The 144179-nt window shown below is 42.8% G+C and overlaps 1 protein-coding gene across 1 annotated transcript; it reads left to right on the forward strand.

Annotated features, from left to right (window-relative positions):
- The first annotated feature begins 8495 nt into the window (after window positions 1–8495).
- LOC115601761 (chromodomain-helicase-DNA-binding protein 1-like) lies at window positions 8496–103982 on the forward strand. Its single transcript, XM_030472143.1, has 37 exons — window positions 8496–8663; window positions 10189–10389; window positions 48902–49109; window positions 51876–51974; window positions 53130–53197; window positions 55389–55538; window positions 55743–55996; window positions 68921–69146; window positions 70075–70175; window positions 70420–70598; window positions 71075–71202; window positions 71287–71503; window positions 72127–72216; window positions 73036–73226; window positions 74321–74509; window positions 74679–74841; window positions 75898–76050; window positions 76333–76404; window positions 78853–79002; window positions 79626–79774; window positions 80055–80151; window positions 80242–80337; window positions 81261–81437; window positions 81655–81815; window positions 83576–83617; window positions 84346–84476; window positions 84912–85050; window positions 85130–85280; window positions 86287–86409; window positions 86780–86914; window positions 88117–88374; window positions 88800–88940; window positions 98602–98780; window positions 101591–101687; window positions 101891–101948; window positions 102868–103075; window positions 103274–103982. Exons 2-37 carry the CDS (start codon window positions 10337–10339, stop codon window positions 103635–103637), a joined length of 5397 nt encoding a protein of 1798 aa, XP_030328003.1. The 5' UTR covers window positions 8496–8663; window positions 10189–10336; the 3' UTR covers window positions 103638–103982.
- Window positions 103983–144179: the final 40197 nt, after the last annotated feature.

Consider the following 144179-nt stretch of genomic DNA (forward strand, 5'->3'; position numbering starts at 1 on the left):
TGAGAATTTTAAAGATTTTAAATACCCTTGAAACCAACCCCATCAACAAGCGCTGTGCCTACTCCAACCCCAGTGACAGGCACTGCAACTACTCCAAACTTGGTGACAGGCACTATGACTGAAAGAATGAACCAACCTGTGCCAGTATCAGTCGCCCCTGAGGAAAAATAGGGGAAATTAGAGACCACTACCACTGCCCTCCCAATATCCCCAAAGTTATATTATAACACTGTCATGGTTTAAACCCAGCCAGCAACTAATTACCTCGCAGCAGCTCACTCACTCCTCCCTTCCCCACCCCAAGCAGGATGCGGAGCAGAATAGAAAGAATGTAAACTACACAGGTTGAGATAAGAACAGTTTAATAACTAAAATAAAGTAGGGACAACCAGGATTACTGGACTGTGTGGATAAGATGGCCTGGCACATCAGTCCCACAGGACTATAAGGATCTAGTAGACACCGGTGCAGAGTGTACCTTAATGTCATCAAGCTATCAAGGGGCAGAACCCTTTTGTATTTCTGGAGTGACAGGGGGATCCCAACAGCTGACAGTACTAGAGGCTGAAATCAGCCTGACTGGGAGGAAGTGGCAAAAGCACCCCATTGTGACTGGTCCAGGGGCTCCATGCATCCTTGGCATAGACTGTCTCAGGAGAGGGTACTTCAAAGACCCAAAAGGGTATAGATGGGCTTTTGGTATCTCTGCCTTGGAGATGGAGGAAATTAAGCAACTGTCCACCTTGCCCGGTCTCTCAGAGGATCCTTCTGTTGTGGGGTTGCTGAAGGTCAAAGAACAACAAGTGCCAATGGCGACCACAACAGTGCACCGGCGGCAATATCGCACCAACCGAGACTCGCTGATTCCCATCCATAAGCTGATCTATAGACTGAAGAGCCAAAGAATGATCAGCAGGATGCGCTGACGCTTTAATAGCCCCATATGGCCAGTGTGAAAGTCTAATGCAGAGTGGAGACAAAGAGTAGACTATTGTGGCCCACTTACTCCATCAATTGCCCATCGGTACCCTTTTGGGTTCTTGAAACACCCTTTCCTGAGAGGTCTTTTTTATGCCAAGGACGCATGGAGCATCTGGACCAGTCATAATAAGGTGATTTTGCCACTCCTCCCAGTCAGGCTGATTTCAGCCTCCAGTACAGTCAGCTGTTGAGATCCTCCTGTCACTCCAGAAATACAAATGGGTTCTACCCCTTGATAGGCTGATGGCATAGGGGTACACTGCACTGTTGTCTGCTAGAGCCTGATACTCCTGTGGTTCTGATGTGCCAGGCCATGTGATCCATACAGTGCAGGAAACCTGGTTGTCCCTCTCCTCCACTTGGCTGGATGCAGGGCCCCTCTAATAGTGATCATGAGACTCTTCACTTACTGCTTGTAAAAAGGGATTAGAATTCCTTTTCATAGGAGCCAGACTAAAATCAGCTCTTCCGCTCTGTCAGGGAAACTGCCTGCCAAAGATCGGAGCAGCAACTTTCCTGGGGGATTCCCCTTCATAGTCATTTTTCTTGGTAATTCACATAGCTGTTGCTCCACAACCGAGGTAGGTTTTTTATCCCACTTTCTCACATCTTCTCCATGATCCTGCAGGTAATACCATAGGGTAATACCATAATACCCATGGCATGTGCATGCAGTGCATCAAATCATTACTGCATAGAGAGAACAGAGATTAAGAAGAAATACATCACCAGTTACCACTGAATCATCATCCAGGCCCACACTTCAAGCTGGAAGCCCCGTTGCAACTGATGCCAGGAGTCTCAGGTAATTAAGAAAATTCCTACGCGGTGTGTCCACCCATAGGTGAGGCTTCCGATTCGGCTACAAGAGGGTCCTGCTTATATACCCTTAGAAAAACAACCGGCTTTATGCCAGATCTGTAACTGTTTACTCGTGGGGCTGCGCAATTTCTCTTGATCTCACTGTTGTCCATACCGAGAGCGTTGGCCAGGTGCCCCACTGCGGCCAAGTATGAAGGTCATAGAACAGCTGCACACACCTATGTTTTCCTGCCTCGTTCCAACAAACAGACACAATGAACATAAACATATATACTCTACGCACAACATCCTTGTCTCTAAATTGGAGAGACATCAATTTGATGGATGGACCACTTGGTGGATAAAGAATTGGCTGGATGGCCATATGCAAAGAGTTGTGGTCAACGACTCAATGTCCAGTTGGAGACCAGTAACAAGTGGTGTCCCTCAGGGATCGGTGTTGGGACCGGTCCTGTTCAACATCTTTGTTGGCGACATGGATTAAGTACGCCCTCAGCAAGTTCGCTGATAACACCAAGCTGTGTGGTTCGGTTGATACGCTGGAGGGAAGGGATGCCATCCAGAGGGACCTTGACACGCTTGTGAGGTGGGCCAATGCCAACCTCATGAAGTTCAACCAAGCCAAGTGCAATGTCCTACACCTGGGTCGGGGCAATCCTAGGCACAGCTACAGGTTGGGCAGAGAAGAGATTCGGAGCAGCCCTGAGGAGAAGGACTTGGGGGTGTTGGTTGATGAGAAACTGAACATGAGCTGGCAGTGTGTGCTCGCAGCCCAGAAAGCCAACCATATCCTGGGCTGCATCAGAAGAAGTGCGACCAGCAGGTTAAAGGAGGTGATCCTGCCCCTCTACTCTGCTCTCGTGAGACCTTACTTGGAGTATTGTGTACAGTTCTGGTGTCCTCAACATAAGAAGGCCATGGAGCTGTTGGAGCAAGTCCAGAGGAGGGCCACGAGGATGATAAGGGGGCTGGAGCACCTCCCGTATGAAGCCAGGCTGAGAGAGTTGGGGCTGTTCAGCCTGGAGAAGAGAAGGCTGTGTGGAGACCTCATAGCAGCCTTCCAGTATCTGAAGGGGGTCTGTAAGGATGCTGGGGAGGGACTCTTCCTTAGGGACTGTAGTGGTAGGACAAGGGGTAATGGGTTCAAACTTAAACAGGGGAAGTTTAGATTAGATATAAGGAAGAAGTTCTTTACAGTGAGGGTGGTGAGGTACTGGAATGGGTTGCCCAAGGAAGTTGTGAACGCTCCATCCCTGGCGGTGTTCAAGGCCAGGTTGGACAGAGCCTTGAGTGACCTAGTTTAGTGTGTGGTGTCCCTGCCCATGGCAGGTGGGTTGGAACTAAATGATCTTAAGGTCCTTTCCAACACTAACTATTCTATGATTCTATGATTCTACACTGTGACAAAAAACATTCTTTGTTATGTCTCTCAGTCATGAGAGGCAATCAACTCTCAGCTGGGTTCGCATCCATTACATTCGTTCCTTTGATTTCCAGTCACGACAGAGACAGAAGACACAACACGGTGTCTCATGATTGGTACCATAGACAGCAATTCCATATTGTTAATAAAATGAGTATAACAACTCTTATGCAAACTGAGGGCTGCTAGAGTTGTATACATTTTCAGTGCTATTAGCACAATGATTATAAGCACTAGAAAGGTTACAACATTTAACAGCGACAGTGCTAGCATTAGATATAGTTACTACCTCTTAATCCATTTGATGTTGTACAAACTATTATCAGTAGAATCTTCCCAACAAACTGGTCGTTCACAGATGTACTCTTGGGGAAAATGTTGAATTAGCTATGAAGGCAAGGTTCATTCACATTACAGGTGTAATTATCTTGACTGCGAGGTCTGGTGCCGCTCTTCCATCTCCAGCACACAAGCTAGATGTCAGTCCTTTTCAGATGTCTTCCTTGGGTAATGGCATCGCGTAAAGGGCCATAAGACATATGAGGACAGCTAGGATCTGTAGTTTCTGTAAAACACAAAACTAAACCATAATAATATCATTCTCTCAAATAACATTTTTTTCGCGTATTCCCGTTTTTCTTGTCCAGACTTAATCACTAATACTGCATTGTCTTTTCCAGTGGCAATAATTTCAGCCGGCTCAGGTGGGCCGTTGGGTGTTTGAACCCAAATTTTAGCTTCACTATTCAATTGGTCAGTGGATCCAAATCCACAGATCCCTCGAGCAGTATTTATCTGTGGGGCTTCCCCCCTTCTCACCTGAGTTTTCAACACAGGCAAAATCAACATTTGAGCAACATGGTCTCGTGGATGAATTAAGATATCTTGATCTCTGCTACTCAACAAAGTCACCTTGATCTCCCCATCATAATCTGAATCAATGATGCCTGCAAGTATTTGAATGCCTTTGATGGCTAAAGCAGACCTTGGGGCTATCAAACCAAAGTAACCCGATGGAATATATAGCCCAGTACCGGTATCAATGACACAAATGCCTCGGGTGTTCAATCTATGCATTTGTAAAGAATACAAATCTAATCCTGCAGCATCTGGAGTTGCTCGATAAAGTGCTAAAGCTCCCTCCTTTATTTCCCAGTATGTGAGGGTCTCTGCCACTGTTAATGGTTTTATTTGCAAATTGGGAGTAGTCATCCTCATTAAAGGGGTTTCCATTTCCCCAATGGGTCTGTTGTTCAATATCCGTAGTGCTTCAGGCAAATGGTCTCTCCACGTGTTTCATTTGCCTCCCCCCAGTTTCTTCAACTGTTCCTTAAGCAAGCCATTTATCTGTTCAATTAATCCGGCAGCTTGTGGATAATATGGTATATGAAATATCCATTGGATGTTGTTCATATCAGCAAATTGATGTACCTTCTGGTTTTTAAAGTGTGAACCATTGTCACTCTGAATTTGCAAAGGAATGCCATAGTATAAAATAATCAATTCCAGTGTTTTAATTGTACTGTCCTGGGTTGCTCGTCTACATGGATGTGCTATTAAATGTCCAGAGTATGTGTCAACGGCTGTGCACACATATCGACAACCCCAATGGGCCAGCAGAGGACCTATATAATCCATTTGCCAGATTTGCCCTGGTTCAATTGCCCTTGTACTATGTGCGGTACAGTGCTTTGCTGTGTATGTTGGCAGACGGGGCACTGGGTTATCACTGTTTTAATGATATCTGATTTTATAACAATTCCGTGGTCCTGGGCCCACCTGTAAGTGGCTTTCTCTCCAAGATGACCGCATTTCTGGTGTGCCCATTTGGCCAAACCCATCTGTTGTTCGTGATGAGGGTCTTCCACCACGACTTGAGAGATTTTGCTTGTCCATCTGCAACAGAATTATACCATCATTCTAGGGTGTCAGCTCCGCAGTGAGCATCTACATGGAACACTGTGACTCGAGCTTGTTGGACGAATGCCCAAATATCTTGCCATAGTTCCTTCCCCCATACTTCTTTGGAATGAATTTTCCAGTCATGTGTGGCCCAAGTTGGGAGCCGGGTAGCTAAACCATTGGCAACTGACCACGAATCCGTAAAAACATGACATTGTCCTAGTTCTTCTTGTTTAATTGCCACATATACAGCATATAATTCGGCATACTGGCTACTTTTACCTTCACCTGTAGTGACTTGGAACTTATTCTGGGATGGGTTATAGGCTAGGGCTTTCCAAAAACGTTTCCCACTAATATATTTATCTGACCCATCAGTAAACCAGGCATGTTTCCTCTCTTCTTCTGTTAATTGGTCTATGGGTTTTCCCCATTTTACTGGTGATTCTTGTTTGCTATCCAGGTGATCTACATTTGCTGGTTCACTTGCAGGGGCATTGGCAACTTTCTCATGAAGCGCTGCCACTCCCCCAACCCCTACTTTAGCTCTATCTTGGATATACCATTTCCATTTAATTACGCTAGCTTCCTGAGCATGTCCTATCCTGTGTGTTTTGGGTGAACTCTTTACCCACTGCATTATTGGAATTTCAGGCCTTAGTGCTAGAACATGTCCAACTGTCATTTGTTCCATTTCTGCTAAGGCCCAGTAACGTGCCAATAACTGCTTCTCAAATGGTGTATACCTTTGCCCAGCTTCAGGTAAGTTTCAGTTCCAAAATCCTAAGGGCACTTTCTTCCTACCCTGCTTTTGCCAAAGACTCCAATTGGCATAATTATCATTTATAGAGACATTCAATTCCACCTCTCTGGCCTGTACTGGCCAGAGGTCCAGAGCCTGCTGAATTCCTTGTTTAGCTGTTTCAAATGCTTGCTGCTGCTCATTTCCCCACTCAAATTCATATTTCTTTTGTGTTCCCCCAAATGAGGGATGTGTTGTCACCAAAAGCCAAACAAACCAATAAATTGCTGAGCTTTCACTTTACTTTGTGGGGTAACAAAATCTAAAATCTTCTGCTTAGCTCTGGGCAATATTTCCTGATGACCACAGTGCCACTGAATTCCTAAAAATTTTATGGTTTGGGCAGGTTCTTGAATTTTGTCTGGATTAATTTCCCATCCTTTATTTTTCATATGCTGCAATACTAATTCTAATTGTTCTTGTACTTCTTGCTCAGTTTCTCCCTGAATCATTATGTCATCAATATAATGTACCATTTGTACTGTCTTTGGCAATGACAACTCGTCCAAGTGTTCTGCCACAATTCAGTGGCAGAGGGTGGGACTATGGAGCCACCCTTGAGGTAAGCGGGTAAATGTATATTGCCTACCTTGCCAAGTAAAAGTGAACTGATCCCAATGTTCCTCCCCAATGGGTATTGTAGAGAAAGCATTAGCTATATCAATTGCTGCATACCAAGTTCCAGAGTGCCGTTGTATTTTTTCAGTTAAAGTAACTGTGTCTGGTACCACAGCTGCGAGTGGCGGGGTGTACTTGTTAAGCTCCCTATAGTCCACTGTCATTCGCCATGTCCCATCACTCTTCTTAACAGGCCATATAGGATTATTAAAGGCAGTAGTTCTTGGTTTTAATACTCCCATATCTAATAAGTCTTTAATATTCTGTGAAATCTCTTCATGTCCTCCTGGTATACGATATTGTTTCATTGTTACTACCTTGGTAGTAACAGATGGGATTTGTATCGGAGGCATTTTAACTTTCCTAACTAAATCTGGCCGAGCTCATACATATGTCCTGGTTCCGAATTGATACTTACCATCAGGTAAGCATAAAGTCATTCCTTTTAAAATGTCAATTCCAATTATATATTCAGGGATAGGAACAATCAGCATTGAATAAGTTTGTTTTGGCAGAGTGCCAATTTTCATCTCAATTTTTGTCTGTACTGCTTCAATTTGTTTGCCACCTAATCCTGTAATCAAAACCTTTTGCCCTTTAAATTTTTTAGGATTACCAGAAATTAGAGAGGCCTCCGCTCCAGTATCAGTGAGGGCCTTAACCGTTTGACGAGATTTATTTTTCCAATAAATTTGAAGCTCTACGTGAGGACGATGGTCTGTCCTTGCCCATCCCTGTGCTGGAGCTTGGCCCTCATCTCAGTCCGTTTTTAATTCTCTCAATTGTTTTAACATTTTAACATCCGGCCACGGATAAAGATCGACGTACTGATCCCATCCCTTTTCATCCCCCGGAACCGTCAACTCACCAATGGGGGGCCCTCCATTGTTAAGTGTACTGTCCTGTTGAGGATCAAAGGGGGGAGCAGAAGGTGAAATTACTTCATCTGTCATGTCATCAACTTTGTCTGAGCTTGAATTGTTTATCCTTTTCAGAGATTTATGCAACCCACATTTCTTGTACAGTCTCCACATTTCATTGGTGGAAATCCCATCAATCGTATCTCGAGCCATCCCATCTTCAGCAAGACAGCAAACATCTCTCTCCGAGAGAGTCGATTCTCTTTCATCTTGCCCCCATGATTAACATGTGGGGTTTTTTTACTGAACATGAACCACCTTAAACGAACAGCTTTCTCATAAATCACTTTGAAACAACTTGAGTTAGATATCAGGAGAAAGAAAGGAGTGCTCTGCCTACAGCTGGAGGATGTCTTTGACATGGAGGCAAGTATCCTCTGTGCAGCTGCATGCCAAGCTTTCCTAAATATGCCCTAATGGCACTTTTAATCGCGTAGAAAATCTAAGAAATATATATGTTTTTGGTAGGGGGCTCTAATATTAGACAGGAAAAATCTGAAACAAACAAAAAAAAAAAACCGCGCACGACACTAAACAGTAACATGTGGCCCAGGCCAGGTTCCCTGCCACGCTGCGTGGGTCATGGGCGCCCCTCAGGCCGGGTCGCCCCTTGCCCCAGGAGCTGCAGCGGGCACCAGGAGCAGCACCGGCCCCAGCGCCCGTTCGCTGTGGCTGCGGCGGCGGGCGGAGAAGCGGGCGCCTGCTACCTCTGGCCCCGGCAGTATCCGGCACGGTAAGGAAGTCGCTTTGGCTCCGCCACCCCCACTAAGCGGCCCTTCCTGCCGCCAAGGCCTGGCGGCGCTGTCCTTCTCCCGGCTGTTGCTCCTCCTCCTCATCCCCTCACTGTCCCAGGGCGCAGGACTGACATCACGCCCAGGGTTTCCATCCGACTAAGGTAGGAGGAGGAAGAGGTTGAGCGGAGTGGCAGCGTGATGGCGGTGGTCGGTAGGACTTAAGAAACGGCGGCGGAGGAGGAATCCAGTACCTACTCCCCAGACTTCTCCCTGTCCGGTTTTGGGGCCCTATTATTCAAGCTGGTGGGTGCTGCAGGCGAGCTCGCCGCGTGGGGCCTTAAGGAGCCGGCGGCCCAGGCCCTGTAGTAGCCGCAGGAGCAGCCTCCGACCTTAGGTTGCAGCACAGACCTCTTCGTGGGGTGTAGCGCCCTAGGGAGACTGGGCCGGGCGCACACACGCAGGTAGGCAGAGGCCCGCCATGACTCCTTTCCTTGGTCCGGAGTTGTGTGGTGGCTGTCGCTTTCAAAGATGGATGGGGAGGCGAACTGGTGTTGAGAAGGGGTTGGATGCCCAGCGTGGGGCTGGGCTCCTGGGCCCGCTCGCTATTTTCCAGGGAGGGAGGGAGGGAGCTGTGAGAGCTGGAGGCGGGCTCTTTCGCTGGCTTCTGCGGGGGGAGCTTGTGACGAGCCGGCTGGGAGGCAGGAGTGCGGCCTTCGCTCTTCTCTGGCCATGTGGGGGCGCTGAGAGAAGCGAGCACGGTGGACAGCGGCCGCCTTGGCAATATTGCTAGAGAGCCTTGGCCAGGAGCGGCGCCTGTGCGGATCGCGCTACCATCAGAGGGCCGTCTCTGGGGGCGGGAGGTGAACCCGCGGGAGGTAGGGAGTCAGCGTAGCCTGGGGTCTCTCCGGGAGCGCATTGGGAACGATTGGTCGCGGGAGACCGCGAGAGCGTGGTGCAGGTGGTCGGGGAGGATCGTCGCGGAGCAGGGAGCGGGCGACAAGGAGGGAGTTTCGTGGCCGCTAAAGATGATTATTGGGGCCCAGGGAGTGCCGGTTCCGGAGGCGGCAGGGTGTTCGCACCCTGGACGCGGGAGGTCAGGCAGCGCGGAGCTTGGCCTCGTTGGGCAGCAGCGGCTGATCCGCGAGGAACCACCAAGCTGCCCGGCTTGCCGCCGTGGGGGCCTCAGCCTCGCTTCGCGGCCTCTGGGGTTATAGGGCTCTTTCCGATCACATTTCTATCGTCATCGCCTTTGTTTGCTGGCTGGAGTGGCCCTGGTGTCTGAGATAGTGCCTGAACGCAGGGTTTTTCCCATCCCGGAGAGAGGCAGCCCCCGCCTCCATCATGAGATGTAGATCGGGCTGTATTAGAGAGCACCTTGAGGCAGGCAACCTGCAGGCGAGCCCCTAATCGCTTTCACACCACTAAATCCGTAAGAGGCGCTGCTCTTTAGCTGATTATCAGTGAGTTTATACTTGCACTCCATTTAAAGTAAGCCTAAACTTTTTCTAGGTGCATCTGACACGGTAGAGATCTGATTGAAGATGTTAATGTATATGAAACAACGATAACTCCATCTGTGGGATCTTGTCAGCTTGATGTAGTTGAGCCAGTTTTTAAAAATGGGACAGTCTTTTATTTTCCTGCCTCTACCCCCAACTGGATGCGAACATTATGTCTGTGTTTGGAAATGCATCTGATATGTTTGTTTTGTGCATTAAACAGTTTTGCTAATCAGATCTCAGGGCATTAATATCCACAATTTATATTTATGTGTTTGGGGAGGCTGTTTTCCTTTAAAAGTTAGGTCTGGTTGTTAAGACAGTACTATGGCATACCAAAAGTGATTTTTCAGTGAAAAAGAAGATGTCAAATATGATAGATACTCCCTTTCAGTGTTGTTGTGACAGGACAGGTTATTTTCAGTATCTCTCAGTTGCAACCAGCAAATATTTCAAATTACGTTAACATTTTCCTTTACTATTTTAGGTAATTTGGGAAAAATCCTCAATACCTGCAGAGACCAGTTGAGTAAACAAGTCACCTGGAAAACAGAGTACCAAGAAGTAGATTCTTGACATCTGCCTTCTAACCTGAGTGGACTTCTATTTATCTTTTAAACTTCTTAATATTTACAATGAATGGGCACAGTGATGAAGACATTGTAAGAAACAGTAGTGGAGAGTCAAGGTAAGCACTTTCAGTCCTTGGCTATGCATTCTGTATTTTGTTTATCAGAACTGGTTTACGTTTTAACTTTATGTCAAAGCTTCCCTGGTAAGCAAGTAGACCATTATTTAGGAGGACTGGCCATGTGTTTTTACAGATGCTTAATCTGCTTGTTAGAATTTGTTAGCTTCATTTAATAACTTTAACAATCGTGTATATACTTTACATAATACAGTTTTAATACTATTTAAGCTCTGTAAGCATCTATTACTCTTTTTCCTCAAAATTTGTCTGAAATGTCAAAAGGTGAAACAGATTAGATATTGAAATATTAAACTCATGTCTATGAAGTGCAGGGCATGCATGCATAATATATACTGTATAAACCCTGAACTAGGCTATCTCTAAAGTTGGAACAGTGGACTGTTAATCCTAATGAGGCTTCCTTTTTATGTTTAGTTGTCAAAGCAGTATAATGGAAAGTGTTGACTTCATGTTTGTTTTTTTCCAAAGTCAAAGTACAGTTTTCCCAGCTATTTTCTTAATTAAAAATAAAAATCCTCCCCTCTAATGTTGATTGCTGGTGTTCTGGGATGTATAGAGGGTTCACTTGGTTGGAAAAGCCTGGTTAGAACTTCCCTGCTACAAGATGAGGAAAACAGTGAACTTGTAGGGGTGAAATTAAATTCTTATTCTAGAACACTGCTAAGTTCAACAAATATGTACTGCACTAGGAAGTTAATATTTCTAAAACTGGGAATATGATGAATGCTACAGATTTAAGAAGGCAAGGCAAACTTACAAATAGAAGTGGTTGTGATCATGCTGTCAGTCTACCCGTCTGTCTCCTTGTCTTTCTGATCACGGCCTGTTGAACCTGTTAGTTGATTCCATCAGTCAGAGGTCATAAAGAAAACTGAGTTCTGGGGGCTTTATGAAAACAGCCAGTTGGATAGAGGGGATAGCTCTAAATTATTGCCCCAACTGAGGAAATCCAAGAATAATGTAATGGCCAGACAATCATTCAGCATGTGCTGGCCATTAAGCTTGCATGTAGCATAGTGAGTAATGGGGTGGGAACAGGGGGGAAGAGAGAAGTGTTTAGGTGATATTAGGTGCAAATCTCTAGGAAACCTATGAGCAGTAAAACTAAAGAAACTTTAACAACTTCTGTGGTTTTTTTTTTTTTATGTCAAGCTTCCCTATTATATCTAGAAAATCAGTAAACTTTGAATCTCGTGAATAATTTGTAAGGGGTTTTTTGTTGTTGTTAGATTTCTGCTTCCAGTAAAGATGGTACTTGTCTAGTTAGCAAACAAATTTTGGGTTTCTTCTAGTAAGTGGTGAAATACTCCTGATTATTGATATTAAAAAAACCAAAACAAACCCAAAACTCAAAACCAAACAACAACAAAACCCAAAAACAACCAAATCCAAAGCAAGCCTTGTCAGTTGAGTAGAGGAACATGAACAAAATAAAAGTATGAACAAAGCTAGTCTTCTGAACTTTTAGAGAGTTATAAATAAGACCTCCAATAAACATTAATTTGTTGGGGACAACTCTGATGACTTTATATTTAGGAAGTTTTTTTACTACTAGAAATGAGCCACCTAGCTAAAGATAATGTAGGAATAATACTGCATATCAAACTATGCAAAAAAAACATTCAGACAACTTTATTATAACTAAATATCAGGAAGATGCAAATTACTTAAAATGTTATAGTTGCCTTTGAAGCAAGTTTGGTTTTTTTTGTGGTTTTTTTTTTTTTTTTTTAATCTTAAATGTGCTGCTGAGCACATTTTAAAGCTTTAATAAAGTTTTAAAATGATAAATTTTTTCCCCTAGGCTTGTGTCGGTCATTAACCCAGTAGCCTAATCACAGACAGGTCTCAGAAAACCTATTTGTATGCTTGTCACTTGCTATCAGGAAACTCTGTTTTTGTAAATGAAGGATGAAGGTTTCCAATATTAAAGAATTGAGCCCTTTTTCTATCCAGTCTATTTTCATTATTAAAATAATTTTTGTGAAAGGTGTTTGATGCTTATGGGGTACCTTATTATGACTTGCCCCTGTTGTTGTTGTGGTTTGGTTTTGTTTGTTGGTGTTGTGTTCTCCACACACCCACACCCCCTTCTTCAAGTTTTCCAGAACTCTAAATGATTTTCACTAGGAGGAAAATTCCTTAAGCTAGCTGTGACTGCAGACAGATCTCTAAAACTGTAACCAGGGAAAATCAGTAACAAAATAGCTAGTATTGATGGGAAATTATCATTACTAAGCTTTTAGTGAACCTATTCCATTCAGGAAGAGAAACAAAACAAGTTAAGAAAGTAATTGAGAATTGCTGCTGGGAAGAAACTGCAGAGGAAGTCAGACTTTCGAAAGTAGGTAGAAAAGGAGTGATGAAGGCAGATACAGTGACAAATCTAGGCAGCAGCATTGGTGATACAGTAGGTAACAGTGAATCTCTGAAAAGTATGTCATTTAAAAAATATGACACTTTACAAATCTAGCAAGGCCATTTTTCCCTCTTTGATGTCTGTGTAAGCTTCCATAGTTGTTGCTCTGGGGTGACAGTCCTGATCACAATTAAATATAGCCAGATCTATGGTAGCCACCATCACTACTTTGAAAAGTAAAGAGAAGCAGTGGATCAGGGCTGGCTTTACAGAAATACACAGCCTCATGGATACTGCTTTATATTGTTTTAAAGGAACTCTTACCATGAATTGCAAAAGTTGTGGAAAACCTATAGTATTCTCAGCAATAGGAGGGCTAGAGAAGGGGCTAACTGGAAACCTTAGATTGTATATGCTGACTAGCACTGTGGTAAGGAATTGTAGCTGTCTTCTGTTCCCTGTGACTAGCTGTGAAGAAGTATTTCTGAAGCATGTGGGAAAGAAATGGCCAATTTGCCATGCTCCTGTGTTCCTTTCCACTGTTGAGTCTCTTCATCTGGCTGGTAGATGTCCAGAAGTCTTTCCATTGCTGCAGGTGCTGAGCCTGAAGTTCTGTTTGGCCACAAGTAGAAGTGACTCTCTTGTATTTTCACGGTTTAATAACTTCTTATTGCACTGTTTGGACTTTCCTTGGCTATGTTAGCAACCTCTGAAGCTATAAATCTGTGCTATTGGCAAGCATGGTGAAAGTTGTAGACTGACATAAACACTATAATCTATCTTGCTGCTTGATGTTAGAATTTCTGTGTAATAATTACAGTGGAGTCTACTCTCCAGTTTTTTATTTACTTGAAATCACTGTTCTGGAATGCTTCCAGTAGTTCTAGGTGAAATATCACAGATAAACATTATTTGAATAGCAAGTAAATATAAGCACAAAAACTATAGCCGTGCTCTGAGAAATTGACTTAAGAAAAGCATTTTTGTGTAGTGTTCTTGAAAGCATTCTGTTGCAAACTTCAATAGGAGTAAGTACATAGTTGTTAGCTAGCATTAAGAAAGCTTAATAAGCAAGGAAGGGCAGTTATAGCTGAACTGCAACACAAGCTCCAGGTAGAACAGGGAATGCAGAAGTGAAACATTGGTGCCAGTTGAATAGCAATCTGGTTTATCATCTCTTTGCTCTTCCTATGTTTCCTGTAGAGAAAGACATGGAGCACTTGAGCAGGCTTTACTTACCTGTTGGTAAAAAAGGGTGCGCTCAGTAAAGCTTATCTGGAAAGTGGCTGGAGTGCCTTGTACTTCCTTTTTCCAGTAAGCAGAAAGTGTCTTCTTGCACCAAGGTCCCTCTCCATTGATTATGTTCTTGAAAGCTGATGTTGATACAAGACTGTAATTTCTGTGGATTTAATTTGCTTGATTTAATAGTCTGTGGACCACAAAAGATAGGTAAGTAAAGCCAGCTCTTTGTCATCAGGCTTGAATTTGCTGTATAAACTCATACCTTCCATGGAAGATGAAAAAGATAAATTGAAAGCCACTATTCTAAGTTCCTGCTTTCAAGAAATCTAAGTGTGAGTTAAAACAAAGTTTCCCCAAGCATAATTACAGAAGTATTCCCATCTATGTATGAAGAGAGTTGTATTGGGTTTATGTGGCAAGGTTTTGGTAATGAGGAGACTGCAGGGGTGGCCTCTATCAGAAGAAACCATGGGCTGCCCCTGTGCTGGACAAAGCCAGTTCCAGCTGGCTCCAAAATGGACCTGCTGCTGGCCAAACATGAATCAATCAGTGAAGCTGGTGACACCTCTGTGATAACATTTAAGAAAGGGTAAAATGGCTCTGCAGACACCAAGGTCAGTGAAGAAGGAAGGGGAGGAGGTGTTCCAGGTGCCAGAACAGAGAATCCCCTACAGCCTGTGGAGAAGACCACTCCAGAGCAGATATCCATCCTCCAGCCCATGGAGAGCCCCATGCCAGATGTCGTAGTTTAAGCCCAGCCGGTAACTCAGTAGCACCAGCTACTAGGAAGGAGAAAAATAACTGTTACAGCTGAACCCAGGACACCAGAGCAGGTGGATTTGTCCTGAAGGAAGCTGCAGCCTGTAGAGAGCGCACACTGGAGCAGGCTTCTGGCAGGAACTGTGGCCTTTGGAGAGGAGCCCACGTAGGACTAGGTTTTCTGTCGGGAACTGCAGCCCCTGGGGGAGTTTAATACTCTTTGTTCCCTTTGCTTTATATTAGTGGTGATAAATGAGATGAATGTTTTTTACACATCTAAATCACATTGAGTAGTTCAGTTTTCATTAATAAAAAAAGAAAAACGCCTACTTGCATTGTATTTGCTTAAATAAATTTACCTATGAACTTTCAGTTTTAAGATGCTCCTATAACTATTTTGCGCAGTCTCATGCGTTCCTGTCTTTGTTTAGTGTTGTTGGTTTTGGTGGTTGTTTTGTTTGGTTGGGGTGTGATTCGTAGAACTCGTTAAAAACTCACCAACAAAGTTTTAAGTTGACAAGCAGGTATTCTTTATTGTGACGCCGGAGAACACGGGGGATAGCTCCTCCTAGCATGTTCTGTCCGAGCATCAATCAAACCATGATTATATTGTCGTTAGTCATACATATTCATTATATTGTATACATATTCATGAAGTTGTTTATACATGACATCACATTCCTAGAACATTCTTCCCACACACGCACTTTATTATGGTAGTGGTCTTTGGGACCTTTGGTGGTCGTTTCTTCATCATCTTCCTCTTCATGACCTTATCTTTTCCTTGAATTCTTGTTCTGGTAGTCTTTGGGGTCTGCCAGTAGATGATAAGTGCTTGCACCAGTTTGTTTGGTAACACTGCTGACATAAGTGAGTGATTTCTTCTCGTCCTTCTACTTATCAGTTAACTTAGCTACAGCACGTCCTGAACATCTGCTAGTTTCAGACACTCTTTATCTACAGTCCTGTTTTGCTTACAATAAATTTTATATGAAGGTCATAAGGTTCTAAAACTATGTCAGCTACAATGATTTATCTTATACAATGATCCTTATTATGTTCTTTTGGTTGGGCTTTTTAGGTTTGGAAAGTTTTGTTGTTATGTACAAAGCCACCAAGCTTAACGTTAATGTTACTTAGAACTGAATTTTCTTGTTTGCAAAGGATTATATTTCATTTTGTACTTCCTTGTCTCAAATCCCCCCTTTTTCTGTCCTTTGCAAATTCTTTTGCAATCTTTTAAATTATCCCATTACCATTTAATGTTTTTCTAAAATATTTCCCTGTTTCTACCTGGTGCTTAACTTCATTCCTTTTCCATTCTTCATAATTTATCATTGATTGTTTACAACACCAAAAGAAACATCGAATTGAAACACATGTGATTAGGATTACAATTATTATCATCATTATACTTGCAAACAATTTTTCACTAAAATGCGTGCCTCGGTCAGAAGAGATAGCCTCTGGTACCCCAAAGCGAGGTATTATTTCATTTAAAATTTTAATTACTTGTTTTGCATTATTTACCCTACAAGGGAAAGCTTCTGGCCAACCTGAAAAAGTGTCCATTAATACCAGCAAATATCGATAACCTCCTTTTCTTGGTAATTCAGAAAAATCTATCAGCCACTGTTGTCCAGGATAATTTCCCTTTTAATTGTCCCAATTTGATTCCTATTTTCAGGTTTAGGATTGTTTTTCAAACATAATTGACGTTACTTATTTACCAATTGAACTGTTGTATATAAATTCCTACTCACAATTCTTCGATCTAAATATTTATGTAATGAATTTGCTCCCCAATGTGTCTTATTATGTTCTTCTTTTACTACTCTCCATAATTGGCTATATGGAATTACAATTCATCCATCTGGTATTTGGACCCAACCCGCTTTATTTTCCTTACCTTCCAAATCCTCCATTAATTTTCTGTCCTCTTTTGAATATTCAGGTTTTGTTTGTTCAATTATTAATTTGCCATCAGGAATTAAGGTCACAATTTCAGCCTGTTCTGCAGCACATTTAGCCTCATAATCGGCCAAATTATTTCCAATTTCTTGTTCAGTGTTACCTCTCTGGTGTCCTTTGCAATGCATGATTGCCACTTCTTTAGGTAATCACACGACTTCCAGTAATCGCAAGATTTCTGTTGCATGTTTAATTTGTTTTCCTTGTGTGTCCAAAAGTCCTCATTGTTTCCAAATAGCACCATGTGCATGAACTACACCAAAGGCATACTTAGAGTCAGTCCATGTATTTATTCGTCTGTCTTTTGCCACTTCCAATGCTCTGATCAGAGCTATTATTTCAGCCTTTTGTGCCAATGTATTACTAGGCAAAGGCTTTGCTTCAATCACTCGTGAAGTTGTGGTTACAGCATATCCTGCTTTTCGTTTACCATTTCTCATGAAGCTACTGCCGTCAGTAAACCAGGAATCTGCATTTTCCAAAGGTTTTTCTTTTAGATCTGGTGGACTGGAGTATACAGTTTCTATTGTGGCCAGACAGTCATGAGTTATTGGTTCAGTGGAAGTCTCCTGGAGGAAAGATGCTGGGTTCACAGCATTAGTTACCACAATTTCAATATCATCTTGTTCCACAAGAATGGCCTGATACTTTAGAAAAAGTGATGGGGACAACCAATGAGTCCCTTTTTGCTCTAAAACTGCTGATACAGTGTGCGATACCAACACAGTGATTTCCTGCTGGAGGGAAGGGATGCCATCCAGAGGGACCTTGACATGCTTGTGAGGTGGGCCAATGCCAACCTCATGAAGTTCAACCAAGCCAAGTGCAATGTCCTACACCTGGGTCAGGGCAACCCCAGGCACAGCTACAGGTTGGGCAGAGAAGAGATTCAGAGCAGCCCTGCAGAGAAGGACTTGGGGGTGTTGGTTGACAAGAAGCTTAACATGAGCCGGCAGTGTGCGCTTGCAGCTCAGAAAGCCAACCGTATCCTGGGCTGCATCAAAAGAAGCGTGACCAGCAGGTCAAAGGAGGTGATCCTGCCCCTCTGCTCTCGTGAGACCTCACTTGGAGTACTGTGTACAGTTCTGGTGTCCTCAACATAAGAAGGACATGGAGCTGTTGGAGCGAGTCCAGAGGAGGGCCACGAGGATGAAAGAGGGCTGGAGCACCTCCCGTATGAAGACAGGCTGAGAGAGTTGGGGCTGTTCAGCCTGGAGAAGAGAAGGCTGCGTGGAGACCTCATAGCAGCCTTCCAGTATCTGCAGGGGGTCTGTAAGGATGCTGGGGAGGGACTCTTCCTTAGGGACTGTAGTGGTAGGACAAGGGGTAATGGCTTCAAACTTAAACAGGGGAAGTTTAGATTAGATATAAGGAAGAAGTTCTTTACAGTGAGGGTGGTGAGGCACTGGAATGGGCTGCCCAGGGAGGTTGTGGATGCTCCATCCCTGGCGGTGTTCAGGGCCAGGTTGGACAGAGCCTTGGGCGACATGGTTTAGTGCGAGGTGTCCCTGCCCATGGCAGGGGGGTTGGAACTAGATGATCTTAAGGTCCTTTCCAACCCTTACTATTCTATGATTCTACTATTCTGCTATTGTATCTCTAGTGTAACTCAGAACTACGCAGCCACTTGCTTACTCCCCCCTTCTTCCGCCCCGCTCCCGGAGGGGATGGGGTGGAGAATTGAAAGAATGGAAATCCCATGGGTTGAGATAAGAACAGTCCAGTAACTAAATATAATACAAAACTATTACTGCTACCACCAATAATAATAATAATTATAAGGGAAATAAGGGGAGAGAATATGAAACTAAAAGGGGAAAAGGAAAAGAAAACAAACACAAGTGATGCACAATACAACTGATCACCACCCGCTGACTGATACCCAGCCCGACCCAAGCAGCGATCTGGGCCTTCTGGGTAACTCCCCCCAGTTTATATACTGGGCATGACGTGCTGTGGTATGGAATACCCCTTTGGCTAGTTTGGGTCAGGTGTCCTGTCTCTGCTTCCTCCTGGCTTCCTGTGCCCCTCCTCACTGGCAGAGCATGAGAGACTGAAAAGTCCTTGATTGGGGTAAGCATTACTTAGCAAGAACTAAAACATTGATGTGCTATCAGCATTGTTCTCAGACTAAAGTCAAAAACACAGCACTGCACTAGCTATGAAGAAGGAGAAAAATAACTGTTACAGCTGAACCCAGGACACATAATTTTCAAAATACTTAATTTTCAATACCCTAATTTTTTTTGTGGGCACTGCTTAAGAGATGTGGCTAGAATGCTGCAGACAGTTTGGCGTGAGGAAAAAAGTAGGTTTTTAGTTTCCTCTTTAGATAACACTTCTTCCTTTTGGAGACTTCCTTGCAATGTTTTTTAGAAAGTTCAGTAGGTCTGTTGTCTTCATTGTTGCTGCTTTTTTACAAGTATTACTTCAAAAGCAAGTCAAGCATTGCTTTATCTCAGAAATAGATCATGCAAGTTGTTAGGTTGGCTGATGCTGATCTGTTTCTTATTCTAGCTACATATTAGAATTTTAAACATAATTGAGAAATAAATCTTAGGCTGAAAGTTTCTATTCAACTTCATTTTGAATAGGTAGGTAGTCCTTTGTGGCAAGAGACTTTTTTTTTTTTTTGTGATATTGACACAAAGATGTTTCCTTTGAATGCTGCAATCTCCAAATAGCTTGTTTAGGGAATGAGTTCATAGAATACCAGGTTGGAAGGGACTTCAGGGATCATTTGGTCCAATCTTTCTTGCTAAAGCATGATCTAGACTAGATGTCCCAGCACCCTGTCCAGCCCAATCTTAAGTGTGTCCAATGTTGAGGAGTCTACCACATCCCTGGGGAGATTATTCCAATGGATGATTGTTCTCATTGTGAAAAATTTTCCACTCATGTCAAATTGGAATCTCCCTGGGAGTAACTTGCACCTGTTACGCCTCGTCCGTTCCATGTGACTCCTTGTAAAAAGGGAGTGTCTGTTTTCTTTGTAGCCACCCTTTAAATATTGGAACATGGCGATAAGGTCTCCCCTAAGCTTTCTTTTCTCTAGGTTGAACGAACCCAGATCTCTCAGCCTTTCCTCAAAAGGCAGGCTTCCCAGTCATTTGATAATCCTTGCGGTCCTTCTCTGGACCCTCTCCAGCCTGTCCACATCTTTTTTGTATAGTGGGGACCAAAACTGAACACGGTATTCCAGGTGTGGCCTGACAGGCACCGAGTAGAGTGGGATGATGCTATCTTTCTCTCTGCTGGTGATGCCCTTGTTGATGTAACACAGCATCCTGTTGGCTTTCTTTGCTGCAGCAGCACACTGTTCACTCATATTGAGCTGCTTGTCCACCAGGACCCCCAGTTCCTTTTTCCACAGAGCTGCTCCCCAGCCAAGTAGATCCCAGCCTTTGCTGCACTCTTGGATTGTGTTTACCAACAGTCTTGGATTGTGCAACCCCTATTTATGACAGGTTGCCAGTTTGAAAAGGAACTCTTCACCACCACTTGGCAAGACCATAACATGACAGTTTATCCAGGAAGAGGCTGTGAGAAAGCCTTGGAGAAATCCAGGTAGACAATTTGTACCACTCACCCCGCACCAACTGAGCAGGTTACTTTGTCTTAGAAGGCGATCAGGTTTGTCAAGCACAATTTGCCCTTGGTGAATCTGTGCTGGCTTTTCCCAATCATGTGCTTCATTTGACTTGTGATAGCCCCCAGGAGGGTTTGCTCCTTAAGTTTCCTGGTGACTGAAGTAAGACTGATGGGCCTATAATTTCCCGGATCCTCCTTTAAGCCCTTCTTGTAGATAGGGGTGATGTTTGCCTTTTTCCAGTCTTCTGGGATGTCCCCATATCTTCGCAGCTTCTCAAAGATTGTGGAGAGCGGCTGTCAGGGTCCAACTGGAGAAAAACCCAGTGTTGGAAATATTTCGTTTGTGATCCCCAGAGTGAAATTAAGATGCAAGCGAGGTCAAGTACTGCAATTGGTCAGTTTGTTTATTATAAAAAGCTGATTATTATAGAAAAGATAGCGATAGGACAGGTCAGAAAAAAAGATAGAAATTAAGCAAGAGTTCGGAGTGCAGAGAGAGATAGTCACCACCATGGATCCAGCGGCCTCCTGAGGGTTTGTAGTCATCATCTTCGGTGGTGGGAGTCCTCCAGGGTCTGTAGTTGTCATTAGAGGTGGGTGGCCACCGCAGCAATTACCTTTTTTCCCTTTTATTATGTGTTGGGGGGAGCACCTCTGTTCTTAATGTCACATACTGCACATTCCTGGTGGATCACGTGCATCCAGTTTCGCTGGTCTTGCAGCCAGCTCTTCAACTGCAGGTCTGCCAGCAATCCTTGAGATAATGGACTGTGGAGTCTTATATCAGTTCCTCCCACCCATCTCTCAGACAATGGAAGGTGGGGTCTTATGTCTATTCCTCCCACCCATCTCTCAGACAGTGGGCAGTGGAGTCCCTTCTCAGCTCCTCACACCTATCTTCGAGATAGTGGACCTCAGCTTCTCATACCAGTCTTTGAGACAATGGATGGTGGAGTCTGATTTCAGTTCAGTCTCTCACAGCAGCCTTGCAAGGATGTCAGCCAGCTCTCTTAACACCCTCGGGTGGATATTGTCAGGGCCCATCGATTTATAGAGGTCAAGCTCCTGTAGTAGTTCACACAACAACTTTTCCTTCACTGACGGTGGATCTGTGTCTGTGTCAACCTGCATTTTGGATCCCAAGACCTTGGGGCCCAACAGTGCTGGTAAAGACAGAGGTGAAGAGAACCTCTGCCTTTTCAGTGTTGTTGGTGACTAATTACCACCTCCTGTTTAACAGCAGGTCGATAATTTCCTTTTGTTTCTGCTTGTTGTTTACACACCCGAAGAACCCTTTCTTGCAGGTTTTGACATCTCCGGCGAGTTTCAATTGGAGCTGAGCTTTTGCTTTTCTAACTGCATCTCTGCACACCCTGGCAATTCCCTTGTAGTTCTCAATAGGAATTCATCCACTTTTCCATTTCTGATATGCTTCTCTTTTGGTTTTGAGCAGACTGAAAAGCTTGCAGTTAAGCCAAGGGGGTTGATAGGGCTTCCAGAATCGCAGGAGTTGACTTCTATACATTCAAGCTTCTCCTTAACATAGACTGTGACTCCTCCTCCTCTTCTTCCCTGCCTGTCTTTAGGAAAAAGCCTATGGCCATCCATCACGATCCTCCAGTCATGTGAGTTGTCCCACCATGTTTCAGTTATTCCTATGATACCATAGCTTTCTGACTGGGCATGGAGCTCCAGTTCCTCCTGTTTGTTTCCTAGGCCTTGTGCATTGGTATACATACACTTGAGTTGGTTGGTCTTGTGGCTTTCATCTTGGGAGGCAGTTAAGGAGCATTTGTCGCTGCTCTGGTTGGCCTGGCTTAATCCCCAGTTGGTTGCAATGGTGTGAGTGTTCCCACTTTGGAACCCACCCCCTGAGTCATAGAATCATAGATTCATCAATGTTGGAAAAGACCTTTAAGATCATCAAGTCGAACCATTACCCCAGGACTGCCAAGTCCACCAATAAACCATGTCACTACAAACCTTGTCTACATGGTTTTTTGAACACTTCGAAGGATGGTGATTCCACCACTTCCCTGGGAAGCCTGTTCCAATACTTGACCATCCTTTTGATGAAGAAATTTTTCCTAATACCCAGTCTAAACCTCCCCTGGCACAGCTTGAGGCCGTTACCTCCTGTCCTATCACTTGTTACTTGGGAGAAGAGGCCAGCCACCTCCTCCGACCTCCTTTCAGGTAGTTGTCGAGAGCAATAAGGTCCTCCCTGAGCCTTCTCTTTTCCAAACTAAACAACCCCAGTTCCCTCAGCTATTCCTCATAAGACATGTGCTCTAGGCCCTTCACGTGCTTTACTGCCCTTCTCTAGACCCGTTCCAGCAACTCAATATCTCTCTTGTGGTGAGGGGCCCAGAACTGAACACAGTATTCGAGGTGTGGCTTCACCAGGGCCGAGTACAGGGGAATGGTCACTTCTCTAGTCCTGCTGGCCACACTATTTCTGATACAGGCTAGGATGCTGTTGGCCACCTTGGCTGCCTGGGCACACTGCTGGCCCGTGTTCAGCTGGCCGTCAATCAGCACCCTCAGGTCCTTTTCCACTGGGCAGCTTTCCAGCCACTCTTTCCCAAGCTTGCATGGGGTTGTTATGGCCCAAGTGCAGGACCTTGCCTTGTTGTACCTCATACCATTGGCCACAGCCCCTCGATTCTGCTTGTCCAGATCCCTCTGCAGAGCTTTCCTACCCTCCAGAAGATCAACACTCCTTCCCAACTTGGTGTCATCTGCAAATTTACTCAGGGTGCACTCAATCCCCTCATCCAGATCATCAGTAAAGATATTAAACAACACTGGCTCCAGTACTGAGCCTTGAGGGGCACCACTAGTGACTGGTCGCCAACTAGATGTGACACCATTCACCACCACTCTTTGGGCTCTGCCATCCAGCCAGTTTTTTTACTCAGCGAAGAATACAGGCCTTGAGCAGTTTCTCCAGGAGAATGCTGTGGGAGACAGTGTCAAGTGCTTTACTGAAGTCCAAATAGGCAATGTCTAACCTCATCAAGCAGGTGGATCACCTTGTCATAGAAGATCAGGTTGGTCAAGCAGGACCTGCCATTCGTGAACCCGTGCTGCTTGGCCCGGTCCCCCGGTTTTCCCGCACGTGCTGTGAGATCACATTTGGGATTATCTGCTTCATGACCTTCCCTGGTACTGAGGTCAGGCTGACAGGCCTTTAGTTTCTGGAGTCCTCCTTTCATAGAATAGTTAGGGTTGGAAAGGGCCTTAAGATCATCTATTTCCAACCCCCCTGCCATGGGCAGGGATGCCTCACCCTAGACCATGTCACCCAAGACTCTGTCCAACCTGGCCTTGAACACTGGTTTAAGGGCAGATTTTCTGCCCTTTCTGTCGAGAGGCATCACATTGGCCAACCTCCAATCCTCTGGGACCTGCCTACTAGACCAGTACTGCTGATAAATGATGGAGAGTAGCATGGCGAGCTCTTCTGCCAGCTCCTTCAGCACTCTTGGGTGGAACCCATCTGGCCCCAGAGACTTGTGTATGTCTAAGTGGAGCAGGAGGTCACTAACCATTTCTTCAGTCAGCTCCCCATCTGTTTCATTCAGCTCAGGGGACTGAGTACCCCGAGGATAGCTGGTTTGACTACTGAAGACTGAGGCAAAGGCAGCATTGAGTACCTCAGCCTTTCACTCATCCTCAGTCACTAGGTTTCTTCCAATATCCTGTAAAGGATGGAGGTTCTCCTTGGCCTTCCTTTTATTCCTAATATAATTGTAAAAAGATTTTTTATGGAAGTGGTCAGATTAAGTTCCAGCTGTGCCTTTGCCTTTCTAATTATCTCCCTGCATAACCTAACAACATCCATATACTCCTCGTGACTTGGCAGTCCTTTCTTCCACAGGTGATAGATTCTCTTTTTTTTTCCTGAGTTCCAGCAATATCTCCCTGTTCAGCCAGGCTGGTCTTCTTCCCCATCAGTTTGACTTTCAGCACATGGGGCCTTCTCCTGCGCCTTCATTCTTGAAGAGTGTCCAGCCTTCCTGGACCCCTTTGTCCTTCAGTAATGTATCCCAAGGGATTCTCCCAACCAGTGTCCTAAAGAGGCCAAAGTTAGCCCTCTAGAAGTCTAAGGTGGAGGTTTTGCTGACCTTCTTCCTGACTTCTCCAAGGATCGAAAATTCAGTCATTTCACGATCGCTTTGCCCAAGATGGCCTCCAACCATCACATCACCCAGCAGTCCTTCTCTGTCTGTGAACAGCAAATCTATCCAGGCATCTCTCCTAGTTGGCTCACTCACCAGCTGGGTCAGGAAGTTATCTTTCACGCCCCCCAAGAATCACCTGTACTGTTTCCTCTCTACTGAATTGTACCTCCAGCAGACATCTGGTAGATTGAAGTCTCTGTCATGGTTTAAGCCCAGCCAGTAACTCAGAACCATGCAGCAGCTTGTTCACTCACGCCCCTTCTTCCTCTCCCTGCTCCCAGAGGGATGGGGAGGAGAATCGAAAGAATGTAACTCCCACGGGTTGAGATAAGAACAGTCCAGTAACTAAGGTATAACACAAAACTACTACCACCAATAATAATAATGATAAGGGAAATAACAAGGGGAGAGGATACAATTGCTCACCATCCACTGACCGATACCCAGCCCAACCCGAGCAGCGATCTGGGCTTTCCGGGTAACTCCCCCCGGTTTATATACTGGGCATGATGTGCTGTGGTATGGAATACCCCTTTGGCTAGTTTGGGTCAGGTGTCCTGTCTCTGCTTCCTCCCAGCTTCCCCTCCTCCCTGGCAGAGCATGAGACTGAGAAAGTCCTTGATCGGAGTAAACATTACTTAGCAAGAACTAAAAACATCGGTGTGTTATTAGCACTGTTCCCAGACTAAAGTTGAAAACACAGCACTGCACCAGCTACTAAGAAGGAGAAAAATGACTGCTACTGCTGAACCCAGGACAGTCTCCCATGAGAAAAAGGGCTAGAGGTCGTGAAACTTCTCCCAGTTGTTTGAAGAATTCTTCAGCCGTAGCTTCATCCTGGTTAGGTGGTCTATAACAGACTCCTACCAGGATATCTGCTTGGTTGGCCTTCCCCCTGATCTTCACCCACAAACATTCAACCTTCTCACTCACATCATCAAGTTCAAGGCAGTCCATGACATACAATGCAACCCCACCGCCTATCTTTCCTCACCTGTCCCTTCTGAAGAGCCTGTAGCCATCCATTGCAGCACTCCAGTTGTTTATGTGATGGCAACTTATGTCATGATTTTCCTGCTCCACAGTGTTTTCCAGCTCCTCCTGTTTGTTGCCTATGCTGCGGGCATTGGCATAGATGCATTTAAGTTGCCCACCTTACCAAGTTGGCCAGCCTGCTCACAAAAATTCCATTGCCCCTTCTGTACTCTTGGATCCCATCCCTCCCTAATAGGCTATAGTCACTGAAGAATGTCCTGTTATCACAAAAGCCAAAACCCTCATGACAGCACCAGCCGCAGAGCCAGTAGTTGATTTGCAATATATGCCTATATCTGGCTGCACGCTTTCCTCTGACTGGTAAAATGGCAGAAAAGATAACTTGAGCACCAATATTTTTCACTTGCACTCCCAAGGCTTTTTAGTATTCCTTGTTTCTGCTCAGGTTATGGCTTGCGGTGTCATTCGTACCCACATGAAAGAGTAGCAATGGATTAGTAGTCTCCTCTTGACCAGTTGTGGCACCCTCTCAGCAATATCTTGGACCTTAGCTCCCGGGAGGCAGCATACCTCTCGTGAATACTGTTTTCCGTTCTGGGCCCCTCACTACAAGAGAGATATTGAGTTGCTGGAACGGGTCCAGAGAAGGTCAACGAAGTTGGTGAAGGGCCTAGAACACAAGTCTTATGAGGAATGGCTGAGGGAACTAGAGTTGTTCAGGCTGGAGAAGGCTCGGGAGGACCTTATAGCTCTCTACAACTACCTGAAAGGAGGATGGAGTGAGGAGGTGGCTGGTCTCTTCTCCCAAGTAACAAGTGATAGGACAAGAGGTAATGGCCTCAAGCTATGCCAGGGAAGGCTTAGACTGGAAATTAGGAAAAATTTCTTCACCAAAAGGATGGTCATTGGAACAGGCTTCCCAGGGAAGTGGTGGAATCACTATCCCTGGAAGTGTTCAAAGAAACATATAGATGAGGTTCTTAGTGACATGGTTCATTGGGGGACTTGGTAGTCCTGGGGTAATGGTTGGATTTGATGATCTTAAAGGTCTTTTCCAGTCTAGTTGATTCTATGAATGTATGACTCCCAGTCAGACTAGCTGATGGGCACCTCAGTGCCCCGTAACAGAGAGTCACCCACTGTTAAAGTTTCTCCACCCTAGGTATCCCATAAGAGTCTCAGGCTTTATGTCCATGTCCTGGGTTCAGCAGTAGCAGTCATTTTTCTACTTCTTAGTAGCTGGTGCAGTGCACTGTTTTCAACTTTAGTCTGGGAACAGTGCTGATAACACATTTTTTTTTGTTGTTTCTAAGTAATGTTTACTCCGATCAAGGACTTTCTCAGTCTCATGCTTTGCCAGGGAGGAGGGGAAGCCAGGAAGAAGCAGAGACAGGACACCTTACCCAAACTAGCCAAAGGGTATTCCATACCACAGCACATCATGCCCAGTATATAAACCAGGGGGAGTTACCCGGAAGGCCCAGATTGCTGCTCGAGTCGGGCTGGGTATCGGTCGGCGGGTGGTGAGCAATTGTATCCTCTCCCCTTGTTATTTCCCTTATCATTGGTGGTGGTAGTAGTGGTTTTGTATTATACCTTAGTTACAGGACTGTTCTCATCTCAACCCGTGGGAGTTACATTCTTTTGATTCTCCTCCCCATCCCTCCCGGAGCAGGGGGAGGAAGAAGGGGGGTGAGTGAGCGAGCGGCTGCGTGGTTCTGAGTTGCCAGCTGGGCTTAAACCACGATGGTCCAATAAGGTAGAAACAGCTTGAGCTGGGTACCTCTGCAGAGAGACCCTGAACAAAGAAATCCCTGGCAATTATACCTTTACAATATAAATTTCCCACCGCTCTCATGACAGTTCTGACCAACAGTAATAGTAGGGTCTGGGGTCTTTACGTTCCTCATTGGGTCCCTTCATTGTCTCTAGGTGGGTCTTTTTTTTTTTTTCTTATCTCTAAGGTTGCAGCTCCTGCTGATGAGTGTAGGCCTTGTGACTGGACATGGAAGCGTGACTATAGCTTCTACTCTTTCGCTTTCTTTTCTTTTTTCGCTGTCCTTCCCTTAAGATAAAACCTAAATACTTAATTTCTTTCTGACATAGCTGAAGTTTGGATGGAGATGCACAGTGACCTTTTTCTGCTAAGGCAGTACACAGATATACAGTGTCTAATATACAGACATTTTCATCTTTACTTGCTATTGTCACAGAATCAATAAATTGAGGGTAAATGAAAGTTATTGTTCAAACTCAATTAAAGCTCCACCAACATTAACTACAGATTTATGATGTCACATGGATTCATTACTAGCCAGCACATCGCTGCTGCTTAAATTTTATGGCCAATGATCCAAAATGTGCACTCACCTAAAAAGGGAGGGCTCTCAACCTCGAGGAGTTACCTTAGATTGTGTCCTGACCCAAGGGGAGAGTCCGCAACTGCAGGCCCACTGCTCTGAGAGGACCAACTCAAAATGGCTCCCCATTGGGGCTCCTTTTATACCCTAGTCGAATCTGACCTGTGGTCAAATATGGCCATGTAGCCCCCCATTAGCTCAGGATCCCAACTTCCTTGCCCCTGCACCTGCTAACCGCCACCATGTGGGTGGGATAAGAACTGTGCACCAGGAAGCTCTGTCGGGCTTTTGTCCGTGGCATGAAGTTTTTGCGGGCTTTTGTCAGGGCAGGTGTACCTGCCACAGCTATTAGCAAATCATCTACATATTTCACAAGAGCTGATCCACCCAATAATTCTATATCCCTTAAATCATTTCCCAGTATTCATGAAAAAATTGTGGGAGACCCTATGAATCCTTCTGGGAGACGTGTCCAAGTTAATTGTTGCCTTTTCCACATAAATGCAAACAGAAGTTGGCTGTCCTGGTCTGACGGCAGTTAGATAAATCACAGTAAAATATTTTGCCCAATGCGGTATTCATAAAAGTATGGTTGATGGATCAGGCACTACTGGATGAGGAGCCACTACATGCTAGTTAATTGTCTGCAAATCTTGTACAAACAATATTCTGGATCCCCATCTTCATTCAATCTATTATTTTTTACAGGAAGTATAGGAGTATTATATGGAGACATACTTTTAAAATTCCTTGTGCTAAATACTGGTCTATTTGCTTTTGGATGCTTTTTTCAGCTTCTTGGGGACTAGGATACTGGTTTACAGCTGGTGGAGTTCCTCCCTTTGTTTTTATGTTCACAGGTTGAGCCAGCACTAGCAATCCTACATCAGTGCTGGTTTTACTCTGTAGCTTTGTTGGTATAGATTCTAGTGCCCTCAATATTTTAGATTAATTCTTTGGACTTTCTGAGAATACAGTCATTCCCATAATTATTAGGTCTATTCCATCAAGTTACAAGCGTAAATCCACATCTAAGGCCTGCAAGAGATCTCTCCTTAGCAAGCATCCTGGAGAATCCTCTGCTAATAAAAACTCCCCCATATACTCTAGTTTCCTACTGTTACTAATAGGGGTTTACTCAAATTCCTTTCTCCTTGCCCTGTGACTTCATTTATTAAAATTCTATCTGTGGTTCTAGATCCTTTAGGAGTAAAATTCAAAAGGGATAATGTTGCTCCCATATCTACCAAAAATTCAACTTTGTAGCCATCCACTATGCCTACTATATGTCCTTTTTGATTGTCATGTTTTAAGCCCAGCTGGCAACTAAGTACCATGCAGCTGCTTGCTCACTCTCCCCCCAGGTGGGATGGGGAGGAGAATTGGAAGAAGGTAAAACCCTTGGGTTGAGATAAGAACAGTTTAATAATTGAAATTAAGTAAAATATAATAATGATAGATTAATAATAACAATAAAAATATTGATGATAATAATAATAGGGAACAGCAAAAAAAGGAGAAATGAAAACACGGGTGACACACAATACAATTGCTCACCACCTGCTGACCGATGCCCAGCCCATCCCCGAGCAGCAAACAGCCCATTCTGGCTAACTCCCCCCAGCTTATATACTGGGCATGACGTGCTGTGGTATGGAATACCCCTTTGGCTACTTTGGGTCAGGTGTCCTGTCTCTGCTTCCTTCCAGCTTCCTGTGCCCCTCCTCACTGGCAGAGCATGAGACTGAAAAGTCCTTGACTTAGGGTAGCAACAATTAAAACATTGGTGTGTTATCAATATTATTCTCAGACTAAAGCCGAAACACAGCACTGTACCAGCTACCAGGAAGAAAATTAACTATCCCAGCCAAAACCAAGACATTGATCTAATTTGGTTTCCCACATACTAAAGATTTCTAACCCTTCTAATCCCTTAAGATCTGCAGGGTTTCCTTCCTCCTGTCATTGCAAGTGGTTATTTTCACGGGGTAGTCCTTCACATTCATAGAATCATAGAATAGTTGGGGTTGGAAAGGACCTTAAGATCATCTAGTTCCTTCCCCCCCTGCCATGGGCAGGCACATGTCACCCTAGACCATGTCACCCAAGGCTCTATCCAACCTGGCCTTGAACACCGCCAGGGATGGAGCATTTACCACTTCTTTGGGCAACCCATTCCAGTGCCTTACCACCCTCAGAGTAAAGAACTTCTTCCTTATATCTAACCTGAACTTCCCCTGGTTTTGTTTGAACCCATTACCCCTTGTCCTATCACTACAGTCCTTGATGAAGAGTCCGTCTCTAGCATCCTTGTAGGCCCCCTAGGCCTTGTAGGCATTGATAGTTTTCTTCACTTGTCATCCCCTGTGGACATTCTCATTGCACATGTCCCAGATTCCCACAATAATACCATTCCCTTTCTTCATTTACTCTCATTCTCCTCTCCCTATTTCCTGGCCTTGGGCCAACCCCCATGCCTGTCCTTCCTCTTCCTCAACCCCTGTCTCTCATGGGCAAAATCCTTGTTAGGGCTGTGGCCAGTAAGTTGGCTGCTTGTTCTATTGCCTTCTTTCCCTCTATGACTTGGTCAGCCTTCTGGTTCTCCTCTCACCCATCATACATGAATACTGCCACACTTAAAATGTTTTGTAAAATTTCCCCTTGCCAACCCGGCATATGTTCTATAAAATATTTCTGTATTTCAGGGGCTGCATGATCCACAAAGACACTAATTGAGAGCACATTACTGAAGTTTTGTGGGGTCATTCCCCTGTATTTTAACAGGGTTTGTCAGAGCCATCCCCAGAAATCACTGGGGTGTTCATCTGTTCTCTGTCTACGCTCTTGCACTTTAATCCAATTTTCTCTTAGCTCACCACACACCATAATTGCCTCTATTAAGTTCCAGAGTCCCATTTGGCAAGTGGCTTTATCCCCTACATTATTATAGTCCCAGTTTGAGTCCCTTGAGCTGGTCAAGGGTTTTGATTTCCACAATCCTGTTGCGCTAACTCTGCATCTTTGTTAATTATTTTATCTTGCTCATCAGGCTGAATGAGCAAGAATTATTCCAGTTATAGAATCATAGAATGGTTTGGGTTGGAAGGGACCTTAAAGATTGTCTAGCTCCAAACCCCCTGCAGGGACACCTTCCACTAGACCAGGTTTCTCAGAGCTCCATCCAACCTGGCCTTGAACACTTACAGGCTGGGGCATCCACAACTTCTCTGGTAACCTCTTCCAGTGTTTCACCACCCTGGTTGTGAAGAATTTTTTCCTAATATCTAATCTAAATCCACCCTATTTCAGTTTCAGTTGGCTGTTACAAATCACCTCCTTATTGTCCATGTTCCTTAGCATAGTGTCCTGGGTTCAGCTGTAGCAGTCATTTTTCTCCTTCTTAGTAGCTAGTGCAGTGCTGTGTTTTTTAACTTTAGTCTGAGAACAGTGCTGATAACACACCGATGTTTTTAGTTGTTGCTAAGTAATGCTTACCCTGATCAAGGACTCTTTCGGTCTCTCATGGTCTGCCGGTGAGGAGGAGCACGGGAAGCCAGGAAGAAGCAGAGACAGGACACCTGACCCAAACTAGCCAAAGGTGTATTCCATACCACAGCACGTCATGCCCAGTATATAAACTGGGGGGAATTACCCAGAAGGCCCAGATCACTGCTCGGGTCAGGCTGGGTATCTGTCGGTGGGTGGTGATCAGTTGTATTATGCATCACTTGTGTTTATTATTTTCTTTTCCTTTTCCCCTTTTAGTTTCATATTCTCTCCCCTTGTTATTTCCCTTATCATTATTATTATCATTGCTGGTAGCAGTAGTAGTTTTGTATTATATCTTAGTTACTGGACTGTTCTTATCTCAACCTGTGGGAGTTACATTCTTTCGATTCTCCTCCCCATCCCCTCTGGGAGCGGGGGGGAAGAAGGCGGGGAGCGAGCGAGCAGCTGCATGGTTCTGAGTTACCTGCTGGGCTTAAACCACGACAGTACCTCAGGCTTCTCCATATCCCAGGTAACCAGATTTCCTGTTTCCTTCTGGAGAGGGCCCACATTTTCCCTAGTCTTCCTTTTATCACAGACATAGAAGCTTTTCTTGTAGCCCTTAATGTCCCTGGCCAGATTTAATTATCACAGGGCTTTAACTTTCCTAACCTGATCCCTGGCTGCTTGGGCAATTTCTCTGTATTCCTCCCAGGCTACTTCTCCCTGCTTCCACCCTCTGTAGGCTTTTTGTGCTGGAGTTTGTCCAGGAGCTCCTTGTTCATCCACACAGGCCTCCTGGCATTCTTGCCCAACTTCCTCTTTATCGGGGTGCATTGCTCCTGAGCTTGGAGGAGGTGATCCTTGAATATTAACCAGCTTTCTTGGACCCCTCTTCCCTCCAGGGCTTTATCCCATGATACTCTACCAAGCAGATCCCTCAAGAGGCCGAGGTCCGCTCTCCTGAAGTCCAGGGTACTGTGCATGCTGTGCACCCTCCTCACTGCCCTAAGGATCTCAAACTCCACATTTCATGGTAATTGCAGCCAAGGCTGCCCTCCAGCTTCACGTTCCCCACCAGCCCTTCCCTGTTGGTGAGGAAAAGGTCCAGCATAGCTCCTCTCCTTGTTGGTTCTTCTGTCGCTAGGAGAAGGAAGTTATCAACGCATTCCAGGAACCTCCTGGATTGATTGTGCCCTGCTGTGTTGTCCATCCAACAGATATTGGGGTGGTCCCCCATGAGGACCAGGGCTTGTGAACATGAGGCTGCTCGTATCTGTTTATAGAGGACCCCATCCGCTCAGTCTTCCTGGTTGGGTGGCCTGTAGCATGATAATGATAATGTCACCTGTCCCTACCCTCCCTTTAATCCTGATGCATAAGCTATCAGTCGGCTCCTCATCCATCCCTAGGTGGAACTCCATGCACTCCTTGCTCGTCACTGACGTAGAGGGTAACACCTCCTCATCTCCCCAGCCTGTTTTTCCTGAAGAGCCTGTATCCTTCCATTCCAACACCAGTCATAGGACCCATCCCACCACATATCCGTGATGCCAATAAGATCGTAGCCCTGCAGGCATGTGCACATCTCTTAACTCCTCTTTATTCCCCATGCTACATGAGAAAAAGGGAAATATATCTCCCATTTTTAAAAAGGGGAAAGTGGAAGACCCAGGGAACTACAGACCAGTCAGTCTCACTTCTGTGCCTGGCAAGATCATGCAGCAGATTCTCCTGGAAACCATGCTAGGGCACATGAAAAACAGTGAGATGATTTGTGACAGCCAACATGGCTTCACTAAGGGTAAATCATGCCTGACCAATTTGGTGGCCTTCTATGATGGGGCTACAGAACTGATGGATAAGGGCAGAGCAGCTGATGTCATCTATCTGGACTTATGCAACGCTTTTGACACTGTCCCACACAAAATCCTTGTCTCTAAACTAGAGAGACATAAATTTGATGGATGGACCACCCTGTGGATAAAGAATTGGCTGGATGGCCTCATGCAGAGAGTTGTGGTCAACGGCTCAATGTCCACATGGAGACCGGTGATGATTGGTGTCCCTCAGGGGATGGTGTTGGGACTGATCATCCTGTTCAACATCATTGTTGGCGACATGGACAGTGGGATTGAGTGCACCCTCAGCAAGTTTGCCAATGACACTAAGCTATGTGATTGTTCGGCTAACAGGCAGGCTACGCCACATAATGACCACACGCCAGCTGTATAACATGCCCAGTTTATTAAACAAGCACGCTAAAGTGAATAAGCATACTAAAGCAAACAAGCACGCTAACATTAATCAGGTATATAACTCTATATATAGTAAATAAGTACAATAAAGCAAATCAGAGATATATATATAAGTAAAGTACAGAGGAAAATTTGCAATGCATCAAATCATTACTGCATAGAGAGAACAGAGATTAAGAAGAAATACATCACCAGTTACCACTGAATCATCATCCAGGCCCACACTTCAAGCTGGAAGCCCCGTTGCAACTGATGCCAGGAGTCTCAGGTAACTGGGAAAATTCCTACGCGGTGTGTCCACCCATAGGTGAGGCTTCCGATTCGGCTACAAGAGGGTCCTGCTTATATACCCTTAGAAAAACAACCGGCTTTATGCCAGATCTGTAACTGTTTACTCGTGGGGCTGCGCAATTTCTCTTGATCTCACTGTTGTCCATACCGAGAGCGTTGGCCAGGTGCCCCACTGCGGCCAAGTATGAAGGTCATAGAACAGCTGCACACACCTATGTTTTCCTGCCTCGTTCCAACAAACAGACACAATGAACATAAACATATATACTCTACGCACAACATCCTTGTCTCTAAATTGGAGAGACATCAATTTGATGGATGGACCACTTGGTGGATAAAGAATTGGCTGGATGGCCATATGCAAGGAGTTGTGGTCAACGACTCAATGTCCAGTTGGAGACCAGTAACAAGTGGTGTCCCTCAGGGATCGGTGTTGGGACCGGTCCTGTTCAACATCTTTGTTGGCGACATGGATTAAGTACGCCCTCAGCAAGTTCGCTGATAACACCAAGCTGTGTGGTTCGGTTGATACGCTGGAGGGAAGGGATGCCATCCAGAGGGACCTTGACACGCTTGTGAGGTGGGCCAATGCCAACCTCATGAAGTTCAACCAAGCCAAGTGCAATGTCCTACACCTGGGTCGGGGCAATCCTAGGCACAGCTACAGGTTGGGCAGAGAAGAGATTCGGAGCAGCCCTGAGGAGAAGGACTTGGGGGTGTTGGTTGATGAGAAACTGAACATGAGCTGGCAGTGTGTGCTCGCAGCCCAGAAAGCCAACCATATCCTGGGCTGCATCAGAAGAAGTGCGACCAGCAGGTTAAAGGAGGTGATCCTGCCCCTCTACTCTGCTCTCGTGAGACCTTACTTGGAGTATTGTGTACAGTTCTGGTGTCCTCAACATAAGAAGGCCATGGAGCTGTTGGAGCAAGTCCAGAGGAGGGCCACGAGGATGATAAGGGGGCTGGAGCACCTCCCGTATGAAGCCAGGCTGAGAGAGTTGGGGCTGTTCAGCCTGGAGAAGAGAAGGCTGTGTGGAGACCTCATAGCAGCCTTCCAGTATCTGAAGGGGGTCTGTAAGGATGCTGGGGAGGGACTCTTCCTTAGGGACTGTAGTGGTAGGACAAGGGGTAATGGGTTCAAACTTAAACAGGGGAAGTTTAGATTAGATATAAGGAAGAAGTTCTTTACAGTGAGGGTGGTGAGGTACTGGAATGGGTTGCCCAAGGAAGTTGTGAACGCTCCATCCCTGGCGGTGTTCAAGGCCAGGTTGGACAGAGCCTTGAGTGACCTAGTTTAGTGTGTGGTGTCCCTGCCCATGGCAGGTGGGTTGGAACTAAATGATCTTAAGGTCCTTTCCAACACTAACTATTCTATGATTCTATGATTCTACACTGTGACAAAAAACATTCTTTGTTATGTCTCTCAGTCATGAGAGGCAATCAACTCTCAGCTGGGTTCGCATCCATTACATTCGTTCCTTTGATTTCCAGTCACGACAGAGACAGAAGACACAACACGGTGTCTCATGATTGGTACCATAGACAGCAATTCCATATTGTTAATAAAATGAGTATAACAACTCTTATGCAAACTGAGGGCTGCTAGAGTTGTATACATTTTCAGTGCTATTAGCACAATGATTATAAGCACTAGAAAGGTTACAACATTTAACAGCGACAGTGCTAGCATTAGATATAGTTACTACCTCTTAATCCATTTGATGTTGTACAAACTATTATCAGTAGAATCTTCCCAACAAACTGGTCGTTCACAGATGTACTCTTGGGGAAAATGTTGAATTAGCTATGAAGGCAAGGTTCATTCACATTACAGGTGTAATTATCTTGACTGCGAGGTCTGGTGCCGCTCTTCCATCTCCAGCACACAAGCTAGATGTCAGTCCTTTTCAGATGTCTTCCTTGGGTAATGGCATCGCGTAAAGGGCCATAAGACATATGAGGACAGCTAGGATCTGTAGTTTCTGTAAAACACAAAACTAAACCATAATAATATCATTCTCTCAAATAACATTTTTTTCGCGTATTCCCGTTTTTCTTGTCCAGACTTAATCACTAATACTGCATTGTCTTTTCCAGTGGCAATAATTTCAGCCGGCTCAGGTGGGCCGTTGGGTGTTTGAACCCAAATTTTAGCTTCACTATTCAATTGGTCAGTGGATCCAAATCCACAGATCCCTCGAGCAGTATTTATCTGTGGGGCTTCCCCCCTTCTCACCTGAGTTTTCAACACAGGCAAAATCAACATTTGAGCAACATGGTCTCGTGGATGAATTAAGATATCTTGATCTCTGCTACTCAACAAAGTCACCTTGATCTCCCCATCATAATCTGAATCAATGATGCCTGCAAGTATTTGAATGCCTTTGATGGCTAAAGCAGACCTTGGGGCTATCAAACCAAAGTAACCCGATGGAATATATAGCCCAGTACCGGTATCAATGACACAAATGCCTCGGGTGTTCAATCTATGCATTTGTAAAGAATACAAATCTAATCCTGCAGCATCTGGAGTTGCTCGATAAAGTGCTAAAGCTCCCTCCTTTATTTCCCAGTATGTGAGGGTCTCTGCCACTGTTAATGGTTTTATTTGCAAATTGGGAGTAGTCATCCTCATTAAAGGGGTTTCCATTTCCCCAATGGGTCTGTTGTTCAATATCCGTAGTGCTTCAGGCAAATGGTCTCTCCACGTGTTTCATTTGCCTCCCCCCAGTTTCTTCAACTGTTCCTTAAGCAAGCCATTTATCTGTTCAATTAATCCGGCAGCTTGTGGATAATATGGTATATGAAATATCCATTGGATGTTGTTCATATCAGCAAATTGATGTACCTTCTGGTTTTTAAAGTGTGAACCATTGTCACTCTGAATTTGCAAAGGAATGCCATAGTATAAAATAATCAATTCCAGTGTTTTAATTGTACTGTCCTGGGTTGCTCGTCTACATGGATGTGCTATTAAATGTCCAGAGTATGTGTCAACGGCTGTGCACACATATCGACAACCCCAATGGGCCAGCAGAGGACCTATATAATCCATTTGCCAGATTTGCCCTGGTTCAATTGCCCTTGTACTATGTGCGGTACAGTGCTTTGCTGTGTATGTTGGCAGACGGGGCACTGGGTTATCACTGTTTTAATGATATCTGATTTTATAACAATTCCGTGGTCCTGGGCCCACCTGTAAGTGGCTTTCTCTCCAAGATGACCGCATTTCTGGTGTGCCCATTTGGCCAAACCCATCTGTTGTTCGTGATGAGGGTCTTCCACCACGACTTGAGAGATTTTTGCTTGTCCATCTGCAACAGAATTATACCATCATTCTAGGGTGTCAGCTCCGCAGTGAGCATCTACATGGAACACTGTGACTCGAGCTTGTTGGACGAATGCCCAAATATCTTGCCATAGTTCCTTCCCCCATACTTCTTTGGAATGAATTTTCCAGTCATGTGTGGCCCAAGTTGGGAGCCGGGTAGCTAAACCATTGGCAACTGACCACGAATCCGTAAAAACATGACATTGTCCTAGTTCTTCTTGTTTAATTGCCACATATACAGCATATAATTCGGCATACTGGCTACTTTTACCTTCACCTGTAGTGACTTGGAACTTATTCTGGGATGGGTTATAGGCTAGGGCTTTCCAAAAACGTTTCCCACTAATATATTTATCTGACCCATCAGTAAACCAGGCATGTTTCCTCTCTTCTTCTGTTAATTGGTCTATGGGTTTTCCCCATTTTACTGGTGATTCTTGTTTGCTATCCAGGTGATCTACATTTGCTGGTTCACTTGCAGGGGCATTGGCAACTTTCTCATGAAGCGCTGCCACTCCCCCAACCCCTACTTTAGCTCTATCTTGGATATACCATTTCCATTTAATTACGCTAGCTTCCTGAGCATGTCCTATCCTGTGTGTTTTGGGTGAACTCTTTACCCACTGCATTATTGGAATTTCAGGCCTTAGTGCTAGAACATGTCCAACTGTCATTTGTTCCATTTCTGCTAAGGCCCAGTAACGTGCCAATAACTGCTTCTCAAATGGTGTATACCTTTGCCCAGCTTCAGGTAAGTTTCAGTTCCAAAATCCTAAGGGCACTTTCTTCCTACCCTGCTTTTGCCAAAGACTCCAATTGGCATAATTATCATTTATAGAGACATTCAATTCCACCTCTCTGGCCTGTACTGGCCAGAGGTCCAGAGCCTGCTGAATTCCTTGTTTAGCTGTTTCAAATGCTTGCTGCTGCTCATTTCCCCACTCAAATTCATATTTCTTTTGTGTTCCCCCAAATGAGGGATGTGTTGTCACCAAAAGCCAAACAAACCAATAAATTGCTGAGCTTTCACTTTACTTTGTGGGGTAACAAAATCTAAAATCTTCTGCTTAGCTCTGGGCAATATTTCCTGATGACCACAGTGCCACTGAATTCCTAAAAATTTTATGGTTTGGGCAGGTTCTTGAATTTTGTCTGGATTAATTTCCCATCCTTTATTTTTCATATGCTGCAATACTAATTCTAATTGTTCTTGTACTTCTTGCTCAGTTTCTCCCTGAATCATTATGTCATCAATATAATGTACCATTTGTACTGTCTTTGGCAATGACAACTCGTCCAAGTGTTCTGCCACAATTCAGTGGCAGAGGGTGGGACTATGGAGCCACCCTTGAGGTAAGCGGGTAAATGTATATTGCCTACCTTGCCAAGTAAAAGTGAACTGATCCCAATGTTCCTCCCCAATGGGTATTGTAGAGAAAGCATTAGCTATATCAATTGCTGCATACCAAGTTCCAGAGTGCCGTTGTATTTTTTCAGTTAAAGTAACTGTGTCTGGTACCACAGCTGCGAGTGGCGGGGTGTACTTGTTAAGCTCCCTATAGTCCACTGTCATTCGCCATGTCCCATCACTCTTCTTAACAGGCCATATAGGATTATTAAAGGCAGTAGTTCTTGGTTTTAATACTCCCATATCTAATAAGTCTTTAATATTCTGTGAAATCTCTTCATGTCCTCCTGGTATACGATATTGTTTCATTGTTACTACCTTGGTAGTAACAGATGGGATTTGTATCGGAGGCATTTTAACTTTCCTAACTAAATCTGGCCGAGCTCATACATATGTCCTGGTTCCGAATTGATACTTACCATCAGGTAAGCATAAAGTCATTCCTTTTAAAATGTCAATTCCAATTATATATTCAGGGATAGGAACAATCAGCATTGAATAAGTTTGTTTTGGCAGAGTGCCAATTTTCATCTCAATTTTTGTCTGTACTGCTTCAATTTGTTTGCCACCTAATCCTGTAATCAAAACCTTTTGCCCTTTAAATTTTTTAGGATTACCAGAAATTAGAGAGGCCTCCGCTCCAGTATCAGTGAGGGCCTTAACCGTTTGACGAGATTTATTTTTCCAATAAATTTGAAGCTCTACGTGAGGACGATGGTCTGTCCTTGCCCATCCCTGTGCTGGAGCTTGGCCCTCATCTCAGTCCGTTTTTAATTCTCTCAATTGTTTTAACATTTTAACATCCGGCCACGGATAAAGATCGACGTACTGATCCCATCCCTTTTCATCCCCCGGAACCGTCAACTCACCAATGGGGGGCCCTCCATTGTTAAGTGTACTGTCCTGTTGAGGATCAAAGGGGGGAGCAGAAGGTGAAATTACTTCATCTGTCATGTCATCAACTTTGTCTGAGCTTGAATTGTTTATCCTTTTCAGAGATTTATGCAACCCACATTTCTTGTACAGTCTCCACATTTCATTGGTGGAAATCCCATCAATCGTATCTCGAGCCATCCCATCTTCAGCAAGACAGCAAACATCTCTCTCCGAGAGAGTCGATTCTCTTTCATCTTGCCCCTCTGGTTATTGCCTCTCGTGTTTTGGATGGGGCCTCATTTTCCCAAATCTCCTAACTGCTGTATTTTTTCTATGATTTTTCCTATGGGGTTTCCAGTTTCATTTATCAATAAAGTCATCAGAATGCATTTCTATGCTGGTGGCACAGTCCTAATAATCCTGTTCCAAATTGGAACTGATAGTGGAGCCTGCAGCATGGCCTCTGCATCTCCAACAAAAATAGCATTTTTCATCCCTTCCTCCTTAACACGCTGAACACAATCCTGTAAAGCATACCAAGGTCGATCAGCACCTCTACATGTCATGCAACCGATGCAACATGGAGTAAGTGGGCCGCACTAATTACACGAGCTCTAATAAAAAATCCCAGTTGTCCAGGAATTTTGTAAGTGATTATGGACTGATCAGAGGGCAAAGTTTGGGAATGTCACCAGAGGAGGAGGTGATGCATGCTGAAGAGGCCCCACCATATAATAAGCTGTCAGAAAGTGAGAAGCAATATGCCTTGTTTACTGATGCGTCCTGCTGTATTGTGGGAAAGCATCGGAGATGGAAGGCAGCTCTGTGGAGTCCCCTACGACAAGTTGCAGAAACTGCCGAAGGAGAAGGTGAATTGAGTCAGATCACAGAAGTGAAAGTTATCCAGGTGGCTTTATACATTGCTGAATGAGAAAAATGGCCAGTACTTTATCTCTGTACTGCCTCATGGATGGTGGCAAATGCCCTGTGGGGGTGCTTGCAGCAATGGAAGCGTAGTAACTGGCAACACAGAGGTAAACCAACTGGTCTGCCGCATTGTGGCAAGATATCACTGTTTGGGTGCAGAACCTAGTTGTGAAATATGGGGAGTCCCGGCAGATTGACTGTATCACACTCCCACGAACCCGCCAAAGCAAGCGCCATGTGCTTACAGCGGTTGAAGCAAAAGCTGGATGGCTGGAAACATGCGTTTTGCCCCATGCCAGTGCACGGAACACTATTCTGGGTTTTGAAAAAAAAGTCTTATGGCGACACGGCACCCCAGAAAGAATTGAGTCAGACAATGGGACTCATTTCCGGAATTACCTCATAGACACTTGCGCCAAAGAGCACGGCTTTGAGTGGTTATATCACATCTCCTCTGGGAAAATCAAGCGATACAATGGGCTGTTGAAGACTACAGTGGGAGCAATGGGTGGTGGGACCTTCAGACTTTGGGGTACACATTTAGCAAAAGCCACCTGGTTGGTCAACACTAGGGGATCTGCCAACAGGGCTGGCCCAGCCCAATCAGAACTTTTATGTACCATAGAGGGGGATAAAGTTCCTGCGGTGCACATAAAGAATATGCTTGGGAAAGCCCTCTAGGTTATTTCTGCTTCAGGCAAAGGCAAACCCATTCTTTGGATTCCTTTTGCTCAAGGACCTGGGTATACTTGGTGAGTTTTTTGGGTTTTGTCTTCTTTTGATTCTCCTCCCCATCCTGCCCCAGGACGGGGAGAAAGGGAGGTCACGTGAGCAAGTGGCTGGGTGGTAGTTGCCAGCCGGACTTAAAGCGTGACACTCAGCTCCAGCATCTCTCCTGAGGTCTTTCCTCTTCAGTCTGCAGAGCAGTGAAGCACTTCTGCGAGGGCTCCTCAGGCTTTGGGGGAAACATCCTCCTGCAGGTCCTTGACGTTGCAAGCTTACATTCTTCTGCATTATTTTCCCCGTCTCCTTTCCGTGTGTGTTGGTGAGGGAGTTCTTGGCTTTTTTGTTGCAGGCAGTAGGTCTACTGCACACTGTGCTTTGAACCAGGTGTCTAACTCCTTGGCCTCCCTGATACTTCACAGCCTTCTCAACACCTCCTGCAGCTCAGCCACCTGCTGCAGGAGGCCCTCCACCTAGGCACACTTTTTGCAGGCTGGTCTGCTGCCTATCCCTGCTTTAGGAGAAAGGTCTGGGCACTTCCTGCAGCCTGAGGTCTGCACCGCATCCTCTCCCTTCAGCAGCTCTGTCATGGTGGAGGCATCAGCTACTGCTGGGGTAGATGGTTCAGACCCCATAGAGCTGCAACTCTTGCTCTCAGATGAGTGCCCGCCATTCTGCCTTGAGGGTCAGGTAGGATGAGTGCCCTTGGCCTGTGCAGATGGTTGCAGAACAGTGCCTGGTTGTTGGGTTATGTGGACTTCAGGGCTCTGCACTCGGCCCATGAAACGCCCTCCTTCGAAGAGGTGCCTTCCTGCATGCCCTTCCGCATGAACTATCACGCCATGCCCTGGCTAACGCATCACTGTTTGCAGTGCTCCTGGTCCATTATATTTCTCAGAAGAAAGTCCTTTGATATACAGACTATTGCAGCTATTTTAATTTTAAAAGGATTGTGTCATGCATTGCTGCTTATATGGTCTCAGCAATCTGTAGTGTATATTCATTGCAGAATATGCAGAATGTACTCATATATTGCCCTGTTGCCTACCTCCTTTGTAGATACAAACTTTGGGGGTTTGGGTTATAATACTGCTCTTGTAGGGGTTGTATCTCCAAGTCAAAGTTCTACTGAAGCTTAGGGTAGAAATGGACCTCCCCCCAGTGGGAACACATGATAAATTAAATGTGTGCTAGTAGTCCTCAGAGCCTTCCACAGCTGGTCATCCTGTGGCCAGTGAATATGCAAGTTCTCCACACTTCAGTAAGAATGAAGCCAGAGCTATTCATCTTGTCTGGTTTTTGTGTGTGCTGTAGTTACATCAAGATCTCTGTGAATATGTACTGTGTGCAGTTCTGGTGTCCTCAACGTAAGAAGGACATGGAGCTGTTGGAGCAAGTCCAGAGGGCCACGAGGATGATAAGGGGGCTGGAGCACCTTCTGTATGAAGACAGGCTAAGAAAGTTGGGGCTGTTCAGCCTGGAGAAGAGAAGGCTGTGTGGTGACCTGTCAGGGTCCGACTGGAGAAAACCCCAGTGTCAGACCCATTTCCTTCGTGATCACAAGAGTGAAATTAAGACGCAAACGAGGTCAAGTACCATAATTGATCCATTGGTTTATTACAAAAAGACAATTATTATCAAAAAGGAAATTATAAAAAAGAGATCGTGATAGGACAGATTGGAAAAAAGAAAAGAAGCAAGAATCGGGGTGCAGAGAGAGGTAGTCACCACCATGGATCCAGCGGTGTCCCAGGGATCCGTAGTAGTCGTCGGAGGTGGTGGGAGTCCTCCAGGGTCCATAGTTGGTATCGGAGGTGGTGGAAGTCCTTCAGAGTCCGTAGTCGGTATCGGAGCAGCGTGTCCCAAGAGTCTGTAGTAGTCGGAGGGGGGTGTCCTCGTGAAAGTGTCCTCCTGGAGTTGTCCTTCTGGAGTTGTCCTCCTGGAGTTGTCCTCTTGGAGGGTGTCCTCACGGAGGTGTCCTTCTGGAGTTGTCCTCCCTGGCGATTACCTTTTCTCCCTTTTATAATGAGTTGGGGGGAGTACCTCTGTTCTAAATGTCACCTATTACACGTTCCTGGTGGACCAGTTTCACTGGTCTTGCAGCCAGCTCTTCAGCTGCAGCAATTCTTGGGATAATGGGCAGCAATTCCTCACACCAATCCTCAAGATAATGGATGGAAGAGTCTTATCTCAGCTCTTCCCACCCATCTCTCAGACAATGGACAGTGGAGTCCCATTTCAGCTCCTCACACCCATCTCTCAGACAATGAACCATGGAATCCCATCTCAGCTTCTCATACCAATCTTTGAGACAATGGACAGTGGAGTCTGATTTCAGTTCAGTCTCTCACATGACCTCATAACAGTCTTCCAGTATCTGAAGGGGGCCTAGAAGGATAGCAGTGAGGGACTCTTCCTTAGGGACTGTAGTGATAGGACAAGGGGTAATGGCTTCAAACTTAAACAGTGGAAGTTCAGGTTAGATATAAGGAAGAAGTTCTTTACCATGACGGTGGTGAGGCACTGGAACAGGTTGCCCAAAGAAGTGGTAAAAGCTCCATCCCTGGCAGTGTTCAGGGCCAGATTGGACAGAGCCTTGGGCGACATGGTCTAGGGTGAGGCATCCCTGCCCATGGCAGGGGGGTTGGAACTAGGTGATCTTAAGGTCCTTTCCAACCCTAACCATTTTATGATTCTATGTGGTACATATAAGAGGTTGTACAGACAGAAACTAGTGTAGTTTTGTTACCGTAAAAGTCAGAGAAACTCTCCAAGACTCAATTTGGAGTTTTAGAAAGCAGGCATTCTTTATTGCATTGCTGGGTGCACACATGAATCATTTTGCAAAGGTGAGCACACCAGATACTTGCCGACAGCAGCTATATATTTAGCATACTCATGCATATTCATAGCTTTCCCAGGAACTAATTACAATATTTGCATCCTAATTACACATGCGCTTTCTTGCCGAGTGGGGGTCTCTGGTGGTCGTTGATAGTCTGCCTCACTGTGTTTACTGAATGACCTCAGTGCTTGCGCACACTCGCAAAGTCCTAGTGCTGAGTTAGCAGCTGGTATGTCCTTGCTTCTGTTCTGTTCCAGTCTCGCTCCACGCTGGGCACCACTCTGCTATCTTGAAGGCCGGCATCCTTAGTCTTATTTACTGTCTCCTTAGTTGTTATCAGTCCCATGATGTTCCATCCCCCATCAGCTGAACATTCCTTTCTCTCTGCGTGTTAGTAAGCTAGAACAGTTTGGCCTATTCTACTATGTTAAAGGCACACACACTATTGTTAGTTTAAGATTTAAGGTCACAGTTTCACACATCTGCATTAATTTGTATGACTAGAGTTGGAGTAAACTCTACCCAGTATGCACTAGTCCTCTGTGCTTGAACTCCCATAGGTACTTTTTACCAGTGAATTTGAAACTTTTTAAAGCATGCATCAGCACTGCCATAGCATCTCAAGCTTTGATAAATGTTTTAGCAAGGCCTTGTTTTCAAAAAAACTTGCTGATGCTCAGTTTGCCTTTTCCAATTTTCTTGTTGTGCTGATTTAACACTGCGATAAGACACCTTAATAAGACCTCATGGATGGTAGGGCCTTTCTATTTTTTCTTTATTCTAAGTACAAATTAGCTGTTTGTCCACAGTAGTGATCCTGCATTTTTCCTCATAGATGGTTTCATTAGAGTAGCCCTGAAACAATTATGGCAAACCTTATTAGTTTCTTGTATTTTCCTTTCTTCATCTCCCCATCCCTCTTGCTTCTATCTACAGATTTGTATTATAATCTTGCATTTGTTAATAAAGTCAGTTGAAAACTGACTTTGAAACTCTTGCTCTTTTTCTGGTATTACTATTAGTTGATTTGAAGTCTGGTCATATTACCCTCCTCATGTCCAAATTGGGTCAGTTTATTGTGAGAAGCAGGGATGATGAGATAGGTCTTATTTTGCTGATCCTGCTAAGCCCAGTGGGGAATCCATTTCTAGGCAGCCATTGTTAAGAGACATTGTTGCCAAGATAAGGAGTCTATGTATTTTGTCTGAACATTGAATATTGTATGATCCATGTCTGTTTACAGATTGGTGTTACTTAATGGAGAGCATAGATTATAGCTAGCTGATCTCTTCATAAAAAAAAAAAAAAAATAATAATTTAGATTTAGTTGAATTCTTTACACCTAGCTCCAGAGTAAATATTTGCAATATCTATTAGACTTTTTCTTTCTATCTCACAATCCTTTTGGTTTTGAACTTGCCACTTACTCCATGTGTTGGCAAATGTTAAACTGCTAAAGTTTCCCATCAACTATGAATCTTATGATTTTTTGTTTATTTATCTAAATGTAGGATTTCAGCATTTTTGGTGGCATTTTGACACAGGGATTTGTCTCGCAGGTATTTACTTGTGTTTCAAGGTTTCTTCTTGCTGAATTTTCTTTTCTTCATGTGCCATCTTCCACAGTCCCTGTGACATTTACCTATGGTTCTGTGCTATGCTTAGAAATGCTATTGTTTTATAATGCTCTAATTTACCCAACACTAAAGGCAAGGTAACAGTTGTGTACAGTACTACTATTGTATTTAAAATATTTTTGGTGAATCATGGTGGATGTTGCCCTTAATTTCTGCTAAATAGTTTAAACTTCAGTCATATTCTACAGTGGGTGCCTTGCTTTTATTTTTCAAGTCAGGATAATATGTTAGTGTTATAGCATCATAGAATCATAGAATGGTTAGGGTTGGAAAGGACCTTAAGATCACCTAGTTCCAACCCACCTGCCATGGGCAGGGACAATTCACCCTAGACCATGTCACCCAAGGCCCTGTCCAACCTGGCCTTGAACACCGCCAGGGATGGAGCATTCACAACTTCCTTGGGCAACCTGTTCCAGTGCATCACCACCCTCACAGTAAAGAATTTCTTCCTTATATCTAACCTAAGCTTCCCCTGTTTAAGCCTGAACCCGTTACCCCTTGTCCTACCACTACAGTCCCTAAGGAAGAGTCCCTCTCTGGCATCCTTCTAGGCCCCCTTCAGATACTGGAAGGCTTCTATGAGGTCTCCATGCAGACTTCTTGAGGCTGAACAGCCCAAATTCTCTCAGCCTGTCTTCATATGGGAGGTACTCTAGCCCCCTGATGATCCTCGTGGCCCTCCTCTGGATTCGTTCCAACATTTCCATGTCCTTCTTATGTTGGGGACACCAGAACTGTATGCAGTACTCTAAGTTAGGGCTCACAAGAGCAGAGTAGAGGGGCAGGATCACCTCCTTCAACCTGCTGGTCGCACTTTTGATGCAGCCCAGGATATGGTTGGCTTTCTGGGCTGCGAGCTCACACTGCCAGCTCATGTTCAGTTTCTCATCGACCAACATCCCCAAGTCCTTCTCCCAAGGACTGCTCTGAATCAGATCTATGCCCAACCTGTAGCTGTACCTGGGATTGCCCCAACCCAGGTGTAGGATGTTGCACTTGGCTTTGTTGAACTTCATGAGGTTGGCATTGGCCCATCTCTCAAGCATGTCAAGGTCCCTCTGGATGGCATCCCTTCCCTCCAGTGTGTTGACCACACCATATGGCTTGGTGTAATTGGAAAACTTGCTGAGGGAGCACTCAATCCCACTGTCCATGTCGCCAACAAAGGTGTTGAACTGGGTCAGTCCCAACACCAAACCCTGAGGGACACCACTTGTCACCAGTCTCCACTTGGACATTGAGCCATTGACCACAACTCTCTGTGTGCGGTCATCCAGCCAATTCTCTATCTACTGGGCAGTCTATCCATCAAATCCATGTCTGTCCATTTTAGAGACAAGGATGTCATGTGGGACAGCATCAAACGCTTTGCACAAGTCCAGGTAGATGACATCAGCTGCTCTGCTTCTATCCATCAGTTCTGTAGCCCCGTTGTAGAAGGCGAACAAATTGGTCAGGCAGGATTTCCCCTTAGTGAAGCCATGTTGGCTGTCACCAACCACCTCGTTGTTTTTCATGTCCCTTAGCATGCTTTCCAGGAGAATCTGCTGCATGATCTTGCCAGGCACAGAGGTGAGACTGACTAGTCTGTAGCTCCCTGGGTCTTCACTTTCCCCTTTTTAAAAATGGGAGATATATTTCCCTTTTTCTAGTTATTGGGAACTTTGCCTGACTGACATAACTTTTCAAATATGATGGATAGTGGCTTAGCAACTTCATCTGCCTGAAGTAGGCCCTTGATGACAGGAATGGAAAGTTTGGAAGTAGCCTTGTTGCCTCCCAGTTTTATCCTCAGCAAGTGTAATGAAAACCAGCAGTTAGTTGTATTTCTTCATATCCCCCACTTCAAAATAATGAAGCTTTTTCATTGTTTGTTTCTTTTTTTCAAAGTTAACAGATGCAGATGGTTGGTTGAGGAATAGGAATCAGTTTGTGAATTGCTTCATTCATCTTTTTTCCCCTCACTAGTACAATTTAATTGGTGTTAGCAACAAGGAGAGTATTGGTTTTGTTTTTTGGCTTTAAAATTGTCAGTTAAGTGTGTTCTAGTGCAGAAGATGATCAATCTACCACCACCACCCTTCCCCCCGCCCCTTGCTGGTTGACAGCCAGATGAATTGTGCTGGCAGTGATACGCTTACACTTTGATATTAGCTTTTGGGATTTTATTGTTTGGGATTTTGGTATTATCTTTACTGGGGGTTTGTTTCTTTTTAAATGCTTACATCCCAAGTGTACATAATTTAAAATTATTTTGCTTGTGTGGTAATTCCAATGTTTTCCATCACAATATATGGTAGTTTTTAACCTAATGAGGAATTTGATTGAAGTTTTAATTCAGCTCCTTTGTAAAAATGTTTTAGAAAACCAAATGTTTTGATGTTTTTGAATAGTCATGAAATACATGTTTAACTTTATATATTATTCTATTTAAATATGTTAAATCTAGTGTGAAATGAACATATAGGTGGAATAATCCACTGGCTCAAGAATATGCTACGGTCACTTGGCACAAGTCATGTAATCAGTGACAAATTCAGGGTTTGTCTGTGTGGGGAATTTTACTGCTGTTATTTTAACAGTATAAGATGGTCTGTATGGATTTATATTATGTGTGACATCATACTTCTGGTTTTCCAGTTACTTTTAAAAACACTTTATTTAATCAATTGTTTGGTGGTATTTTGTATATAGTTGGTCCAAATCACCACGTGAAATGTAGTTTGCAAGCACTTCCATAAAGATACTTTTTCCCCCTATTTGTATGAAAAAAGTAAACCTATGGAAACAAAACAGAGTTTATATTTGCTTTGAAGAAATGCATTCTCAAAAAAAAAAAAATAATCCAAAAACAACTGGGGGGGCCACACTGCTGATCTAAAAATACTTAAAACAATTTAGTGTGTATACACAAAAATACATGGGGTTTGATGGAGCTAAGTAACAGTTTGGGTGGGTGAGAAATACCCTTGTTTAACTTCTCTGCATTAATGATTAATGTTTACCCTTCTTTCTCCTCTCTCTCCTTTTAAGGTTTAATGAAAAGTATCTGATTAAACACTGAATTTGCATTCCTGATTTATTTAATCCAGTGCATTCATTTGTATGCTATCCATGTGTCTGGGCTAACCTAACAGTTGATTTATAGGTGAAGCTAAAGTTTTTTTAATGTGGTTTTTTTTAAAAATCCTATTTGATTAGACATTGTGATACTCATGTTAACTTCTAATTGCAGCCAATCAGATGATGATTCTGGGTCAGCATCATCTTCGGGATCTGGTTCGAGCTCTGGAAGCAGTAGTGATGGAAGTAGCAGTCAATCAGGTAGCAGCGACTCTGAGTCTGGTTCAGAGTCAGGCAGTCGATCAGAATCAAAGTCTGACACATCTAGAGAGAAGAAACAATTTCAAGCTAAACCACCACCAAAAGCTGATGGATCTGAGGTAAAACAAAGCATATAAATTAACTCTTTGTAGGGAAAAACACATTCGTACAGAGTAGTTACAAAAGCAGTTTTAATTTAAACAAACAAAACCCCTATAATATTTACTTAGAATTTTAACTTGATCGGGTTAGTGAATGCACATACTTAGCTTTCATAACAAACATTGGGCTCTTAAATTCTCATCTCTGTAAATACCTACAGTTAGATAATTGCCTAAATTGTATCACACAGAAGCACCTATTAACTTATTGCATAGTTTTGAAGACAAAGTCACACATAATGTTGTGACAGGCCAAGTAGGACTATATGAACATTGGTCAGGGTATGCAGGGATGAGACAAGGAAGGCCAAAGCCCACTTAGATTTGAGCCTGGCAAAGGGCATCAAGGACAACAAGAAGGGCTTCTACAAGTATATCCGCAGCAAAAGGAAGATGAGGGAAAATGTGCGGCTGCTGCTGAATCAGGTGGGTGTCCTGGTAACAGAAGACACAGAGAAGGTGGAATTACTGAATGCCTTCTTTGCCTCAGTCTTTACCACTAAGAATGGCCCTCAGGAGTCCTAGATCTGGGAGGTTATAGATGAAGGCTGGAGAAAGGAAGACTTCGCCCTGGTCATAGAGGTTTGGGTTAGGGATAGCCTAGACAGACTTAACACCCATAAATCCATGGGCCCTGATGGGATGCACCCAAGGGTACTGAGGGAGCTGGCACATGTTGCTCTGCCGCTCTCCATCATCTTTGAAAAATCATGGAGAACGAGAGAGGTGCACGATGATTGGAGGAAGGCAAATGTTACTCCTATTTTCAAAAACAGCAAGAAGGAGAACCTGGGAAACTACTGTCCAGTCAGCCTCACCTCCATCCCTGGAAAGGTGATGGGACAGGTCATTCTGGAGATCATCACCATGCATGTAGAAGAAAAGAAGGTCATCAGGAGTAGTCAGCATGGATTCACCAAGGGTAAATCATGCTTGACCAATCTAATAGCCTTCTATGATGACATGGCAAGATGGGTCGATGAGGTGAGAGCAGTGGATGTTAGCTACCTTGACTTCAGCAAGGCTTTTGACACTGTCTCCCATAACCTCCTCATAGGTAAGCTTAGGAAATGTGGGTTAGATGAATGGACAGAGAGGTGGATCAAAAACTGGCTGAATGGCAGAGTTCAGAGGGTTGTGATCAGTGTAGTAGAATCCAGTTGGAGGCCTGTAGTCAGTGGTGTTCCCCAGGGATCAATACTGGGTCCAGTCTTATTCAACTTGTTTATCAACAACTTAGACAAAGGGATAGAATGTACCCTCAGCAAGTTTGCTGATGATACAAAGCTGGGAGGAGTGGCTGATACATCTGAAGGCTGTGCTGCCATTCATTGAGACCTTGATAGGCTGGAGAATTGGGAGGAGAGAAACCTAATGAGGGATACTGTGGCAGCCAGTTACCAGCAGGGTTCCCCAGGGCTCAGTTTTAGGGCCAGTGCTCTTCAATGCTTTTATAAATGATCTGGACACAGGAATCAAATGTACATTAAGTTTGCTGATGACACTAAATTAGGAGGAGCTGTGGAATCCCTCAAGGGTAGAGAGGCCTTACAGAAAGATTTGGATAGAGAGCTGGGCCATCACCAACTGTATGAAATTTAGCAAGAATAAGTGCCAGTTTCTGTACCTGGGATGAGGTAATACTGGTTATACGTACAAGTTGGGGGACTAGAGGCTGGAGAGAAGCCCCCTGGAAAGAGATCTAGGGGTTTGGGTTGATGGCAAGTTGAATATGAGTCAACAGTGTGCCCTGGCAGCTGAAAGGGCCAACCATGTCCTGGGGTACATCAAGCACAGTTGAGGGAGGTGAGTGTTCCACTCTACATTGCACTGGTGTGGCCCCACCTCAAGTACTGTGTGAAGTTTTGGGCATCTCAGTATAAGAAGGACATCAAACTTTTAGTGTCCAGAGGAGGGCAACCAAGATAGTGAAAGGTCTTGAGGTCAAGATTTACAAGGAGCGGCTGAGGTCACTTGGTTTGTTCAGCTTGGAGAAAAGAAGGCTGAGGGGTGACCTCATCGCAGTCTACAACTTCCTCAAGAGGGGCAGTGGAAGGGGAAGTGCTGATCTCTTTCTGATGACCAGTGATAGGACACAAGAAAATTGAACGAAGTTGTGTCGGGAGAAGTTCAGATTGGGCATTAGGACCAGGTTCTTCACTGAGAGGGTGTTCGGTCACTGGAACAGGCTCCTCAGGGAAGTGGTCATGGCACCAAACCTGTCAGAGTTCAAGAAGCGCCTGGATGACGCTCTTAGTCATAATGGCTTAGTATTAGGTAGTCCTGCAAGGAGCAGGGAGATAGACTAGATCCTTTTGGGTCCCTTCCAACTTGAGAGATTCTATGATTCCATGTACTTCAGTATTCCCATATGAAGCAAAAATATATCAGATAAGTGGCCTGAAAGAAATTATCTAGATAATTTTAAAATTTTACTTTAAAAAAAGTTATGTTAATAATATAGAAGCCTGCACAACTATTATACTTACTGTAAAAATTGTGCCAGCAATTCTTATATAACATTCCTTTCTGCAGAAGCATCACTAATTTAAAATACTATCATTATTATTAATGCATGCAGTATTTTATAGTGAGTTTTTTATTATTAATAAAATTGAGATTCATCTTAATAGGGATGCTGCTCATCTTAAGCAAAGTAAGAATGTGGTAAACTTTAAAGTTTCAGTAGGTTTAAATGACTCTTGTGTCTGAATTCCAATTCAGTTTTGGAAGTCCAGTCCAAGTGTACTTGCTGTGCAGAGATCAGCAGGGCTCAAGAAGCAACAGCAGAAGGCAGCCTCATCAGACAGTGGTTCGGAAGAGGTGAATAACATATAAGTTAGTAAATAAAATGTAAACATGCATGTCTCATTACCCCATATGTTAGAATAAAATTATGTAGAGCCAAGTTCTGTTCTCTTAAGTATATGCATGTATAAAAAGTCTGGGTTTAGTCTATAAAAGTAATGTTTAAATAACTGACAAGTTTATGAGGAAACATGGGGGGGGAAATATTTAGTTGCATGTTTTCAGGTGAGTTGTGCCAAAATGATAGCAGTATAAATTAATATTTTTAGCTAGGTATTCTGTGATGTATGGACAAAATTTTCAAGTCATGTAGTATTAACTTTCATTGTATTTCTGCCTTCTGAGTTCCATAAAGGCAGTTAAAAATGCTAAAAGACTTTTCCACTATTGTCACTATGTAAAGGTAGCTGCTGCAGTTTTCAAAAGCACTATATGGAGTTGAAAGATAGATTTTTATAACAGTTATAAAAGAATGCTTGCATTTTAAGAACCATACTTCCATTTTAGAGATTTTTAAAACCTAAATCATGGGCTAAGCAAAAGTTGACTTTGTGCAGTAGAAATATCTTTAAAGGACAAAGAACTTACTTAATCATATAAAGTTAAAATATTAATAGCTGTTCCTAAGTACTCTTTTCCTGAAGACTCTTTTTCAGCATAAAAATGATCCAAATTTAATCTCTATGAGATTGGTTTTAGGAAAATAATTTTAAGAGGGTTCATCAATTTATGTATTTTATTTTTTTTGGGGGGGAGTGGAGAGAGAAGAAGCATACATGCTATTCTCAGAATTTTCTTAGTGGTGTTTAAATATGAGAGGATATGAAAAGTGAGAGAGCTCTCAAAGGACAGGAGATTTTATTAGGCTTTTGATAGAACCTTCATCTTGATTTATTAACTTGCAGCAGTATAAACTATGACTATATGTAGGCACAATGATTATATTTTAAGACAGGTTTTTTTCGTAGTGTTTTCTAGAGTTCTTATATTGTATATTCTTAGATGGAGAAATACAAACTCAGTAGGAATCCTGATCTTATTCAATATCAATGGGTACACTGAGGGGGATGAAGAGGATAAGACATGAAGAATAGGATTTCAGTTTGAAAGTAGGAGCTGAATTATCTTTTTAATAGTAAAAATACTTCATTGTTCTTCTTCATTCTGCAGGTTTCATCGAGCAGCGAAGATTCTGCAGATGACTCTTCCAGTGAAACCAAGAAGAAAAACCATAGAGAGTAAGATGTTTTTCATAAATAATATAATTTTTTGTTATGGCAACATAATCCTTATAATTACCCAGGCTTCACATCTCTGCACTTGAAATACATAATCGTGTGCTTCTCAATTTTGATTAACATTTTGTAATATTTTAAAATAAATACTCTCAAAGGAATATATATCACTATTAATTTCTGAGCAAAAGACTGTATTACCTACAGTGTTATTGAAAAACAATCAATCATCAGCACTTTTTATTTTTAAATAGTCTTATTTGTGGCATATTTTTGAGCTGAAGGTCCTCCCTGAAAATTATTGAAGAAATAGGGAGCTTATTAAGTAGGTTGTCTCAGATAAAATTTAAGTTGGAATCCCATAGTTCATGACAAAGTTTTAAACACTTTAGAGGCGCGCGCACACACACACCCCCCCCAATTATTACAGGTTTGACAGTAATAAACTGTCTTGGCTATTCAATAAAGCTAAGTTGAACTTGAGCAGGTTTTAAGCTATAGATCAAAAAGTTTGTGAAAAAGGTTATAGCTTCCCATTTGCAGTCACCTCTGTGTGTGTGGGTTGTTCGTGTTTTGTTTGGGGTTTGGGTTTGTTTGGGTTTTTTTTATGAACAGTGTATAGGAATTTAATAATTCCCTCATTTCTCTTCTTCAGTTAATTGAATCATCTCAATATTCAGGGTTGCCGCTATAATATCTTCAAGAAATGGGGGGTGGTGGGGGGGGGGTGGCTTGCTATGCAAAATAGTACTTCTCTAGTGATGAATTGTTATTCAGAGTTTTCTGTTACTTAAGAATGTGATTACACCTAATAATACTCTATTACAGGAAAGATATTCAAGTTCAGAAACTAGTAACCAAATAACCTCATCTATCCAGTGCTTCAGTTTTGATTTATACCTATTTTGAACAAATATGTTTGCAATTGTTATCCGACATACAGATCAGATTTCTCTATATATAACTTAGTACAGGATCCAAGCCCTAGAGTATGGTGTTTTATATGTCGTCTATATCTCCAAATAAATACAGGTTGTGGATTTGCATATGGTGGGGGAGTTGGTTGGTTTGGGGTTGGGTTTTTTTGTTTTTATTTGGGCTGTGTGTGTTGTTGTTTGGGTGTTTTTTAATTTACTGCTTGCAGAAAAATAATCTTTTAAGGAGAATGATGATTCTATAGTATTTCCAAGACACACAGATGTATTGACCACAATGAAAATGTAACTTCTAGGACCAATGCATATTTAAGTGAAAGAAGTATCATAGCACTGATTCTTAGGCTTCCTGATCTGAAATTTAATGGAAATGTCTTACAGTAATATTCCACCTTTGAAGGCCACTGTTTAAGCATCTTGGTCAAAGACCCCTAAACCTGATAATAGATGGTAGTAGATAATAGATGGTAATAGATTTAGCAACCTTTCAAGAATGCATGCCAGACCTTTCTCCCCTCCCCCCCCCAAGCTATTAAGATGAAATATCTCTGTACAGTCTGAGCTAAGTTACTGTTGATCAGTGAGTACATCTTTCCTGTTGTAAAGTAGATCTCAGCTAAGCAGGTGTCACAAGTGGCTTACTCATAGTATCTTGCATGGGTGTGAAGCACTGATTTCGAAGCTCAGTGGGGGCTTTGGGGAGCCAATGCCTCTCAGATTGCTATGGTTCAAGTCTTTCTCAAATCTGATTCTGTATTATTTTTGGTTCCTGTACTGAAGTTGCTAATTATTCACATGAGGCACAGGGAACATAACTATTAGAGAATTTTGAATTTGGCAAAATATGATGTTATAGGGTTTTATGACTTGAGCATAGGTAAGTTCCAGTAAATATGTATCTTTCCAACTAAAGTCTTGTTAAGGACTTCAGGTTTATTGATGTCAAATTAACTCAATTATTAAAGCTGTAATTTATACAGAAATCCAGATTTGATTTGTTTTTTACATCTACCTCTTGATAACAGAAAACTTAATTCAGCTCCCTCTGAATCCATTGGGTATTTTTACCTGTTATCCATTCATGATAAGTTTCTGTCCTTCCAGCTGAAATTACTATTATAACATTTTTATTTCCATGAAGAATGTTGAAATTAATGCAGCAAACTTGTGGTGAATACCTGACTTACTTAAAACCAAGACAAACAAGAAAAACCCCAAACCCTAATGTGAGTTACTATTTTGTCTCTCAATATGTACAGTGAAGACTGGCAAATGTCTGGGTCAGGGTCAGTATCAGGAAGTGGTTCTGATTCTGAATCAGAGGAAGATAGAGAGAAAAGCAGTTGTGAAGATAAAGAATCTGACTATGAGCCAAAAAACAAGGTCAAAAGCCAGAAACCTCCAAGCAGGTAAGAAGTCTTGCATGTTAGATAATCTGGTACTATTTCTAATTCATAATCAAGTAGTGTACAGGCAAATGAAAGATTAATGAATGAAATGAAAACAAGGACACTGAGCAGTCATGAAATATATGTATTTAGAAACAAATACAGACAGCTTGTAGTTGTCTGTGTTGAAACTCTACTGTTGTGTTGTATCTTATTGTCTTCAAGAATTGAGCCAAAAAGCGGCAAAAAGATTGCAGGACAGAAAAAGAGGCATCTTGATTCATCGGATGATGATGACTATGATAAGAGAGTATCTCGTCGCCAGGCAACAGTCAATGTTAGTTACAAAGAAGCTGAAGAAACCAAGACAGATTCTGATGACTTGTTGGAAGTTTGTGGAGAAGATGTCCCGCAGCCTGAAGAAGATGAATTTGAAACTATAGAGAAGTTTATGGATAGTCGAATTGGCCGAAAAGGAGGTATTTTTTTATCAGTGTTCTTAAGATGCTGCAGTGCATCGTGGTGCAATGTAAACAGCAATTGTTCTCAGCTGTATGTAACCCCTGATGTTTGTAAAGAATAAGTTTAAAAATACTGTAAAGTAGTCTTATTTTGGTTTTCATACTCATAAGCATGTTTCTTTTGTAAGCCCTATAAAGTAAAACATAGAACTTAAGTAACTAATGCAAAAAGTAAAAATTAAGTAGACTATAACTCCATAATGCATAAATGCATACCATACTGTTAAATCACTATTTGTACAGTTTATTCATACCTGATAGGTATAAACTGTATACAGGAGGGTGGAGAAAAAGTGGACTGGATAGGACACCTAGCCAGTGGCCTGAATGCTGAAGTTGGGAAGTCCAAACCATTGAGATCATGATTTCAGTTACTCCTGTACAAATAGTCACAATACAATGCAATGGATGGTGGAATCTAAAATTTCGGTGGTGTGCTTGCATGTGCACTTCTAAAAGTAATTTTATAAATGATAGTAGGGTTGTTATGTAGGGGGTTTTGGAGGGTGGAACTTGGAGGTCAGGGGAGATGATTCTGCCCGTTTCCTATGCTCTGGTGAGACCCCACCATGAGTACTGTGTGGAGTCCTCAGTACAGGAAAGACATGGACCTGCTGGAGAGGGTCCAGAGAAGGGCCACAAAAATTATGAGAGGGATGGAACACCTATCCTATGGAGACAGGCTGAGAGAGTTGGGGTTGTTCAGCCTGGAGAAGAGAAGGTTCTGGGGAAACCTAATTGTGGCCTTTCAGTACTTAAAAGGGGTCTGTAAGAAAGATGGAGAGAGACATTTCAGCAGGGTCTGTTGCAGTAGGATGAGGGGTGATGGTTTAAAACTAACAGAGGGAAGATTAAGGCTGGATGTGAGGAAAAAATTCTTCACAATGAGGGTGGTAAAATACTGGAAGAGCTTGCTCAGAGAGGTGGTGGATGCCTATCGTGGTTTAAGCCCAGCCAGTAACTGGGAACCATGCAGCCGCTTGCTCACTCTGCCCCTTCCTCGTCCCCCCACTCCCGGAGGGATGGGGAGGACAATCGGAAGAATGTAACTCCCACGGGTTGAGATAAGAGCAGTCCAGTAACTAAGGTATAATACAAAACTACTGCTGCTACCACCAATGATAATAATGATAAGGGAAATAACAAGGGGAGAGGATACAATTGCTCACCACCCGCCAACCCATACCCAGCCCGACCCGAGCAGCGATCTGGGCCTTCCGGGTAACTTCCCCCAGTTTATATACTGTGCATGACGTGCCATGGTATGGAATACCCCTTTGGCTAGTTTGGGTCAGGTGTCCTGTCTCTGCTTCCTCCCGGCTTCCCCTCCTCCCTGGCAGAGCATGACTCTCAGAAAGTCCTTGGTCAGAGTAAACATTTTTTAGCAACAACTAAAACCATCGGTGTTATCAGTGTTGTTCCCAGGCTGAAAGTTAAAAACCACAGCACTGCACCAGCTATTAAGAAGGAGAAAAATGACTGCTATAGCTGAACCCAGGACAGTATCCACCCCTTATTCCATACCATTCATGTCATGCTCAGATCCCACATTTTTCAATATACCGTCACTTTTGTCTCATATATATATATATAAACCCACACCCACACACAAAGAGAGGGATATCATTCCTTAGTCCATGGACCAATCCCTATAAAGTTGCTGAATTCATCCATTGCATGATGTCAGGTTCCATCTCTTGTAACAGTATTTCAGGGCAGGAGGGATGGTGTGTAGTGTTGGATTGTTGCCTGCTGATGACAACCCCGAACTCATATGGTCACTGCTGAGCTCATCTGGTTTCATCAAAGTTCATTCTTTGTTGGGGTGATGATTGGAGGGAAGTCAGGGTCAGTTGCTGGCGACCTGAAGATATCTGGCTGGTGGGCTATAAAAGTGTTATAGAGAGGCAACAGCATACAATTGAGTTCATTGGCTGTTTTCCCTCAAAATTAAATCCCCTTGAGGTACACACCGGACTTCCCCATCTTCCCACATTGCCCACCAAGTATATCCAGGTCCCTGAGCAAAAACAACCCCACGAGTGAGTTTGCCTTTACCTGAAGCAGGAATAACCCAGACTGGCTTCCCCAACAAATTCTTTATGTGCACCACAGGAACTTTATCCCCCTCTACAGTACGTAAAAGTTCTGATTGGGCCGGGCCAGCCCTGTTGGCAGATCCCCTCATGTTGACCAACCAGGTGGCTTTTGGTAAATGTGTATCCCAGTGTTTGAAAGTCCCACCACCCATTGCTCTCAGTGTAGTTTTTAACTGCCCATTGTACCATTCGATTTTCCCAGAGGCCGGCACATAGTAGGGGATGTGATATACCCACTCAATGCCATGCTCTTTGGCCCAAGTGTCTATGAGGTTGTTCTGGAAATGAGTCCCATTGTCTGACTCAATTCTCTCTGGGGTGCCGTGTCGCCACAAGACTTGTTTCTCAAGGCCCAGGATAGTGTTCCGGGCAGGTTCTGCTCCCAGGCAGTGATATCTTGCCACAGTGTGGCAGCCCAGATGGGTTTACCCCTGCGTTGCCAGTTGCTCTGCTTCCATTGCTGCAACCACCCCCACAGGGCATTTGCCACCATCCATGAGTCAGTATAGAGATAAAGTACTGGCCGTTTTTCTTGTTCAGCAATGTCCAAGGCCAGCTGGATGGCTTTCACCTCTGCAAAATGACTCGATTCACCCTCTCCTTCAGCAGTTTCTGCAACTTGTCCCAGGGGACTCCACACAGCTGCCTTCCATCTCTGATGCTTTCCCACAATAGGGCAGGACCCATCAGTAAACAAGGCATATTGCTTTTCACTCTCTGGCAGTTCATTATATGGTGGGGCCTCTTCAGCACGCGTCACCTCCTCTTCTGGTGACATCCCAAAATCTTTGCCCTCTGGCCAGTCCATGATGACTTCTAGAATTCCTGGACGACTGGGATTTCCTATTTGAGCTCGTTGTGTAATTAGTGCGGCCCACTTACTCCATGTAGCATCAGTTGCATGATGTGTAGAGGAGACCCTGCCTTTGAACATCCAGCCCAGCACAGGCAACCGGGGTGCCAGGAGGAGCTGTGCTTCAGTGCCAATCACTTCTGAAGCAGCTCAAACCCCTTCATAGGCTGCCAGTATCTCTTTTTCAGTGGGAGTATAGCTGGCCTCGGATCCTCTATATCCCCGACTCCAAAAGCTTAGGGATCGACCTCGAGTCTCCCCTGGAGCTTTCTGCCAGAGGCTCCAGGTAGGACCATTCTCCCCAGCTGCGGTATAGAGCACATTTTTCACATCTGGCCCGGCCCGGACTGGTCCAAGGTCTACTGCATGAACTATTTCTCGTTTAATTTGTTCAAAGGCTTGTTGTTGCTCAGGGCCTCCTTGGAAATCATCCTTCTTCCGGGTCACGTGATAGAGAGGGCTTACAATCAGACTGTAATTTGGGATGTGCATTCTCCAGAACCCCACAACACCTAAGCAAGCTTGTGTTTCTTTCTTGTTAGTTGGTGGAGACATTGCTGTTGTCTTGTTGATCACGTCTGTGGGGATCTGGTGACATCCATCTTGCCATTTTATTCCCAAAAATTGAATCTCCTGTGCAGGTCCCCTGACCTTCCTCCGTCTTATGGCAAAACCGGCCTTCAGCAGGATTTGGATTATCTTCCTCCCTTTCTCAAAAACTTCTTCCGCTCTGTCGCCCCGCATGATGATATCATCAATGTATTGCAGGTGTTCTGGAGCTTGCCCCTGTTCCAGTGCAGTCTGGATCAATCCATGGCAGATGGTAGGGCTGTGTTTCCACCCCTGGGGCAGTCAGTTCCAAGTGTACTGGACGCCCCTCCAAGTGAAAGCAAACTGTGGCCTGCATTCTGCTGCCAAAGGGATTGAGAAAAATGCATTGGCAATATCAACTGTGGCATACCACTTGGCTGCCTTTGACTCCAGTTCATATTGAAGTTCTAGCATGTCTGGTACGGCAGCACTCAATGGTGGTGTGACTTCCTTCAGGCCACAATAGTCTACTGTTAGTCTCCACTCTCCATTAGCCTTTTGCACTGGCCATATGGGGCTATTAAAGGGTGAGCGGGTCCTGCTGACCACTCCTTGGCTCTCCAGTCTGCGGATCAGCTTATGGATGGGAATAAGGGAGTCTCAGTTCGTGCAATATTGCTGCCGGTGCACTGTCGTGGTCGCGGTTGGCACTTGTTGTTCTTTGACCTTCAGCAACCCCACAACAGAAGGATCCTTGGAGAGACCGGGCAAGGTGGACAGCTGCTTAATTTCCTCCATCTCCAAGGCAGTGATACCAAAAAACCATCGATACCCTTTTGGGTCTTTGAAGTACCCTCTCCTGAGACAGTCTATGCCAAGGATGCATAGAGCCCCTGGACCAGTCACGATGGGGTGCTTCTGCCACTTCCTCCCAGTCAGGCTGATTTCAGCCTCCAGTACAGTCAACTCTTGGGATCCTCCTCTCACTCCAGAAATATAAATGGGTTTCACCCCTTGATAATTGGATGGCATCAGAGTACACTGTGCACCGGTATCTACTAGAGCCTTATACTTCTGTGGGACTGATGTGCCTGGCCATCTGATCCACACAGTCCAGTAAACCCGATTATCCCTCTCCTCCACCTGGCTGGAGGCAGGGCCCCTCTAATAGTGATCATAAGATTCTCCACTTCTGTCTTCTAGAAGGGATTAGTATTCCTTATCACAGGAGCTGGAGTAAAATCAGCTCTTCCACTCCATCTGGGAAACTGGTTACCAGAGATTGGAGCAGCAACCTTCATGGGAGGATCATTCTTGACCGTTGTTTTCCTCTTCAATTCACGCACCCTTTGCTCCAGAACTGAGGTAGGTTTTCCATCCCACTTTCTCATGTCTTCTCCGTGATCCCGCAGGTAAAACCATAGGGTGGCCCGTGGCCTGCACCTCCTATATTTTCTCTCTCGAGAAGTAGAGCGCCTTCTGTTAATAGTTGAGACATGGGTTGGTACACGTCGGGAGCTGGATAGATCGGATAAATTGTCTCTCAAGTGTTTGAACTCCTGGGACAGTTTTTCCACAGCTGAAATGATGGAAGGGGTGAGATTGTCTTCGAACTCTCGGAGTTGGTGAATCAGTTCATCCACTGTTGGTGGTGCTGCCTCACTCGAGGTCATTGATGCCAATGTGTGGGCATATGATGATGGTGCACTCTGTGTATGTTTCTGCCACATGGGTCATGTACATTCGACTTCATCTGGATCTGCGGCTGCATTCCCGGCATCCAGCCTACGATAGATCATCTCTAGAATCGCTGATTCCCTCAGGGACTGGATGCCTCTCTCTATCGTGGTGCAGTTGGCTGAGCGACTCATAACATCGTCCTTGTAGGGAAACCTTTCCTTCACAGCTGCCAGGAGCCGCCTCCAAAGGCTGAGGGCTCGCTTCTCTTTTGCAATCGCTTTGTCAATTCCTCCTTCCCTAGGAAGTGATCCCAGCTGCTTGGCTTCCCTTCCTTCTAGTTTGTGACTGTTGGCCCCATTGTCCCAGCATCGGAGCAACCAGGTGACAATGTGCTCCCCTGGAAGACGGCTGACATCTTTTCGCATATTCTGCATCTCAGTCGAGGTCCAGGGTCGAGAAGTCACCTCTTCTTCTTCCTCTTCCTCTGATCCACGTAGTTATAACTCTTGTTCAGATGCTGTACCCCATAGTAATTGCATTGGGACTTCATCTTTCTTCACTGCACGGATTGCTTCTTGTGCCTCTCGTTTCCTTTTCCCCGTGCTTACCTGGGCATACGATATTGTCACAAATTGGCCATTTGGTTTAGCTGCAGAGTCTGTTACTGTGGTTGGAGTGGCTGCAGTGTCTGTTGCCAGGATTGGTGCAGCTGCTGTGCTTGGGGGTTGAGTAACACCAACAGCTGCATTTTCTGTTGCTGTCGGGGTTTGAGTAGCTCCTGTGCTTGTCGCTGGAGTTGGTATAGCTGCTGTACTTTGAGTTGAAGTAGGTGCGTTGTCTGTTGTGGTCAGCGTTTGGACAACTGCTGTGCTTGTCAGTGGGGTTGGTGTAGCTGCTGTGCTTGGAGTTGGAGTAGCTGCGTTGTCTGTTGCTTTGCCATCAGATCCAGAGAGTCAGAGAGTTTTTTTCCTTTTGAAGGTGGTGGATAGTGTTGAGCAGGGCTCTGTAGGCGTAGGCCAAGCCCCAGCATGTTGCAACGAGTTGTCCCTCTCTGGTATAACCAGGATAACAGCACACCTCGTTTAAGTGTTTTACTAGTTTTTCCAGATGTTACACTTGTTCAGGGGTGAAGTTCCAAAGCACTGGAGGGGCCCACTGGCCTAGATACTTGCCCATACTATCCCACGCACCCTGCCACTCATGACTGTCCAGCCTCAGGGAAAATCTCTTGGTGGTCCTCCTGTATTGTCATCTAACCCTAGACCAGATTTGAACCCGATACTGCTTAACTTTTGAGATCAGACAAAATAGGGTGTTCCCAGGGTGGGATGGCTGTGGGTAAAACACACTCCGTATGTGTGCCAACATGCTGATCCCCAGCACAAGCAGCAGGCAGGTCTCAAGGGTATTCAAAGGCCATCCAAAACCTTCAGAACTCTCTAATGCTGTTGTAAATAGCCTGGTGGGGGAGTGGGGGGTGTAAGGGAATGCCTCCTTCGTAGGTTGACCCCCGAGGAGAAAAAAAAGATATGTAATTGCTAAAAAATTTCATTATGTACCTCCCAAAGTATAGAGGTGATGACCATGCTGGGAACGCAAGCCAGACCAATTTCATGATCAATGAGTCTATTGCGTTACAAGTCATTACCATGAAGTACAGTGAAACAAGAACCTTAGCCCAGGCCCCCCAGCCGATAAACACTAAAACAGCAAATACTGGCTCTAAGTAAGGTACGACATGCTGAAACTCTGAGATCAAGCGCAACAACTCTGAGAGCCAATAAATCAACATTGTGACGAGTGACTGTTAATCCGAAACAATGAATGCTTATCACAAATATGATTAGACACACTCTGGTCAGAGTTGCCATTATCTCAACCCTTTGTGCCCCAAGTTGGGCGCCACAAAGAACTGTCATGGTTTAAGCCCAGCCGGTAACTCAGAACCACGCAGCCGCTTGCTCGCTCCCCCTCTTCTTCCTTCCCCCCCTCCTGGAGGGATGGGGAGGAGAATCAGAAGAATGTAACTAACTCCCACGGGTTGAGATAAGAACAGTCCAGTAACTAAGGTATAATACAAAACCACTAGTGCTACCACCAATGATAATAATGATGAGGGAAATAACAAGGGGAGAGGATATAATTGCTCACCACCTGCCGACCGATACCCAGCCCGACCCGAGCAGCGATCTGGCCTTCCGGGTAACTTTCCCCAGTTTATATGCTGTGCATGACGTGCTGTGGTATGGAATACCCCTTTGGTAGTTTGGGTCAGGTGTCCTGTCTCTGCTTCCTCCCGACTTCCCCTCCTCCCTGGCAGAGCATGAGACTTGGGAAGTCCTTGGTTAGAGTAAACATTTTTTAGCAACAACTAAAAACATCGGTGTTATCAGTGTTGTTCCCAGGCTCAAAGTCAAAAACACAGCACTGCACCAGCTACTAAGAAGGAGAAAAATGACTGCTATAGCTGAACCCAGGACAATGCCTCATCCCTGAAGACATTCAAGGCCAGGCTGGATATGGTTCTGGGCAACCTGATCTAGTTGAAGATGTCCTTACTCATTGCAGGGTGCTTGGACTAGATTACCTTTGAAGGTCCCTTCCAACCCAGATAATTCTATGATTCTGTTTCCAGCAGCTGATTGGTTGCAGTGTCCTGCTTATGTGGTTTTGGTTTTTTAGCCTGCAAATTAGACTTCTGATTATAGAAAACTTGGACCTACTCATACTTCATAACTGCTTTTCTCCATTAATTATACCTGATCTCTAGAGTTTCTGACCTATCTCAGAGCTTGCACTCTTTCCTCTCAACTTTCTTTTCCCATGCTATCCTAAATTCCAGTGTATTCTTACTCTAGCCCCGTACTCCAATTCACGGTGTCACCATTGTGTCAAAAGTCTTTTGGAATAGACTTCTTATATTGTGCATGCCCAAATGTTGTTACTGCTTGCGCAGTCCTTTGCTACTGCCACGCTCTGTTGCTGTATGTGTCCCCTGCATCTGGTTGGGTCTGCTTCCTTATTTGGCTCTCCTCACAGAAATGAGCCTGTTTCCTGCTGCTAGTCTGCTTCAGCTGTAATACTGACTGTATTTTATTAAAAATTACCCCAAATAAGCTTCCAAATAAGGGGGGGGGGGAAGTAGGGAAGTAGTAAAATGAGTTTAGGAAGAAATAGTTCAATAGCAGCTCATCCCAATGAGCAGGAAGTTGGGCCAAAATGCTAATAGGCCTGCACAGATAATCAAGGAGCTCTTGGCAAAACTCAAAACCAAGAAGGAGGTGTATAGAAGCTGGAAGCAAGGACAGGAAACCTGGGGGGAATTCAGAGGCACTCTCCAAGCCTACAGAGACACAGTTAGGAAAGCCAAAGCCCACTTGGAATTTAATCTGGTGAGCGTTCTCAAAGGCAACAAGGGCCTCTCTCTATAAGTGGCAAAAAGAAGACTAGGGAAAATGTGGGCATGATGCTGAATGGGACAGGGTCCTGGTGACATAGGACATGGAAAAGGCTGAGGTACTGAATGCCTTCTTTACCTCAGTCTTTGCTAGCAAGACCAGCCTTCAGGAATCCCTGGACCCAGAGACCGGGGGAAAGTCTGGAGCAAGGAAGATGTACCCTTGGTAGAAGAGGATCAGGTCAGGGAATACTTAAGCAAACTGGACATATGTAAGTCTGTGGGCCCAGATGGGATGCACCCATGAGTGCTGAGGGAGCTGGAAGATGTAATTGTGAGACCACTCTCGATAATCTTTGATTGATAATGGCAACTGGGAGAAGTGCCTGAAGACTGGAGGAAAGCAAATGTCATAGTATCATGGTTTGGGTTGGAAGGGACCTTAAAAGGTCATCTATTCCAACCCCCCCCTGCAATGAGCAGGGACATCATCAACTAGATCAGGTTGCTCAGAGCCCTGTCCAACCTGACCTTGAATGTTTCCAGGGATGAGGCATCTACAACCTCTCTGTGCAACCTGTGCCAGTGTTTCACCACCCTCAGCTGCTTGCTCAGTCCCCATCAGTGGGATGGGGGAGAGAATAATAAAAGTGACAACACTCATGGGTTGAGATAAAGACATTTTAATAGGTAAAGCAAAAGCCACACAAGCAAGCATCGGCAGCCAGGTGTTCAGCCTTCTTCAGGAAAGCAGGGCTCCACCATGTATAATGGCTACTTGGGAAGAAAAACACCATAATTCTAAACGTCCCCCCTTCCTTCTTCTTCCCCTATGCTGAGCATGACATCATACGGTATGGAATATCCCTTTGGTCATTTGGGAACAGCTGTCCCAGCTGTGTTCCCTCCCAACAACTTGTGCACCCCCAGCCTACTCACTAGTGGGATGATGTGAGAAGCAGAAAAGGCCTTGACGCTGTTCAGCAATAGCTAAAACATCCCTGTGTTATCAACACTGTTTTCAGCACCAATCCAAAGCATAGCCCCATACAAGCTACTATGAAGAAAATTAACTTTATCCCAGCCAAAACCAGCACATCCTACTAAAAAGTCTGTCCCCATCTTTCTTATAAACCCTCTTTAAGTACTAAAAGGCTGCAATAAGGTCTCCCCAGAGCCTTCTCTTTTCCAGGCTGAACGACCCCAACTCTCTCAGACTTGCCTCATAGGAGAGATGTTCCATTCCTCTGATAATTTTTATGGCCCGCTCTAACAGGTCCATGTCTTTCTTGTACTGAGGACTCCAGAGCTGGATGCAGGATTCCAGGTGGAGTCTCACCAGAGCAGAGCAGCGGGGCAGAATTACTTCCCTCAGTCCTATGCTTTATGCCGCTTAGGATATGATTGGTTTTCTGGCCTGTGAGAGCACGTTGCCAGCTCGTGCCCAATTTTTCATCCACCAGTACCCCTGAGTCCTTCTCTGCAGGGCTGCTCTCAATCCATTCATCCCTCAGCCTGTATTGATATTGGGGATTGCCCCATCCCTGGTGCAGGACCTTGCACTTGGCCTTGTGAACCTCATGAGGTTTGCATGGCCCCACTTCTTGAGCTTGCCAAGTTTCCTCTGGATGTCATCCCTTCCCTCAAGCAATCAACCTCACCACTTGGCTTGGTGTCATTTGCAAACTTGATGAGGGTGCACTCGATCCCACTGTCTATGTCACTGATGAAGATATTCAACAGTTCTGGTCACACTATGGACCCCTGAGGGATACCACTCATCACAGATCTCCATCAGAACATTGAGCTGTTAACCACTACTCTCTGGATGCGACCATCCAACAAATTCCTTATCTACCAAACAGTCCATCCATCAAATCCATCTCTGTCCAATTGGAGAGAAGGATGTTGTGGGGGACCATATCAAAGGCCTTACAGAAGTCCAGATTGATGGCATCCTTAGCTCTTCCCTTGTCCACTGATGTAGTCACTCCATCATAGAAGGCCACTAGGTTGGTCAGGCAGGACTTGCCTTTGGTGAAGCCATGCTGGCTGTCTCGAATCACCTCCCTGTCCTCCATGTGCCTTAACATAGCTTCTAGGAGGATCTGTTCCATGATCTTCCCAGGCACAGAGGTGAGGCTGACAGGTCGGTAGTTCCCAGGGTCCTCCTTTCTACCCTTTTTAAAAATGGATGTGATATTTCCCTTTTTCCAGTCACCAGGGACTTTTCCTGATGGCCATGACTTTTCAAATATCATGAAGAGTGGTTTGGCAACTACATTTCCTCAGGACTCTGGGATGCATCTTGTCAGGTTGCATAGACCTATGTATGTTCAGGTTCCTCAGGTCATCTTGAATCTGATCTTCTCTTACAGTGGGAGGGACTTTGTAGTCCCTGTCTTGAGAGGTGTAGGAAGAGAGGTTACCAGAGAAGACTGAGGCAAAAAAGTTGTTGAGTACCTCAGCCTTCTCCTTGTTTGTTGTTACCAGTTTGCATGTCACTCCTGTCTGCAAGAAGGAGGACCCAGAGAACTGGCTGGCCAGCCTCACCTCAATCCCTTAGAAGTTGATGGAGCAGCTAATCCTGGAAATTATTTCCAGGCACATGAAAGACAAGAAGGTCATTAGGAGTAGCCAGCATGGCTTCACCAAGTGGAAATCATGCTTGACCAACTTGATAACCTTCTGCGATGAAGTGACTGGTTTTGTAGATGAGGGGAGAGCAGTGGATATAGTCAAACTGATCTTAAGGAAGGCCTTTGAAACTCTTCCATAAGATCCTCATGGACAAGCTCTTGATTTATGGGCTGGATAAGTAGACAGTGGGGTGGGTTGAAAACTGGCTGAACAGCTGGACCCAGAGGGTGGTGATCAGCAGTGCAAACTCTAGTTGGAGGCCAGTAACTAGTGGTGTACCCAAGGGGTACATACTGGATCCAGTCCTTTTCAACATCTTCATTAATGGGCTGGATGATAGGACAGAGTGTGCCCTCTGCATGTTTGCAGATTGACACCAAATTGGGAGGAGTGGCTGGTACACCAGAGGGTGGTGCTGCCATCCAGAGGGACCTTGACAGGTTGGGGAAATGGCCTGAAAGGAACCTTATGAAGTTCATCAAAGGGAAATGCCAAGTCCTGCACCTGGGGAGAACAACCCCATGCAGTACATGCTGTGGGGCCAAACAGATGGAAAGCATCTTTGCAGAAGTCCTGAGGGTCCTGGTAGACACCAAATTGAACATGAGCCAGCAATGTGCCCTTGATGCAAAGAAGGCTAATGGTATCCTGGGCTGCATTAGGCAAAGTATTGCCAGCAGGTTGAGGAAGGTGATCATTCCCTTCTGCCCACTGCTGGTGAGGCTGCATCTGGAATATTGTGTCCAGTATTGGGCTCCCCAGTACAAGAGACTGATGGCACTACTGGAGAGAGTCCAACAAAGGGCCACAAAGATGATGAAGGGACTGGAACATCTCTCCTATGAGGAAAAGCTGAGAGAGCTGGGACAGAGAAGAGAAGGCTCAGGGGGGAGAGCTCATTAATGTATATAAATACCTGAAGGGAGGGTTCAAAGAAGACAGAGCCAGGCTCTTTCCATTGGTGTCCAGTGACAGGACAAGAGGCAGTGGGCACAAACTGAAACACAGGAGGTTCCATCTGAACATAGGGAAAGACTTTTTTTGACCGTGAGGGTGACTGAGCACTGGAATAGTTTGTCCAAAGAGGTGGTGGAGTTTCCTTCCCTGGAGATATTCAAAAGCCATCTGGACATGGTCCTGGGCAACTGGCTCTAGGTGACCTTGTTTGAGCATGGAGGTTGGAGCATATGACCTCCAGAGGTCCTGTCCAACCTCAATCATTCTTCAATTCTGTGAATTGGATTTATAGCATGCATAGTAATGATTGAATAGTGATTCAAGTCTCAAGGCTGATTAAGCACAATGTCAAATATCTGTTTTATTCTCAGAGATTAGAAGGATATAGCAAAGATGACAGCAAGCAATGTTAGTAGAGCATTCTCTGTGAATCACTAGAAAAACTAGGAACGCTAAGAAAATTATCATTAGATGAGATACTTTAGGTTAGATGCAGTGTTTTGTTGGGGTTTTTTTTAATCTCATTGGTATACTTGTGCATGTGTTACTATAGCTGCATCATAATTCTTCAAATAAGAGGAATAACATAAGAGCTGTAGATGTAATTAGTCAAGTTACATGCTCATATAAGATTGTCACAAATTGCTTTCTGTGGTATGTTTTTTACTGATTAATTTATGGCAGTGCACACTTATTCAAGCCTTATGGTGTGGTTTCTTTACCAGCCACTGGTGCTGCAACCACCATCTATGCTGTTGAGGCAGATGGTGACCCAAATACTGGGTTTGAAAAGTCAAAGGAGCTAGGAGAAGTACAGTATCTTATTAAATGGAAAGGTTGGTCACACATCCATAATACTTGGGAAACTGAAGAAACACTGAAGCAACAAAATGTTAAAGGAATGAAGAAACTGGACAACTATAAGAAAAAGGATCTGGAAACAAAACGCTGGTGAGTATTTTTATAACTACTTCCACATTGCTTATTTTTTGTAATATAGATGTTTTATTGTGGGTTTGTGAGTTCTGTTGCCTCTTTGTAAAGGGATAGTTTCAAGTGCCTATACAACAGGAAGACAAAAGCTTTAAAGTTGAAGCTTCCCTAACACCTTATGATCCTGTAAGATTCTGAGCATAGAAACTTTACTTGAGCAAGTGAGAATGCTCACATATCTTGTAAAATCAGGCCTTTAAGGAAGCAGCTTCTGCACCTAGATTTTAATGTGTCTGTTAAAAATGAAGTTTTAACAAGATGGGTGGTGTTTTTTCTGGTTTTGTTTTAAATCTTACCTTTTACTAATTGTGTCATTGATTGACTGCATTTTGATCAGAGGTCTTCAGGTATTGCTGCAGAGATTAAAAAAATACAGAAACGGCTAAAGCACTCAAAACATTACAGCATTTAGTTTTCTTGGCTCAAACTTTTGTTAAAGCCTCAGAACCAAGAAGTCAAAAAAATCCTTACATTTTAGTGCTATGTTTTGGGATTCCATTTTATTAGTATGTTTAATATAATCTATGAATAGTGGGCTTTTTAGTGATTCCTACTCATAAGATAGATTCTTATAGTGAGCCATCAGTGATGTTCTGTGAAAATACCATGTGAAATACACTACTCAGTGTTGAGAATAGATATTGTAAATTATCTGTGTGACTAGTACAAGGTGTAGCTGATAGCAATGTCTTTTGATAAGCTTTCTCACTCATCGGTGATGAGGTACCTAGGCCAGATACAGGAATTTCAGAGTTGTGCCTTCTTCAAAGAAGCTCTCTAAGCAGCATTCCTATGGTGCTTATGTTCAGAGGTTTAAAATTGCCAGATTTTCTTAGTTTTAGAGCTACACAATGTAATAAGTGCTACAAATAAATTCCCATTTCAGGCTGAAAAATGCTTCTCCAGAAGATGTGGAATATTATAACTGCCAGCAGGAACTTACAGATGATCTACATAAACAATATCAAATAGTGGAAAGGATAATTGGTATGTGACAAACTTCCAGATGGAAAAGTGTTGAGAATATTGCAAGTTTATTGCTCGCATGTTGTCAAGAAATTTAGGTTATTAATATCCCTAACAACTTAAGACAAAACAAAATCTCTAATGAAAAGTTGTCATACTGTCTTTGCTGTGAAACTAGTTCATGTTGTCTTATCACCTAAAATGAGAGCTTTCTTAAAATACAGAAGGAAAATATTGATCTGGTATCTCTGATGCATTTCTGCAGCTCATTCAAATCAGAAATCAGCAGCTGGTTATCCAGATTACTATTGCAAATGGCAGGGTCTGCCTTACTCAGAATGTAGCTGGGAAGATGGTGCTCTCATTGCCAAAAAATTTCAGGCATGTATTGATGAGTATTTTAGCAGAAATCTATCCAAGACCACTCCATTTAAGGACTGCAAGGTGAGTGTGTAATTTCAATGGATTTATACAGTTGCAATAATTAAAAAAAATGACATATTTTACACATCAAAAAAAGATGTACATTATAAAATATTTTTTGAATGTTGTCCAGAACAGTAATAATGATAGCTATATTTATATATGTTGCAAATATCACTATTAAGAATAGTCTTTTGAAGATATTTGTTCCCTGCTTATTTTATTGCCATTAACAGATAGAATTGTTTAGTACTTCAATTTGTTTTAAAAGTAACCTTCATGAATGAGTTCATGTCACTTCTGTTGTGGAATTTAGATCGGCAGTCAAACTAATTTTAGCTTGCAAATGTGTCAATATTGTTATATGGTCTAGTTGTGATTAATAAAGTCTAGACTTGGTGACCAAACAGGTTCCTACTGCTACTTTGTTTCTATAAGAAGACATGTTGCGTAACTTCACTTAGTAGTAGGAATGATGTTCAATTTGCTTTTGACAGATTCTAAAACAGAGGCCGAGGTTTGTTGCACTAAAGAAGCAACCATCTTATATTGGAGGACATGAGAGTTTAGAGTTAAGAGATTATCAGTTAAATGGACTGAACTGGCTTGCTCACTCATGGTGCAAGTAAGTATAGTCTTAAATTAGTCTTGCTGTTTTTAATTTGAAAGCATTTATAAATTTGTTTGTTTGTTTGTTTGTTTTTTTTAGAGGGAATAGTTGTATTCTTGCAGATGAAATGGGTCTGGGTAAAACAATACAAACAATTTCTTTTCTGAACTACCTGTTTCACGAACATCAACTGTATGGGCCTTTCTTGCTAGTCGTGCCACTTTCTACCTTAACATCTTGGCAAAGAGAGATTCAAACTTGGGCTCCTCAGATGAATGCTGTCGTTTACTTAGGAGATATAACTAGCAGAAATATGGTGAGTATTTCTTTGTATCATTGAAAAAGATTAGTGGTAAACAAGGCATACTTCATGTTCCTGTATTATGCTAATCTCCAATATTTTGATTAGGAATGAGAAAATACTTATTTGTATGTGTTAAAAATGCAAATTAAAAACATAAATTTTGATCTGATATAAATGTATGTGAAAGATTTCATTCCTGCTTAATAAGGATTAAAAATGCAACCTTGCATTTGAAAATAAATTGTCTTTTGTCATGTGATTATTTAGGTGCATAAAATAAATATTTAATCCAGACAGACATAATCTTAATTTGTTTTCTGAAAGGAGGAATGTAAGTAACCTTATCCATTCAAGGTTAAAAAAAAAAACCCAACCCACAAAAAAAACCCCACAAAAAACCCCCGAAACACACACACACAAAATCCACAAAAAACCTAACTAAACAAAAAACAACAAACACCCCACCACCACTGTTTAATAACTTTTTTTTAAAAAAAGCTTCATGTGTTGTGTTCCTTTTTCGTGATCAGATTCTTGTATGTCACTTAACATCTATATTGCTGTAGTACCTGAAGTCATCCCGATCAATAAGACCATTTTTCTCTACCTTATAGTTCACTTGATTTTTCTTATAGATAAGAACTCATGAATGGATGCATCCACAGACAAAACGATTAAAATTTAATATACTTCTAACAACTTATGAAATTTTGCTGAAGGATAAGGTAATAAAACACATCTTCAGGGAGATAAAATCATTTGTAGAATGTAAAACTCCTTTAGAGTTGGCACATATTTGGGTTCTGGGCCATTAAATGGGTGGGGAGTATGACAACTTTACTCTTGGAAATATGAGAGTGAAGTTTTCTTTAAGCACTTCTAGATTTAATGAGGCTTTCTGCACCACCACCCCACCCCCCCATATCAAGTGGGTAAAACTTTTTTTCACTTTGCTTGAGCTTCACAATACTGTAATTTCTTTGCATCTCAAAATCTCTACTTTCCTGTTAGACCATCACCCTGGAACTGAAAAATCAAACTGATCCCTAGCCCCAAACACCTGTGATTCACAACTCTGAAATCCCATGTTTTATCTTTGTGTGTGCAGTATTATGTATATTACTACTCTCTTCATTATAGTAGTGCATAAAGTTATTGTTAATCCTAACAGCATATGAAAATTTTAATTTAAATGTTGCTTGTTGGCTTTTTATTTAATTTGTTCATACATGCTGGAAAGAAGATAGTTAATAATGGATTATTTTTTTTTTGTCAGTTGGAAATGTATAGATCAGCTTTTTACCTACCTCCTCCCCCCAAGTATGAACTGGGTTTTTACTTTCCTTTTAAACATGGGATGCCTGCATAGCCTTTTGTTGAATCTAGCAAACATAAAAACCATAAATAATACTAAAAACATATAAGTGTCCATTCATTATTAAAATAAAAGGAGTGATGGTGTATATATAACCTCATGTAAAATGTCAGAAATTGCATAATATATTAACTTGTATAATGTTTCCCCCCCCCCCCATTTCTTTAAGTCATTCCTTGGTGGTCTGAATTGGGTATTTATAGGAGTTGATGAAGCTCATCGTTTAAAAAATGATGATTCCCTTCTGTATAAGACTTTAATAGACTTTAAGTCTAATCATCGTCTTCTTATTACTGGAACCCCTCTACAAAACTCCCTCAGAGAGCTTTGGTCTTTGCTGCACTTCATCATGCCAGAAAAGTAAGGAACATGAAATTTTTTGTGTGTGTGGTCAAGTTTCTTACAGTGGAATATTGTAGTGATTAGATAATCTGTTAACAGAGATAAAGAATTGCATTGTGAAATAGTTTAAATATTTTATATAAAATAGTTGTACACATTTTTCATTCTGTTCCTGATAAACTTTTTGGTAGCAGTTGTCACTTTTTCTGTTTTAGCAGTCCACACAAAAAAAAAAAAAGGATTGATGTATGACTCAGAACCCTGAAAAGATGTTTCATCTTAATCTAAAAGGAAACTCACACAAATTTACTCTAGGGAAATAGAATGGGGCTGGGAATGTCGACTTTTCTGTGTTAGCACCATGAATGAAAACAAGATTGTACTACACTGCCCATATCCAGTAGTTCAGTCAGGCAGCGAATTTGCCCTTATAGTTTGCATAGTATAGGTTTACTGTATTGATGTTATTCTACACTGACCTCTGTTTATATCTGAGATAAATAAGAGCACATGTTCCTTTTGGATATCTTGTAAATACATAGCACTGTAGTTCCAATTAGTTTTGGAGCTATGCATTTCATTGACTTCTTCAGAACCTCGCAAGCAAAGCCACTAAGTTTGTTGTCTGGCACCTATTCTTAATTTGATCGCAAAGTCCGTTCTCTTAGTCTCTTAGCACGTGCCAGAGAATAATCACATTTCAGCTAGTCCATACAAGCTGCAAAAGGTACGTCGTCTGTTCTCTTGCACTTCCTCCAGCTATAAAACTAATTTTTCATACTGCTCTTGAGAAATATAATGGAATTTCTGCAACCTTCTACCTGGGTTTCCATGCAGAAAAGTAAAATGTTGGGTTTTCGCTGGAGAAATTAAAATCCAGTAGTTTGTTTTGAATAGTCATTCTGCAAAATTTTGGAAATTTCCATTCTCCTATTTGCAGGCAAAATATTTGGAATTTCTTGTGAGATGCGAATTCACAAACTTATTAAATAAAACAGGGGTGTGGGGAAGAAGTCCATATGTGTTTGTGCGCATGTGGTATATTTATGGTCTTTGTGTGTCTGCGTTCATGGTATGTCACTATTTTACCTTTATTCTTTCTTATGTTGAAGGTTTTCTTCCTGGGAAGATTTTGAAGAGGAGCATGGCAAAGGGAGAGAGTTTGGTTATGCAAGTCTTCACAAAGAACTTGAACCATTTCTACTCAGAAGAGTTAAAAAAGATGTAGAAAAATCTTTACCTGCTAAGGTTGAACAGATTTTGAGGATGGAAATGAGTGCATTGCAGAAGCAATATTACAAGTAAGTAATGACACTTTTAATTTCCTGCAATTTTAATGATATATCTATATGAAAATTGCTGGTGTAATAGTTCTCATAATGCAATTTGAACTGATATTTTGAGAGCTTACATCCTTCGTATTTCCACAAATGGTTAGAAATTACTTCCATTGCACATTCTGTATCATAGGTGGATTTTAACCAGGAATTATAAAGCCCTGAGTAAAGGTTCAAAAGGCAGTACCTCAGGATTTTTGAACATCATGATGGAACTCAAGAAATGTTGTAACCATTGCTACCTCATTAAACCACCAGATGATAATGAATTCTATAATAAACAGGAGGCCTTACAGGTAATACCTTTAAAAAAACCCCACTTTTAATATGCATACAGTAATATTATAATTGATGCAGTTTATAACAACATAAATCTTTCTAAAGATCAGGGGTTTTTTCTGTGACCTTTGAAGTTCATAATTTCAATACTTTCTAAAAGCTACTAGATTGAAATCACAAGTTGTCACTGCACAAGCTATTTTATATTATAAAGTGCTTATCAAAGCTAAAGGATGTTTCATTTGTAACTTGGCACACTAACTACTTAAATTTGTAATTAAACTCATCAGAACTGTTCAGCCATTATTGCTAATAATTGCATACTTGTAAGAATTATTTCCTTATCTCATGTGAATAATCTTTGTTAGCTCCAATTATGAATGATACATCCTTCTCATTTCTGGCATAAAGAATAAAAGCACCTAACTCCAAATTTTTTATTCCCCAAAATTCTATCCTGAGCCTCTTCAGCTAGAGAGGCCTAATTTTTTCAACATTAAATTCAGCAAACACCTGAGTTTCTCTTCTAGTTGTTCCCACTGGAACTGAGAAGAGTTAACATTGTAACCTAGATAAAGCCTGTTGCCCTCTACAAACAAGATTACTCTCACTTTTATCTTGCCTAAGGAACCTGACTGATTAGGCATTGTTTAAAATTACTTAGCTGGTCAAGTAGCAATGCTTATTTCTGTTCAAAAGACAGAAAGTGAGGAACAAGTAGTACTCAGGTAGTCAGATAGTCTGTTGTTGTTTATTTGGTAGAAAAGAACTTGAGTCTACACTGTAACTGCTCTAACTCGTAGCACGCTATATTTACTTAAAATTTTAATGAAATGTTAAGATGCTGTTTTATGAGCCAGAACTGAGAAATGCATTTATTTGAAAAACATGCTGGTCAGTACTCCTGTTGATTTCACTTAGAGTGCTCAATGCTTTTATGAGTTTTTACAAGACCAGGACTGACTAAATACTTATTAAACTTTCACGTTCCGTTAATGAATGTCTAACCATCTGCAGTGTATGTTAGTGTTGAGGTGAACTTATTTTGCAATACACATTTTATTGTCTTGTAGCATTTAATACGTAGCAGTGGGAAACTAATCCTTCTTGACAAGCTACTGATTCGTCTACGAGAACGTGGCAACAGAGTACTGATTTTCTCTCAGATGGTGAGGATGCTAGACATTCTAGCAGAGTATTTGAAGTATCGTCAGTTTCCTTTTCAGGTAAGAATTTTGCTGGTAGTAGCCAAGAAGCCTTGATCATTACCACTTTATCTTAAGTGTCCTTTTTGTAGAAAGATTTATGAAAATTTTATTTTCTGTACAGGAAAAGACTGGCAATTACTATATGCTAAATAGTATTTTGAAACAAAACTGATGAATTAGAAAGATTGTTACATTAGTCTTATTCCCCCCCCCCCCTTGTTTTGGCAATTGAGATTTCAAGTTGCTCCAATTAGAATATAGTATGAGTTCCTTTTTAATTATGTTATTCAATATCTTTAGAGACTTGACGGATCAATAAAAGGAGAATTGAGGAAACAAGCCCTGGATCATTTTAATGCAGAAGGATCAGAGGTATGGTATTAGTGAGTGGTTTTTTTTTTTAATCTACTCAACTTTAATTTTTTTCCCCAAGAAATATAACATATATTACACAAAACCTGAATATAGAATAAAGTGAGGTATGTATTACATTGAAATTCCATTTCTGTTGCCTAGACTATAAGGTTTACAACTCTTAACAAACAAACAGAAAAACACACAACCAAAAAAAATCAACCAAAACTAAGAGGAGGTTAAATAGGAAACACAATTTACGAAAATGGTGTGTAACTAATATAACTACATAGTTGTTTTTTGATTGGTTTTTTTTTTAGATTTTTGTCAATGCTCTTTATCAAAGTAATTTTAAGTACTATATAAAAATGGAATAATTTTATTTATTTTGTCATGTAGGACTTAATCCTTCAATTTTTACAGGAGCACGAAACTTTTACACAAGCTTTTGACATTGAAAACCTACTTAAGCAACGGGCAGAATTGAGTTGTGTATATCTTTGCATGAGGAAAAACTATCTTTATTAGCTTTAAATCTGGCTTCTGTTATCTTCATTTTTTGCCTCTTATTTCCTTGCCCTGGAAGAAACTGAAAAACTGATTTCTAGCCATTGTTTGTGTACCACTTAAGATTCCTATTTTATTTAGGTTTCCTACTATGGAAGCCATTCCATACCTTTGATAATCTTAGGTCTTTTGTCCTGCACTGACACGGTTTTTCAGTAATAGGAGCATAGCATTTGTCAGTTGCTGCTGAGCTTATGTTTCTGCTATGGTTGAGGAGGAAGAACTTAATTTCATAACATAAATTTCAGGTATTTGTTAAAAACAAAATTTAGTTCTGTTTTAAATTTCTAGTATAGACATCATCACCTTTTTCTGGAATCCTTGTAGTTGTACTGTACAGTTTTTAAGATGAAGGGGGGATCCAAACTTCACACTGTATTAAAGAATAGCGGCAAATGATGGAGTTGTGCAGCAATAAAATTATTTCCTGTTATATTCTCTATTTATTTCCTAATAATCAATAAAAAGCCATACTTTGTTTTTTTTGCTATTACTGAGCTACAATATTAATGAAAATATCAATGACAAATCCGAGGACTCATTCCTGAGCAGTAATGGCTTGCTATTACCTTTTGCTGTATTTAAAACTCAAATTTATTTTCTATATTTCACTTTATATTTAATTTCATATGCTTTTTATTGCCTGTCATAAGATACTTCTGTAGTCCTTTGTAGTTGTCCCTGAATAACTCCGTATCATCTGCAGACTTTGTCACCCCATTGCTCATGCTCATCTCATTTTCATATTTTTTATGAATATGTTGAAGAGCATTGACCCTGTCAGAACACCTTATTTTTTTCTTAACAAAAAACCAGAGAGACTTGAGCACACATAAGGCTTAACAACAAGGGGGATTGTATTTTTGGCCAGTGTTTTGCTTGGGTTTTTTCTCCCCAAGTGGCTTTTGCTCATCTTCTAGGATGCTGCTTCCTTTAAACCACAGAGAAGTCAATAATTTATATCAGTTTGCTTTATACTTATAGTGGGTCTAGCTGGGCTGGAGTTAATTGTCTTTATAGCAGCTCGTATGGTGCTGTGTTTTAGATTTGTGACAGAACAATATTAATAACACACCAGTGTGTTAGCTATTGCTGGACAGTGTTTGCATAGTGTCAAGGCCTTCTCTGTTTCTCACTCTGTCCCCCCCCCAGTGAATAGATTGGGCAGTGCACAAGAGGTTGGGAGGGGACATAACCAGGCAGATGACCCAAACTAAGCAAAGAGATATTCCATGTGAAGGTCCTAGAATGCATCCAGAGGAGGGCAACAAAGCTGGTGGAAGGGCTGGAAGGCATGTCCTATGAGGAGTGGCTAAGGACTCTGGGTTTGTCTAGTTTGGAGAAAAGGAGGCTGAGGGGCGACCTCATTGTGCTCTACAGCTTCCTGAGGAGGGGAAGTGGAGAAGGAAGTGCTGATCTCTTCTCCCTGGTATCCTGTGACAGAACACGTGGGAATGGTTCAAAGCTGCACCAGGGGAGGTTCAGACTTGACATTAGGAAGCATTTCTTTACCGAGAGGGTGGTCAAACGCTGGAGATAGTTGATAGTTGATGCCCCAAGCCTGTCAGTTTTTAAGAGGCATTTGGACAATGCCCTTCATAACATACTTTAACTTTTGGTCCACCCTGAAGTGGTCAGGCAGTTGGATTAGATGATCGATGTAGGTTCCTTCCAGCTGAAATCATCTAGTCTATTCTATTCTAATAGTGATCTACTGGCTCTAGCCATGACAAGCACCTTATTGCATTACAAGTCTAACATATATTTATGACATACTTAAAGAATTGTATGAGTTCATAGTCTGCTCCACAGAGCATATAATAAAGAAGTGTCATATTGGTTCCTTGAAGAATATTATAGCTTATATATATAAAGCTATTTATTGTTTTATAATTTCAGGACTTCTGCTTTTTGCTGTCTACCAGAGCTGGAGGATTAGGTATAAATTTGGCATCTGCTGACACTGTAGTAATATTTGATTCTGACTGGAATCCACAGAATGATCTGCAAGCACAGGCTAGAGCTCATAGGATTGGACAGAAGAAACAGGTATGCAGATTTGTCTTTTAAGCTCCAAACTTGAAGGAGGATTTCATATGGTAGCCATAAGCTGTCTGTCTGGGCCATTGCAGTCCTCATGTATTTTGAGAATAAGTAATATTTGCCAAGAATTTCTAAAAAATGTTAATAATGCTAATTTGCCTTTTAAAAAAAAATTAAGAAACTCCCTATATGGAGAGATTGCATGGTGGCCATAGTATATGGACGGGTAGGGAGAAGAGTTGTGAACTTGTCCCACATTCATTTGCATCATGTCATTCTAGAAAGTAACTGCTGTATTTCAGGCGCATCCATTTTACTTAAAGTTAAATACTTTGTAGTTCTCTTTGGGTTTCTTTCTTGCAAAAGACTTCAAATAGTAATAAGTAATAACACATTTCCTCGTGGCCATGCTCGTGCCTAATCACAGAAGTTTAAAGAGGGGAGGTCTAAGAATTTCTTTTAGTTTTTTAAATAATTTATATAGAGACTGTGGTAACATGATTGACTGGTTTCATATATGAAATACTAGTTCAATAAGATTTAGAAGATTTGTAATCACAACTAACTTTTCTCCCTGTTGTTGCTCAATTTATGAGCATGTAAATAAAGCCTTTTTTTATAATGTATAGGTTAATATTTATCGGCTAGTCACAAAAGGATCGGTAGAAGAAGATATTCTTGAAAGAGCCAAGAAAAAGATGGTGTTAGATCACTTAGTAATTCAGAGAATGGACACTACAGGGAAAACTGTACTACATACAGGCTCTACTCCTTCCAGGTATATTTGTTTATTCTTTCATATTAATTTATGCTTAAGTATACCTGACTATTTGAGTAAAAAATGCAAGTCATTTCACTTAGTTAATAAAAAGCAAAAAATACGTGGTAAGGAGTTATGTAAGTAAAGACTGCAAAATATATTGTCTTTGTACATATTTTTTTACATATTAAATATAGCTTTTATTTAAGTCAAAAGGAAGTTTGATTGACTCAGGGTTATAGTCATTTCAAAAAGTTCACTAAATTAAAGTGTTTATCTGAAACTTTCTGTATTTCAGCTCAACACCTTTTAATAAGGAAGAATTATCAGCAATTTTGAAGTTTGGTGCTGAGGAACTTTTTAAAGAACCTGAAGGGGAAGAAGAGGAGCCTCAGGTAAATGGAATACTTCATCTACACTTGATGGACAAAGAAACTACAAATACGTATGAATTGTTTTGTTGTAAAGAGAAACTTCTGTTTCAGGAAATGGATATAGATGAAATCCTGAAGAGGGCTGAAACTCGAGAAAATGAGCCAGGCCCAATAACCGTAGGAGATGAGTTGCTTTCACAGTTCAAGGTATTGCTCTGTTCCTATTCATCTTCATTCTTATGAAATGGGTGCAACAACTCAACTCTGGCAAAGAATGTCTTTTCACCTATACGGGGTAATTACTTCCAGTGCAAACATTTAAAAATGCATAATGTATTTTCCTAACAAAATAAGAAAGAGATTTACAAATACATTAGTCTTTGATTTAGTTGTTACAATACTGAGGAGGGCTGTTTTTCATTTAATGCTTTATGCTGTTAAGCACCACTTAGCACTTTCAGAAGTGGTACTTCTGAAAACAGAGAATAAAGTTTGGATTTCTTAGTTTATGACTTTTAGAAATTCCTTTCAGTCCCCATGTAAATGTGAATGCCAAAGAATGCTTAACTGGATAACACTTAAAATATTAAGTGGGTCCAAATTGTGTGTGATGGTATGGGGGGGTGGCGTGGTGGATCTTCTTGTTGTTGTTGTTTAGGTTTGATGTGTGTGGTGTGTTTTTGCTTGTTTTTGTTTAAAGCAGTGCAGGACTTTTTTTAGATCAGTAGAGTACTAAATCACTTTCCTAATCATTCATTTGCAATATATTGTGATTTCTATATTATTATACTTTCATATTAACTCAGGCATTCGGTTAGACTTGCTTTCTGCTTTGAAGGAAGTAAATAATAATCACAACTATTGGGGAGGCATTTCATAGTGCTTCTGTTTTAGATTCTCATCTTTATATTCAGCCATGTTGCATGGAGTGTGTGCATTTCATATATGAAAATACTTTCATTAGAGACAGTGCTTCATGAAGCATTTTATATGTGTACATTTTGTGTATATATAAATAAATGAACTATGCCATTCCGAACTAAGTTTTCCTAAAATACTGATTACGGACTCTTTGTTTGAATAAAATCATGTATTAATTTGGTGAAAATACATATGTTCCAATACATAAGGTTGCTAACTTTTCCAATATGGATGAAGATGACATTGAGTTGGAACCAGAACAAAATTTAAGAAACTGGGAAGAAATCATTCCAGAAGCCCAGCGGCGACGAATAGAAGAGGAGGAAAGACAAAAAGAGCTCGAAGAAATATATATGCTCCCAAGGATGAGAAACTGTGCAAAACAGGTATCTCTGGGTTTTGACCAGCTAACTTTGATTTTTGTTGTTGGTGGTGGTTGGTTTGTTTTTTCATTGCTATTCTTTTGGCTTGTACTTTTGGGTTGGGTGATTTTCACATGACACCCCCCACAACCACTCCCTCCTTCATTTTTGACAGGCTAGATAACACATAAAAAAAATGTTTTAGTCACATAGCTTTGAACTACTTAATCTGAAATTCCAGATCAGCTTTAATGGAAGTGAAAGGAGACACAGTAGGAGCAGAAGATATTCCGGATCTGATAGTGACTCCATCTCAGAAAGAAAACGACCAAGAAAACGTGGACGACCACGAACTATTCCTCGAGAAAATATTAAAGGATTTAGCGATGCAGAGATTAGGCGGTAAGATGTGCGGGGATGTGCATGTTTAAAGGGACAAAACATTTTTTTATCATTTTAGAGTTTGAAAATATGGAAAACAGTCTATTTATCCTGAACTTAGTTAAAAAGTTTTATTCTAGGCGTTTAAGGCTTTACTCTGTAGTTTGGGGTGCTGACATAAGGAACTGTTATGTCCAGAATTTGAACATTTAGTTCGAAAAATGTTCTCAGTTGTTTTGCAGTCTTTTAATAGGTATTATTCTTCCTGCATCCCCTGAAGTCAGTGATTTTAAAAAACAGTTTCAGTTTCTAAAATGGGTGAGCTTTTTTTTTAACCCCACAAACAAAATATTGTAATTCCCATCATTTAACCTAAAAACTGTAGTTGAAGAAACAATAGACACGTTTTTGTGGAAATACCTACAAAAGATTCAGTGAGTTTTGTTTTGTTTTAATTTTCTTGCCATTGTAATTGAATTAATGTTATATAATGATTTTTAAAACTAAAAGAAAAAAATAATCAATTTTGATAAGTTGTTGTGGTTTAACCTTGGTAGGCAGCTAAGCACTACACAGCTGCTCGTTCAATCTCCCCCAGAGGGATTGGGGAGAGAATCAGAAGGGTAAAAATGAGAAAAAAAGTTGTGGGTTGAGATAAAGATAGTTTAATAGGCAAAGGAAAACAAGGAATTCATTCACTACTTCCCATTAGCAGGCAGGTAATTCCCAGAAAGCAGGGCTTCATCATGCATAGCAGTTACTTGGGAAGACAGATGCCATAACACCAAACGTCCCCTCTCCCTCCTTCTTCCCCCAGCTTTATATTGCTGAGCATGACATCATGTGGTGTGGAATATCCCTTGGGTCAGTTGGGGTCAGCTGTCTTGGCTGTGTCCCCTCCCAACTTCTTGTGTACCCCCAGCCTACTTGCTGGTGGGATGGTGTGAGGAGCAGAAAAGGCCTTGACTCTGTGTAAGCACTGCTCAGCAATAACGAAAACATCCCTGTGTTAGCAACACTGCTTTGGTCACAAATCCAAAGCATACTAGCAGGTATGGTGCTCTGAAGAAAATTAACTTTATCTAAATGAAAACTAGTACATAAATGAATCTGTACAGCTGGTCCCATCAATATTTGGTGCTAAAAATGCTTCTTTGGTAGAAGGAGGAGAAATTATTTTGCTTTACTTTTCTTGGTTTGTGAAATGCTACTTTGCTTCTGGAATTCAAGCATTCATGCTTCTCTAAAATAATGTAAAGCTTATAAAGTATGTTTGATTATATAAATGGCCTTAAACACCCTTGTTTCCTTTTCATCTAACATATAATGGTTTGCTGCTTTTGTCAGGGGTATTGTGCTTGCATTCCTTTATCTTTCATGTTATGTTTTCTTAAGTCTTAAAATCACCTTAAAGTTGTAGCTAGCTCCTCTTTATTATGAGAGGCCTAACATAATCTCTGATCTCTCAATTTACTGTAAATCCACATTCGATTTTTATGATTAGACACATCACATTGCTGAATCCTTTGTCTTGTGAAACTAATTAGTAATTTTTGAAATAAATTCTATATCTTCTATTGTTTTATTTACATCAGTTATTAAACCAAATAGAACTGGCTTTAAATGTGGGTTATATTGACATACTAAGCTGTCCTGCTCTCTAGTTCTTATTTTCTTTGCATTGTCCACATAGCCTTGTAATAAGACTTTACAAATACATTTTTAAAACCAGTGTAATTAAGCATACATTTTTTAACTGCAAAATTATTTTCTGTTACTAGATTTATCAAGAGTTACAAAAAATTTGGTGGCCCACTTGAAAGGTAAACTTATTTGATTATATTTGTATAGCAACTTGGAACTTTGTTTTCATTAAAATTAGAACAGTGCACCAAGAAACCTTAGGCTGAAGAGAAAATAGTGTGCTTAATCTATTGCCTTGACTATAACATGAATTTAATTTTTTTTTTCCTTTCTTCATACATGGTATGTATGTAGACAGCCAGTTCAACAAATCTTTAAATTTTGTAAGACTGCTTGGGGTTTTTTTTATACTTCACGTACTGTCTTGTTCAATCTGCATTACTGACAATTGTTCAGTTTTCTTGTTTAATAGAATGGATAAAGCCATAGGCTTTCAACAGACTAACTGCTAGTTTTGCATTTTTCTCATTGTCAGTTCTTATTTTAAGCTTTCTGTATTACTCTGTATTTTGAGAATAATTTCCCACCTTCATTCTCTTTAATAGTATTTATAGCCTATATAGTTCCTTGTCTATTTGAAAGAATCTGTAGTAATGTAACTTAAAACTGTATAGTTAGGGACCTTTATAGTTCCTGTTGTATTGTCCTCTATGTGAAGCACCCTTTTTTATAGTTTCTATATTCTTTTCTATAGCTGCTTTTAACTGCATGGATCAAAATTGTACACAGCATAGCAAGTGTGGGTGAATGATAAATTACATGTTCACTTCTCTAGTTTCAAAATCTGAAGGAGTCATTCATAATACTAAAGTTTTAGAACTGTAAAAACATATTTGTTTTCTTACAGGTTAGATGCTATAGCTAGAGATGCTGAGCTAGTTGATAAATCTGAGATGGACCTTAGACGTCTGGGAGAACTTGTACATAATGGATGCATTAAGGCTTTAAACGACAATTCCTTTGGACAAGAAAGAGCAGGTAAAGTGTGTTTGGGGGGTGGAGGAGAGGAATAAAAAGTGTCAAGAGATCTGAATAATTCTTGCACTCTGATTATAACAAAACAATAGTGTTGGGGAAAAGATTAACAAAGTGTTAGCGTGCTAGGTGATTTAGAAAAAATTATTATAGTAATAAGACTTTTTAGTTTTGTTTATTGTCCCCCTTTCCCTAAGTGAATCATCGCAGTAGAATGCAGCATTTTTTGCTTTACTGTGAAATTTAAAATTAGTCTTCTATTATTATCTGGAAGACCTTGAGATTCTGGAGATTAATTAAAGCATTTGATTAAGAAAAAAAGTCTTTTACTATAATTGAACATCTGCTGCAATAGCATCAAACTTTTTTTTCTTTGTGTTTGTATATAAGATACACATAGTGGCTAAATATTTTAATAATTTGGTCCTTTATTTTAAGGGGGTAGACTTGGGAAAGTTAAAGGCCCAACATTCCGAATATCAGGAGTGCAGGTGAATGCAAAGCTAGTCATCTCTCATGAAGAAGAGTTGGCACCATTGCACAAATCCATTCCTTCAGATCCAGAAGAAAGAAAAAGGTATTGTATGGCATGTTCCCCTCTCCCTTGCTAAGGTTGAGAAGATCGCTCATTTATTTTTGTAATTTATTTCTACTAGATATGTCATCCCATGCCACACTAAGGCAGCTCATTTCGATATAGATTGGTGTAAGGAAGATGATTCCAATCTGTTAATAGGTATCTATGAGTATGGCTATGGCAGCTGGGAAATGATAAAAATGGACCCTGATCTCAGTTTGACACAGAAGGTATGTCATCTACAAAATTTCATCAAGGATTTTTTTTTTTTTTTTTTTATTTAGGTAATAATACTAATAAGAACAATTATTGAAAGAGCTTATTTTATGATAACTGAAATTGCACAGAAGTTAGGTCAGTTGTACTCCTTTGTATCCTGGTAAATTATTAGATTTCAAGATTTTGTGTATTCAGTTGAAGTATGCCTTCTTAGAGCCTGTTATGTTTCTGTATTTCTATTTATTTGGATCTCTCTCACTTGGGTTCTTTCTCTTCTATCTTTTGCTTCCCTAGTTTAAATGCTCTAGTTTTGTTAATTTTATTCTTGATCTTTTGGAGGGAAGGTTGTTTTGGGGTTTTACTTTGGTTTTCCTATCCCTGGTTTCTTTGCTTGAAACTCATTCGCAACATGAGAATAGCTATACTCATCAGACTAGAATTAGCGCAATGGCTGCTTAGAAGTAGTGAGAAACATTTAGGGAAAGACTGGAGTGAAGCAAACTCAATGACATTGCCAACAACCTGTAACTTTGGGATTTGAGGAGCCAGGGTTGTATACAAAGCTGTTTAATGATATCCTGCCCCCGCCTTCCATTTAGTTGCTTGTTTTAGGAAACCACTAATTTATATTTTTGGCTTCTGAAATATCCTGTGGTAATGAGTTAATGCATTTAGAAGCACAAAGCAGAGCTAGGAGACCTGCGGATGACAGTAATACAGGAGCTCTGCATTTTTTAGATAAACTATGAGAGTGGAAACAAAAATCTGAGGCTAGTTTCTTGTAAACTTTGTGAGACCATTTCCAAGACTACATTATTTGTGTGTTTGGGGGAAAAAATAAAACATTTAAGAAATACTTCATTCCTTGAAGCATGTTGGCATATAGGTCAGTTATAGTTGGATTGGTTTTTTACCTTTTTCTTTAATTCAGCTTTTTCTGTTCCCAGTGCTCAAGACTAGCAGCTTCCTAATTTGATAATGTGTACTTTTAGTTGATACTACCATTGCTCTTCTCAGATTTTACCTGATGATCCAGATAAGAAACCCCAGGCCAAGCAGTTACAGACCCGTGCAGATTACCTCATTAAATTACTGAATAAAGACCTTGCAAGAAAAGAAGTGCAAAGACTTACCGGTGTAGTAAGTAAAGCTTGATATTCAGTACTGAGATAACATAATGTTTATGGGCATGTCAGCAGATAGATACTTGTTTTATTCTTACTTCTGCTCTTCTTTGCTTTGTGTAATTTTTCTCTGTATTGCTAATTATATTATATGAGACTAACTCAAGGAGTGAATTGCAAGTTTAATATTGGCTTATTCTCTCTTATTTGTATATATTCTCTACTGTTGCATTAGGCTCAGTCTCCAGTCCTGAGAAAAGTGGTGGTCATTAGTGGCAATAAATAAAATTAATGCTTTCTTTAACATAAAAACCAAATCTTTTTCTGAAACTGTGGTTCAAAGACACTTGTTGGTTGACATACTAAAGGTACTAATTTTCATTCAGGGCAATTTAAAGAGGAGGAAAACAAGAACTAAGAAGAATAGAGCAACAAAGGCTGCAAAAATTAAAGAAGAAATAAAAAGTGACTCCTCATCACCACCCTCAGAAAAATCTGATGAAGATGATGAGGATAACGAGGTAAACATCATTCATATGGTAAAGATGGCTATTCAGTTGCTTCTATTAGTAATGCTCTTTCTTTTTGATCTTCTGTTTGACTTAATAAAATTGAAGCACTTGAATGGCATCCTCCTTCTGTGGCAGTTAATATTGCATCAATATAATCACATGGAAGATTATATCTATTTTAATGATAAGCCTGTAGCTCAGACATTATGATTAGTTTTCCAAATTATGATATCATAAAATAAAGTTGTCACCCAATTACAAGTGACATTATGCAATTTCAATATTCTTTGAAGACTTGAGCATTGTATCTGCTAGAAATACAATTTTTAATATAACATCTGAAAATAAATCTAATGTTTCTGACTAATCCATTATTACTACTGATAATGATTCTTCAGGTAGCAACTTTAGTTCAGGCTCAGGAAAAAAAATCAAGCTTGATTAGAAAGAACATCATGAATAATTGATGTTTTGAGACATACAAGTAAATGCTTCTTTTTATCTCAGGGTTTTCATTATACTAATAGACCACTTCTTTGTTATGTTTTTATGATGTATTCCTTCAGTCCTCTGTTTTTGTTGGGTCGTTTATTTAAATTTATCACACAGCAGAAACCACTAGAGAGAAAAAAAAAACAAAACAACAATAAAAAACAGATGACATTCAGGGGCCGTGTTGCACCTAATTTTCTGGTTTTGAAGTAGTTGAAAGAACAGCAGATTCTTCAGAACACCTCTGGAAAAAAGAAAGTCGGAACTATGTTCCCTTTTCCTGTAACTGTGAATGTTTAATTTGTGGTCAGTAAAAGGTTACTGGAACAAAGCTAACCAGAACACAGGTCTTTAATCATAGCCATGCCCTGAAAAATCATCTCAGTCTTGTGATGCCTACTTCCTTATTGCTTTTAGCTCTTTGCAGCTTAACTACCTTTTACAGGGGCAGATTTCTTCGGGGATTTGAAAGTTAAATGGACTTAATTTCTCACACCTCCCATTACCCCTGCCCAATCAGTACTTGTTTTGTGTCACATCAAGGAAATGAGTGAATAGTCCTCATTTTGTTTCACAACTGCATCCAGCTCCATTTGATAGGTGTTAAACCTAAGTCTAAAGAGATCACGCACAGATAAAAAGTACATTTTAATCTGATGGTTACAAAACTTGTATAGTTAGGAAATCAATTTGATTACATATATGCTTGTGTATTGCAGAATGAGATTGTTACAGTGAAACATCCACATCATAAAAAAATAAAAGCAGAAGAAAATGAAGAAAAACCTGAGCCAGATATTAGTATAAAAAAGGAAGCTGACGAAAAAAGAGAGACAAAGGAAAAAGAAAATAAGAGGGATTTGAAAAGGGAGAAAAAAGAAAAAGAGGATAAGAAAGAATTAAAAAATATTAAAGAAAAGAGAGAAAACAAATTAAAAGAATCCACACAGAAAGAAAAAGAAGTAAAGGATGAAAAGGTAACTAGGTTTATTTTTCTTATAAAGTACTAGAAAAGGCCAACAGGTTTCTGTGAATGATTCTGAGTAGAAAAGGTATTTTAAATCATTTATTTACTTTACAGCTCTCATTTCATTGAAATCGTTTGCATCATTTGAAGTTTTATTTTTGCCACTTGTAACTCTAAGGGCAGGCAACTGAAATGGGAAATTACCTCTTTAAGATGCATAGCTTAGTGGGACTGAGAGTACAAGGGGTGCAAGAAACTTGTCCATTCTCCCCTATCCCTCGGAGAGAGAAAATAAAAGGTGCTGTCACTGAATGTCAGAAATTTTTCTTGTTATTGAAGAGAATGCAGTAATTACAGTGATTGCCTAATTACAGTATAATTCCAGCCCCAAAATAAGGTTTGCTTATCAGATACATTTTCATGTTTTGTTCTTAGGTAAATGAAATAAAATCTGAAAATAAAGAAAAAATTAAAAAGGTTTCATTGTTGGATATTCCAGTTCATATTACTGCAACTAGTGAACCAGTTCCTATATCTGAAGAATCTGAAGAACTGGATCAGAAGACATTCAGTGTGGTATGCCCCTTGTTGATAACTTTTTTTACACTTGATATTCTAAATGAACACAATTTCTGATGTTCTTGATTCTGCTATTAGGCTTTATAACACAGATATCTCTTGCCAGTAAAAGCTTAGATCTGTGAAGGTTTATCAACACTATACTAAAATCAGCAGTTCTATTTTATTGCATTTTTGCAGTATAGCGAAGAGCATTTGTCTAGTTGTCTGTGCGCTGAATAGTTTTAAAATACAGACTGTGAAGATCCGTCCTCAAGAATAATTCGTGGATACTGCTTCTTAAAGGACAAAAATGAATTAATTTTAATGCAGTTGCTGTAGTGTCTGGCTGGGCCTTATCAAATACCTCGTTGTTCTTTGTAAGCTAACAAGAGAAATGAAGTTTCAAAGTTGCGCTTGAAGTATTACAGACTTGTTGCATTAGACAGAGGAAGGAACAAATCTATTCTGGAAGGTATATTCATCATTATGCCATGGTCAAATGCAATCTAATTAGCATGTTTACCTTTTCAAATGGAAATTACTGCTGTGGGTTGTTGAGGCAAACTCATTTAACTTCTTGTCTAACTTGGGACAGGTAAAACTATGCACTTCATCTGTCTACCTTACCACTGTGATTGAATGTGATAAGTTGGGAGTTTATGGGTGAGAATTAACGGAGAGGCTAATATGGGAGACACTGTTGTGGGTGTTTACTATAGGCCACCTGATCGGGAGGAGGAAGTTGATGAGGCCTTCTATGGGCAGCTGGAAAAAGCCTCACAGTCCAAGGCCCTGGTTCTCCTGGGGGACTTAGAATCATAGAATCATAGAATAGTTAGGGTTGGAAAGGACCTTAAGATCATCTAGTTCCAACCCCCCTGCCATGGGCAGGGACACCACACACTAAACCATGTCACCCAAGACTCCATCCAACCTGTCCTTGAACACTGCCAGGGATGGAGCATTCACAACTTCCTTGGGCAACCCATTCCAGTGCCTCACCACCCTCACTGTAAAGAACTTCTTCCTTATATCTAACCTAAGCTTCCCCTGTTTAAGCCTGAACCCATTACCCCTTGTCCTACCACTACAGTCCCTAAGGAAGAGTCCCTCTCTGGCATCCTTATAGGCCCCCTTCAGATACTGGAAGGCTGCTATGAGGTCTCCATGCAGCCTTCTCTTCTCCAGGCTGAACAGCCCCAACTTTCTCAGCCTGTCTTCATACAGGAGGTGCTCCAGCCCTCTTATCATCCTCGTGGCCCTCCTCTGGACTCGCTCCAACAGCTCCATGTCCTTTTTATGTTGAGGACACCAGAACTGTACACAGTACTCCAAGTGAGGTCTCACGAGAGCAGAGTAGAGGGGCAGGATCACCTCCTTCGACCTGCTGGTCACGCTTCTTTTGATGCAGCCCAGGATATGGTTGGTTTCTGGGCTGCAGGCACACACTGCCGGCTCATGTTAAGCTTCTCATCAACCAACACCCCCAAGTCCTTCTCTGCAGGGCTGCTCTGAATCTCTTCTCTGCCCAACCTGTAGCTATGCCTGGGATTGCCCTGACCCAGGTGTAGGACATTGCACTTGGCTTGGTTGAACTTCATAAGGTTGGCATCAGCCCACCTCTCAAGCGTGTCAAGGTCCCTCTGGATGGCATCCCTTCCCTCCAGCGTATCAACTGAACCACACAGCTTGGTGTTGTCGACAAACTTGCTGAGGGCGCACTCAATCCCACTGTCCATGTCACCAACAAAGATGTTGAACAGGATCGGTCCCAACACCCATCCCTGAGGGACACCACTCATTACTGTTTTCCGACTGGACATTGAGCTGTTGACCACAACTGTTTGCGTGCGGCCATCGAGCCAGTTCTTTATCCACCAAGTGGTCCATCTATCAAATTGATGTCTCCAATTTAGAGACAAGGATGTCGTGTGGGACAGTGTCAAACGCTTTGCGCAAGTCCAGGTAGATGACGTCAACTGCTCTGCCCCTGTCCATCAGTTCCGTAGCCCCATCATAGAGGGCCACCAAATTGGTCAGGCAGGATTTCCCCTTAGTGAAGCCATGTTGGCTGTCACCAACCACCTCGTTGTTTTTCATGTGCCTTAGCACGCTTTCCAGGAGAATCTGCTCCAAGATTTTGCCAGGCACAGAGGTGAGACTGACTGGTCTGTAGTTCCCCGGGTCTTCCATTTTCCCCTTCTTGAAAATGGGGGTTATATTACCCTTCTTCCAGTCATCGGGAACTTCACCTGACTGCCACAATTTTTCAAATATGATGGACAGTGGCTTAGCAACTTCATTCGCCAGCTCCTTCAGGACCCGTGGATGGATTTCATCAGGTCCCATGGACTTGTGCATGTTCAGGTTCTTAAGATGGTCTCGAACCTGATCCTCTCCTACAGTGGGCCTAAGGTCTTAAAACCTAAGGTTTTAAGTCTAAGGACTTAAACCACCCAGATATTTCTTGGAGGGACAACACGGCCCAGCACACACAGTCCGGGAAGTTCTTGCAGATCATCGAAGATAACTTTTTGTTACAAGTAGTAGAGGAGCCAAGGAGGAAAGGTATGTTGCTGGGCCTAGGAGTAACAAATCAAGAGGGAACTGGTTGAAGACGAAAAGCTTGGGGGCAGCCTTGGCTGTAGTGATCATGAGATGGTGGAACTCAGGATCCTGCGTGGGGGAAGCAAATCAGTAAGCAGGATTTGAACCTTAAACTTCCCGAGAGCTAACATCAGCCTCTTCAAAGACCTACTTAGAGGAATCCCATGGGATAGGGCTCTAGAAGAGAAGGGAGTCCAAGAGAGCTGGTTGATATTTAAACACCACTTCCTCCAAGCTCAAGACCAGTGTATACCCGTGATGAAGAAATCAAGCAAAGGGGGCAGGAGACCTGCATGGATGAGCAGGGAGCTCCTAGTTAATCTCAAACACAGAAAGAAATTTATGAGAAGTGGAAAAAGGGACAGGCCGTGTGGGAGGACTATAGGAACATCATCAGGGTATGCAGGGATATGACAAGGAAGGCCAAGGCCCACTTAGAGCCTGTCAAAGGACATCAAGGACAAGAAGAGCTTCTACAAGTATATCAGCAGCAAAAGGAAGATGAGGGAAAATGTGGGGCCGCTGCTGAATCAGGTGGGTGTCCTGGTAACAGAAGACACAGAGAAGGTGGAATTACTGAATGCCTTCTTTGCCTCAGTCTTTACTGCTGAGGATGGCTCTCAGGAGTCCCAGAAATCAGAGGTAAGAGACGAAAGCCGGAGAAAGGAAGACTTCGCCCTGGTCATAGAGGGTTGGGTTAGAGATCAGCTAGACAGAATTAACACCCATAAATCCATGGGCCCTGATGGGATGCACCCAAGGGTGCTGAGGGAGCTGGCAGGTATTGTTGCTCTGCCGCTCTCCATCATCTTTGAGAAATCATGGAGAATGAGAGGTGCCCGATGATTGGAGGAAGGCAAATGTTACTCCCATTTTCAAAAACAGCAAGAAGGAGAACCTGGGAAACTACTGTCCAGTCAGCCTCACCTCCATCCCTGGAAAGGTGATGGGACAGGTCATTCTGGAGGTCATTACCACACATGTAGAAGAGAAGGTCATCAGGAGTAGTCAGCATGGATTCACTAAGGGTAAATCTTGCTTGACCAATCTGATAGCCTTTTATGATGATATGGTAGGATGGGTCAACGAGGGGAGAGCAGTGGATGTCATCTACCTTGACTTCAGCAAGGCTTTTGACACTGTCTCCCATAACCTCCTCATAGGCAAGCTTAGGAAATGTGGGTTAGATGAATGGACAGTGAAGTGGATCAAAAACTGGCTGAATGGCAGAGTTCACACATCAGTGTAGTAGAATCCAGTTGGAGGCCTGTAGTCATTGGTGTTCCCCAGGGATCAATACTAGGTCCAGTCTTATTCAACTTGTTTATCAACAACTTAGACAAAGGGATAGAATGTACCCTCAGCAAGTTTGCTGATGATACGAAGCTGGGGGGAGTGGTTGATACACCTGAAGGCTGTGCTGCCATTCAGTGGGACCTTGATAGGCTGGAGAATTGGGAGGAGAGAAACCTAATGAAGTTCAACAAGGGCAAGTGTATGGTACTGCACCTGGGGAGAAAGAACCCCAATTACTAGTACAGGTTGGGGGCTGACCTACTAGAGAGCAGTTCAGCTGAGAATGATCTGAGAGTATTGGTAGATGATAAGTTGACTGAGCCTGCAGTGTGCCCTTGTGGCCAGGAAGGTCAATAGTATCCTGGGGTGCATGGGGAGGAGTGTGGCCAGCAGGTTGACGGAGGTGATCCTCCCCCTCTACGCAACCCTGGTGAGGCCACATCTGGACTACTGTGTCCAGTTCTGAGCTCCTCAGTACAGGAAAGGCAAGGAGCTACTGGAGAGGGTCCAGCGGAGGGCCACAAGGATGATCAGAGGTCTGGAGCATCTTTCTTAGGAGGAGAGATTGTGAGAGCTGGGCCTGTTTTAGTCTAGAGAAGACCGAGAGGGGATCTCATTAATGCATATAAATATATGAAAGGCAGGTGCCAGAAGGATGGTGCCAGACTCTTTTCAGTGGTGCCCAATGAGAGGACGAGGAGCAATGGCCATAAACTACAACACAAAAAGTTTCACCTCAACATGAGGAAGAACTTCTCTGGGTTGAGGGTGGCAGAGCACCAGAACAGGCTGCCCAGGGGGCTTGTGGATTCTCCCTCTTTAGACATTCAAAACCCTCCTGGATGTGTTCCTGTGTAACCTGCCCTAGGTGGCCCCGCTTTGGCAGGGGGGTTGGAATAGGTGATTTCCAGAGGTCCCTTCCAACCCTAATGATTCTGTGAAAGGTATTGCCAAGCAAGTGTCTATAATTTAAAATATGCTAACTGGTTTATCTGCATTTACTATTAACATGTTTGTGTGAAAATTCAAGAATGCACATATGAAATATATCTATGGGTACATCTATGTTGTCATCACTGTTACTAATTTAGCCACAGCTAAAGTAACTTTATCGTAGATATCTCAGTTTCTGTCAGTATCTGGATAGAATTAGGGTTTATAAACTGCTCAGAGTAAGAATGCTGATCCTGTGTTGAATGCCAAGTTTAATTGTTTCAGAAAGTATCTCATCCTGGTTTCAGCTGGGATAGAGTTCATTTTCTTCCTCGTAGCTGGTACAGTGCTGTGTTTTGGCTTTAGTTTGGGAATAATGCTGATAACACACTGATGTTTTAGTTGTTGCTAAGTAGCACTTACCCTGATCAAAGACGTTTCAGTCTCTCATGCTCTGCCAATGAGGAGGGGCACAAGAAGCCCAGAGGAAGCAGAGACAGGACACCTGACCCAAACTAGCCAAAGGGATATTCCATACCACAGCACGTCATGCTCGGTATATAAATTAGGGAATGTTATCTGGAAGGGAGTGATCGCTGCTCGGGTTGGGCTGGGTATCGGTCAGTGGGTGGTGAGCAATTGTATTGTGCATCACTTGTGTTTTCTTAGCTTTCATTTCTTGTCTTTTTTTCCTATTATTATCATTATTGTTATTATTGGTATTCTTTCTATTATCACTATATTTTATTTTACTTATTAAACTGTTCTTAGCTCAACCTGCAGGTTTTCAGTTCTTTACATTCTTTACTCTTTCAGGAGAGAATATTTCAGGAGAGGGTACTTCAAAGACCCAAAAGGGTACCAATGGGCTTTTGGTATAGCTGCCTTAGAGATGGAGGAAATTAAGCAGCTGTCCACATTTCCTGGTCTCTCAGAGAACCCTTCTGTTGTGGGGTTGCTGAAGGTCGAAGAACACAACAGTGCACCGGTGGCAATATTGCACCAACCAAGACTTCCTGATTCCCATCCATAAGCTGATCCGTAGACTGGAGAGCCAAGGAGTGATCAGGAGGACCCGCTCACCCTTTAATAGCCCCATATGGCCAGTGCAAAAGTCTAATGGAGAGTGGAGACTAACAGTAGACTATCGTGGCCTGAACGAAGTCACACCACCATTGAGTGCTGCCTTACTGGACACGCTAGAACTTCAATATGAACTGGAGTCAAAGGCAGCCAAGTGGTATGCCACAAGTGATATTGCCAATTCATTTTTCTCAGTCCCTTTGGCCACATTTTGCTTTTATTTGGAGGGGCGTTCAGTACTCAGGGGGAAGCTCCAGAATATGTGCAATACCTTGTTGACATCATTGTGTGTGGTGATACAGCAGAAGTTTTTGAGAAAGAGAAGAAAATAATCCAAATGCTTCTGAAAGCCATTTTTTCTATAAAACAAAGTAAGGTCAGGGGACCTGCACAGGACATCCAGTTTTTAGGAAGAAAATGGCAAGATGGACATCATCAGATCCCAGTGGCTGTGATCAACAAAATAACAGCAATGCCTCCACCAACTAATATGAAAGAAACACAAGCTTTCTTAGGTGTTGTGGGGTTCTGGAGAATGCACATCCCAAATTACAGTCTGATTGTAAGTCCTCTCTATAACATGACCTGGAAGAAGAATGATTTCAAATGGGGCCCTGAGCAATGACAAGAGATAGTTCATGCAGTAGCCATTGGAACATTCCTGACAGTGCAAGATGTGAAATATATGCTCTGCACCACAGCTGGGGAGAATGGTCCTTTCTGGAGCTTCTGGCAGAAAGCACCAGGGGAGACTCGAGGTCAACCCCTCAGATTTTGGAGTTGGAGATACAGAGGATCTGAGGCCCGCTATATTCCAACTGAAAAAGATATACTGGCAGAATACGAAGGGGTTTGAGAAGCTTAGGAAGTGATTGGTATGGAAGCACAGCTCCTCCTGGCACCCTGGTTGCCCATACTAGGCTGGATGTTCAAAGGGAACGTCTCCTCCACACGTTTTTCAGCTGATGCTACGTGAAGTAAGTGGGTTTCACTGACGACACAAGGAGCTCGAATAGGAAATCCCAGTCGTCCAGGAATTCTAGAAGTCATCATGGACTGGCCAGAGTGCAAAGATTTTGGAATGTCACCAGAGGAGGGGGTGATGCCTGCTGAAGAGGCCCCACTGTACAACAAACTGTCAGAAAGTTAGAAGCAATATGCCTTGTTTACTGATGGGTCCTGCCGTATTGTAGGAAAATATCAGAGACAGAATGCAGCCGTATGGAGTCCCCTACGACAAGTTGCAGAAACTGCTGAAGGAGAGGGTGAATCAAGTCAGTTTGCAGAGGGGAAAGCCATCCAGCTGGCCTTGGACATTGCTGAATGAGAAAAATGGCCAGTACTTTATCTCTATAGTGACTCATGGATGGTGGCAAATGCCCTGTGGGGGTGGTTGCAGCAGTGGAAGCAGAGCAACTGGCAACCAAGAGGTAAACCCATCTGGGCTGCTGCACTGTGGCTAGATATCACTGCCCAGGTGCAGAACCTGGTGGTGAAGGTATGCCACATAGATGCTCATGTACCCAAGAGTCAGGCCACTGAGGAACACCAGAACAACCAACAGGTGGATCAGGCTGCTAAGAATGAAGTGGCTCAGGTGGATTTAGATTGGCAACATAAGGGTGAATTATTTTTAGCCCGGTGGGCCCATGACACCTCAGGCCATCAAGGCAGAGATGCAACATATAGATGGGCTTGTGATCGAGGGGTGGACTTAACAATGGACACTATTCATGAATGTGAAACGCACTGCAATTAAGCAGGCCAAGCGGTTAAAGCCTCTCTCATATGGAGGACTATGGCTAAAGTACAAATATGGGGAGGCCTGGCAGATTGACTATATCATACTCCCACCAACCCGCCAAGGCAAGCGCCATGTGCTCACCATGATGGAAGCAACCACCAGATGGCTGGAAACATATACTGTGCCCCACGCCACTGCCCAGAACACTATCCTGGGCCTAGTGAAACAAGTCTTATGGCGACACAACACCCCAGATAGAATTGAGTTAGACAAGGGGACTCATTTCCGGAACAACCTTAGAGACACTTGGGCCAAAGAGCATGGCATCGAGTGGGTATATCACATCCCCTTATCTTGCACCAGCCTCTGGGAAAATCGAACGGTACAATGGGCTGTTAAAAACTACACTGAGAGCAATGGGTGGTAGGACTTTCAAACATTGGAATACACATTTTGCAAAAGTCAACACTAGGGGATCTGCCAACAGGGCTGCCCCAGCCCAATCAAAACTTTTACGTACCGTAGAGGAGGGTAAAGTTCCTCTAGTGCATGCAAAGAATCTGCTGGGGAAAAGAGTCTGGCTTATTCCTGCCTCGGGCAAAGGCTAACCCACTTGTGGATTGCTTTTGCTCAAAGACCTGGTTGCACTTGGTGGTTAATGCGGGAGGATTGCTAAGTCTGCTGTGTACCTCAAGGGGATTTAATCTTGGGTGAAAATAGCCAGTGAACTGAACTGTATAATGCTGTATAACATTGGATATTGTCACTTCCATGGCGGCTATACACCCATTACTGCGCTGGATGCCTCGTGGCACCCATCTCCCCCTGCTCCGGATTTGAGGATCTGAACCTGACTCCCTTCTGATCACCACATTAATGAAGAATGAACTTTGACAAAACTGGACAAGTGCAGCAGTGATGGAATCAGAGCAAGCTTCAGCATGCAACATTCCAGCACCACACACCATCCCTCTTTCCTGCCCGGAAAGACTGTTATCACCGATGGAGCCCCAAATCATGGACTGAATGAACGCAGTGAACTTTCGTAGGGATGTTCCATAGACTAAGGGAATTATATCTGTGTGTGTATGTATATCTCTGTCTAAAGACAGGAAAGGTGATGGTGGGAAGTGTGAGACCTGGCATGACATGACTGGTATGGAGTAAGGGGTGGATACTGTCCTAGTTTGTGCTGCAATAAGGTTAATTTTCTTCCTAGTAGCTGGTACAGTGCTGTGTTCTGGCTTTAGTCTGAGAATAATGCTGATAACACACCGATGGTTATTGGGTTTTATGCCAATAACGCACTGCTGCTTATTGGGGTTTTTTTCCTTTCCCCTTTTAGCTTTCGATTCTCTCCCCTTGTTATTTCCATTATTATTATTATTATTGGTAGTAGTAGTATATTGTGCTTTAGTTATTGAATTGTTCTTATCTCAACCTGCAGGTTTTACATTCTTTCAGTTCTCCTTCCCATCCCGCAAAGGGAGGGGGGAAGTGGCAGGGGGTGAGCAAGCAGCTGCACAGTACTTAATTGCCAGCTGCACTTGAACCACAGCAATCTACTTAAAATATATTTAATATTCTCATACTTAATCCTTACACTGAGTTTGTATCACTTTCAATGTCCTAAAAAGTAAAATAAGTCTTGTCCTACATACTTGTGCTGAAAATTGAAGCCATGATTGTAAAACCTATTTATAGTAATTCCTTTCCCTGAGAAAATCTTTTATATTAAATTAGTGCTTTCTTAAATCTTTAATAGTTGTTACATGCAATCTAATGATTTCATATAGGAGTAAATTTTCAACTGGATTTAAATTACTACTTTTTCCAACTGTAACCTTATAGTAAAACTAAAAGAGCTGTTAGCAAAGACTTGTTTTCCATTTGGCTTACAACAGTACTGTCTTTGCCTATATAAATAGCACAGTAAGGGTGGGTCATGTTTTACAATTTTTATTATCTTTTATTTTCCTTTGAATTAATGTATTCCTTTCTTACATTTTATAGTGCAAAGAAAGAATGAGACCTGTCAAAGCAGCATTGAAACAACTGGATAGACCAGAGAAAGGCCTTTCTGAAAGGGAACAGCTGGAGCATACTAGACAGTGCCTAATAAAAATTGGGGACCACATTACTGAATGTCTAAAGGAGTACACAAATCCAGAACAAATTAAACAGTGGAGGAAGTAAGTTATTCTGTATTATTTTTCTTGAAAAAGGAAAATCCATAATAGCTTCTATTAAGCAGAATAGTTTTTAATTATTTCTCTTGTTTCTTCTTCTCCCTTTCTTGTATTTTTCTGTTGTATTAAATAAAGACTTATAAAAAGATGATTACAAATGGTTCCAGCTTTTAATGGATTCACTTTTTCATACTTGCACAGCAATGCATTTTGTCCAGTAGGTGGAGTCATCTTCTTAAAACCAAAAGCAAACAGAAAATAACTGTATTTAGAGTATATTTAATGTTTTGTGGAAAAGAGTTTTTATCGTTAAAGTATCTGGCTTTTTCAACTTTGAAGCTTGGTTTTTGGGGGGGGGTTTATTTATTCATGCTAAAAATATGCCATCATAAATTTGTGTGTTGAAGCTTGAATGATTTTGAGGTGCAGAATCTTTTATTCTTTTTAAAAATATACTCTAAAATGCAATCAGATATTTACTATGTCTTTATAAAAAAACATTTATTATAACATACTCAGAGATATATTGTTTTAAAATGAAAGAAGAGTTTTAAGTGTTCTTGTGCATTTGTGGGGTGATAACTTCAGAAAAAAAGAAGGAAAATGTTGGGTTATAAATTTATTTTGTTGGTATGTTCTTTGATTTGTAGAACATGTTAAGAACTCGCCAACAAAGTTTTAAGTTGACAAGCAGGTATTCTTTATTGCGGCGCTGGGGAACATGGGGGATAGCTCCTCCTAGCGTGTCCCGTCCGAGCATCAAACAAACTGTGATTATATCGTTGTTAATTATACATATTCATTACATTACATGCATATTTATGAAGTTACTTATCCATGGCATCATATTTCTAGATTATTCTTCCTGCATGCACGCTCTATTATGGTAGTGGTCTTTGGGACCCCTGGTGGTCGTTTCTTCATCATCTTCCTCTTCATCACCTTGTCCTTTGGCTGAACTTCAAGTTTGGAAAGTCCTGTCGTTAAGCCAACCACCACTAGTCCAGTTCTGGCTGGTCATCGTGAAACATTTACCCAAGATACTTTCTCACTGTCATCTATTACAATATCTTATTTTTCAATGTCATCTATTACAAGGCCACAAAATCTAACTGAATTTAACTCTTTACAGAAAATTTGGATTTCCTTGTCTCATTCTTAATTCACTTTGAGTTAGTTTTATGATAATGTGCACTTTAATCCTTTATGGGTACAAATCTATCCTGCACTTCCATATATGACAGTCAAATGTTTAATTTCCTTGCAGACTGTTGTTAACATAGAATATTTCTGCTGTTTGTACTTGCTTTACTTCAAAATATTAGGGTGGACTGAAATACAAAAACAATATCCATGTCTTAAAGACACCTTGGTAAACATATTTTTTTCATGTGGAAATCCATAGTAGAGCAGCTATAATATTAATTCATAATAATGCTACAATACCATACATATTAAAATATGTATATTATTAAAATATGTATTTCATCTGTCTAATAAGACATAGAATTTAGTAAAGGGTTTCATTCTGTATTTCTTATACAGATGTCATTGGCACACCATTGGCTGGTTGTGTCTAATTTTGCAAACCTCTAGGCCAAAGCTATAATGTTTCAATCATCACAGTGAAAGAGCAGATAGATGCTTCTTGAGCCTACAAACTTGAGATGTTTCTGAACTAAACACTTAGTAGTATTCTGTAGTCTTTTAAGCACTCCACCTGTAAACTTTGCTAAAAGAATTCTAGACTTTAGATCTGGCATTGTCTTTAAGGTTTTGGCTTCTTGACACTAAAAGAGTTGATTTGTTTTCATTTCTTCTTTCATAGCATAGATTAGGATCAAAGTTTTGCCAGGCTACTTCCATCCTCTTTCAGGTTTCTCATTTGGTTTCAAAAGCTTTGACCAGGCTTTGGAATTCTGTAGAAAAATCCTGGCCCTGATATCTAGGAAATGAGGAATGTAGGTCAAATTTCTTATACTGCAAGAGATTTCAAGTTTGGAAGAATCTTTACTGAGTAGTAAATACTCAAGTTTTCTGGCATATTTCAAACAATCAAAAGACTTGCACAACAAATTGAACATCATGTTTTTATGCAATTGCACAAATAATTCTATTGACAGAATACTACTTTTCATGCACTTTGCATTCTGCAGTCATTGTAATAAATATTAGAAAATGATAAATTATTAAAGGAATTAATTTCTCAAATGCTTGAAATACAGCTAAGTACTATTTGCTGTGCAGCTAGGTAATTGTCAAGGTCTGACTGAATAAAACCAAGTGTCAGAAATATTTTGTTTGTGATAAAAAATATTATTATTAAAAATATAATTATTTAGTAGCAATAGGACAGATTGGAAAAAAGGATAGAAATTAAGCAAGCATTTGGAACAGATAGTGCAGAGAGATAGTCAACACCATGGATCCAGTGGCGTCCCGAGGGTCCATAGTCTTCGGTGGTGGGTGGCCACCCCAGTGATTACCTTTGTCCCCTTTTATTATGTGTTAGGGGGAAGTACCTACTTCACATTCCTGGTTGATCGCACACAATAGACAGTGGAATGTGATCTCAGTTCCTCACACCAATAATGGATGGCAGAGTCTTATCTCAGTTCCTCACACAGCAATCTTTGAGACAATGGACAGTGGAATGTGATCTCAGTTCAGTCTCTCACAGTAATATTCTAACATACTTTATAATAATTTCAGTTTACTGAAGTACTGTTGAAATAGTTTAAGTCCATGTTCTGTTGTATAATACAATAAGAACTAATATATGGAAGAATTATAACCTCTTTCTTTTTCCTCAGAAACTTGTGGATTTTTGTCTCTAAGTTTACAGAATTTGATGCCAGAAAGCTGCACAAGCTGTATAAACACGCAATCAAAAAACGTCAAGAATCTCAGGTAACACTTTCAAACTCTCTAAATATACAAATATATATTCTAAGTTTATAATTGTTTTATTAAGTATCAATCGAGTACACTCAGTACATTTGAAGTGTATTTTACTGTATAGTAAACTAGTCTGTTTCTTAGGATATTTTCTGAAGAATTCAGATGCAACTTTGGGATTTATCAATGACAGTTTTCTTATTTGTCTCTTTTAGCAACACAGTGACCAGAATATTAGCAGCAATGTGAGTACACGTGTAATTAGAAATCCAGGTAAGAAATTTTGAGCACATTATTGTGCTGGATATCTTAAATGATGGTATGGAAAATTAAATAAGCTTAAAACTGTCTCCTAGAACTCCCATATTGCTGGCTATCATAGGGATAGGCTGACTTAGCGTAACTTCACTCGTTTGCTGATGAAATACAACTGAGCACAGACTGAACTTGGTACTTACTGGTTTTAGTAGCAAGTTATTTGGCCATTCTTTTTTTGTATTTAATTTTGAGGAGGGAGAATGGCCATCTCAACACTTCTTGGAGGTTCTATACCTTTTTGTAGCAGTTGTAATGTCACCATATCATAAGAAAGATTTTCCCTGAAGACATGGTTAGCAAACAGTTATATGGGATGTCTTTTACTGTTGACAATAATGCTGTTTTTCTATGCTCCCACACTTGCCTTCTTATAATACTTGATTTTATATCATGTTATGTAAAACCTTGAATATGTTATCATGGGTTTAAAATTAGTATAATGTATTTTAGGAATACCACTAAAAACCTTTCATCAACAAGGTGTACCTCTAAAACTGATGTTCATGTGAGGACCATCTCTCCTTAGAGAGGAACTTCCTACTATTCTGTTTAAAATTGCTCTACTAGAGCACCTGGTCTCTATTCACTGCTCATTTGGACCATGCTGATCCTCTCCAGTCTGTAAGGTGGAAAATTTTAGTTTCTCAACCCTACATATCTATATTTCTAGCTTGCTTGCCTTCTATTTACTTCTGAGGTTTCTTTCAGTTCACTCACATTAGTGCATTTGTCTTTCTATTTTTTAGATCTTGTTTCATTATAATGCCACTTTCACATTGCTTTAAATCTGACAGGTAGAAGTGCTGTTTGAATTGGTGAAGAAAAGAATTTATTGTGTATGAGACTTCCTTATAACCTCTGCTTTATTAAACAGATGTTGAAAGACTGAAAGAGAATACAAACCATGATGACAGCAGCAGGGACAGTTATTCTTCTGATAGACATTTGTCACAATACCATGATCATCATAAGGACAGGCATCAGGGAGATGCTTATAAAAGTGACTCTAGGAAAAGGTCCTATTCATCCTTCAGCAATGGAAAAGACCACAGAGACTGGGATCACTATAAACAAGACAGCAGGTAAATTGCTTCAGCAATCGTAAAATCTGTTAAGAATTCCCTTCCTAGTTTTGCAGTATGCTTGTAGTAAGTACCAAAGTACCTTTTCTGAGTAATGCAGAATTGCAAAGAAATTTCTCTAATGCAATTCTACTGAATTGACATAATTGTAGTTCTTACTATGTGTTCAGTAATACTAATATAAGTAAATCTTTTCAGATACTATAGTGATAGTAAGCATAGAAAGTTGGATGACCACAGGAGCAGAGATCACAGGTCAAACCTGGAAGGAAGTTTAAAAGACAGTCGGCCTCATTCAGATCACCGTTCCCATTCAGACCACAGGATACTTTCAGATCACCGTTCCACTTCAGAGTACAGCCATCATAAATCTTCCAGAGATTATAGGTACCACTTAGACTGGCAAATGGACCACAGAGCTTCTGGTAGTGGCCCAAAGTCACCATTAGATCAGAGGTCTCCTTATGGTTCAAGGTCTCCTTTAGGACACAGATCTCCATTTGAACACTCATCAGACCACAAAAGTACACCTGAACATACATGGAATAGCCAGAAAACATAACAAAGACTGCCATTTTCTGGATCTTCTTTTAGCCATATGCGGTAAGCTACACAGTGACTTGAAAGCCTTACGTGACTTGAAAGATATGGACTGGGTATTCTGTCAGTAGCAGTATTGTTACTTCTTTCCAGGATGCATGATCTATTATCCCAACAATTGAAAAATATTTTTGTATTTAAAGTTTATGCTGCACATGTTGTGGCACTTTTTTTTTTTTCCCCTCTTTAAGAAATGGAAAATGTTTACTTTTACTGGGACCTCAACACTGCCCTGTTCAGACTGGATCTTATAAAACTGTTTTTAGGCTGAACACAGTTCAAATTATGTTTTTAAATGAATTTTTAAACACTGACCTGTGGTCATAATTCAGGAAGGAATTAAGAGTTTGTTTTGTTTTCTTAGTAAAGAGTTCTCGAGGACTTCTGCTCACTTTCCAAAGCTATTTCTTTACATTGTACACTGCAACCACATTGCCACTTTTCATCACAAGCTGGAATATTTAAGTTCTGTACCTATAACTGTAAAATACCCAGGATTTCTCCTGTTTGTGATCAGTTGTAATAATACCTTTTTACAAAATAAAATAAATGGCGGAAAATTATTGCAAACCAATTAAATGAGCTTTCTTTTTTTTCCCTTGTTCCATTCCCTAGCAACTCAGGCCTTGTCACAAGTATGAAACAAAGTCACAAAGTACTAACAATTTTTAATAAAATATCTTTATGAAATCACTGTTGAGAATACAAAAATGGGGAAATGGAACATTTTTATTTCATTTAATGCCCTTGTTTTATTGGATGCTTCAGATACATGTTTTGTTTTTATTTTTCTATTAAACTGACAATATTTTGATTTGTTGTAATGAAATGGTGGGAAATATTCAGCTAAACTGCTATCTGGAAAGTTTTTTCCAGTCCATTGGTTTTAAAGGAGTGCTTAATATCTGAACATTTCTGAATCCAAATCAGCCAAAATTTATTGAAAATATATTTGTTTTCCCTCTTAAAATGGGCAATAATGTCAAATGTGCTATGCAGCCAATTAATATTTTAGATTCGAATGGCTTTATTAATAGAATTATTACAATGTTCACTGATTGTACATAGATAACTTCTGTCTGACAAATTAAATTTAAAAGGATATATGGGGTCTTGTTTTCTGCTGTTGTTTTTCTACAGCGTACCTTTCTCATTTAACCATAAAAATATTAAACTCTAAGTATTAAATTTTAATACACAACATAATTAGGGAAGATAAATGTCTACCCTGGCATCATGTGGTTGGAGCTAATATGTCATGGTCTTCTATGAAGAGGTTACAGCATGGGTGGATAAGGGAAGAGCGACTGATGTCATCTACCTGGACTTATGCAAAGCCTTTGACACTCCCACACGACATCCTTGTCTCTAAACTGGAGAGGCATGGATTTGATAGATGGATCACTTGGTGGATAAGGAATTGGTTGGATAGTCACATTCAAAGAGTTGCGGCCAGCAGCTAGATGTCCAAGTGGAGACCAGTAATGAGTGGCATTCCCAAGGGGTCAGTATTGGGACCGGCGCTGTTCAACATCTTTATTGGCAACATGGACAGTGGGATTGAGTGCACCCTCAACAAGTTTGCCGATGACACCAAGCTGTGTGGTGCAGCTGACATGATGGAGGGATGCCATCCAGAGGGACCTCGACAGACTTGAGAGGTGGGCCAGTGCAAACCTCATAAAGTTCAACAAGGTCGAGTGCAAGGTCCTACACTGGGGTCGGGGCAATCCCAAGGACAAGTACAGGTTGGGCAGAGAAGGGATTGGCAGCAGTCTCAAGGAGAAAGACTTGAGGGTGTTGGTTGATGAGAAGCTTAACATGACCCAGCAGTGTGTGCTTGCAGCCCAGAAAGCCAAATGTAAGCTGGGCTGCATCAAAAGGAGCGTGGCCAGCAGGTTGAGGGAGGTGATCCTGTCCCTCTACTCTGCTCTCGTGAGACCCCACTGGGAGTACTGCATTCAGCTCTGGGACCCCCAACATAAGAGGGATGTGGACATACTTGAGCAAGTCCAGAGGAGGGTCACAAGGATGATCAGACCACTGGAGCACCTCTCCTACAAACACAGGCTAAGAGAGTTGAGCTTGTTCAGGCTGGTGAAGAGAAGGCCTTCCAGTACTTGAAGGGGGCCTATAAGAAATCTGGAGAGGTACTTTTTACAAGGGCATGTAGTGATCGCACAAGGAGGAATGGCTTTCAACTGAAAGAGGGTAGATTTACATTAGATACTGGGAAAAGATTCTTCACAATGAGGATGGTGAGGCACTGGAAGAAGCTGCTGTCATGGTTTAAGCCCAGCCAGTAACTCGGAACCACGCAGCCACTCGCTCGCTCCCCCCCTTTCTTTCCCCCCACCTCCCAGAGGGATGGGAAGGAGAATGGAAAGAATGTAAATCCCACGGGTTGAGATAAGAACAGTCCAGTAACTAAGGTATAATACAAAACTACTACTGCTACCAACAATAATAATAATGATGAGGGAAATAACAAGGGGAGAGAATACAATTGCTCACCACTTGCCGACCAATACCCAGCCCAACCCATGCAGCAATCTGGGCCTTCTGGGTAACTCCCCCCAGTTTATATACTGGGCATGACGTGCTGTGGCATGGAATACCCTTTTGGCTAGTTTGGGTCAGGTGTCCTATCTCTGCTTCCTCCCGGCTTCTCGTGCCCCTCCTCCCTGGCAGAGCATGAGAGGCTGAAAAAGTCCTTGATCGGAGTAAACATTACTTAGCAACAACTAAAAACATCGGTGTGTTATCAGCATTGTTCCCAGACTAAAGTTGAAAACAGTGCACTGCACCAGCTACTAAGAAGGAGAAAAATGACTGCTACAGCTGAACCCAGGACAGCTGCCCAGAGGAGTTGTGGATGTCCCTGGGAGTGTTCAAAGACAGGTTGGATGCGGCTTTGAGTAATGTGGTCCAGTGGAAGGTGTCCTTGCCCATGGCAGGAAGGTTAGAACTAGATGATCTTTCATGTCCCTTCCAACCCAAACCATTCTATGACTCTCTGTTGTTCCATTTTTTCTCATCTTGCAATGTATTGAACATTTTTTTCCAATTAGCCATTTTTACATGAAGGCATTAAAATTGAAACAAAACCTCTTCAGACAGCTTGTTATGATCTCACTATAGGCACAGCTGCCGCACGTTAATATCCTTTAGCCAAGTACATTTATGCCTATTTAATGTAGGCTGTAACTCAGATAATGTTTCTTCATTTCTTACCTCTTCATCTTCCCTGAGTTAAGAGGGTTTTGAACTCCGCTTTTGAGCTTAATTTCTGAAGCAGTTTTTATCTAGTGGTGCCTAGTAAGGTTGTGCATGTGTGCTATGCATCTTCCTCTTCCAGTGGTGAAAATCTAGAAGTAGAAGCATCCACAACCACTGCCTAGTTCTTACAGTTTGGGTAGTGAGCTGGAATCTTGGCTCCACTATGATAACACGTCAATAGAGCAGTCACGCTAAGTCTGCTTCACCATCATTGCAGCTACATTAGCATGACATTGTGGCTGATCGTGTCTATGTGACATGGTTAATCTGCATCCACTTTTGTCAAAGGCATCTTGGGTCTTTCAGAGGCAAGCAAGAGAACATACTTGGTGGTTTTGTTTAGAATCATTGCTAATTAGTATATTTAGGTTGTGTTAACTTTAATCATGTTATACCTGTTTAAGACTTAACTGAATGCAGAGGGAATGAAGTTTGATGGTAGAGGTGTTCTCCGTCGTTTATGAGATTTATGAGGTTTATGAGACTGTCATGGGATTCTCCTAAATTGTAAGATAATGCACCATATCCTCTGCAAATAAGCCATTTATAATTAATTTTCCATGTGTCGTGGTTTAAGCCCAGCCGGTAACTCAGAACCACGCAGCAGTTTGCTCACTCCCCCCCTTGTTCCTCCCCCCACTCCCAGAGGAATGGGGAGGAGAATCGAAAGAATGTAACTCCCACGGGTTGAGATAAGAACAGTCCAGTAACTAAGGTATAATACAAAACCACTACTGCTACCAACAATAATAATAATGATGAGGGAAATAACAAGGGGAGAGGATACAATTGCTCACCACCCGCTGACCGATACCCAGCCCGACCTGAGCAGAGATCTGGGCCTTCCGGGTGACTCCCCCCAGTTTCGATACTGGGCATGACGTGCTGTGGTATGGAATACCCTTTTGGCTAGTTTGGGTCAGGTGTCCTGTCTCTGCTTCCTCCCAGCTTCCCCTCCTCCCTGGCAGAGCATGAGACTGAAAAAGTCCTTGGTTGGAGTAAACGTTACTTAGCAGCAACTAAAAACATCGGTGTGTTATCAGCATTGTTCCCAGACTAAAGTTGAAAACAGTGCACTGCACCAGCTACTAAGAAGGAGAAAAATGACTGCTACTGCTGAACCCAGGACACCATGCAAGCAGATTTGATCTTTACTTTGTTCTTTTATAATGGTAAGTCATTGATGAGTGTGTCCAGTTCTGAAGTATCCATTGGACAAAAAGCCTCTTGTTTCAGATCTTAGTGTTGTACTTTTAGGAAGTAAGAATTTTGGCAGTTCCAACAGAAGTCATGCTGCTGATAAAGATTCAGTTGTTTCATCTACCAGGCATAGAATTATTTAGGTTGGAAAAGACCTTTAAGATCTGTCCTGGGTTCAGCTGTAACAGTTATTTTTATCCTTCTTAATAGCTGGTATAGTGCTATGTTTTCGACTTTAGTCTGAGAACAATGCTTATAACACACCAATGTTTTTATTTGTTGCTATGTAGTGCTTAGCCTAATCATGCTCTGCCAGTGAGGAGGGGCACAAGAAGCCGGGAGGAAGCAGACAGGACACCTGAACCAAACTAGCCAAAGGGGTATTCCATACCACAGCACGTCATGCCCAGTATATAAACTGTGGGGAGTCACCTGGAAGGCCCAGTTTGCTGCTCGGGTCGGGCTGGGTATCGGTCGGTGGGTGGTGAGCAATTGTACTGTGCATCACTTGTGTTTATTATTGGGGTTTTTCCTTTTCCCCTTTTAGTTTTATTTTCTCTCCTCTTGTTATTTCCCTTATCATTATTACTATTATTGGTGGTAGTAGCAGTTTTGTATTATACTTTAGTCATTGGACTGTTCTTGTCTCAACCTGTGTGGTTTATATTTTTTCGATTCTCCTCCCCATCCCTCTGGGAGCAGGAGGGAAGAAGGGGGGCAGTGAGCAAGTGGCTGTGTGGTTCTGAGTTACCAGCTGGGCTTAAACCATGACAAGAGCACATTTTGCACGGTTGATCCTGTCTAGACTGGCCCAGGAGCTACTGCTCAAGCTATCTCCTTTTTGATCTGTTCAAAGGCTTGTCGCTGCTCAGGGTCCCACTCAAAAAAGTTCTTTCAGGTCACTCGGTAAGAGAGGACTCACGAGCTGACTATAACCTGGAATATTCATTCTCCAGAATCGCAAAACACCTAGAAAAGCTTGTCCTTCATTTCTGTTACCTCGTGGTGACAGGGCTGTTATCTTGTTGATCACATCTAGAGGGATGTGATGACATAGATACTGCCATTTCATTCCCAAGATTTGGATCTTCTGTGCAGGTCCTTTGACCTTGCTTTGTTTTAAGGCAAAAAAACAGCTTTCAGAAGAATCTGGATTATTCTTTTCCTCTTCTCAAACACTTCCCCTGCTTTTTTGCCCCACACAATGATGTAATTGATGTATTGTAAATGTTCAGGGGCTTCACCAGTGCAGTCTGGATCAGCCCATGGCAAATGGTAGGCTTCTACCTTCTGAGCTTCTACCTCTGGGACAGTTAATTCCAGGCATATTGGACACCCCTCCACCATGTGAAAGCATATTGTGGCCTGAGCTCTTCTGCTAAAGGAACTGAAAAAAAAAAAAAAAAGCATTAGCAAGTCAGTTGTGGCATACCACTTGGTTGCCTTTGACTCCAGTTCATATTGAAGCTCTAACATGTCCAGTACAGCAGTGCTCAATGGTGGCATGACTTAGTTCAGGCTGCAATAGTCCACTGCTACCTTCCACCCTTCATCAAACTTTTGCACTGGCCATCTAGGACTATTAAAGGGTGAGTGAGTCTTGCTGACCACTCCTTGGCTCTCCAATTGATGAATCAGCTCATGGATGGGAACCAGGGAGTCTTGGTTGGTGCAATATTGCCACCAGTGCACCACCATGGTAGTAATCGCCACTTGCTGTTCAATTGTTACCTGATGTTCTTCAACATGCAACAACCCCACAACAGAGGAATCCTCTGGGAGGCCAGGCAAGGTAGACAGCTATTTAATCTTCTCTGTACCCATTGTTGTTACACCAGAAGCTCACTGTTACCCTTTTGGGTCTTTGAAGTACCCTCTCTGTGAGAAGGATACAGAGGGACTCTGGGCCCATGACAATGGGATGCTTTTGCCACTTGTCCCCTGTGAGGCTCACCTCATCCTCCAACACTGCTAGAAAACTGTTTGGATCTCACTGTCACTGCAGAAATCAAATAGGTTCCACCCCCCCTTTTACCCTGATGGCATTAGGGTACACTGTACCCCGGTGTCCACCAAAGCCTTATGCTTCCGTGGGTCTGATGTGCCAGGCTATTAAATCCACACAGTTGAGTTAAACCAGTTGTCCCTTTCCTCCACCTAGCTGGAAGCAGGCACCCTCTACTCTGGGGCACAGTATCATCTGACCCCTGCAGCATCAGACCAGAAGTCCCTTCATCAAAATCAGGAGGAGAGGCATTCTCCACCCTTCTTCTATGTATGAGGGGGATTGCTGGTTGCCTTCTATCAGTAGCAACTGTAGTGAAAGCCTTCTCGGATGGCCCCTTCTTAGCAGCTGTCTTCCTCCTTGTTCATGTATGCGGGCTTCTAGCTCAGAGGAAGGCTCACTATCCCACTTCCTCATGTCTTCCCCCTGGTCATGCAGGGAGAACCAGAGGGTGCCACACGGCATGTGCCTGAGGCTCCCTTTCCCTCCAGCAGGGGGAGGCTGACTCTGTGGGGTACCCCTGACAGCTGGATGAGAGGGAAGAGAGATTCTCTTTCAATCACCAAAGCCAGTGAGACATTCCCAAAGTTGGTATCTTGAGGTCTGTCCAGTCCATCATTGCTAAGGTGCCAGTTCATTTTGGATGAACCTCCTCCTCATGGCCTATGTGCTCTGGATGTCACTTGACAAGAGCTGCCTCCAGAGGCCGCAGATTATTGCCTCTCTTCAAATTTCTTTGTCAATTCCCTGGTCCCTAGCAAGGGATCCCTGCTGCTAGACTTCGATACCCACTAATTCCTGACTATTGGCCACAGTATTCCAGCATCAGATCAACCAGGCAGGAATCCATTATCCTGGCTGGCAGCCTGTCCTGGGTTTAGCTGTAACGGTTATTTTTTCTCCTTCTTAGTAGCTGGTGTAGTGCTGTGTTTTCAACTTTAGTCTGAGAACAATGCTGATAACATACCAATGTTTTAGTTGTTGCTAAGTAATGCTTACCCTGATGAAGGACTTTTCAGTCTCTCGTGCTCTGCCAGTGAGGAGGGGCACAAGAAGCCGGGAGGGAGCAGAAACAGGACACCTGACCCAAACTAGCCAAAGGGGTATTCCATACCACAGCATGTCATGCCCAGTATATAAACTGGGGGGAGTCACCCGGAAGGGCAGATCACTGCTCGGGTCGGGCTGGGTATCAATCGGGTGGTGAGCAATTGTATTGTGCATCACTTGTGTTTGTTAGTTTTTCTTTCCCTTCCCTTTTTAGTTTTATATTCTCTCCCCTTGTTATTTCCCTTATCTTCATCATTATTATTATTAGTAGTAGTAGTAGTTTTGTATTATACTCTAGTTACTGGACTGTTCTTATCTCAACCTGTGGGGTTTACATTCTTTCAATTCTCCTCCCCATCCCACCCAGAGCAGGGGAGGGAAGAAGAGGGGGGAGTGAGTGAGCAGCTGCATAGTTCTTAGTTACTGTCTAGGCTTAAACCATGACAGACCACACCTCTTTGAGTATGACCATCCAGCCAATTCCTTACCCACTGAGTGGTCCATCCGTCAAATCCATGCCTCTCCAGTTTAGATACAAGGATGTTGTGTGGGACAGTGTCAAATGCTTTGCACAAGTCCAGGCAGATGACATCAGTCTCTCTTCCCTAACATAAGATAACAATTGTAATTATGACTATATGGTGTTCTACAAAATATAGGGACCTGCCGGCCCAATTAAAACCAAATTACCCACACTTCTATCAGCATCTCTATACAATGAAATCTAACCAACAGTGTCAAAGGGCATAAAATGGTCCCAAATAAGGTTCAGAAATCACCCATAATACAAGTTGGCAAAGGATGGATTAAGCCAGCTTCCCAATATATCAGCCATCAACTATAGCATCCTTCTGTTTGGTAATAATGCATCGGTGGAAGCTTTCGCACCTTGAAGCTTTAATAATTTTTCTCTATTTTAAAATTTATTGTATTTAGCAAACGTATTTGCATTTTAAATATTTTTCTATTCAATGTAATTTGTAAGTTTCTTACATCTTTATTCTAAACAGTTTGACACTTGTCAGAAACAAAACCACTGTCAGGTGAGAGTAGAATCTGCTGTTATCCCTGTCCCCAAATTATACCTATTTTCTGTAATTGGAGGATGGGACTCCTAAAAAAATTATCCAGATGCCCGGAACAAACATTTTTTATTTCATGTTTTAGCTAAAATATGAGGACAGTAGTTCAGATACAGGCCAATTAAAAAATATCCTCTTTTATAACAAGCTGTTTCACAATTTTTTTGCAGTGTCAGTTTCAATATGTTTAATTTACATAGTAATATTCTAATATTTTTTTCAGTTGGCTGATGAGCTGAAACAGGCTTACTTATTTGAGGGACCTGTAAATGAGTGCCTAGAAAAAGCATGTTGTATAACCTTTTCACAACAAATTACTACTTTTAGATAAGGACAGTGGAATGCATCCTATCTAAAACTTATGTTGGTAAGTGCGCTTTTCCAAGAATAAAATGAATATGAAAAGAATTAGCTGTGTGTCCAAAAACACTTAAAAGTTTGAGCATCAAAGTGTTCAAATCAAGACCCTCAAATGCAATTTCTTCCCATACATCGTGGCCACTTATAATTACATATTTACTGTAATTCATCAGAATCTGCATGGGTTTAAATTAAGGCAGAATTAGCTTAATAGGACTTTTCTAACACAAAAACTTCTATAGCAATAAGCTCTGACTGGCCTTTCAGAGATTCAGGGTCCAGTCTAAAAATTGGTGTAGTTTATCAAAGCAATAGGTAAAACTCACCAAGTTTAGTTTTGGATTAGAAGTTCTGACCAAAATGGAGGATTATACTTGCTTGACCTTTGATTTATAACAGAAATTACAAAGTTTTTATTACAAGCACAAAACTAAAAATTTAGAAAATTTTGACATTTTATAGAATGTCATTATACATCCTGCTCATTTTGTGCATTTCACATGTTGCATTAATGCTTCTGCAATTTCACATCTAATGGATTAGATCCTCAGCTGATGTAAATAAATAGTGAAGCCATTGGACCTGTTGAAGTCATCTGCAAGAGCTGAAAACCTGCCTGTAATACTACGGAAAGAAGATGTTTGACTTGGTTAATTACAGTTAACAACAAAATATATTTAAAGCATTGTCCTCAAAAACAAATACAAATACTTGCCATAAATATTTTTTCATGAGCTGGTGTTCTGGGTTCAGCTGTAACAGTTATTTTTCTCTTTCTTAGTAGCTGGTGTAGTGCTGTGTTTTCAACTTTAGTCTGAGAACAATGCTGATAGCACATCACTGTTTTAGTTGTTGCTAAGTAATGCTTACCCTGATGAAGGACTTTTCAGTCTCTCGCACTCTGCCAGTGAGGAGGGGCACAAGAAGCTGGGAGGAAGCAGAGACAGGACACCTGACCCAAACTAGCCAAAGGTGCGGGAGATAAACGGACAGCATGACAACCAATATGATTAAATGCTGACGCTTTTATTAAGCCCGAATAGCTGGTTATATACCCTCTCTGAGTGTCCGCGAGAACTTTATACGGTTCTGATTGGTTAAGCTTACTAATACATGTGCATAGCAACCGTTCAGGATTGGTTCAAGCTCCTGGTTCACGCGAATGCCTTATAAGTCCTTAAGTTTGCCAAGTTCCACATTCCACATCCGGGAGTTGTTTTTCTTGAGCCAACTTTCTCATTCTGCCCCCGCAAGTGTCCTTTAGATGACCTTGATGCTAGGCCGTGAGACCTAACTCAAACTCTTGCTATTGACATGAGTCCTGGATCGCTCATGTGTCCATTTTGTTCCAAGTAGTCCTCCACACAAAGGTGTATTCCATGCCACAGCACGTCATGCCCAGCATATAAACTGGGGGGAGTCACCCGGAAGGGCAGATCACTGCTCGGGTTGGGCTGGGTAACAATCGGCGGGTGGTGAGCAATTGTATAGATTATCACTTGTATTTATTTTTTTCCTTTCCCCTTTCATTTTTATATCGTCTCCCCTTTTTAGTTCCCTTATCATTAATATTATTAGTAGTAGCAATTTTGTATTATACTGTAGTCATTGGACTGTTCTTATCTCAACTCATGGGGTTTACATTCTTTTGATTCTTCTTCCATCCCTCCAGGAGCGGGGGGGAAAAGGGGGGGGGAGTGAGCAAGTGGCTGCATGGTTCTGAGTTACCGGCCAGGCTTAAACCATGACAGTTCTTTGTGGCGCCCAATGTGGGGCACAAGGGGTTGAGATTACAACAGATCTGACAAGAGTATGTCTAATAGTATTTGTGATAAGCATTAATTGATTCGGATTAATAGTCACTTGTCGCCATGTTGATTTATTTGCTCTTGTAGTTGTTGCACTTGGTCTCAGAGTTTCAGCATGTCATACCTTACTTGCAGCCAGCATTTGCCGTTTTAGTGTTTATCAGCTTTGAGGCCTGGGCTAAGGTTATTAGTTCGCTGCAGTTTATGGTAAAGAATTATAATACATTAGAATCATTGAAAATGAACCTGATCTGGTATGTATTCTCAGTGTGGCCATCACCTCTATACTTTGGGAGGCATATAATGGAATTTTTTAGCTATTACATATCTTTTTTTTCCTCCTCGGGGTTCAACCTATGAAGGAGACATTCCCCCACACCCTCTGCTTCCCCACCAGGCTGCTTACAGTAGATTCTGGGACTGTTAAAGACCTTGAATATCCTTTCAATCCCCTTGAAAGCAGCCTGCTCTTTTTGCTGGGAACCAGCATGTTGCTGAATATAGAATCATAGAATCGTAGAATAGCTAGGGTTGGAAAGGACCTTAAGATCATCTAGTTCCAACCCCCCTGCCATGGGCAGGGACACCTCGCACTAAACCATGTGGCCCAAGGCTCTGTCCAACCTGGCCTTGAACACCGCCAGGGATGGAGCATTCACAACTTCCTTGGGCAACCCATTCCAGTGCTTCACCACCCTCACTGTAAAGAACTTCTTCCTTATATCTGATCTAAACTTCCCTTGTTTAAGCCTGAACCCGTTACCCCTTGTCCTACCACTACAGTCCCTAAGGAAGAGTCCCTCTCTGGCATCCTTATAGGCCCCCTTCAGATACTGAAGGCTGCTATGAGGTCTCCACACAGCCTTCTCTTCTCCAGGCTGAACAGCCCCAACTTTCTCAGCCTGTCTTCATACAGGAGGTGCTCCAGCCCTCTTATCATCCTTGTGGCCCTCCTCTGGACTTGCTCCAACAGCTCCATGGCCTTCTTATGTTGAGGACACCAGAACTGTACACAATACCCCAAGTGAGGTCTCACAAGAGCAGAGTAGAGGGGTAGGCTCTTTCTATTTTGCTATGAAAAGATTTCACCCGTCTTCCAGGTGAGCACATCGTCACAATGGGGCTGACGGTCATGAAGTAGAAGGTAGGGAAGCCAAGCACCTGGGATCACCTGCTAAGAAAGGGGGAATTGACAAAGCAATTGTGAAAGAGAAACAAGTCCTTAGCCTCTGGAGGCAGCTCTTGGCAGATGTGAAGGACAGGGTTCCCTACAAGGACGATGTTATGTGTCGCTCAGCCAAGTGGACCACGACAGAGGCATCCAGTCCCTGAGGGAATCAGCCATTCTAGAGATGATCCAGTCTAGACAGCATCGACTGTGCAAAATGTGCTTTTGTCATGGTTTAAGCCCAGCTGGTAACTCAGAACCACACAGCCACTTACTCACTGCCCCCCTTCTTCCCTCCTGCTCCCAGAGGGATGGGGAGGAGAATCAAAAAAATATAAACCACACAGGTTGAGACAAGAACAGTCCAATGACTAAAGTATAATACAAAACTGCTACTACCACCAATAATAGTAATAATGATAAGGGAAATAACAAGGGGAGAGAAAATAAAACTAAAAGGTGAAAGGAAAAAACCCCAATAATAAACACAAGTGATACACAATACAATTGCTCACCACCCACCGACCGATACCCAGCCCGACCCGAGCAGTGATCTGGGCCTTCCAGGTGACTCCCCACAGTTTATATACTGGGCATGACGTGCTGTGGTATGGAATACCCCTTTGGCTAGTTTGGTTCAGGTGTCCTGTCTGCTTCCTCCTAGCCCTTTGTGCCCCTCCTCACTGGTAGAGCATGAGAGACTGAAAAGTCTTTGATTGGGGTAAGCACTACATACAACAACAAAAAAACATTGGTTTGTTATCAGCATTGTTCTCAGACTAAAGTCGAAAACACAGCACTGCACCAGCTACTAAGAAGGAGAAAAATAACTGTTATAGCTGAACTCGGGATAGTATCCACCCCTTATTCCATATCATTCATGTCACGCTCAGATCCCACATTTTTCAATATACCATTGCTTTTTATTTCTTGACATATATATATACACCCACACACGAAGAGAGAGATATCATTCCTTAGTCCATGGACCATCCCTTTAAAGCTCACTGACTTAATTCAGTCCATGATATCAGTCTCCATCTCTTCTAACAGTCTTTCAGGGCAGGAGAGATGGCATGTAGTGTTGGGTTGTTGCCTGCTGACAACACTGCTGAACTTGTCTGGTCACTGCTGAGCTCGTCTGGGTTCATGAAAGTTCATTCTTTGCTGGGGTGATGATCGGAGGGAAGTCAGGGTCTGTCGATGGTGACCTGAGGACAGTTCTGGGAGACTCACACTGCTGTTGCCTGCTTTTCCCATGACTTTATTCTCTGCTGATGATCATGACAGAACATATCTTCTTTTCAAAGCCCAGAGTGGTGGAGATGGGCATCTAGCTGATGGGCTATAAAAGTGTTATATAGGAGGAAACAGCATTTGATTGAGTTCATTGGCTGTTTTCCCCCAAAATTAAATCCCCTTGAGGTACACATCGGACTTCCCCATCTTCCCACATTACCCACCAAGTATATCCGGGTCCCTGAGCAAAAGCAACCCCACGAGTGGGTTTGCCTTTACCTGAAGCAGGAATAACCCAGACTGTCTTCCCCAACAAATTCTTTATGTGCACCACAGGAACTTTATCCCCCTCTACAGTATGCAAAAGTTCTGATTGGGCTGGGCCAGCCCTGTTGGCAGATCCCCTACTGTTGACCAACCAGGTGGCTTTTGGTAAGTGTGTATCCCAGTGTTTGAAAGTCCCACCACCCATTGCTCTCAGCATAGTTTTTAACAGCCCATTGTACCTTTCAATTTTCCCAGAGGCTGGTGCATGGTAGGGGATGTGATATACCCACTCAATGCCATGCTCTTTGACCCAAGTGTCTGTAAGTTTTTTCCAGAAATGAGTCCCATTGTCTGACTCAATTCTCTCTGGGGTGCAGTGTCACCACAAGACTTGTTTCTCAAGGCCCAGGATAGTGTTCCAGGCAGTGGCGTGGGGCACAGCATATGTGGTTGCTTCTGCCATGGTAAGCACATAGCTCTTGCCTTGGTGGGTCAGTGGGAGTGTGATATAGTCAATCTGCCAGGCCTCCCCATACTTGTACTTCAGCCATCGTCCTCCATACCAGAGAGGCTTTAACTGCTTGGCTTGCTTAATTGCAGCACATGTTTCACATTGTCCTGGGTTCAGCTGTAAAAGTTATTCTTCTTCTTAGTAGCTGGTGCGTTGCTTTTTTTTGACTTTAGTCTGAGAACAGTGCTGATAGCACACCAATGTTTTCATTGTTGCTAAGTAATGCTTACCCCGATCAAGGACTTTTCAGTCTCTCGTGCTCTGCCAGTGACGAGGGGCACAAGAAGCAGGGAGGGAGCAGAGACAGGACGCCTGACCCAAACTAGCCAAAGGGGTATTCCATACCACAGCATGTCATGCCCAGTATATAAACTGTGGGGAGTCACCTGGAAGGCCCAGATCACTGCTCGGGTCGAGCTGGGTATCGGTCGGTGGGTGGTGAGCAAATGTAGAGACTGGGATTTCAAAAGGACTTAATATTCTCCTAACTTTGTTTTCTTAAAAGTGAAAATGTATATGTGATTGAACGCTAAATACTTTTTAAAAATTCCTTGATGTATATGATTATAGGATGTTGTAAAAATGAAAGGATTTTGTATTTTAAATAATGTTAAAGCATTTCTTATAAGAAATGAAGTTTTTTCTCTTATTTTCAAGCTGATGTTGACTGGGTATTGACTCTTAGAATATTGATCAGGCAGCATTGAAGGCATCAGTGTTAGGATACTTGTGGTCATATTTCCATTCTTAAGGAAAATGTTGTATCATATTAATTAATGTGCTCTGTAAATTACTTAGTTAATTGATAATTGAGAATAAGCGTTTCATTAGGCTTTAATGTTAATCATGAGAAAACTAGGGAAGAAGAAATGAAACCATTAATGACCTTAATCAAGAACATTAGATACTGTGCCCCATGCACAGGAATATGACCCGTCTTAGACATTTTCATGATGTCTGTCCTGCAGATCACATGTTAATTCTGTTGAGACTTCACAGTGAGAAAGCAGTAACCTCAAGAAACTGCAGGAGAAGAAGCAATAATTTTTGTCCTGCAGTAGGATTTCCATGTGTTAAATTAATGTCAGGAGGTTGTCTAATAATTACAGTATCTTTCACACATATCACCAGCACTGTCTGAAGCTCAGTGGTTGTAAAAGGACTTTGTAAATAAAAATAAGTAAATAATAAAAAGACTGGAATTGATAGACACAATAGAAAGATGGTTATTTATTAAAGCTTTGCTTGCACTGGGAATTTGTCTTAATAATACCATCTATCAACATCATCAGACAAGTACTAGTAGTACCAAGTACTGTGCATCACTTGTGTTTATTATTGTTTTTTTCCCTTCCCTTTTTAGTTTTGTATTTTTTCCCCTTGTTATTTCCCTTATCATTATTATTATTGCTGCTAGTAGTAGTGGTTTTGTATTATTTGTCACAATGTTGATTTATTTGCTCTCAGAGATGTTGAACCATCCCCAGAACTGGTTTAGCCTTACTGTACTTATGCACAGTACAATTGCTCACCACCTACCGACTGATACCCAGCCCAACCCAAGCAGCGACCTGGGCCTTCTGGGTGACTCCCCCCAGTTTATATAGTGGGCATGACGTGCTGCAGTATGGAATAGCCCTTTGGTTAGTTTGGGTCAGGTGTCCTGTCTCTGCTTCCTCGTGGCTTCCCATGCCCCTCCTTGGTGGCAGAGCATGAGACTGAAAAGTCCTTGATCGGAATAAGCATTACTTAGCAGCAACTAAAAACATCCGTGTGTTATCAGTATTGTTCTCAGACTAAAGTCGAAAACACAGCACTGCACCAGCTACTAAGAAGGAGAAAAATAACTGCTACAGCTGAACCCAGGACACCCTTGTATATCAGTCTTGCTAACTCTTCTGCCTCTCTGTAAAGGGAAGAAGAACTCGATCCTCCTGCAGAAATTCCAGAAAGACCTCAACACTGGGGTTTTCAACAAACAGGAAAACAAGATCTTGAAGCAGATCGTGAAGTACGACAGAGACATGGTACAGACCATTGCCTTGGTGAGTTTGCAGCAGATGCCTGCACTGAACTCTAGCACTTCCACTGCCACCTCATTGTCAGGCATCAGGATGCAGTCCCCTCCCATTTACTTGGCAATCAGCCTTTCTCATGCAAACCTGCACTCTACCTCACCCAGCACGCAGATACCCCAGCAAGCCATCATCCTCTCACCCTTCTCCTACACCACCACTGTCTGCAGCTCTCCCATACAGAGCCCTCTGGCTGGCTGAACTTTCCAGTATGTATTGTCGACCACCTTGCTCCTCTCCCTAATGCAGCAGCAACTGCAGGCACCCCAGCAGCCGCCTGGTGCCACACAGAAGAGGTCCACAAGAGCACCCAGGCGCTCTACACCACCAACTTGACCTGGGAGGTGTGGCCCCTCTCTTCCACTCAGCCTTCCCTGCTCCACAAGATCACCCTGATCACCAGGCCTCACCCCACAGTGGGGGAGTCCCTCGCCTCCCTCCCACAGCCTGCCCCCAGCCCCGGTGTGGCCCCAGCTGGCCAGGCCACCATCTCCAAGCAGGTCTCGCTCTTCTGACACATGTCCTCAGAAGCCACCCCCCCGAACCAAGGATCCACACCGCCCACAGCCTCTCTTCAAAGGGATTCTTCCACAGTCTTAAGCATAGAGCTCGAGGGAGACAAATTGCAGTTCACGTCAAACTTCTTATGATCCCTGGTAACTGTGAGCAACAGACTTGTAACAAACTGAGAACCATCCCCAGAACTGGTTTAGCCTATTTCCTAATGTACTCTAGAAGTCTACTATAAGAAAAATAGACAGCTTCGCCCTACATATAGAATGTAAAAATTATATATATTATTATTATATATTAAAAAATATATACCCAAAAAAGGGAATTAAAAAAACTTGTTTGAATTCATGTCTTCCTTTCTTGCAATCATTAAAGAAGTTCAAATTCAGCTATGATATTATTTGTTTTTAACATGTAGACTTTAAAACTGGTCTGACAGATTTCTCTGTTAATGAGGTTTGCTATTTTCCATGGGAAAATTGTCAACACTATAACAAACTTCAAACAAGTATATTAAGAAAATAAAAATCAATGTAACTAAAAAATAGCACTGACTGAGTGATATTCTGAAACTTTCATTATTTCATTTATTACATAAATGTTGTCAATTTCTTGTGAAGAATTCAGTTGTTGTTTCCCATTGCATTTCATATTTTAGCACTTTCCATTCAGAATTAGATTGGAAAACAAATAAATTGCAAACACTTGCAGTCAAAAGGCTGGCACTAGCACTCCTCTGGATAGATTGTAACCTCACGACATGTCAACCATTCTGTTGTTTTACATGCAATGTTTTATGCAAAATTGTTTGCTTGATCTTGTAAACCACTTGTACTTCACCAATATCATCATTATTCTTCTCCTTGCCCTCAATAGCATCTGAAAATAATCCATGCATGCTTTGTTAAAAAAAAAAAAAAGCCAATAAAAATAGGCCATTTTAGGAAAAGACTTTATGGTATCTAGAAAATAATAACCATTCATTAATTGTGGCTACATTAAAATTCCTATAATGCCATCTTTGAATCTGTGGTTTAAGTCTAGAAGTGAGGATTTTCATTTAAAGGATTATTTATAAACCACAGCTTGATTTAGGCCTTCAAGTGCTTTCTGTGTCTTCACTGTAGTTTTGTAGATGAGTGTGGTATTAATTTTTTAAAAATAAATATAATATAGCATTAATTCAATCTGGAAATGCACGATTTGCTCTGTGTATATTGTAATTAAATAGCTAGTATATTCTAAGGCATGTAGTACCAAGCATAGCCCAAAGGTATGAGTTTTATTATTTTTCATGTCTTCAAAATAGAAAGGAAATGGTGACCGAAAGCATACTGTTCTGTGAATGTTTTGTTTGCTCAAACCTTCACATTATGGTATCCACAAAAAAAAGTTCTTTTGTAATCATTTGTGTCTGATTTGTCACATTAAATGGATTGAAACTAAAAGTTTCATGATTTAACTCACTGAAAAATCAGCATTATGGATTTGATAAAATCAGAGGTTCTGTTCCTTAAATCCCAGCTGACTCATGTGAAGGAAGTGAATGCGAAGGAGTTCTTTTCCCATTAATACCGAGTTTAACAATGCAAGGAAAAATTAAAAAAATCACTTAATTATGTAATGCAGTGAGTTCAGATGTACTTGAGAACCCATGCTATCTAACCTAAACTTCCCCTGTTTAAGTTTGAACCCATTACCCCTTGTCCTACCACTACAGCCCCTAAGGAAGAGTCCCTCCCCAGCATCCTTGTAGACACCCTTCAGATAATGGAAGGCTGCTATGAGGTCTCCACGCAGCCTTCTCTTCTCCAGGCTGAACAGCCACAACTCTCTCAGCCTGTCTTCATACGGGAGGTGCTCCAGCCCTCTTATCATCCTCGTGGCCCTCCTCTGGACTCGCTCCATGTCCTTTTTATGTTGAGGACACCAGAACTGTACGCAGTACTCCAAGTGAGGTCTCACAAGAGCAGAGTAGAGGGGCAGGATTACCTCCTTTGACCTGCTGGTCACACTTCTTTTGATGCAGCCCAGGATACGGTTGGCTTTCTGGGCTGCAAGTGCACACTGCTGGCTCATGTTAAGCTTCTCGTCAACCAACACCCCCAAGTCCTTTTCTGCAGGGCTGCTCTGAATCTCTTCTCTGCCCAGCCTGTAGCTGTGCCTGGGATTGCCCCGACCCAGGTGTAGGACCTTACACTTGGCTTGGTTAAACTTCATAAGGTTGGCATCAGCCCACCTCACAAGCGTGTCAAGGTCCCTCTGGATGGCATCCCTTCCCTCCAGCGTATCAACCGAACCACACAGCTTGGTGTCATCGGCAAACTTGCTGAGGGCGCACTCAATCCCACTGTCCATGTTGCCGACAAAGATGTTGAACAGGACCGGTCCCAACACCGATCCCTGAGGGACACCACTTGTTACAGGTTTCCAACTGGACATCGAGCCATTTACCACAACTCTTTGCGCGCGGCCATCGAGCCAGTTTTTTATCCACTGAGTGGCCCATCTATCAAATTGATGTCTCTCCAATTTAGAGACAAGGATGTCATGCGGGACAGTCTCGAACGCTTTGCACAAGTCCAGGTAGATGACGTCAACTGCTCTGCCCCTGTCCATCAGTTCCGTGGCTCCATCATAGAAGGCGCTTGCCTTGGCGGGTCGGTGGGAGTGTGATAGAGTCAATCTGCCAGGCCTCCCCATATTTGTACTTCAGCCATCGTCCTCCATACCAGAGAGGCTTTAACCGCTTGGCTTGCTTAATTGCAGCACATGTTTCACATTCGTGAATAACCTGGGCAATAGTGTCCATCGTTAAGTCCACCCCTCGATCACGAGCCCATCTATATGTTGCATCTCTGCCTTGATGGCCTGAGGTGTCATGGGCCCACCGGGCTAAAAATAATTCACCCTTATGTTGCCAATCTAAGTCCATCTGAGCCACTTCAATCTTAGCAGCTTTATCCACTTGCTGGTTATTCTGGTGTTCCTCAGTGGCCCGACTCTTGGGTACATGCGCATCTATGTGGCATACCTTCACCACCAGGTTCTGCACCCGAGCAGCGATATCTTGCAACAGCACAGCAGCCCAGATGGGTTTACTTCTGCGTTGCCAGTTGCTCTGCTTCCATTGCTGCAACCACCCCCACAGGGCATTTGCCACCATCCATGAGTCAGTATAGAGATAAAGTACTGGCCATTTTTCTCGTTCAGCAATGTCCAAGGCCAGCTGGATGGCTTTCACCTCTGCAAACTGACTCCATTCACCTTCTCCCTCAGCAGTTTCTGCAACTTGTTGCAGGGGACTCCACACAGCTGTCTTCCATCTCTGATGCTTTCCCACAATAGGGCAGGACCCATCAGTAAACAAGGCATATTGCTTTTCACTCTCTGACAGTTCATTATATGGTGGGGCTTCTTCAGCACGCGTCACCTCCTCTTCTGGTGACATCCCAAAATCTTTGCCCTCTGGCCAGTCCATGATGACTTCTAGAATTCCTGGACGACTGGGATTTCCTATTCGAGCTCGTTGTGTAATTAGTGCGGCCCACTTACTCCATGTAGCATCAGTTGCATGATGTGTAGAGGAGACCCTGCCTTTGAACATCCAGCCCAGCACAGGCAACCGGGGTGCCAGGAGGAGCTGCACTTCAGTTCCGATCACTTCTGAGGCAGCTCGAACCCCTTCATAGGCTGCCAGTATCTCTTTTTCAGTGGGAGTATAGCTGGCCTCGGATCCTTTATATCCCCGACTCCAAAAGCCAAGGGGTTGACCTTGAGTCTCCCCTGGAGCTTTCTGCCAGAGGCTCCAGGTAGGACCATTCTCCCCAGCTGCGGTATAGAGCACATTTTTCACATCTGGCCCGGCCCGGACTGGTCCAAGGTCTACTGCATGAACTATTTCTCGTTTAATTTGTTCAAAGGCTTGTTGTTGCTCAGGGCCCCATTTGCTGTCAGGGTTTGAGTAGCTACTGTGCATGTCACTGGGGTTGGTGTGGCTGCGGTGCTTGGAGTAGCTATATTGTCTGTTGCTATCGGGGTTTGAGTAGCTGTTGTTGTGCTTCTCACTGGGGTTGGTGTAACTGCTGTATTTGAAGTTGGAGTAGTTGCGTTGTCTGGTGTGGTCAGGGTCTGAGTAGCTGCTGTGCTTGTAGTTGGAGTAGCTGCGTTGTCTGTTGCTTTGCCATCAGATCCAGAGACATTTTTTTCCCTTTGAAGGTGCTGGATAGTGTTGAGCAGGGCTCTGTAGGCATAGACCAAGCCCCAGCACGTTGCCATGATTTGTCCCTCTCTGGTATAACCAGGACGACAGCACACCTCGTTTAAGTGTTTTACTAGGTTTTCCGGATGTTGCACTTGTTCAGTGGTGAAGTTCCAAAGCACTGGAGGGGCCCACTGGCCTACATACTTGCCCATACTATCCCACACACCCTGCCACTCATAGCTGTCCAGCCTCAGGGAAAATCTCCTGGTGGTCCTCCTATATCGTCGTCTAACCCTAGACCAGATTCGAACCTGATACTGCTGAATTTTTGAGATTAAACGAAATAGGATGTTCCTACAACGGGATGGCCGTGGGTAAAACACACTCCGTATGTTTGCCAACATGCTGATCCCCAGCACAATCAGCAGGCAGGTTTCAAGGGTACTCAAAGGCCATCTAAAACCTTCAGAACTCTCAACTGCTGTTGCAAATAGGCTGGTGGGGGAACGGGGGGTGAAAGAGAATGCTTCCTTCGTAAGTTTACCCCCCGAGGAGAAAAAAAAAGATATGCAATTGCTAAAATATTTCATTATATACCTCCCAATGTATAGAGGTGATGGCCACGCTGGAAGCACAAACCAGACCAGTTTCATGATCAATGAGTCTATTGTATTACAAGTCATTACCATGAAGTACAGTGAAACAAGAACCTTAGCCCAGGCCCCCCAGCCGATAAACACTAAAACAGCAAATAGTGGCTGTAAGTAAGGTACAACATGCTGAAACTCTGAGATCAAGCGCAACAAGTCTGAGAGCCAAATAATCACCATTGTGACGAGCAGTAACAAGGAATGCTTATCACAAATATGATTAAACACACTCTGGTCAGATCTGTCATTATCTCAACCTTTCGTGCCCCACGTTGGGTGCCAAAAAGGACTGTCGTGGTTTGAGCCCAGCCGGCAACCCAGAACCACACAGCTGCTCGCCCACTCCCCCCCCCCCGCTCCCGGAGGGATGGGGAGGAGAACCGGAAGAATGCAACTCCCATGGGCCGAGACAAGAGCAGTCCCACAACCAAGGTACAATACAAACCACCACCACCACCACCAATGACAATAACGACCAGTGAAACAACAAGGGGAGACGACACAACCGCCCACCACCCGCCGACCAACACCCAGCCCGACCCGAGCAGTGATCTGGGCCTTCCGGGTAACTCCCCCCGGTTTATATACTGGGCATGACGTGCTGTGGTATGGAATACCCCTTTGGCTAGTTTGGGTCAGGTGTCCTGTCTCTGCTTCCTCCCGGCTTCCCCTCCTCCCTGGCAAAGCATGAGACTGAGAAAGTCCTTGGTTGGAATAAACATTACTTAGCAACAACTAAAAACATCGGTGTTATCAGCATTGTTCCCAGGCTGAAAGTTAAAAAACACAGCCCTGCACCAGCTACTAAGAAGGAGAAAAATGACTGCTATAGCTGAACCCAGGACACCTTCTTTGTCAGACCAGCTCCACCAGCCTCCAGTAGACCTGGCCTCCCAAATGGAGCCCCATGTTCTAAATAAATAGCCAAACCCCTGACTATGGCACCACCATTCTAACCATTTATTAACCTGCCAAACGCGCCTAGCTTTTTTAAGGTCCTCCCCTTTGTCCTGGAGAAAAAACTATATCTGAGCTCCAGAGCCCCTAACCACCTCTCCCAGGGCTCTGTAGTCCTTCTTAATGTTCTCCAGGCTACTGCTATCTATGTCGCTAGCACCCACATGGACCACTAGAAGTGGGTAATAGTCAGCAGGACTCACTAGACCAGGCAGCCTCTCAGCAACATCCCTGATCCGAGCCCCCGGCAGGCAACACACCTCCCTCGAGACTGGATCAGGCCGGCAGATGAGTGCCTCTGTGCCTTTCAAAGTAGAGTCCCCTACTACTATGACCTGCTGCTTTTTCCTGGAGGCACCAGTAGTGATCCTCTTTACTGGTGCATCAGCAGGGTGCTCATTAGGTGTGGTGGGTGCTTTCTCGTTAGCCCCCTGCAGAGCTGTGAAGCGGTTCTGGGTGGGGACATCAGATTTAGGAGGAAGCCCCTTGTCGTTAATTGTCCTCTTCCTCCTTTTTTTGTTGTTTTTCCTCGTGACTAATTCCCAGCTTCCTGGGTTGCTGCCCTCCTTCTTTCCTATATGAGCAATGCTGGACGTTTGCAGCTCCTGTACAGTTTGGGCCTGGAGCAAGCAGCCCAGCTTCCTCTCAGCTTCCCTGGCATCTTTTAGCTCACCAACAGCCTCCTGCAGCTCAGCCACCTGCTGCAGGAGGACCTCCACTAGGGCGCACCGATGGCAGCCTTGTCCGTTGTGCACCCTCGCCTCAAGAGACCAGTTGAGGCACTTTCTACACTCCGAGGTCTGTGCCGCAGACTCCCCTTTCATCAGCTCTGTCTGGGTGCCTACGCTGGCCACCGCTGGGGCAGAGCTCCCACAGCGGGCCCTCGTTCTGAGGTGAGTGCTCACCATCCCACTCGCCCTGCCTGCGCGAACTGCGGCGCAAACTGCAGCGCAAACTGCCATGCCACGCCCCGTTCGCCGCGCTCCTGTTTGACATAGCACTATATGTCTTGGCTCCAGTGACCACAAAATGGTGGAGTTTGAGATCCTTAGGGAGGTGAGGAGGGCATGCAGCAAGCTCACTAACCTGGACTTCAGGAAGGCAGACTTCAGCCAACTGAGGGATCTGCTTACTAGAGTGCCATGGGATAAAGCCCTGGAGGGAACAGGGGTTCAAGAAAGATAGTTAATATTCAAGGTTCACCTCTTCCAGGCTCAGGAGCGATGCATCCTAACAAAGGCAAAATTGGGCAAGAATGCCAGGAGGCCTGTGTGGATGAAAAAGGAGCTCCTGGACAAACTCCAGCATGGAGTGGTAAATGGCTCGATGTCCAGTTGGAAACCTGTAACGAGTGGTGTCCCTCAGGGATCGGTGTTGGGACCGGTCCTGTTCAACATCTTTGTCGGTGACATGGACAGTGGAATTGAGTGCGCCCTCAGCAAGTTTGCCGATGACACCAAGCTGTGTGGTTCGGTTGATACGCTGGAGGGAAGGGATGCCATCCAGAGGGACCTTGACACGCTTGTGAGGTGGGCCGATGCCAACCTTATGAAGTTTAACCAAGGCAAGTGCAAGGTCCTACACCTGGGTCGGGGCAACCCCAGGCACTGCTACAGGCTGGGCAGAGAAGAGATTCAGAGCAGCCCTGCAGAAAAGGACTTGGGAGTGTTGGTTGACGAAAAGCTTAACATGAGCCGGCAGTGTGCACTTGCAGCCCAGAAAGCCAACCGTATCCTGGGCTGCATCAAAAGAAGCGTGACCAGCAGGTCGAAGGAGGTGATCCTGCCCCTCTACTCTGCTCTTGTGAGACCCCACTTGGAGTACTGTGTACAGTTCTGGTGTCCTCAACATAAAAAGGACATGGAGCTGTTGGAGCGAGTCCAGAGGAGGGCCACGAGGATGATAAGGGGGCTGGAGCACCTCCCATATGAAGACAGGCTGAGAAAGTTGGGGCTGTTCAGCCTGGAGAAGAGAAGGCTGCGTGGTGACCTCATAGCAGCCTTCCATTATCTGAAGGGGGTCTACAAGGATGCTGGGGAGGGACTCTTCCTTAGGGGCTGTAGTGGTAGGACAAGGGGTAATGGGTTCAAACTTAAACAGAGGAAGTTTAGGTTAGATATAAGGAGGAAGTTCTTTACAGTGAGGGTGGTGAAGCACTGGAATGGGCTGCCCAGGGAGGTTGTGGATGCTCCATCCCTGGCGGTGTTCAAGGCCAGGTTGGACAGAGCCTTGAGCCACATGGTTTAGGGCAAGGTGTCCCTGCCCATGGCAGGGGTGTTGGAACTGGATGATCTTAAGGTCCTTTCCAACCCTTACGATTCTATGATTCTATGATTCTATGATTCTATGATTCTATAAAAAAGGAAGCCTACAGAGGGTGGAAGCAAGGAAGAGTAGCATGGGAAGAATATAGAGAAATTATCAGAGCATCCAGGGATCATGTTAGGAAAGCTAAAGCCCTGACAGAACTCAATCTGGCCAAGGACATTAAGGGCAACAATAAAAACTTCTATAGGTACACTGGAGATAAAAGGAAGATGAGGGAAAATATGGGCCCTCTCTGGAGGGAAATGGGAGACCTGTTCACCTGGGACACAGAGAAAGCTGAAGTACTCGGTGATGTTTTTGCCTTGGTCTTCATCGGCAAGAGCTACGCTGTCCAAGTTGCAAAAGGCAAAGGAAGCAACTGGGAGAATGAAGAAATGCCTGCTATAGGAGACTCTCGGGATCAAGACCATCTAAGGAACCTGAAGATGCACAAGTCCATGGGCCCTGACAAGATGCATCTGTGGGTCCTGAGTGAACTGGTGGATGAAGTTGCCAAGCCATTATCTATCATTTCTGAGAAATAGTGGCAGTCCAGTGAAGTTCCTGCTGACTGGAAAAGGGGAAATATAACCCCTATTTTTAAAAAGGGAAACAAGGAACACCCGGGGAACTACAGGCCAGTCTCACCTCTGTGACCAGCAAGATCATGGAGCAGATCCTCCTGGAAACTGTTCATGGGCAATAAGGAGGTGATTTGTGACAGTCAACATGGCTTCACTAAGGGCAAATTGCACCTGACAAATTTGGTAGCCTTCTGTAATGGGGCCATGGTGTTGGTGGATAACAGTGATAAGAGTGGATAAGAGTGAATGAAATCATATACCTGGTTTTGTGCAAGGCATTCAACACTGTCCTGCATGGCATCTCTGTCTCTAAACTGGAGAGGCATGGATTTGATTGATGGACCACTCGGTGGTTAAGGAACTAGCTGGATGATCAATGGCTCAACGTCCAAGTGGAGATCAGTGACAAGTGGTGTTCCTCAAGGGTTGGTACTGGGACTGGTGCTGTTCAACATCTTTGTTAGGGTATGGACAGTGTGATTGCGTGCACCCTCAGCAAGTCTGACAACGACACCAAGCTGTGTGGAGTGGTAGACATGCTGGAAAGAAAGGATGCCATCCAGAGGGACCTTGACATGCTTGAGAGGTGGGCCCATATGAACCTCATGAAGTTTAACAAGGGCAAGTGCAAGGTCCTGAACCTGGTTCTGGGCAATCCCGAGCACAACTACAGTCTGGGCAGAGAATGGATTGAGAGCAGCCCTGAGGAGAAGGACTTGGGTGTGTTGCCTGATGAGAAGCAGCTCAACATGAGCCAGCAGCGTGTGCTTGCATCCTAGAAGCCAACCGTATCCTGGACTGCATCAAAAGGAGTGTGGCCAGCAGGTCAAGGGAGGTGATTCTCCCTCTCTACTCTGATCTCGTGAGACCCCACCTGGAGTACTGTTTCCAGCTCTGGGGTCCCCAAGTCAAAAAGGACATGGACCTGCTCAAGTGAGTCCAGAGGAGGGCCACGAAGATGATCAGAGGGCTGGAGCACATCTCCCATGAAGGCAGGCTGAGAGATTTTGGGTTGTTCAGCCTGGAGAAGAGAAGGCTCAGGGGAGACCTTATAATAGTCTTCTAATACCCAAAGGTGGCCTGCAAGAAATCTGGAGAGGCACTTTTTGCAAAGGCATGTAGTGACAGGACAAGGGGGAATAGCTTTAAGCTGACAGAGGGGAGATTTAGATTAGACATTAGGAAAAAATTCTTTGCTATGAAGGTGGAATAGGTTGCCCAGAGAAGTTGTGGATGCCCCCTCCCTGGAAGTGTTCAAGGCCAGGTTGGATGGGGCCTTGAGCAACCTGGTCTAGTGGAACGTATCCCTGCCCACGGCAGGGGGTTGGAACCAGATGATCTTTAAGGTCCCTTCCAACCCTAACCATTCTATGTTTCTATCATATCATATCATATCATATCATATTTGTACCTACACACCAATGTATATAGTTTTTAAAGTCTGTCCATTACTAATACCTATTTATATCTCAGCTTAATTTCTATCTTACCTTAATTTTAATTTAAAAAGTAGCAGCAGAACTGGAACTAAAGTAAATTTTATTTTAAATGGCAAATTTCATGTCTTGATATATGTCATTAAGATTTAAGCTTAAAATTTCTATTTTCCAAATTTACTCATGTGAGTTCTCATACTGACTTTAGTATGTCTATCCATGTGAGTAATTTTCCACTGTATAGGTGACATTGTCCAGTGAAGAAAATTGTTTTGTTTTAAAAATAAGATGTTGCTTTTTTAAACAACTCTGCAATTCAGCCACTCTGGGAATACATAGTGACATTAGTAATTTCTTTTCCAAAGTCCTCGGTTCACACAAAAAATGTTACAAGATAGGAACAGGAAGCGTTTGTTTAAAAATCATTGGTCTGAGCTACAAGCATTATCTGGTACAGAATTGGGTGTGAACAATTTATTTGTTTAGCAGATATAGCCTTTCCCCTCCCATCTTTTTTTGAGAGTAAGAGTGTTAAAATTGCCCTAGACCATATCCTCTGAGAAATACATGTTTTGAATCTTGAATCTATACATTTTTACCAACGAGTACCCAGTGCTCCTTTGCATACTTAGCAACTTGAATCAACTACTTGATTGGTGTGATGGGTCATACAGCCAGATGGCATAGTTTCTGGTCCATGATTGATTACATTTCTCTCACCTCTGTGAACACCTGCAATACCTTAACATGCAATAACTTAAGAACTTATCGCAACACTTGTGGGAGATGAAGGCGACGGGATCTGCATGATGAGCTTGAGCAACACTCTGAATACAAGCTATGAGGCCCTGATACCAAATAAGCCTTGGGAAACAGATAAGCCAGGATGTCGAAAAACAGGGAGTATAACAAAGAATTTTAATTGAAGGCCAGATGTGAAGCAAGGAGGCTGAACTGTCGCTGCGTGAACAGGGCGTGATCAGCATTGTGATTGGACTATTGTATGCATGTTTAATCTATGGGATTTTCACAGAATCCAATGAGATTAAGCGTGGCATGCCCAGGCATGTTAGGAAAGTACCAAATGAGGGTATAAAAGGGGTTTGATTGTAATAAAGTTTGTCTCAGTATCCTCACCGACCTGAGTCCGTGCCTTTTGATATGCCACAAATGGTGCCCCACTGTGGGGCATAACGGCTAGCAGTCGTTACGGTGGCATAGCTCAGCCGAACTACGGGACTAAATGCTGAAAGGAAGCATATCCAGAGGGCTCTATTACCTATCGCTGGATGAAGGTAAGCAGCTGAGAACTATGGGGACTGCTTTAACAAAAGAACAAAGAAGACGGACCATGGACTTGGGGCTCCGTATACAACTCATTTGATACAGACTGTCTGTGATACTCATGTATTTACCCCAAATGACTTTAAAACATTGTTTTGTTTGATAATGTTGAACATGCAATATACTATGTGGGACTGGACACCTGACCCAAACTAGCCAAAGGGGTATTCCATACCATGGCACGTCATGCCCAGTATGATATATACGAGCAGTAACAATGAATGCTTATCACAAATATGATTAGACACACTCTGGTCAGGTCTGTCATTATCTCAACCCTTCATCTTTATCTCAACTGTTCGAGCCCCATGTTGGGCGCCACAAAGAACTGTCGTGGTTTAAGCCCAACCGGTAACTCAGAACCATGCAGCCGCTTGCTCACTCCCTCCCTTCTTCCTCCCCCCAGTTTATATACTGGGCATGACGTGCTGTGGTATGGAATATCCCTTTTGCTCCTTGATTGGAGTATACATTACTTAGGAACAACTAAAAACATTGGTATATTATCAGCACTGTTCCCAGACTAAAGTCAAAAACACAGCACTGCACCAGCTACTAAGGAGAAAAATGACTGCTACTGCTGAACCCAGGACGTGTACAGTTCTGGTGTCCTCAGCATAAGAAGGACATGGAGCTGTTTGTTGGAGCAAGTCCAGAGGAGGGCCACGAGGATGATCAGGGGGCTGGAGCACCTCCCGTATGAAGAAAGGCTGAGAAAGTTGGGGCTGTTCAGCCTGGAGAAGAGAAGGCTGCATGGAGGCCTCATAGCAGCCTTCCAGTATCTGAAGGGGGCCTACAAGGATGCTGGGGAGGGACTCTTCATCAAGGACTGTAGCGATAGGACAAGGGGTAATGGGCTTAAACTTAAACAGGGGAAGTTCAGGTTAGATATAAGGAAGAAGTTCCTTACTGTGACAGTGGTGAGGCACTGGAACAGGTTTCCCAAAGAAGTGGTAAATGCTTCATCCCTGGCAGTGTTCAAGGCCAGGTTGGACAGAACCTTGGGCAACATGGTTTAGTGCGAGGTGTCCCTGCCCACAGCATGGGGGATGGAACAAGATGATCTTAAGGTCCTTTCCAACCCTAAGCATTATATGATTCTATGATTAATTATATGGTCCAGCATCACTGTTAGAAATAAGCTCATCCTAACCTGACCTACAGGTAGGCTCAGCTTTAAATAGATAGTATTGATTCAGCCCAGGAAAGATTTGTGATTTAGTCTCAAAATTTGCCTCCCGCCATAAAGGGAAAAAAATTACTTCTGCCTTTGAAAAGAACTTTCTCCATCTTTTTCTCCAAAACTTCATGCAGTGTAACATTTTTTTCTCAAAACATCAACTTCTAGAATCATGAGATAATATGATAATCAAATTTCACTTTAGCTTGGTGTCTTAAGGAGGGAGAACAGTAATTTTTTCTCTAAATCTTTAATAGCGCCTCTTTGTTACGATACTTTTGTGGTAGGTTTCATACCGAATTAAATTAGTATTTCACTGTTGTGAGGAACTTTTAATAAACTATGGACTTTTGCCTCAAAGCTTGCTTTTGCTGTTAAGCTGCCTAGGGGAGACCTGCGAAAGAGAAGGGGTGGACCGGAGGAACAGGAAGGCCCCAACAGATGCTCTCTCTCTGCATTGCCTGTGTCACGTGCAAAACTGCAAGGTAGAACTAAGAAGCCTGCTTGCAAAACCACAAGGCAGAACTAAGAAGCCTGCTTGCAAAACCACAAGGCAGAGAGGTGTGTTATGAAATGCCTCGAAGCTTGCTCTCACAAAACTGCAAGAAAAAGGAACAGAAACCAACATCCATTTCAGTGACTAATAAATTGCCACGTAGCAGAAATGCTGCTTTCTTTCCCTATCTTTCTTTCCCTAGCATTTCACCTCTCTTTCTCTCTCTCTCTCTCCCTCCCTCTCTCAAACAGTAAATAGAAGACTGATGGTGAGCAGCATATGACATTGTTCGTGTCTTAGTTTCACTCTTGGGATCTACACAAATTTTCCTGCATCTATTATCAGACCGAGACATTTTGAATTGATGCCATGGATAGGATCCCAGAGTGAAAGTGCCGCAACTCCCTTTGTTAGTTGGCCCTATACATGCGTACCTCTTGGAGACATGTTGGAGGTGGAAATTTGCCATTGATATTAATATTATGTGTAGCCTTTCCTAGATGACCACCCCCCCACTCCTGTTTATAGAAAATGAGCAATGAAGAAAATAAACAGGCAGGAATGTTCTGTATGACCTGCTGGAGAAATATAATGCAAAACCCTCCATGCCAGGCACGGAATGGGCATATGTGAATTGGTATAATTTACAAAGTGTAGTAGATTGTATTATTGTTTTACAAAAAGATGCCCAGCTGTGGCCAGGAAAGGGAAAGGCGATTCTTTGCGCAATGTTGGGTGCTAGCCTTGCTGCTGACGTATAAGCACGGGCAGAGTGCCGCACCTCAGAATCTCAAATGATAGAGTCACTGCAGACTTTAGTCCAATCCCTTCAAGATCAGGTCGTGGACCTATGGGAACAATTAATGGAAGAATGAGCTCAAGTAAAGAGTTTGAAAACTGCTTTAAAAAAACAGCTCCTCCTAAATAAGAATGTGGGCGAAGAATCGCCCTCAGGAAAAAACATTTAATATCCACATGACGAATTAGAAAAAGCAAAAGTAAGGTTGGAAAAACTGGAAGTAGAACCCCCTAAATTGCAACCCTTGGTCAAAACTGAATTCCTATATGAAAGTGACAGAGACACTTCTCCTCAGATTACCACCAAAGAGGTATCATATACTGCTATGGAACCGGCAAAGCTTAAGAAGGAGTTTGGTCACACTCCTAAAGAATTTGAGACCGAGTATATGTGGAGAGCATCAGTCAGGTGGGGATCAAATACTATTAAGCGAAAAGAAAGCCGAGGTATATCGGGGACCTGTGGTGTTTCTGACTACAGGTGACCATCATGCTCCCTGGTCTCTCACGCAGAGAGCAGCCTATTGGGCTGGAGGTCTTAATCCTTTGGAAAGGGGGGATCCCCTTACCATTACTGGCTCAGTCGATCAATTGGTAGAGAATGTGCAAAAGGCAGCATGTCTGCAAATGATGTATGATCGTGAGCTTAAGCTTAGACAAGTCCCTGATGATGATGCCAGTGGACCCAGAGCGAATGACTCCCTTAATAAGGGGCCTTCCTGAATCATAGAATCATAGAATCATAGAATAGTTAGGGTTGGAAAGGACCTTAATATCATTGCAATTAAAGTGGTACCTCAGGGCCAAAGGGTTACAGCTGCGTTAGCTGGATTAGTAAACCCTGATCAACGACCCCAAGATTTGAAAGCATGGATTTGGGATTTTTCTGGGAGGGAGAAACATCCCAAATAAACATAATATTTTGTGGACACTGGGATGGTGCAAAGGTATTCCCCAAGATTTGATGGACAGACTTAGTATAGAGAAATTAAAGTTAGTTTCGGGGTGGCCAGAGCAACCCGCCTGGGAGGAAAAATCCATAAGATGTCCGAACCCAAGTGCTCTATCTTTGATTGACTTAGGGGAGCCTGCTAATCCCTTAAAACCAGTGGAAAACTAGATCCTTCACCCCCTATTAGTGAGCGGGGAGGCAAAGGGTGGATATACATTAGACAGCTCGCAGAAAATTATCAGGGTGATTTATTAATTACTTGTGTTGTGGGACCTAAACAAATATGCATAACATTTCTGGTAGACATGGGCACCCAAATTTCAGCCCTTAGAATGAGTGACGCAACCCTTTGTGGAGTTGCGACATCTAAAAAAACAGCTTTTTGTGGCAGATGCATTTCGATATGTTTAGGCGCAAGCTCCAATTGCTGTGAGTCTCCGATTGCCAGGAGAAGACATATCCATTACCACACGTATGGTCGTGGGGCCCTTTCCACTCAATCTTTTAGGGTTGGATGTGCTCAAAGGGAAATCCTGGATGGATAATAAGGGGAGGAGATGGTCTTTTGGTGCCCCACTAGTGGAAATAAGGTTATTAGGTGCGGCACCCCCTCTTTCGCTTTCATGATTGACAAATGTAAATCCATATCCATTGCCCTTGGGAGCACAAAATGGAATTGCCCCAGTGCTGGAAGAATTGAGAGAACAGGGAGTGTGGTCATACCTATTCACTCTCCCTGTAATTCTCTGATGTGGCCAGTGCATAAGCCTAATGGTAAATGGAGACTCACAGTGGACTATCACCAGCTCGATTCTAATACTTCCCCTTTGACTGCTGCTGTGCCAAACATTGCAGAACTTATTGCCACCATTCAGGAACAAGCCCATCCCATAATGGCAACTATAGATGTAAAGTTTATGTTTTTTATGGTGCCCCTACAATCCGAAGACCAAGAGAAATTTGCTTTTACCTGGGAGGGTCAACGGTTTACTTTCACAAGACTCCCACAAGGATATAAGCATTCCCCAACTTTGGCTCATCATGCCTTAGCACAGGAATTGGAGACAATTTCAATTGAAGAAGGAGTTAAGATTTGCCAATACATTGATGATGTGTTCATAGGGAGAAGAGAGGTAGAACCTGTACAGACTACACAAACAAACTTCATTAGTCACTTAGAAGGACCGAGATTAAAGATTCCCCCCAAAAAGACACAGTCCCCTTAAAATGAAGTAAAGTTACTAGGGATCTGGTGGAAAGGGGGGATGGCATATATCCCCTCTGAAACCATCTCTACGTTAGACCAGGTTAAAATGCCAGAATACAAAAAAGATTTACAGCATGTATTAGGATTATTAGTATTTTGGAGGAAACATATTCCAGATTTTTTGATCATTGCAAGACCCCTTTATGATCTTTTGAAGAAAAAGGCCTAATGGGAATGGACCCCATTACATGCAGAGGCATTGCAGTTGTTAGTTTTTGAAGCCACCAGCCACCAGGCCTTAGGCCCTATCCACCCTACTGACCTGGTCCAGATTGAATGGGGTTTTGCCCAAACTGGTCTATCTATCCATTTCTGGCAAAAAGGCCCCAAGGGACCTATTTGCAACTTCAGATTTTACTCCCGGAATTTCAAAGATGTTGAAAAGCGATATACTGCCTGGGAAAAGGGGCTATTTGTAGTTAGCCTCGCCCTACAGGAAGCCGAGCATACTATTCGGAAACAACCATAATACTCAGAGGTCCTTTTAGAGTTATTCAATCTGTTTTAGCTGGAAGGCCTCCTCCTGACGGAGTGGCACAATGCACATCCGTTCGAAAATGGTATGCTCAGATTGAGCATCTTTAGCGTAACGTAAGATTGTGACATCTTTAGCGTAACGGAAGGTGCCACTAAAATGTTACCAATTCAGGATAACAATGCCCTAGAGCAAGAAAACACCGCTCCCTTGCCAGTACAAGTTGCTCCCCTGTTTTCAGAACAGTTACAAAATGTATGGTTCACTGATGCCTCTGCAAAAAGAGAAGGCAAGACTTAGAAATATTGGGCAGTGTCCCTAGAAATTAAGACAGAACAGAAACTAATTACTGAAGGAGAAGGCAGTGCTCAGGTAGGAGAAATGATTGCTGTATGGAGTGTCTTCCGACATGAGTCTCACACTGACTCTCCAGTTTATATCTATACTGAGTCTTTTGCTGTTTTTAAAGGGTGCACATATTGGAATGGTTGCACATTAAAAGAGGGCATACTGGAGCTAAAGATCCGTATCAAGAAGCCCATACTCAAGGGCAGCCGGTAATGTGGGAAAACTGTAAAATTTGCATTTCAGCTTGTGGAGAATGTTGCACTTGCTTAGAGAGACACCCCATGGAAGATGCTTCCCTCCACTTGAGACAGGTTTGTGGGAGGCTTGGCAGGTGGGTTATATCGGTCCTTTCCAAAAATTGGAAGGAAAATATTATGTACTGGTAGGGGTGGAAATAGTATCTGGACTAATTCAAGCAGAAGCATTTGCTCAGGCGACTGGGGAAAACACAGTAAAAGCTTTGAAATGGTGGTTTAGCATCTTCCCTAAACCACAGTCAATCCAGTCAGACAATGGCTCCCACTTTAATGCTAAAGACATTCAAGACTGGGCAGTGGGAGAAGGAATTGTCTGGGTTTTTCATACCCCATACTATCCCCAGGCAAATGGCATAGTGGAAAGGACTAATGGCCTTCTCAAACACTTCTTTAAGCTGCATGAAACTGGATTGATGGAACATTTGTGGGATGTGTTACCCATGTAAATAACCGATGGGGAATAAATGGATGCCCAAAAATGACGGCATTCTGCCCAAAAGCTCCAATGATAATTCCTGCTCCCATGAACCCTGACCATTCTAGGAACCCATCTTATTTTCCTGGTCAACCTGTGTTAGTAAACTTACCTACCGTGGGGAATGTACTGTTGGTACTCGATACCCCTATGAACAAGTATGCCTGGAAGGCCAAAGATGCCCATGGAAAGGAACACAAGATTAACACACGATGGATTATTCCATCCTTTTGGCTGTAACCCCCTACCTCCGGTTCCCAAAAATGAACAGAGGATGTTTTTCTGTTTATGGGCTAACTCTCACAGAGGATAGTAATCTGGGTCACAACAGAGGACCTTGATGTGGATCCTGATTGGCACCATAATATTGATGGTTATTGCTTTGCTGATATTCATAGGATGTATCATATATTATCGTTGAAATTGTTTTGGACAACCATATTCTTCTCCCTTGATGCCTCAGGAAATTCCCAGCCTGCTATCCCAAGTTACAATTGGGAAAATGAATTTATAGTTTTGGGTTATCAAATAGCTTGTGTGTTTAACCTTAGCAATTGTGTCTGTGGAAGTCCAGGAGGATCTGAGGACTGGCCATGGGTGGCTAGTCCAGTCCAACCCAAATGGTGGGTCAGTAACCTAAGTGATGTCTGTAATGGAACCAGGTTGTGGACTGAAGAAGGAGGTCCCTGACAACTCAAATTTTCTGGGGAAGGAACTTATTGTCTAAACCGGACAAGAGAAAAGGGTGTACAGGTGGGACAAAGTACTTGTGAATGGACACTATCACTCAGTTATGATTGTGTATACCCAGGGTATAAACCTCTTAACTGTTCAAGATATAAGGGAAAGTGGAATTAGACCCATGTTCAGCTATCCACGGGCAGCTGGACAAAATGTGCATATGGTAAAAGTTCTGGCCAAGGCTGTGACGCAGTAATTAAAGATCAAGGCTTTGATATGACCATTATGATGTGCCAGCAAGGCAACACTACAGGGGAGAGGTATGTAGCATGAGTGTTTCATTGGGCTTGGCAACACCAAAATGGAACCAGAACCTATTTAAAAAAATTCTGGTCCAACACCAACCGAACAGGACATCCCTTAGTACATAATTGTACTTGGAACCCAAACATGGGGGCATGGAGATGTAGCTATAATACCCACCAGGGCATTGCAGGCAGGCCACTAGGAAATAAGAATACTCTATATTATCATGCCCCAAAAAATGAGGAAACCTGGGATGGTCTTTTCCCAAATGGAACTTGGGCCTTACAAGGCCATTATTAGATTTGTGGGTAGTGCACCTACAGAAAGTTACCCTCCAATTGGTCAGGAATATGTCATGTAGGACATATTCAGCCCTTGTTTTTCTTATTACCCCAAACCCAAGGAAACACATTGGGAATCAGGATATATGATGATCTGGTAAGACAAAAACAGTCAGTTGATACTTCCCTTACTGATGGGAGTACTCAGAAGTGGGGGAATGATGAGTGGCCACCAGAACGAATTATTCAACATTATGGGCCTACTACCTGGAATCCAAATGAATTAGCTAGTGGTGCTTGAAAACCCATATATAATTTAAATTGCATTATTCGACTACATGCTGTTTTAGAAATTATTACTAATGAAACTGCACGTGCCTTGAATTTATTGGCAGACCAGGCTACACAAATGTGAACAGCAATTTTGCAACATCGTATGGTTCTCGATTACCTGCTAGCTGAAGAAGGAGGTGTTTGTGGAAAATTAAATGATTCAAACTATTGTTTAAAAATAGATGACAATGGCCAAGTCATTAAGCAAATTACATCAGGTATATGAAAGTTAGCCCATGTACTGGTACAAACCTGGAAGGGTTGGGAATTTGATCCCTTCTCACAGCTTCCAGGTGCTCTGTGGGTTAAAAGGATATTGTTTTATGGACTCTGTGTATTTTCCTTCTGTGTTTTATACCTTGCTTTATCCACTTAATCTAGCGTGTTGTATCTAGTATGTACATAACCACAATAGCTCTGCCACCTAATGTGGGACCCACCAATTCCGGGTCTTATCTCCGTATTGTGTGGAGAGATTCTTCCCCTAACATTGTGAAAATTGTAAAATTTTTCTCTTTCTCTTTCTGCTTTGATGTATCTTGCATAACTTGTAGCCACCAGGGATCGAAGAAGCATACTTTGAGTCATGGGGTGGTGTAAGAAACTTTTAATAAACTATAGACTTTTGCCTCAAAGCTTGCTTTTACTGTTAAGCTGCCTAGGGGAGACCTGCGAAAGAGAAGGGGTGGACCGGAGGAATGGAAAGGCCCCAACGGATGCTCTCTCTGCATTGCCTGTGCAATGTGCAAAACTGCAAGGTAGAACTAAGAAGCCTGCTTGCAAAACCACAAGACAGAGAGGTGTGTTATGAAATGCCTTGAAGCTTGCTCTCATAAAACCGCAATAAAAAGGAACAGAAACCAACATCCACTTCGGTGACTAATTGCCATGTATCAGAAACACTGTGTGGCCACCCACAACCGAAGAACTGAAGATTCCAGACCTGCGAGACGTTTCTGGATCCGTAGTGGTGACTATACTTGCTTTCTTTCCCTTATACAGGGAAACTTAAACAGGGGAAGTTCAAGTTAGATATAAGGAAGAAGTTCTTTACTGTGAGGGTGGTAATGCGCTGGAACAGGTTGCCCAAAGAAGTGGTAAATGCTCCATCCCTGGCAGTGTTCAAGGCCAGGTTGGACAGAGCCTTGGGCAACATGGTCTAGGGTGAGGCGCCCCTGCCATGGCAGTGAGGTTGGAACTAGATGATCTTAAGGTCCTTTCCAACCCTAACCATTTTATGATTCTGTGATTCTATATCTTTCCTGTACTGAGGACTCCAAAGCTGGATGCAGTACACTAGGTGGGGGTTCACCAGAACAGAGACAGAAACACCTCCTTTGGCCTGTTGGCCCCGTTCCTTTGGAAGTGGCCCAAGATACAGTTGGCCTTCTGGCCTGCAAGTGCACACTGCCGACTCATGTCCAGTCTTTCATCCACCAATACCTCGAAGTCCTTCTCCTCAGGGTTACTCTGAATCCCTTCATCCCCCAGCCTGTATTGATACCGGGGGTTGCACCAACCCAGGTGCAGGCCCCTGAACTTGGCCCCTGTCATGGTTTAAACCCAGCCAGTAACTCAGAACCACGTAGCCACTCGCTCACACTCCCACTTCTTCCCCTGCCACTCCCAGAGGGATGGGGAGGAGAAACTAAAGAATGTAAATCCCACGGGTTGAGATAAGAACAGTCCAGTAACTAAGGTATAATACAAAACTACTACTACTACCACCAATAATAATAATGATAAGGGAAATAACAAGGGCAGAGAAAATAAAACTAAAAGGGGAAAAGGAAAAGAAAACAATAAACACAAGCAATGCACAATACAATTGCTCACCACCTGCCAACCAATACCCAGCCCAACCCAAGCAACGATCTGGGCCTTCTGGGTAACTCCCCCCAGTTTATATACTGGGCATGACGTGCTGTGGTATGGAATGCCCCTTTGGTTAGTTTGGGTCAGGTGTCCTGTCTCTGCTTCCTCCCGGCTTCTTGCGCCCCTCCTCCCTGGTAGAGCATGAGACTGAAAAAGTCCTTGATTGGAGTAAGCATTACTTAGCAACAACTTAAAACAGTGTTATCGGCATTATTCTCAGACTAAAGTAGGAAACACAGCACTGCACCAGCTACTAAGAAGGAGAAAAATGACTACTACAGCTGAACCCAGGACAGTCCCATTGAACCTCATGAGGCACACCTCTTGAGCCTGTCCAAGTCCCTCTGGACGGCATCCTGGCCCTTGGGCGTGTCAACTGCACCACTCAGCTTCATGTCATCTGCAATCAATCCCACTCTCTATGTCGTTGAAGAAGATATTAAACAGTACTGGTCCCAATATGGACCCCTGAGGGACACCACTTGTCACTGGTGTCCATCCAGACATCGAGCCATTGACCACTACCCTCTGAAAGCAACCATCCAGCCAATTCCTCATCCACTGAACAGTCCACCCATCAAATCTATATCTCTCTGTCCTGGGTTTAGCAGTAGCAGTCATTTTTCTCCTTCTTAGTAGCTGGTGCAGTGCTGTGGTTTTGACTTTAGTCTGGGAACAGTGCTGATAAAACCAATGTTTTTAGTTGTTGCTAAGTAATGCTTACTCCGATCAAGGACTTTCTCAGTCTCATGCTCTGCCAGCGAGGTGGGCAAATAATCCCTTGCTGGGATTCAGTTTAACAGTTGTTGGGGAAGGGGAGGAGTTGTGTTTTTTTCTTTTTTTGTGCAAAATGTATGCTCACATAAACTCCATTCATCATTCTCCCTACTGTTATTTGCAAATATTCCCTTCTTAGACCTAATTGACATCACTTTCACATACTCCTAGAAAAGGGCTCTGGCATCATGTTTCTATTCTGAGGCTCCCTTGCACTTTCCACTCACACAAATTGCTACCTTTGTGATTCTTGTACTTATAAATAATTTCTATGCTACTGCATATATACACAAAGAAACTCAGGATGACATTATTCTAAACTCATAAGACTGAGGAGGCCAAAGATAATGAAATGAGAGACTGATCCTGGAGTCATGAAAAATATGTGGTTCAGAAATAATAGGATAAGACAAAAAATACAGATGATGCAAGTATCTACAAATGATACTGATAGAAGGAAAATACCCATCTACCATATCATAGACTAATAGAATCAACTAGGTTAGAAAAGACCTTTAAGATCATTAAGTCCACCACTAAACCATATCACTGAGGGCATCATCTATATGGTTTTTGAACACTCCAGGGATGGTGATTCCACCACTGCCCTGGGAAGCCTGTTCCAATGCCTGATTACCGTCTCTGTGAAGAAATTTTTCCTAATATCCAATCTAAAACTCCCCTGGTGCAGCTTGAGGCCGTTACCTCTTGTGCTATCACTTGTTACTTGGGAGAAGAGACCAACCTCCACCTCATTACAACCTACCTGAAAGGTAGTTGTAGAGAGTGATAAGGTCCCCCTGAGCCTTCTCTTCTCCAGACTAAACAACCCCAGTTCCCTCAGCCATTCCTCATAAGACTTATTCTCTAGACCCTTCACCAGCTTTGTTGCCCTTTTCTGGACCTGCTCCAGCACCTCAATGTCTTTCTTGTAGTGAGGGGCCCAGAAATGAACACAGTATTCGAGGTGTGGCCTCACCAGTGCCAAGTGCAGGGGGATGATCACTTCCCTGGCCCTGCTGGCTATGCTATTTCTGATACAGGCCAGGATGCCGTTGGCCTTCTTGGCTGCCTGGGCACACTGATGGCTTGTGTTCAGCCGGCCATCAATCAGCACTCCAGGTCCTTTTCCACTGAACAGCTTTCCAGCCACTCTTGGACTTGTGTACGTCTAGGTGGAGCAGGAGGTTGACTTCAATCAGCTGCCCATCACTGCCATCCAACTCAGGGAACTTAGTACCTTGAGGATGGCTGGTGTGACTATTAAAGACTGAGGCAAAGGCAGCATTAAGTACCTCAGGCTTTTCCTCATCCTCAGTCACTAGGTTTCCCCTAGTATCCAGTAAAGGATGGAGGTTCTCCTTGGCCCTCCTTTTATTGCTAATATATTTAAAACCGTACTTTTTCTTATCTTTTATGGCAGTTGCCAGATTTAGTTCCATCTGTGCCTTCGCCTTTCTAACTTTCTCTCTACATAACCTAACAACATCCTTGTACTTTTCATGGGGTGACAGTCCCTTTTTCCATAGGTGATAAATTCTCTTCTTTTTTCTGGGTTCAAGCAATATCTCCCTGTTCAGCCAGGCTGGTGTTCTTCCAAGCCAGTTTGATTTTCAGCACATAGGGACTGCCTGCTCCTGTGCCTTAAGGATTTAATTCTTGAAGAGTGCCCAGCCTTCCTGGACCCCTTTGTCCTTCAGTAATATTTCCCAAGTAATTCTGCCAACCAGCATCCTAAACAGGCCAAAGTCAGCCCTCTGGAAGTCTAAGGTGGAGGTTTTGCTGACCTTCTTCCTGACTTCTCCAAGGATTGAAAATTCAGTCATTTCATGATCACTTTGCCCAAGACAGCCTCCAGCCATCACATCACCCACCAGTCCCTTTCTGTTTGTGAACAGCAAATCTAGATGGGCATCTCCACTAGTTGGCTCACTCACCAGCTGGGTCAGGAGTTACCTTCCACA

This window comes from Strigops habroptila, chromosome W, assembly GCF_004027225.2.
Source record: "Strigops habroptila isolate Jane chromosome W, bStrHab1.2.pri, whole genome shotgun sequence".
Classification (NCBI taxonomy): domain Eukaryota; kingdom Metazoa; phylum Chordata; class Aves; order Psittaciformes; family Psittacidae; genus Strigops; species Strigops habroptila.

Excerpts from the sequence above, each read along its gene's own strand:
- LOC115601761 (XM_030472143.1), top strand. The coding sequence starts at position 10,337 with ATGAATGGGCACAGTGATGAAGACATTGTAAGAAACAGTAGTGGAGAG. Across the intron at positions 80,152-80,241 it reads GGGAAGAAGAGGAGCCTCAG|GAAATGGATATAGATGAAAT; the intron begins GTAAATGGAATA and ends CTTCTGTTTCAG. Across the intron at positions 103,076-103,273 it reads CACTATAAACAAGACAGCAG|ATACTATAGTGATAGTAAGC; the intron begins GTAAATTGCTTC and ends AAATCTTTTCAG.